Here is a 117,166-nt window from a genome sequence, read left to right on the forward strand (position 1 = left end):
CAACAAGTGCTGCTGAGGTTGTGGGGGTGACAACAGTTCTCATCTATTCGTGATGGGAATGCAAAGTGTTAGGGCAACTTTGGAAAAGAGTTGGGCAGTTTTTTTTATTTTTATTTTTATTTTGCACAGGTACTGGAGCTTGAACTTAGGGTCTGGATACTGTCCCTTAGCTTATTTGTTCAAGGTTGACATTGTATCAGTTGAGCCACACCTCCACTTTAGCTTCTTGGTAGTTAATTGGAAATAGTTTCATGAACTTTCCCACCCAGGACTCAGGCTGATTTCAAACTGCAGTTCTCAGGTCTCAGCCTCCTGAATAGCTAAGATTATAGGTGTGAGTCACTGGCAACTGACCCAGTGTGGCAGTTTTTTACAAAGCTAAGTCTTTTTTTTTTTTTTAATTTTATTTTATTTTATTTGAGAACATACTGTACAGAGGGGTTACAATTACATGGGCAGGATAATGCATACATTTCTTACCAAGCATTGCAGCCTCCTCCTTTGTTTACCCTTCACCTCCCTTCCCAGCCTCCCCCCTCCCCCCCACCCAATCATATGGGTGTGCCACCCACCACGGAGCTCGGCGGGCTCCCCCCACATTGTAAAGCTGGTTTTGACATGACATTTTGTACTTCTCATTGTTGCAACAGGTCCACCTGAATCCTTAAACGACTTGTTTGTCCCCATCTCCTCCACATGTTATACTGACATCCAATATAGTGAAAGCAGGGGGAAAGCTAAGTCTTGATGATAACAGCAGTTGCACATTTTGATGTTTACCCAAATATAAATAATGTATTGCTAAAACTTGTATAATATTTATTTTTATTCAGTTAAAAACAGTTTTTAATTTCTCTCAAGACTTCATCTTTGACTCATTTGTGTGTTATTTGTAGCATATATTGATTGTTCAAGTGGGGTTTTATTTTGAAATTTTCACACATGTAAATAATGGATCGTGATCAGCCTCACCCTCTCTATCCTTTCCTCTCATTCCCCTTTCCCAAAACAATTCCAACATATTTTGTTGTTCTGTTTTCATGCATGCAAATGAACTAGTAGACTGTTCTAATTCGCCTGCTTCATTAGCCTCCCCCACCACTGGTACCCCACTCCCCTCATCTGAGCCTGTTTTCGTAACTGTGTATTTGACTTCCAAGTCTAAAAAAGCAAGGTTAAGTCCTTTCGGAGTTTGAGGTAAAATCAGTTTTATGCCTTTCTCTCAGTTTATAGTGATTGTGAGTAATGTTTGGTCTTCCCTGCCTTGCAGCTGCATCATTCCTTTCTTTGGCTTTGCCCTCATATGAGAGCTCAGCCTTCTGCCTGTTCTTTCTGGATCTTCTCTTTGTCTTAAATTTCCCTCTATACCCTCTTGTAATAATGACACTAGTCATTGGATTTAGGCCTACTCCAAATCTAGGATGATCTCAAGATCCTAAATTACACCTGCAAAGCAATGATTTTTCCAAATAAAATAGCTTTCTCTAAACTGAGGATTAGAACTTAGACATAACTTTTTTGAGGGTGCACTTCTATCCACTATAAGGAATAATTTATGTTTAATAGAATTCATGAGTTTTGAGTGGTTCATTTGAGTAGTTTTGACAAATAGATGAGTTGCATAACTATCATTAGAGTCATGATTGAGAGTACCTCCAACAACCCAAAGAGTTACCCTTGACTCCTTTTTTGACCAGATGTTGTAGTACATACTGGCCTGAAACTCACTGTGTAGTATAGGCTGGCTTGAACTTTAAATTCTCCTGTCTCTGCCCCTCTGGTAATTGAAATTACAGGCATGCCGCACAACAACTGGCATTTCCCATCAATTTTGTAGTCAGTCTCTCAATGACCTCTAGTCATTGATAATCATGTATCTGTTAGTATAGTTTTTTCCCCTCATGGTGCCCTGTAAGTAGAATACATACATATATGATATGTCAACTGTATCTGGCTTCTTTGGCTTAGCACAGTGCTTCTGAGAATTCATCCATGTTATATCTATTAGTGGAATAAATAGGTTTGAAAATTTTTAAATATAAAATATGGTTGCAGGAAGGGCACAGTGGTGCACAACTATGGCCATTTTGCCGTTTTTGACTCACCTTCCTCCTATTCTGTGTATACCTGCACAGATTTTGTTAAATCCTTGCCTTATTCACCTCACTTCTGTGATGACAATATTCTGGTAGTGAACTTTTGTAAGTTACCATAAAGCTAGTCAGTGCAGCTCAAAGTCTGAATCATCCAAGTGCGCTCTCTTGTACAAGTGGAAATCCGAGTATATTCTCATGTACAAGTGTTGAAAAAGAAGAACCAAAACCAAAAGCATCGCTATTAGGACATGCATTAGCCTGCTTAGTAATTGTACCAGCATTATTGATTCTCTTTTCCCAGGCAAATTGAGATTTATTAGCAATGTCAAGTAATTTTGGCCTATTATAATGAATATTTTGGACAATACAAGCTTTTATTGGAAATCTAGGAAGAATGTTATTTTTTGGTTTAGCAAGATACCAAGCTGGTTAAGTTCAAATTAGAAATTCCAGTATGCATTCTGTGGACTGTGTTTCTTAAAGCCTTTGCTGTGCTGTTCTGATCTGTGTGTACCCAGTGGTCTTTTAGTTCTCAATGTCTTCATCATGCTGGTTAGATATATATGTATGAGGCTCAAATGAACCCCCAAATTCACACAACGGTTTTATGGTGCTGCTTACTGTGCTCATTTCTCTCTGTGTGATCTCCTTAGTACTTTCTGGCTCCATGAGACTTTTATTCCTACTCTGCATACAGAAAGCTGAAACTTTAGTTGCCCACTCTGCTGCATGCTTCTTCAAGTGAAACCCTTTCTAGAGCCAAAAGATGGGAGGAAAGAGAGAAAAAGAAACAAGAAGACTGTCCTCGTGGGACTACAGTATTCCTGTTTGGATGAGGAGGTTTTACTTCATCAGTGTTTTGGCTTTGTAGGTTTTATTTGCTGCCACAGTGGGATTTCCTACAGACTGGTTTGTGACAGAAAAGAAAGAAATATTAGGGACAATACAGAATTAAATTCCCACCATTCAAGCCAGAACTAGAATGTGTCTCTGGAGTTTTTCTGTTCTTAATCATGCCTACAGAATTTTGAGCTATAATGAGTTCATGCTTAGGAATACTAGAGTAAAAAGACAAACTTATTGCTAGGATGGTTGTATCTTGAATTCTACTTTTCTTGCCTACTTCCTGCTGATAGTTTTTAGACTCTTGATCGCAGCTCTTACGTATTCTGTCCTGACTTTATAGCTACATTCAGTGGGAGGGGCAGGATGAGTCATGCTTATCCCAGAAACAGAATGTGGACTTTGCTTTTATTTCTATAAAATGAAACAAAACTGAATATCCAGATACTTGTACTTGTGAGTGGTTCCAATCATTGAAGCAATGAACTATTTGATTATTCATTAAGGCAGCAGAGAGAAGTTTTGAGATTATACTTCATATTAAAATTTAATAAAGACAGGGTGAGAAAAATTATAAGCTAACCCAATTCATTAACACCAGTATATAACATTTAATACAATAGAATTTATTAGGATGTAAAAAAGTAACATTAGATGACCAAAGTAACTTTTCTGGGCTTTGTTTAAAGTTTAAAAATCAGTAAAGCAGTCAACAGAATTTACTGTATTAACTGATGAAAGTTAAAAACAAGTTGGGCAGCCATGGTTTATGCCATAATTCTAGCTACTCAGGTGTCTGAAATCTGAGGATCACAATTTGAAGTCAGTCCCTGGAAAGTCCACGAGACTCTTATCTCTAATTAGCCACCAAAAAGCTGAAAGTTGAGCTATGTGGCTAAGTCGTAGGGCAGTAGGCTTGAGCACAAAAGCTCAGGGACAGTGCCAAGGCCCTGAGTTCAAGCTCTAGCATGGACTACCTAGTGAAATCCTGTCTCAACAAACAAGCAAATAAGACTGTCTACTCAGGTGCTGGTGGCTCTCGCCTGTAATCCTAGCTATTTAGGAGGCTGAGATCTGAGGATTGTGCACAGTTCAAAGCCAGCCCAGGCAGGAAAGTCTATGAGACTCTTATCTCCAGTAACCTACCAGAAAAGCAGAAGTGGTGCTATGGCTCAAGTGGCAGAGTGCTCACCTTGAGCTGAAGAGCTGAGGGACAGTGCCCAGGCCCAGAGTTCAAGCCACAAGACCACTGCCAACAACAACAAAAGACTGTACAGATTATGTTTTAAAATATTTGGTAGAATGTAGTAACAATTCATCATACCATGAAGCTGTAAAATCTTTTCACATTAATGAGATCAGGTAACAAGATGAGGGTGCCCATCACCACAGGAAGAGAACACTGAGCTCAGAGATTCACTGCTTTTATAGAAAGCTGTGCTTAGCCAAAGAAAATTCTTGACCCCCTTCCTTGATGATGTTCCTTGCAAACATGTTCTAAGAAATAGTTCCAATAGCATACAGTTATGTAACAACTGTATGTGCTTTATAAAAACACAGAATGGCAGAAAATGTACAAGAGTTGGAAAAGATAAAGTGATCATTATCCAAAAATGAATTATGTTGAGTGGACATGCAAGCTCCCAGAGCTGGGGGATCTCCAGGTCCTCTTGGAGAGGAAGAGGACTGCAGTGTCCACATGGACACTGTGCTGATCTATAGAAAAGATAGTGAACCTGAGCAGCATCTCTAACAAAGGAAAGAAAACAATTCCCTTGCTTAGATTTTGAAAAGCTGGTGATGGACAGTGCTTGAGTATACACCATAATATATACGTATAGGTAATGAGAAAAAAAAAACCCAGGCTGCTACAATTTGGATATGGTTTGAGTGTGTCTCTCAGAAGTACGTTTGCTGGAAGCTTAGTCTTCAGTATGTTGATGTTGAAGTGGTAGAACCTTTAAGGGGTGGGGCCTGCTGGAAGGTGATTAGGTCATTGTAGTGGCTGCCCAAGGGAGGGAGAGTCTCAAGAGCAGTTTGTTATAGATTGAGCCTGGACCCTAAATCTCTCTAGCTTCCCATCTTGCCTTGTGATCCCTTCCTCACATGCTCTAGCCATTGGGATTCCATTTGCCATGAGGCACGCCATGAAGACCAAACAGGAGAGGCTACCTAATCTTGGACTTTCAGCCTGCAAAAAAGTGAGCTAGATAAACTTTTTTTTCTTTATAAGGTATCCAACTACAGCTATTTTCTTATAACAGAAAACAGATGAAGGACACAGGTTATAAAGTCTTTTGCCACACTAGCAAAATTATTTTTCTTTTTCTTTTATAGTTCTATTCCATTTTCATGCTTTTCACCAAGTTTTTACATTGTTGTTGGGCAAGATAGTCCACCATGGCGCTGGTCCTTCCTGCAAGTACTTGTTTGGTATAAGAAGAATACTTGATGGCACTTTTCCTCTCCTGTTAGGACATCTGCACAAGCAGCAGCCTCAAAGGATGAGTCGACAATTCTTAGAGGCAAGGAACAGCTGGCTTCTGCTTTCTGTGAAAAAAAAAAAAATCAGTGACTCTCCATGCTTGGTATTCCCTTCCTGCAGTGCAGCGCCCTCATGTGCAGCCATCTGTGACAAATCTTTTTCATTTCCTTCCTGGGGCTTAGGAGGCAACTAACAAAAGAGTATGGTAAGTGTTCCTTAAAATAAACTCTCTTATCTCTGACGCCAAAAGCTCTATCTTCTGCTAGACTCCATGAAATTGGACTCTAGCCTCTACATATCATTAAATCCTCAAACTACATAGATCTCCAATGGGTAATCCTGGTTCTTATGTACATTTTTCATTGTCAGTGTTTTATGTGCCAGCAATTTATGTTACACATGACACCACATTATTATTCTATGAAATTTATAGTGTTAAAAAGGTAATGTAGTTTGCTTAATGAAACTCATATTTTGGGGTTTCCTTGATTAAAAAAATTCTATTGGTGGTGTGTGTGTGTGTGTGTGTGTGTGTGTGTGTGTGTGTGTGTTTGCCAGTCTTGGAGCTTGAACTCAGCCTGGCCTCAAGGTTAGCAGTCTACCATTGAGCCACACACAACTTCACTTTCACCTTCTGGTGGTTAACTGGAGATAAGAGTCTTACAGAGTTTCCTGCCTGGGCTAACTCTGAACCACCATCCTTGGATCCCAACCTCCTGATTACAAGTGTGATCCACCAGCACCCTGCCTTACTTAGTGATTTTTAACAATCTCCTTAGGATAAATTATCAACAGTATGGTTAAAGTAGTAAATATGATTTTGATGACAATCTTCTTTATAAGTTGTCTCATCACTTCTAAAAAGAAAAAAAATTAGTAATAATAGAAGAAAATAAACCTGCATGTTCCAAACTATTGACAGTTTGAAGTGGAGAATTTGCTTCTTGGAAACACTGATTTGGGGGATCCAAATGTAGGTAACTTCAGGATAGCTTTTAAACCCTTAGATTTGATTTTTGCTGTGTAAAATATTGAAAACCAAGATATGAAAGTTATCATTTGGCTGTTGATCACAAAGTCTTTGTACACATCATTAAATCTAATAATCTGGAACTGGTAGGAGATAGAAATCAAGATGGTTAAACATAAATCTAGTATAAGGAAGTAATTATAAGCTGAACACCATTAGCTCATGCCTGTAATGCTAGGTACTCAGGAGACTGAGAACTGAAGGTTCAAAGACAGCCTGGGCAGATAAGTCCCAGAAACTCTTATCTCCAGTTAGACAATGAAAAGCCAGAAATTGTGTGGTTCAAGTGGCAGAGCACCATCCTTGAGTGAAAAATCCAAGCCAGAGCATAAAGCCCTGAGTTCAAGCCCCAGTACCAGTGCACATGCACACACAGAAAGAAGGATCAGAAGAAGGAGAAGGAAAGAGGAGGAGGAGAAAAAAGAAGGAGGGGAGGGAGGAAGAAGAGGAGGAAGAAGAAATTGTGAGGAGTGACCATAGGCATAAATCGAAAAGAGCCAGGCTCTGGTAATCCTAGCTACTCTGAAGGCTGACATCTGAGAATCACAGTTCATGTCCAGCCTAGGCAGGAAAATCTGAGACTACTATCTCCAATTAACCACTAAAAAGCTGGAAGCAGAGCTGTGGCTCAAGTGGTAGAGTGCTGGCCTTGAGTAAAAAAAAAAAAGCTCAGGACAGAACCCAGGCCCTGAGTTGAAGTGTTCCCCCACCCCCCAATATCTAGAAGGCACCTTGAGGGATAAGGGAAAGCTCTCAGGAAAGGACAGGTTGGGAAGGTTCTTACTTGTTGGAGAAGATGTGGCTCAGCTCACAGTGGACTTGCTGGGGCTGGTCTGAAGTGGCAGAGATGCAGTAGGTCACTATGGGGCATGCAGGGGTGAGTAGCCTACTGCAGAGGGCAATTTTACTCTGCCAACCTCTCCAGCCCAAGTTGTAGAGCACAGTCAACATTAAAGCTTCCCAGTAGAGAGATTGGTCAGGGTCAGTTTCATACCAGCCAGGCTGCAAGGTAGCAGGCTGTGCATAGTTGGGCAGGCTTCCTGGAGTTCCTCACTCCATACCATGTCCCTCTAACTGTGCTTGAACCCACCCAGTGGGCCTCTGTCCCTTGCTACCCTTCCTGACAACACCACTCCACCATGGAGAAAGCCAAATTTCTGCTTGCTTTAGAGGTATGGTTGATGGAATTTCATTGTTCATCACAGCAGGTATTAGATGGAGCTAAGGAATAAACTGGTAGTCAACACTTGAAATATCCCAGCTAGCTTTTCTGCACATGTAGTTAGTTAGCTGTAGTCTTATCTGACCACTCTGCTAGTCTCCATGTGTTAAATGTTACTGGATCCAAGTCTGCAGCCAAACCTTACCAGGCCACATTGCTGACCTTTCTTAACAATGCAGCCTCAGGAGCATGACTTAACCTCTTGAATACCACAGAAGTACAGCTTCAGTTAGCCTCTTTCCACACTGAACCCACAGCTCCCTCAGGAAGTACAAAAGTAGATGACAACTTGTTCGAAATTCACTCCCCCCCTTACACACATGTAAGCAGCATGTCAAATGTCCTTTGAGAGGGTTAAATACCAAGCAACTAAAAGATCCCCTCCTCAGTGTCAGAATATCAAACCTTTCATGTAATTTCTGATCGTGGCAGAAATTCTAATTAAGGTGAAAAATTAGTAAAGAGAAAGAAGTTTCCTGTGATGGGGAAGACTGGAGCTCCTCACTTCTTGTCAGTTCTTAGAACTGCTAACCAGTCTTCTTTTCTTAATGGACACACATTCCTTTTGAAATCAATGACCATCTTTCTCTCATGCTCCCCATCCTTCATGAAGCAGTTCTAAGTGGTGCTTTGCTTTGGATTCTGAAACACTGGACTCTTTAGTATTTGACACCTATGCCTAGGATTTGTGCAGCAGAAAACATTGCAAAGGTTACCTTCACCCAAAAGGAAGTAGTTAGTCAATGCAGGAAGACCCCCTGCAAAGGTATTACCAGCTGGCATCCAACTTCACATGAGAGAAAGAGTGTTTGTGAAATTAGGGCCATGTATTATGTGGAATTCTGGTTTTATTTCTCTGTTCAGACTAGAACTATTTTGGTAAGATGAAGGCAAAACAAATTTTAAAGTTTTATGAAATTTCCTTGATAAACTAAAGAAACCTATCCCCAGAACAATTCTGAAGGAAACCAGGTTCATAGAATTTTTGTACCTTATAAGCAAATTTGGTTGGTGGCTCATGCCCATAAATCCTAGCTACTCAGGAGGCTGAGATCTGAGGATCATGGTTTGAAGCTAGCCTGAACAGGAAAAGTCCATGAGCCTCTTATTTTCAAATCACCAAAAAGCTGAAATAGAGCTGTTGCTCAAGTGGTAGTGTGCTAGCCTTGAGCGAAAAAGCTCAGGAACAATGCCCAGGCCTTGAATTCAGGCTTTAGGTTTAGCACGGAATATGCACACGTGCATGCACACACACACACACACACGCACACACACACAATAACTTGTCAGCCTGGCATCTGTGACCCATGCCTATAATCAACTGAGGAAGGTAAGATCAGAGAAAGTTCAAAGCCAGCCTGGAAAGAAAAGTCATTGAGATTCTATCTGCAATTAACTATCACAAAGCCAGGTTGAGGTGTGGCTCAAGTGTTAAAGCACCAGCGGGGCAATGTGCCAGGGCCTACCTGGAAGCCTTCTTCCCTCACCTTCAGTGCTGGGCACTGGCCCTGTTGGAGCTGTTTCCTCTTGACTTGTGGGATAAATCAAGGAAGAAGAATCAGAGACGAATCCATGACAAAGAATGAAAGATTGTGGCCTTTTAATACTGGGGAAAAATCTGCTGCTGGCCATTTTGGATTTGATCAGACATAACTGTATCAGTTCTTATTTCTATCCCCTGAGATTCCTCTACCTAACTGACCAGTGTACATCTTCATTTTCCATATTTGTGGTAAACTCCATGCTCCACTCGGGACTCTTGAGTGTAGAAGACAGCAACACTGAGGATGAAAGATTGGGTTCTAAAGGCAAGCAGACCTGGGGCTTCATCCTAGCTCCATGGTTCTTTACCAGGAAAATATTCTTACTTCCATCAAGCTTTTCCAGAGAGGAAGAAACTGGAATATTACTACAGGTTGACTATTTCTTATCCAAAATGGGACCAGAAGTGTTTATTATTTTTTTTTCTTTCAGGGTTTAGAACATTTACCCTCCAAAGTCTACACCAGAGGGCAGCAAATATACATCTGGCTCCCAGTCTCAGCACCCTTGCACTTCGGAGACTGGATTTAAAAACTTGTGATACTGATTATAGTAGTCACCTTCCTGGACAGAAATAGGATGTGAGTGCCATTTCTTGATGTACTTCACTGAACATTACGATTTCCACACGAAATGTCCTCCACACGCTCATCTTTTGAGCAACATACAGCAGTGTTCAGAGGTGGATCCTTGAGATGTGATTGGAACATGAAGGTTCTGAAGGCTCATAATTGAGTGAACGATTAGTAGTGGAAGCTGTAGGAGGTGTGACTAGTTGGAGGGAGTAAGTCACCGAAGGCTTGTCCTCAAAGGCTGCATCTTGTCTCTTAACTCCTTCCCTGCTCTTGTCCTTCCTGGGTCTCTGCTTCCTAGCTGCTGTGAGGTGAGCAGCCTAGCTCCTCACCTGGTCCCTGCCATGATATTCTGCCTCACCACAGACCCAGAAACAACAGAGCCAAGTGACTATAGACTTTTAGGAACTATAGAAGTCTCTAAAAATGTTTAATTTTTGGTCAGGTATTTTGTTACAGCAATAGACAACTGACACACTTAAGTATGTGCATGGTATAATTAGAGTCCACCGCAATCCGATGATAGCTGGCTTATATTTAGAAATATTAATTGTAGCCAGATGCTGGTGGCTTATGTAATCATAGCTACTCAGGAGGCTGATTCCTAGAGGATCAAGGTTCGAAGCCAGCCTGGGCAGAAAAGTGTGAGACAGTGTCTACAATTAACTAGCAAAATGTCAGGCTAGAAGTACAGTTCAAGTGTTAAGATTGCTAGCCATGAATAAGCAAGCCTAGTGAGAACATGAAGCCCTAGTATCAGCACACATAAAAAAGAAAAAAGAAATTTAATATGACTGGCAGAGCAAAGGATGGGAAGAAGTGATATACTGAACACATAAATGGACATGCTAGATTGCAGCCCCCTTATACATAAAATATACAAATGAATAAAAATTTAAAAGAAATATTAAATATTTTATAGGGGGAATAAAAGGAACTGGAAAATTACTAGCCCAACTTTTCTCAAACCTCCTCATGTTCCTCAGCTATGTCGATGGCCAGACCTCATGTTTACAACTCAATTGAAGAATCTGGGATTGAAGAGAGTGCCCGGGAGGAGTATGCCACAACTAGGGACTGCTATCCTCAAGACTAGTCGGCAACTCAAGCAAGTCAGAGATGGTGCCTGTAGAAAGGCCTAGGATAATTTGATCCTTCCATTCCTACATTTGAGGTCTTTAAATGTGCCAGGGCCTTGGGGTTTCCAGTCTTGTTTCCCATTTGTATGACATATACAGTATAGCAGGGTGGGAAGAGGGGCTATCAAGCCAACCAGTAACATCTGTCCAGTTCTCCAGTTAACCTTGAATGCAGGTTTCAGCCCATATTATTCATAATCAGTAGCCAAAATACAATGATGCAATCAATAAATGGCTGTGACACCAACAAGGGGGTACAGACATGCTGCTCTCTTGGAGAGGAGGAAGGACTTCCCAGACAGTAATATTTTTTTCTTGGCAGTAATGAGGATTGAACTCAGGGCCTCGTGCTTTCTAGGCAAGTGCTTTTCCATCTGAGCCACCCTCTCTCAGAGCCTCCCTTTTAGTTTGTTTTGTTTTGTTAAGAGTCTCATGCTTTTCCTAGGCTGGCACTGCTGGTTATTTTTGCATATTTGCACTCATGTTGTTTTTTTTTAAATATTAATTTGTTATTATAAAGGTTATGTAGCCGGGCGCTGGTGGCTCACACCAGTAATCCTAGCTACTCAGGAGGCTGAGATCTGAGAATCACGGTTCAAAGCCAGGCTGGGCAGGAAAGTCCGTGAGACTCTTATCTCCAATAAGCCTGGAAGTGGTGCTGTGGCTCAAGTGGTAGAGCTCTTAGCCTTGAGCTGAAGAGCACAAGGACAGCACGCAAGCCCAGAGTTCAAGCCCCACGACTGACAAAAAAAAAAAAAAGTAATGTACAGAGTGATTACAATTACACGAGTCAGGTAATGAGTATATTTCCTTTCTTTTTATTTCTTCTTTTTTTGTGCCAGTCCTGGGGCTTGAACTCAGGGCCTGAATTGCTTTTGTTAAAGGCTAGCACTCTCCCACTTGAGCCACAGAGCCACTTCCAGCTTTTTCTGTTCATATGGTACTAAGGAATCGAATCCAGGGCTTCATGCATGCTAGGCACATTCCTAGCCCTACATTTCCTTTCATACAGTGTCTTCTATTCCCTCATTCTCTCCCAGTTGGTCCCTCCCATCTCTACCCACAGGTTGTATAGTTCACTTCCATCAATGTCCTGTGAGCTCCACTACTACAAATTTTCACCCTTTCCCCCTTGAGTTCTATGCCCTTTCCTCCACTCTCCTAAAGATATACATGTGGATATACACTGTATATAAAGATAATCAAAAAATAATTTTTTTAAAATATATTAAAAAGGAAAAGAGGGAGATCTCCTGTTGTCTTCTTCTGTGTAATTCTGAGTCGCTTATATTAAAGTATTAATCAGGGAAATCCATACAGGCATTAGATGTCTTTTCTTCCAGAATTTCTCCTTATATTTTCCTATACCAAGAGTTGCTGTCTTTTGGAGCTTCAATTCCTTAGATTTCCTTGACTTTGTACATATGGATGACATAAAATCAGCACAAAACTATGCAGCATGGGGGAAGATATTTTCCCCTCTATCCAGATCGGAGTAGATAGCTTGCCTGTCTCCTTTTACTTCTCTTTTTTAGAAAAATCTTCAACTAGTTATATAAAGGAGTTTCAATGAACATATCAATTTATGAGTACAAAACCTATCTCCTTTAAAAGGTAGGTGTATTTTTCTGCCTATTTCTTTTACCCGCACACACCTGTAATATGGTCTCCCTGTTTTGCCAGGTTGTTGGTCAGTGTGAGATCAAGGTTGCCTGATGGTTCACACTTGCATGCAGCTCTGCTGTCAGCAACTAATTTTTTTTTCTGGAAAAAGGTCTATTCCTTGTGATTTAACTGACAGCTAGAAGTTTTGCTGCTATAGGTGTGCTTTCTGGAGTATCTTGTCTGCCACAGAGCAGGAAATGAAAGTCCCAGTGGAGTTTAAACCTGAAGCAGATACCTGGCAGAAGGATCTCAGACCTACCTAGGCCAGGGAGGACAGCTCAGATTTCTCTTGTTTTCAGTGTGTACCTCCCTGTGAATTCCTTGAACAGTTTTCTAAAAATGGCTTTGTCTAGTTTTGGTCCGATTGTCCCTGCTATAGTTTCTTAGCCCAAGTGGTCCAGAGCACAAGCTCTGGAAAAGGCTGTTTTGGTTTTACTCAGTATTACCAAGGGTGGAGGTATGTTTCCTCTGTGAGTCTCAGTTTATCCATCTGTAAACTGGATAGCAAATCTGTGAAACAATAGCAAATCCTTCTTACAGTCAGCTCATTCTAGGAGAAACCTGCCCTAAAGTTAGACCTTTTATATCACTGATCTATATCATGATCTCTTTCTTGACAAGCTTCCTGCTTGGTATGATTTCCTGGGCCAAATGACCACGTGCATCACATTTTTAACATATCAGGGGCAGCATGGGGACTTCCGAGGTCCCAGACAAGATTTCCTGCTGGAGCTCCAAAAAGAGAACATGGATTGAGGTCACACAGGCACCCTGCAATATCATGTGGGGCAACAGTAGTGGGCCAGATTCTTTTTAGATCACAGGTGTGGAAACTAAGGCCTACAGAGGCTGCTGAACTTGTTCAGGACATGGACACTGTCTGTTACTACAGAACCATGTGCCATTTATTTCTCTGATCTTGGCTTATCCCGCTCAACATGATTTGTTCTAGTTCCATCCATTTCCCTGAGAATGCTATTATTTTATCCTTTCTAATGGCAGTGTAAAATTCCATTGTATATAGTTACACAATTTTTGGATCCATTTATCTGTAGTGGGGCATCTGAGTTGTTTCCATATCTTGGCTATTATGAATAGTGCAGCAATGACCATGGAAGTGCAGGTGTCCTTGTATTAGCCTGGTTCCTGTTGCTTGGTTATATGCCTAGGAGTGGTATGGCTGGGTCATAGGGTATGATTATGTTTAGTTTTCTGAGGAACCTCCAGACTGCTTTCCAGAGTAGTTGTTTACATTCCCACCAGTGCAGTAGGGTTGCTCTTTCTCCACATCCCTGCCAGCATTTGTTTTGTCTGAAATCAAGAATATAGGCTGGGATAAAGTGCTGTCTCAGGGTTGTTTTTATTTGCATTTCCTTTGCAGCCAGAGATGATGAACATTTCCTTGTGTGTTTCTTTGCCATTTTTACCTCTTCTTCTATGTCTCTCTTTAGCTCCCTTAGTGATTATTTTGTTAAACTTGGGAGGGATTAGTTTCTTGAGCTCTCTGTATATAATGGATATTAGACCTTTGTTGTATATATTGCTGGTAAATATCTTTTCCTAATTGGTTGGCTGTCTTTCTAGTTTGGTAGCTACATCTTTAGCTGTGCAGAAACTTTTTAAGGTAGTCTTATTTGTTGAGTCTCTCACCAGTCTGTTGTGCCCCTGGGATTCTGTTCAGGAAGAAGTTCCTGCCTATGCCTATATGTTCTAGTGTCTCTCCTACTTTGTCCTGTAGTAGTTTCAGAGTTTCTGGTCTGATGTTGAGTCTTTAATCCATTTTGAGTTGATGTTAGTGCTTGATGACAGGCTGGGATCCACTTTTAGTTTTCTGCATGTGGCTGCCCAGTTTTCCCAGCACCAATAGTTAAAGAGGCCGTTTTTTCCACTATATGTCTTTGCCTCCTTTGTTGAATATCAGCTGACTGTAAATATGTGGTTTTATTTCTGGATCGTCTAATCTATCCCATTGGTTTTGGGGTCTTGTGCCAATGCCAAGCTGTTTTTGTTATTATGGCTCTATGTAGAGCTTGGAATCTGGTATTGTGATACCACCTACATTGCTTCTTTTGCCTAGAATTGCATTGGCTATTCTAGGTCTTTTGTTGTTCCTTATTAATATTTTTATTGTTTCCCCTATTTCAGTAAAGAATGTCATTGAGATTTTTATGGGAATTGTGTTGAATTTGTATATCACTTTTGGCAGTATGGTCATTTTCACAATATTGATTCTACCTATCCATGAACATGGAAGGTCTTTCCATTTCCTGGTGTCCTCTTTGATATCTTTCTTTAGATTTTTATAGTTTTCACCAAATACGTCCTTTACATCTTTGGTTAGGTTAATTCCTAGATATTTTACTCTTTTCGAGGCTATTGTGAAGGGTTGTTTTCCTGATTTCCCTTTCTGCTTGTGTATTGTTGGTGTACAGAAAGGCAACTGATTTTTATGGGTTAATTTTATGTCCTGTTACTTTGCCAAAGTGTTTTGTTAGTGCTAGGAGTTTGAAAGTGGAGTTTTTCTTGGTCACTTAAGTATAAGGTCATGTCATCTGCAAATAGGGGTAGTTTAATTTCTTCTTTCCCTATGTCGATCCCTTTAATGTCCTTTTCTAGCCTTATTGCTCTGGCTAAGGATTCCAGAACTATATTGAAAAGGAGTGGAGAGAGTAGGCATCCTTGCTTTGTTACTGATTTTAGGGGTATTGGTTTTAGTTTTCCCCCATTTAGTATGATATTGGCTGTTGGTCTGTCATATATAGCTTTTATTGTTTTAAAGAATGTTCCTTCTATTCCTATTTTCTCCAGAACTTTTAAGATGCATGTTGTATTTTGTCAAAAGCCTTTTCTGAATCATGGAGATAATCATGTGGTTCTGGACCTTGGCTCTATTAATGTGGTGAATTACATTTATTGATTTATGTATGTTAAAGCAGGCTTGCATCTGTGGGATGAAGCCTACTTGGCCATAATGTACAATTTTTTTTTTGTATCTGGATTCTGTTGGTTAATATTTTATCGAGGCTTTGCATCTGTGTTCATCAGAGAGATTGGTCTGTAGTTCTTTTTTAGTTGGATCCTTGCCTGGTTTTTAAACCATTTTTTATTGAATTATTTGGTTATAATTTGTTATAAGCCCTACCCCAAAACCACTTGAAACAAGAAAGGCAATATATTGCCTCACATAACTGAGCTGATTACTCACTTTCAGGCAAGGATGGATGCATGTGTCAAAGGGTAGCATTAGGCAGTAGTCTCTAGAAAGCTGCATAAGTGCACTGGGAATGTGGCTTAGTGGTAGAATGCTTGCACGAACCTCTGAATTTGATTCCTCTATCACATAAACAGAAAAAGCCAGAAGTGGTGCTGTGACTCAAGTTGGTAGAGCTCTTGCCTTGAGACAAAGCAGCTCAGGGACAGCGCCCAGGCCCCAAGTTCAAGCTCTAGGACTGGCAAAAAAAAAAAGAAAGCTGGGTAAGATTTCCACACTGGGCAGCTGACCTCTATCACAGCTTCTGAATGACTTCCATTGCTACAGCTTCAAGTTCCAAAGCAAGCACAGCTTCTCTTTCCCAGTAGAGCCAATGGCCCCCTGAATTTAATCATTTTTCCTGGCATGGATTGGGCCACAGAGCACCATTACTCGTAAGGCTTGTCAGGTGCCACTCCTGAGTATAGAGGATGGGCTATCCCTATTAAAAAACAGATGGCTTAGCAAAAGATCAGCAGGTTGCTGATTATGGACAGGTGACTGTCCATAATGTCTACTATTTAACAGCACAGTGGATGGCCATGTTTTAGGTTCAAATTCCACATCTGCTCCTCTCTGGCTATAATCCTGGGGCCAGAGTCTTTAACTTACCCTGTTTCTTTACCTGTGAAGTGGGGGTAACATGTTCACAGGACTGTCATAAAGATCAGATAAGCTACTAAGACATGTAAGTTTATGTCACCAGCTGGCACATGAGTGTGTTTTGCTGTAATTACCACTACTAAAAAAAAATAACACATTTCATTTGAAAGAATATTTTCATTTTCTCTGTATTTTCCTAGAATCCATTACTGAGAATTGAATCTCCTGGTCACAGGACCACCTAGGATCAACCTTTCTTGTCATTTGCTCTCAGCAGTATAAGGCCACTTAACAGTGTCTCAGGCAACATGCCCTGTGCTGGTGAAATCCGAGTGATACTTTCCTTCAAGAGCAATCAATATAAATCACCTAGGTCAGTGGGAGGGCTTCCTGGGACACAGCAGGTTTCTCTAAAGCTTCTATACCACCCAACCACTGGGCTGCTTACAAGCCATCTCATTCCTCATGCTTGTGTTGTTGCCATTTTCTGGGGCTTGTTTTTCATCTTGAGCTCGGTGCCAGTTTTTCTCTCCTCTGGGGACAAGGCATCAACTGATCTGTCAGAATTCCCCTTAAACTCCTGCCAGATTCTTATATTAAGCAATATGCTTCCTTCCTCTTTGCTTCTAACTTCTGTCCAAAGAGGCCTTTGTGCTAAGAAAAATGGGTTTTAGAACACAGCTATGGATGCAGCCATTTCCTTCCCTTTTCTTCCCCCACCCCCACCAGATCCTGCCTCAAGTTTATTGGTAGAAACAGCAAAGGACACCAGCACCCTTGAAGATGGCAGCTGGGGAGTCACACTAGTCCACCTGTCCTCACACTGGCAGACAAAGGTCTTTATTGTGGGCCCTTCACAGAGGCCCCACCTAGGTACCTTTGGGAATTTGAGCTGGAGCTGCATCTTTGGGTTTGCATCTTGGCTTGAGCCTGTGCCTTGGCTTTGGGCCAGGTAAGCCTGAGACCTGTGGCAATGTAGGCACAAATACACTTCCCAAGCTTTGGGTGGATAACAAGGGCAAGTTGTTGGAGTTTGCTGGTGGTGTGCTCTGGAATCTTGCATTTGTTATTAACTACTTAGGGCTTCACGAAGGCCTTGATGGCCTTGGCCTATGCACACTCAATGCCTTGGCATTGTTGCCTGTATCTTATTAAAGCTCTTCTTGTGCTTAGCAGAATGCTTGTTCCTTAAGAACTTGGGGTCTACTCACTTAAGAGATTCATGTCTTTGTGATCAAGGTTTCTTGATGCCATTTCTGTGCTATTTTGGGGACTGGTTGTGCATCATATAGTTCTTGGATTTGGCCATGTCTGAACTGTCACCCACAGAACCTGATGTACCTGGAAGTGTCTCCTTTTCTTAACCAAACAATAATTCCTATTGCCCTGGCTATGCTAAACTGTAAAGTTTAACAGCAGTAAGATTTTCTAAAAGTCACTGACTGGTGTAGGAGGGTGCTGGGCATCTGATTAGATCAAAGCAAGCTTCAGCTGTTTAGATGCTAGTGGTTTTGTTTTGGAAGCATAATTAATACCCTGGACACATGCTAGGATGAGCTGACCCCCAAGATCTCAAGGCAGTAGGACTTCAGTTATCTAGATAGATGTCTTATAAAAATTTCCATCCTCTCACTTGACACTTTATAATTGTAAGGGAGGATGGAGGACTTCCTACCTCTGATGCTCTGAGATCATAAGGACCTCAGGATGAGGCTCTAAAGAGCAGTGTTGCTGTCTACCAGAAGTCACTATGGCTGCAGCTTATAGAGCAACAGAGATGGGGTGGGTGGGAGGAAGCTATGCTGCTGAATATCTTGCATTGAGTTTTTGGGTAGATATCTGCCCAGGATATTTCTCCTGGGGCTGTTTGCCCTTGCCAGGCTCCAAGTATGGCAGAAGGGACACCACGGAAAGTAAGAAACATTAAAATCATCTGATGCATGAGAAGTCTTTTTCTTTGACTTGGTGCTTAGGAAAACATTTGCCCAGATGCCAGCACCCAACTGAGAGCCACATTCAACTTATTATGATCCAGGGCTGGGTATACAAACAGGGTGTCACCCTTGCTCTCCAACTAAAGATTGGGGAGCACATTTTTGGGATGGGGCCTATATAAAGTTTGGGCCAATCAGAAGCTGCTTCTCTTTGATAGAAACCATGCTAATTGATCTCAGTGTCCTAGAAAAATGCTAATACAGCTGGTCATTGTATTCAAACCTTTGATGGAAAGTGTTTGGTGTCTGGAAAGCCCTATCTGAGCATGGTATCTACCAAAGATGAAGTAGAAGAGACTTGGCTGAAAGGGTGGGAGGGTTTCTCTAATACCCCTGGGGCCAATAGATATTCAGTGCTCTAGTTTTATCTTGTCTTCACAAAAAGTAGTCCTTACTAAGAAATGGCATTCTTTGGACCATTCTAGTACATCTTGGATGGATACTCAAGAAGCCACAACTACAATACCACCTAAAGAACAGGTACATCTGGGGCTGGGAAGATGGCTCAGTGTAGAGCGCTTGCCTTGCATGCATGAGGCCCTGGGTTCGATTCCTCAGCACCACATAAGCAAAAAGAAGAAAGCCAGAAGTGGCGCTGTGGCTCAAATGGTAGAGCACTAGCCTTGAGCTGAAGAGCTGAGGGACAGCACCCAGGCCCAGAGTTCAGGCCCCACAACCAGACCCCCCCCCCAAAAAAAAAGAACAGGTACATGAAAAAGACACTTGGGGGCTGGGAAGATGGCAGTGGTAGAGTGCTTGCCTTGCATGCATGAGGCCCTGGGTTCAATTCCTTAGCACCTCATAAGCAGAAAAAGCTGGAAGTGGTGCTGTGGCTCAAGTGGTACAGTGCTAGCCTTGAGCTGAAGAGTTGAGGGATAGTGCCCAGACCCAGAGTTCAGGCGCCATGACTGACAAAAAAAAAAAAAAAAGGAAGAAAGAAAGAAAGAAAAAGACACTCGAAAAAGCAGAAGATGGGAGGTTTTGAAGAAAATGTTTCAGATGCTAGAAGGTGACCACAGGAAAGAGGCTCAAGAAGGGACGTGACAAAAGCATAAAGATGTCTTGGAAGGAAAATTGGAAGACTGCTTTGAAGAGCAGCTTTAAAATGACTCCATTAGATAATCAGAGAAAACAAAAAGTGGTCTTGGAATTAAGAAGAAACTAGCTCTGAAAAATCACATAACATTATTGAGATATTTGATCTGACTGAATAAAACTGTTAAGACACTCATTCCTGGGTATCATTAACTCTATTCAGTTTGCTCTTCTGGATATGGCACCATGTTCTCCTTAAACAACTGAGTCTCTTGGAGTGCCATTTACACAACGTGCACAGGTACAAAGTGTTAGTCCCCGAAGTACCAAGGGGGAGTACAATGGATGGGTTCTTCCTTCCAGATGCCCTTCAGCCGCTGGGCCCATGATGCCACCATCGATTTTCTTTCTTCTTCTGATGAAAACTCAGGAGCAAAACTGATCTGAGGGGCAAGGACTTTAAATCCACAGAAATGGAGTGTGCCATGCTAAAGAAAAGATAGAATTGATCAGAAACCATACCTTTTATTGGCTATTCAATTAAATGATCAAAAGGGAGAATGGGTATGGAGCAAACCTTCAAAAATTATAAACAAACTTTCCTGCTACGAGGTAACTGAAAATTTCCCTGTAACTATAAGATCAGGGCTTCATTATCCAGGGGAAGAACCTGGGTATGCTGGAATGTACTGATGAGATTTATCTGTTATCTTGCTACTGATTCCAACACTCAACATTACAGTTCTTTTTCAACATTACAGTGTTGACTGATCAGAAAATAATGACACATTCATACTGTGGACCATTCTAGGATGAGGTTATTCTAGTTATATGATACTGTGGAAGGCTGTTGATATTTTCTACATGAAAAAAAACAGAAGCAAGTATCTGTGATATATTATTTATATAAAAGAATAAAGAGAATGGACATTATGTATATAATACTATATGAGCCATAAGAAAATAAACTATTTAAAAGTGATCATTTCAGCTGGGTGCTGGTGGTTCTTGTTTATAATCCTAGCTACTCAGGAAGCTGAGATCAGAGGACTGCAGTTCAATGACATCCCAGGAAAGGATGTCAGACTCTTATTTCCAATTAAACAACAACAACAAAAAGGCTGAAAGTGGAGCTGTGGCTGAAGTGGTAGAGTGCTAGCTAGCCTGAGAAAAACAAAGTTCAGGAACAGTACCCAGGCCCTGAGTTCAAGCCCCAGGACCAAACCCCCTCCACCCCCCCCCCCCCCCGAGTAATTATTTCTGTGGAAGGGACTAAGGCAACTAATTTTATCTTTAGTTTTCATATTTTCTCCCTTTGCCTTCGTGTGTGTGTGTGTGTGTGTGTGTGTGTGTGTGTGTGTGTGTGTGTGTGTGTGTGTGTATGTGTGTGTATCTTTCTTTTCTTTTTGGCCAGTCCTGGGGCTTAAACTTAGGGCCTGGGTGTTGCCCCTGAGCTTTTTGATCAAATCTAGTGTTCTACTGCTTCTACAGCTCCATTTCTAGCTTTTTGGTGTTTAATTGGAGGTAAGAGTCTCATGGACTTTCCTTCCTGGGCTGGCTTTAAGCCACAATTCTCAGATCTCAGCCTCCTGAGTAGATAGGATTATAGGTATGAACCACTGATACCTGGCTTTTAATACATATTTTTGCAAACTAAAAGGTAATTTTCTTTTCTTTTTTGTACCAGTCCTGAGACTTGAACTCAGGACCTGGGTGCTGTCCCTGAGCTTTTTTGCTCAAGGTTAGCATTCTACCAACTGAGACACAGCTCTACTTCTGGCTCTTTTGGGTTGAATCATGACCCTCAGTCTCAGTCTCCTGAGTACTTAGGATTATGGGTGTGAGCCACCAGCACCTGGCTAAACGGTAAAAAAAATTAAAGGCAAGCAGGAATGTAGGCTTGGCTAATGTCACATAAAAGAGTTGGCCTGTAGAGAAGAAAGCTCACAGCTTATAATTATTTCCTTCAACAAAGCATCAGTAATTGGAATCAGAGTTCAAAAGGGACCATTTTTCCCCAGAAATACTACACTTGTTCTTCTGCATTACCATATCCTGGCCTACTCCATTAGGCAGAAGACTACATGCTATTTTTACATTGCTTTTTCCTTGTATGATACAGTTGTAGTACTGGAAATTAGCTTTAAAAAGCCAATTATATTTGGTAGAAGAAATCAGTAAACAGTCTGCGTGAAAAGAATATTAATTCAGAAACCAAAAGCCTTCAGAAATGAAAAAGAATTTTTAGAAGACATTGAAAATGATAAGATTTCCTTGAAAACAACAAAGACAAGGTATGAACTGAAAAATACATGTGTATTATCTGTATAAAGAAAATTATCACCAAGCACTAGTGACTTAAACCTGTAATCCTAGTAACTCAAGAGGTTGAGATTTGAGGATCAGGGATCAGATCCAGCTTGGGCAGAAAAGTGTGTGACACTTTTATCTCCAGTTAACCACCAAATGGCTGGAAGTAGAGTTGTGGCTCAAATTGTAGAGTGCCACCTTGAGTGAAAAAGCTAAGAAACAGTGCCCAGACTCTAAGTTCAAGCCCATGTACCAACAAAAGGAAAAAAGGGAGAATAAAAACCTGGAGGGAAGGAGAGGAGAGAGGAGGGAAGAAGGAGGGGAGGAGGGGAGAGAAGGGAAGGGAAGGAAAAGGAAGGGAAGGGAAGGAGAAGGGAGACCTTCAAGTTTTGAAGACAGTATAGCTAATTTGACCCCCATAGAAACATGGGCTGGGTATGTAACCTAGAATGCAAAGAAAGGGGCAATTCCTAGTGTGTGTGGTGGGATGGAATTCAGCACAAACTTTCCACTGAGGCACACTGACCCCTACAATGTCTACACTTTTTTGAGGGAAGCTATAAACTCTTAAATATGTATTCTCTTCCAGACACATCTTATAACTTCCAAGAAGAGCAGCTTTTTGATGCCCCATTGAAGTTTCTGGTTCTCCTTGAAGTCCATGCCCTGGACCCTGCTTCCCACAACCTTGCCTCCAGCTCTGCCCCAGCCAGCATGAACTCCCTCTACCTACTGCCTTCCTCAGGCAGATAGTCATTCCTCAGCCCTTCTGCATGTTCACACTGACAACCAGGGAGATAAGAAGTGGGAGGGCCTATGGCAGACATGGTAAGAGAGAAGCTTAGAATCCTGGGTACGAGGCACAAAGCCCGCATGAAGCCATTCAGAATATAGGGCCCTGGTGCCTCTTGTCCAGGCTTCACCAAGCACTGCATGTGCGTGCACAGCTCTGCACTTTCACTACTAGGCCTCACCCTCACTCACACACACACCATATAGAACCACTGCAGAGCCATTTCCCTTCCCACAAAGCAGGCAGAAGGCCAGCCAGATTTGGCTTAGATCTGGGCCAAATACTACCAAAGGCTACAATTATGTGTTTTCTCATTAGCTAGCCTTTGTAGTACTGTCAAGGGAAAAAAATCAAGAGAGGAAGTATCAACATTCCCTGATGCAGATGGAGTCAGAATGGTGTAGGGGGTAGGTTTATATCACATCTCACTTTATGTGGGAAGTTGGGGAGGGGAGGGGTTGCAGTAGCTCATGGTCTGTTTACCTGGAGTGGCCACAGGAAGTACCGAAAATCTCCACTGACCCCAGCTTTTGTGTACATCTCGGCTGTACTTCCGGTAGTTAAGGAAAGGAGGGCTAGTTTATCCTGCAGAGGAGAGATCAAATGTGTTTGTATGGATGCCAGAGACCATCAGTGCTGCTAGGACACAAGCACAAAGGTTTCTTACGGCCAGGAGGAACTGAAGATCAGCCTCTTCCAGAGTGTAAAGATATAACCCTCCTACGCCCCACAGGTGATGACTGTATTCCACCAGGAGGAAGGCATGGACCAACTCTTTATCTTAATGGAAATTTCTTTTAGTAAGTGCACTCACTACCAGGTCCTGTACATTCCTCCCTGGCAACCTAGGTGCTTTGTTGTCTTGTTGATTCACCACACAGTTATGCAGAGCTCAGACAGGTAAACTCATGCAAGACAAGGCTTCTATGGGGTCAGGGTTGACACCATGTGGTCTATATCAGCATCACCTCCCCACAACACCCAGCTCCATCCCTCCTTTGCTATGTGTGTGATTAGGATGGATGCATTTGAGTCCATGAGACAAAAAGTTCCAAGAGTTCAGGAACAATGCTTTTTCTCATCTGTAAACAGCAGAGAATACTGCACACCTAGTCACCACTCAGTCTCTAGCAGTCCTTATTCCCGGAGCACATACCTTGAGGAAACCGGAATCATAGAATCCTGGGATGTCGAAGGCAAATCCCTGGCACAGCACCCTGTCCATCCAGCCCTTCAGTATAGCAGGCACACTGAACCAGTACAGCGGGAACTGTACAGTGGGTACACCAAGTACAAAGAAATGTGGTTTGTCTCGGGCTTTATGTTTTAATATTTTGTGAGTCAGAATGATCCCATTGTCCTCTGAAGTGGCCACAGAGTAGGTGGGGCATAGTGTGGTGACATGGAGAGGAGCTGACAGGAGTCTGGTTGCTGTTCCCCCACTGAGAACCCCTGATGCTGGTCCCCAGACAAGCAGGAAGGAGGTGAAAAGTGGACAGTGGTTTGGGGACAGTAGTCCTTATGATAACAGCCAGTCAAGAAGTGTGTGGAAAATCCTTCATTCCTAGGGGTTTTGTGGAATAATGGCTACAAGGTAAGTGTTCTAACTGGTGTTGTTGCAAATAAGTATTCACATATACCAAAAAGAAGAAAAAAACACATTGATACCATTTCTAGGAGTGGAGAGTACAATATATAGAGTTTGTAAGGTGAACCTGATGTATTAGAGGGGAACAGACCTGAAATATCACTAGATCAGCTTCTTGCACCTTTTTCTGCTCCTCTACGATGTCGCTGGCCAGAGACCTCTTTTTGAAGGCTTCATAAGCTTCTGCCCCATAATTGAAGAGCTCAGGATTAGAGAGGGTACCTGGTAGAGGAAGAGGCCAGATGGTTCACTAGCAGGTGAGTATCCACAGCCCATCCCGACCATCCCCCCACCCCTAGCCACTGGCTGAGGGTTCCAGGAATCTTCACAGTAAGTCAAAGACATCTGCTGCAACCTGACCAAGAGTCCAGTCCTGGGGCCAGGCAAAGAAGAGAAAAAAGCCCAGGAGAGTAAATGATGGAGTGCTTCCTGCCTGCCAGCTGCTATGTTCCACACATCATCACCCCTCCTGTCTTTATGGTGACCTATGACATAACCATAATTCCCAGTCTATCAGAGAGGAAACAGACCTATGAGAAGCTAGAGGACTCACTCAATGCTATGGTGGGTCTAAAGTGACAGAGGTGGGCAGGTCTGGGGACCAGGTGTGGTCTACTGTATAGCGCCCAATGAAGAAAGGTGTGTGCAAACTCAAGGCCACTTTGAAAAGGGCTTCAGTGAAAATGGGGTAGCAGTACCTTCAGTACATTCAGAAGAAAATATCCAAGTGTTTTTTTGTGTCTTTTAATCTACGTGTATTTGATTATACTTTACAGGGACCCTAAGAGGGAAACTACTGCTACAAGAAGCCATGTGCCTCAGGAAGGTGACTCATATTATATAACAGCCTAAACCTACTAAAATTTTAAAATAATTTTGCCTTTAATTTGTATTCATGAATTCACTTAAAACCTTTGTTTCTCCTTATCACATTGTTCTCTGTTTTTCTAGTCTTTGAACTGTTATTTACTAAGGAAAATTAGTGATAGGTCTTAGAGCATACTGAGCAAGTGCCTTACTATGTAGGATGTAGAAAATTACATCCCCAATGCAAGTTGGTTTATTTAAAAATCAGGAAGGCAGGGGTTGGAGACATGGCTCAGTTGGTAGAGCACCAGCCAATGAACAAAGCATCAGGTACCAACTTTGTGTCCTGGTCTCCCAACAAAAGGAGAAGAAGAAGGGGAAGAAGGAGGAGAAGAAGGAAGAGAAAGAGAAGAAGGAGGAGGAAGAAGAAGAGGAAGAGGAAGTAGAGGAAAAAGAGGAAGAGGGAAAAGAAGAGGAAGAGGAAGAAGTGGAAGAGGAAGAGGAAGAAGTGGAAGAGGAAAAAGAGGAGGAGGTAGAGGAGGAGAAGGAGGAGGAAGGCAAAAAAGAAAAGAATGAGCATTAAAGACTGTTGTGGAGATCTAGTTACCATCACTATAAACAGAAAGAAAGTAGAAGGGGTTAAATCTTAGAGAAAAGAAGGTAAAATTGTTATTTGCAGATGACTTGTCTGCAGGTTTGGAAAGTCCCAGAGTGCAGTACTGCAAACAGTAAGAAAACTAGTGGTGACTAGACAGATGGACCACATACACAGAGTCACCCACTTCACAGAAGCATCTGACATAAATAAAGGGAACACTTAAATAAACCTGAGGATTGTAGAAGACAGGAGCAAGTGAAATGCCAGACCATCCTCTTGGAGAGAAAGAACCACCATGGTCAAAAGTAGTCTTCCAAAGTACACAAAAAAATCAATAGGACCTCAACTAAAATAACATCAGGCTTGCTTCTTGTTTAATCTGGAAAGCTGATTCAAAAGATTTTATGGGGAAGTAAAATTTTAAAAAAGCTAGAAAATAAGAGAAACAAGAGTGATCGAGTGCTATCTAATATTTAATTCTATTTTTACTAAAGATAATTAAAACATATATAAGGGAAACAGCCAGATTAGGAAAAGGAAGAGTAGACTCAGGCTCAATAGACTCAGTAGTGATTTAGATCACCATGAAGTTGGCATTCTGGACAGGGACAAACAGCTCGAACATACAACTGTAGGTAATGGGACAACTAGGAAAGTATGTGGAAAAAGTTGCCCAAATGGATCAAAGACCTCGGAGTCAAAGCAGACACCCTGAAAACTACAGGAAGGAATAGGAGAAAACCTAGGTCTCCTTGGCACAAGCAGAAATTTTCTTAATAGAGACTCAGAAACACACAAATCAAAGAAAGGTTGGACAAATGGGATTGCATGAAGCTACAGAGCTTCTGCATGGCAAAGGACATAGCTAGCAACATCAATAGAAAGACCACGGATTGGGAGAAGATCTTCCCTAGCCATACAACAGATAAGGGTCTCATATCTAAAATATACTTGGAACTTAAAAAATTACATCCCCCATCAACAAATCCTCAAAGAAACAACTGCCCCACAAATAAGTGGGCTAAAGACTTAAGAGAAACTTCTTTGAAGAGGAAATAAGAATGGCCAATAGACATATGAAGATATGCTCAATCTCTCTAGCCATAAAAGAAATGCAAATCAAAACAACATTGAAATTCCACCTCACCCAGTTAGAATGGCTATAATCAAGAACTCTGTATCTTTTTTTTTTTTTTTTTGTCGGTTGTGGGGCTTGAACTCTGGGCCTGGGCGCTGTCCCTCAGCTCTTCAGCTCAAGGCGAGCGCTCTACCACTTGAGCTACAGCGCCACTTCCTAATCAAGAACTCTAATAACAACAGATGCTGGAGGGGATGTGGCCAGAAGGGAACTCTACTACATTGTTGGTGGGAGTGTAAACTTGGTCAACCACTTTGGAAAGTAGTATGGAAGTTCCTCAAAAGGTGCCACATAGAGCTCCCCTATGACACAGCAATCCCACTTTTGAGCATTTACCCAAATGATCACAAACAAGACCATATTAAAGCTACCAGCACAACTATGCGTATGGCAGCATTATTTACCAAAGCTACGATATGGAACCAACCCACATGCCCCCTCAGTAGATGACTGGATCAAGAAAATGTGATATCTATCTATCTATCTATCTATCTATCTATCTATCTATCTATCTATCTATCTATCTATATAATGGAATTCTATGCCTCCATCAAAAAGAATGATCACCCCATTTGTTAGAAAATGGAAAAACTTGGAAAAAATTACATTAAGTGAAGTAAGCCAGGCCCAAAGAAACATAGGTCCCATGGTTTTCCTTATTTGCAATAACTAGTATATGTCTAGGACAAGCAGAAAAAGTCAAAAGCTATGCACATATAACCAGATACGATGATGTTAAATGAAATGAACCCCAAGATAGGGACACAAGTGGTTTTTTCTTTCTTGCTACTGTTTCTAACGTATTTATAATGTACCATGTGATTTTTTTGTTTCTTTGTATGTTCCTCCCCAATGGTATAACACCTATTTTCACTGTATTTCATGTCGGTGCCCTGCATCTAATTTGGGGAGAGTAAGGGAAAAAACAAAATGCTTAAATAGGGATACAGGTTGACCCATTGTAACAATGAGATGTATAAGACACTATGTTCAAAAAAGAACTTTACAATTTGGGGGGTGGGGGAAGTATAGTTGTGGAGGTGGGAGGGAAGGGATGGTAGGGGAAAAACAGAGGAGGAGGTAACAATGCTTGATAGGAAATGTACTCATTACCTTGCTCATGTAACTGTAACCCCTCTGTACAGTATTTTTACAATAAAAATGTATTTTAAAAAGTTGGACCCACAGCTTACATCATGCACCAAAATAAATTCACAACAGATAAAACATTTAAAGTGCTGAACTTGTCAAATGCTATGAGAAACTACAAAACTTTTTATAAATAATCTTAGAGGAGTTCATAGTACATAAAATCTAGGTTTCAAAGCAAGGAAAAAGTAATTTTAAAAACCCAAATAAGTAACAAAATGAAGTAACAAAAAGGAAGTAAAATCCTTCAGGGAAAAAGAAACCATGATAAACAAAATTGAAATAAAATTTAAACTTTGGTAAAAGCTATTTGCAATTCATATTCCAAAATAATAGGCTAATACTTAACATATAAAGAGCTCTTTAAAATTAGTAATAAAAATACAAACTAAGAAAAAAATATACAAGGGATATGAACAGATAATTCACAAGAAAGAAGATATTTAATATTGTCTAAAATATTAATGTTGTAGAAAATACTTAATATAAATAAATGGAATATAAAGTATTAAGATATTAGCCAAGCACTGGATGCTCATATAATCCTAACTACTCAGGAGGCTGAGATCTGAGGATCATGATTCAAAGCTAGTCCAAACATGAAAGTCCAGACGCCTTTTATCTCCAAAGCTAGAAGTGGAGCTGTAATTCAAGTGGTGGATATTCAGCCATGAGTGAAAGAGCTAAGGGACCGTGGCCACGTCCTAAGTTTAAGCCCCAATACTGGTACAAAAATAATAAGATACAGTGAAAGCAAGGCAAAATTAGAACTATATCTGAAGGCAATTTTTCACACACTTGACTTGCAATTATCAAAAACTTGGTAACACAGTTGGTGAAAAAGGAAATGAGCACATGTGCAAACATTGGTGATGTGAATGCCAACTGGTTCAGGATCTATGGGAAGTAAAAATGTGATTTCTAGCTGGGCACTGGTGGCTCAAGCCTGTAATCCTAGCTACTCCAGAGGTTGAGATCTGAGGACTCAAAGGCAGCCCAGGCAGGAAAGTCCATGAGACTTACCTCCAATTAACCACTAGAATACTGGGTGTAGAGCTATGGCTCAAGTGAGAATGTTATCCTTGGGCAAAAGACTCAGGGACAGCACCTAGACCCTGAGTTCAAGCCCCATGACTGACAAAAAAAAAAGTGATTCCCTTGGACTATCAATTCCACTTTCAGATACTCGGGTACATAGAAAACAAACACAGCCGACTCCATTACAGCATTACTTATAATAGCATTGCTTATAGCAAAGGATCAAAACAACCTAAAATTCCCTTCATTAGAGGACTACTTCATAGAATAGAATGCTTTGTAAATAGAAAAGGCAATGTGCAAAAGGCAACAATATAATATAGTACTGATTTTGTAAAATGCAGAGGGAAATGGAAAATATCCTTGTCATGGTTGGATTTTGTAATGTCCCCTACAGACTTACTATTGAAGGCTTGGTCCCCAGCCAGTGGTGCTATTTCAGGAAGTTCTGACAACTTTAACAACTTTAACTTTGGGCTTGGCTGGAGGAAGTAGGACACTGGGGATATATCCATGGGGGTTGTGTCTGGTTGCACTCTCTGCCCCTCTTTTCTCTGTGTCCTTGCTGCCATGATATGACCTACTTTGCTCGATCACGCCTTCCTCACCATAATGGACTGAAACCATGAGCCCAAATAAATATTTCCTTTCTAAAAGTTGCTTATGCCAGGTGTTTTGTCACAGTGCTAAGAAAGCTGACTAACACTATCATAGCCCAGATATCACTAAAGGAAATGGAGAAAACTGAAACTTTAGGAACAGAGAAATTGGGCGGCTAGAGGCAGGTATGGGAAAGAATCTGGCACAGTGATCTCTTGGCCTGAGACTCATATACCATAAGCAACAATTAGAATTCAAAAAAAATTAAATTATAAAACAAAGAAGAGGATTTTAATGCAGCATTTATACCATGACTCACCAGTGATATCTTTCCTTGTGGCTCTTGGTTCAAAGTTCATGGCATACAAATCAGACACGGTGACCATGCAGCCCTGCTTGCTCAGTTCTTCCACGGCTACTTTCTTCAGGGATCCATTGAAGGATCTGGGTTCTTGGTGTGCATAGATGATGAGCACCTTCTTACCTACATCAGGGGAAGAAAAGTTTCCAACTAAAGAGCCAGTCCTTTTGGTCAAAAATCAGTGTAGGACAGGTGTGGTGGCATAACCTCTCAGAAGGTAGAGATGAGAAGATTGTAGTCTGAAGCCAGCACTGGGCAAAAGCATGAGATTCTACCTGAAGAATAAACTAATGCATACAAAGAATGGAGGCATGACTCAAATAGTAGAGTGTTAGCAAGTACAAGTCCCTGAGTTCAAACCTCAGTGCCACCAAAAAGAACCCCAAACTAGAGATTGAAATAAAATTAAATTTTTAGATTCATCATTACAGTGGAAGCTAAGGAAATGCCAAACTTTTCAATAGGGATAGTTTAAAAATAATGAATGTTGTTTCATCCAGTGATATCATAGCTCATACTTAGGACAAGAAGAATTTTAGACTTAAGGCTTTTTTCTTTCAGATTTTAGAATATTTGCATAGATTTGAGGGAAAATCATCCCTAATCTGAATCAGAAATACTCCAGAATCCAAACTTAGATTCTTATAGTTTTTGGAGTCATGTGCTGAAATAAATTTTTTTTATTTTTGGGATTAATGACGCTCAACCTATACACATAAATACACAGGGCCAAATAATGTTTCCTCAAAGGGAAAGAATTTCACAATAATATCCTCAAAAGCCTGTTCTGCTAGGCACCTAGCTACTCAGGAGGCCAAGATATGAGTCAGCATGGACAAGAAAGTTCATGATTAACTCCAATTAACCACCAAAATCCAGAAGTCAGCTATCCTCACGTGATACAACACCAGCCTTGAGCAAAAAAATTAAGGTACAGTACCCAGCCCTGTGTATAGCTCCAGAACAAGCATACTCCCCACACAGTTTGCTATTTTAATTTGGATGGCCTCTATGAGAAGTTTTAGTCTGTTCCCTAGCAACAAAATTTAGACTACTAGAATTAAATCTTTTACACCAACCCTCTCTTGGCAGGCATCCTTCTAACACATTCTATTCTATTTCCAACTGCTCCAGGTCCATGGAAACCTGACCCTCCCAGAAAAAAAGAATCTGACCCACTGGTCCCTGTGAGATGCACTGGCAGTATCATGAGCACCAGTGACCTCTGATGCAGTCTTCCTCATTCAGAACAGCCTGTGGAATCATGGACTAAATTCTGTAAGTAAGAAGTTTGGTGATTTGTACTGATAATATCTAAGACTGAAATGTTAAACTCTAAATTTAAATGTTTCAGTCTAGAGGAGAAAATGCACTTGTTAGCTGGCAGCAAACAATTTCAGAGCAGTCAGCTGAATGTAAAGATTGAGTTATTTAATTTTATTTTACTTCCTCAGACTCCAGTGTTAGGTGGGAGTAGAGGACCTTTTGGTCTGCCAAGGGCCATTTGAATATCTGTAACCTCATTCATGGGCCACACAAATTGATCAGTCTAGGCAGACATCCATGAATAACTCACCAGAAGCATACAAGAAGCATATCTGCCCTGTCATATACCAGATGATTTCGAGAGCCTTTCTAGATATTGCCCATCCCTGTAAGAGTTCTATCTTGGGGCTTAACAGGAGAATGGGTAAAAATTAAATACATACATGTATATTTCTCAACTGAGTGCTATGTTACAGCCAGGGGACATTTGTCTAGAGGTCACAATTGGCACAGAGGTTGGTGATGGTGTTGCTACTGGCATCTAGTGGGTAAAGGTCAGGGACACTGCCAACTGCTAAACACCCTATATGACACAAGATGAACCCCTCCTCCCCTGCAACAGAAGATTATCTGGTGCCAAGGGTATAAAACCCAAATCTACACTATAACTTATAATGTAAGGAGAATCTATATATTCTAAAATGAAAGTATTTCCATGTTACATTATCAAGTAAAACAGAAAATAGCTTGCAAAACTATATATGTGTATATGCCTGTGATATACAGACACAAAAGCAAAGATGGAGCTGTGCATGTAGCTCAGTGCAAGAATACTTATGAGGCCTGGGTTCCATCCTAGCACCCAAAAGAAAGGAAGGATGGGATTTTCTGCTCAACAGTTTTGTTCTTGTTGTTGTTCCCCCGGTGCTGGAGACCAAACTCAGGCCTCACACATGTAGGCCTTGCGCCACACTCACACTCCTTTTGCCTTTTATTTTGTTTATGAGTCTTGATAACTTTCCCTGGGGTTGGCCTCCAACTTTCAATCCTTCTACCTCTCCTCTTGAGTAGCTGGGCTTACACGCATGCACCTCTACTCCCATCTCAACAGCTATTTTTGGAAGAGCCACTAAATCTCAAGGATGATTCAGGGACAGGCAGCAGGGTAAAGACAGTGTGGGGGTAGGCTCCACTTGTAAGGAACTTAGCACATTCTGGAGGAGGTCAAAGGAAAACAAAAGATAATTCCATATAGTGGTCCATGTCATTCATCAAATGTGTTTCATACACTCCTTTTTTGGATTTTTGTAATAACAAAGAATGGATTCAATTTGATTAAAAGTCTGATTTCCCCATTTGGAGTCATCACCTGCCATGTTGGAAAAAGATGGAGCCTCTCTCTGATTCGGTGTAGTGGCTGGGCTTTCAGGTACAGTCACTCTCCTCCTACAGCAACCTACAGAAGAAACCTAGGGGACAGAAACAGAGGTCAGGATGTTATATCTAGTACAGGCCTCAGCTGTTGCTTCTCAAAGAACATGCAAACATATCAAACAAAACAGTTACACAAGGGGTGCAAGGTATCCTCTAGAGATTTGGGCCTTTGGGAACCAACCATGTACCATGTTAAAATCAGTATTACTTGACTTTTTTTTTTCTAGGAGAACCTTCTGTGAAGCCAGCCACATTTGAGAAATGAGCAGTAGACAAGAGCAGGAGTTGTACCTCCTCAGCCTTCCTGCTGCCCCCAGGCTTCCCCTTTAGCTAATAAATGAGACTGAAGAGATGAAAGGGAGGGGTGCTAACAGGCCACCAAACACTGCTGGGCACCTGAACTTCCTAATTACTGCTGGGAAAGCCATGGAGTGGTATTGAGATCACTAGGCCTTTTTGCTTTATGTGCAAATGGGCGAGTTAGTTTAGATCTGGTTTCTGGCCAAAGTCTGAAAAGACTTTGGAGCCTGGGCCAGTGGAGACTTCCATGTCAGAAGGCCTTGGTCCAGATTCCAGCACTCTTTGTCACTGTTGAAACCTGCAGCAAGTCCCTCCACTTCTCTTTGCTTCAACTTTCCCATCAACAAAGTCACTGGATGGGCCCAGTAGACAAAGGAAGATGTCTAGCTATAGTGGCTGTATATGTGCCTGGGGGAGAACTCAGTGGTATAGCATGTGCTTAGCATTGCAATGTGGCCCTGGGTTCATTCCCTCCCTACAAAGGATTTTGGGGAAATATTAGTTCTCTATAAAATACCTTTGCCATTAATGGAGTTCTTTCTGGGAAACAAGGTACCTCAAACAAACTCATTCCCAATGCTAGGGGAGGGGTAGAGCTCAAGTAATGAAGCTCAACAGTAATAAAAAACCAAGGTCAACTCAAAATGGGCAAAAATCTGGACAGATTTTTCTCCAAAGAAGATACACAAATGACAAAGAAGCACATGAAAAGATACTTAATAAAAGCAATTATCTGGGAAACTCAAACCCAAACCAAATAAGCTAGCACTTCAAAGCTATTCCAGTGGTAGCTACTACCACTTAGCCAGGAAATTGTAAGTGCTGGTGGGAGAGGAGAGACTGGAACCCTTATCATTGTTCTGGGGAGGGGTGTGTAAAATGATGTAATCACTACAGAAAACAGCATAGTCCCAAGGCTCCTCCAAAAACTGTAAAGGACTAGAGGTGTGACTCAAGAGGTAGAGCACCGAAGAGTATACAAAAGGCCTAAAAATTTAAATGAAAGCATGTGATCCTTATCAAGATGCCTCCAGGCCTCACTTTGGGAATATTGGGATGAGTATTCTTTAAGTCTGCAGTAGGGTCAAGAACCTTTCTAAAGATAAATAGGGCCACACCTCTCTCTTGCTTAAGAGGCTCAGAGTTCAAACCCTAGTACCACCAAAAAAGGACAATAAAATTAAAAGCTAAGTAATTATGGAATCTCATAATTCCATTTCTTGTTATACACCCAAACAAATTGAAAATAGGGTCTGAAAGAACCACTCATCTGCCCATGTCCCTAAAAGCATTATTAGCAATAGCCAGGAAGTAGAAGGCTCCTTGTGGCTGGGTAGTGCACCAGGTGCTCAGGCTTTAGAGATGAGAAAAACTGTACTGAAGAGGGGTTTCTACTCTTTGGGAGAGAGAAAGATAATAAACAGGCAGCAAAGAAAACAGAGAGTGATAAATACTAATGACAGTGGTGACAGTGAAACATGATGATCACAAAAGATATGTTAGCAGCTAAACAGCAGAATCATTTTAGAAAGGAGGCTCAAGAAGAGGTCCCTGAATCAGCATGGAAAGTGAATAGAGATATGGATCCAGCCATGTAAAAACCTGGGGAAACAGGTCCAGAGAGATAAGCAAGTAAGGCTGGATACCGGTGGCGCATGTCTGTAGCAACTCAGGTGGCTGAAATCTGAGGATTGTGGTTCCAAGCCAGCCTGAGTAGGAAAGTCCATGAGACTCTTACCTTCAGTTAATCTCCCAAAAGCCAGAAGTAGAACTATGGCCCAAGTGGCAGAGTGTTAGCCTTGGAGTATGTGGGGAGTAGCCAAGGGAGAGGATATATCTCTGAGTTTAAGAAAAGTAAGGACTGAAGTCAAGTGCCAGTGGCACCTACAGGTGCCACTCCTAGCTACTCAGGAGGCTGAGATCTAAGGATCTCAGTTCAAAGCCAGCTAGGGCAGGAAAGGCTGTGAGACTCTTATTTCCTATAAACCACTCAGAAAACCTGAAGTGACGCAGTGTGTTAAGTGGTAGAGTGGTAGCCTTGAGCCAAAGAGCTGAGGAACAGCATTCAAGCCCCATGGCTGAGCCCCCCCCCCCCCCAAAAAAAAGGTAAAGACTGAGTTGGGAAATGACTTGGAAGTTTGCACAACAGCAAGGAAGCCTACATGGGGAGAGTGTGGCTGAAAAATAAGAGCTGGGGGTGAGATATGTGTGCAGAGAACGGTGTGGAGTTAGATTAAGCAGACTTCATAGTGTAAGGGTGAAGCTATTACACTAAGCCTGACAGATAGCAATGGAAGCCTCAGAAATATGTGGACCCATTTATCTTTATCCTCACGGCAGACCTAGGGAATACTTATCCTGAGATTCCCAAAGTGAGGGCCCAGAAATATGCTGGTGTGGATCAAATGCTTTCATTTGAATGTACTGAGGCCATGCGAGAAATTCTGCAGCACCTCAGGCCTCACTATTGTCTCCCTTAGTCCGGTTTACACAGTTACACTTGATGGCCACTGGAAGTATTAGAGTTGGTGACTCTGCATCTTACCCAAGTCTAGATAACAAGACACAGAAGCCCCAGAAGTCAGGGACTGGTTCAAAATAATAGAATATCTCCAAGACAGGCTCTTCACCCTCAGGTACATTCCATCCACAGGTTTTTTTGTTTGTTTGTTTGTTTCCCCATGCACCTACCCAGAGCTATAGGAAAAAACTGGCCAAGTGTGGCTATTAGACAATATACTGCATCAGCTGTGCTCTGAATTTTAGACATATGTGCAATTTCATCTTCATTGGCATCTGCCTCTGCTTCATGATGCTGCCACACTATGCCTCTTTCCACAAGGTCAGGCCTCAGGCAGGAATTGCTAACATTTCTGTCTATAGACTTTCGTTGTGTAGTTGCACCATTGTTTGTCTGCCCTTTTGTATCTATTTTCCTACTTCTGGACACTTAGGTCCCTCCTCTTGCTCTTCCCCCGCCCCCGCCCCCTACTATACACAGCTCCACTAGAAGCCTGTATGACTTAAATATGCTCATCTCCCTTCCATTTGGCTGAGTTTTTCGGAGATTAAAGGTTACAGATCTTGCATTTTCAGATAAATTAAGTTAAACGAGCTGACACCTCCCTTCCCCCTCCCCTTCAACTGCCCCAGTCTTTGAAGGAAGAGCCAAATAGCGGTAAAGGTAATCTGGCGCTCTTCTCTGTAAGTATGCAGTTAATACCAGATCCTTCTTCACAGGGTTGGGTGAAGATTCAATGAGACCGTTCATGATGAGCCCTGGCTGGGCCTAGCATGGGATAGCGCTCGGGGAGTCTGTTTTAAACAGCCCAAGGTCGGAGATACGAGGAGCCCCCGGCACACCCGTCCACTCGGGCTGGCAAGTTTCTTTCTCAATCTTTTCCGCTTTACAATTCCTCCCACCCCCCAGGTGCCCAGCCGGCGGGACACTCACCCTCCGACAGAGCGGGCCCTCGGAGGCACCGGACCCTAGCGCACCTGCGCTTGGAGGAGGAGCTCGGTCCGCGACCCCGCGCGGCCCGTGGCGTACTCCCAGACCTCCACTGGGCGGTTCTGCGGCTGCGCTCCCAGGATGGGACCCCGGCCGCCCTTGCCACGCCCATCGCCACTCCCACCAGTCAAGCCCCGCCCCAGCCCGGCCTGGAGACCCGCCCCGCCCCGTCCGCAGCCGGGATGCCTCCTCACTTCCTCACCCGGGTTCACCAAGGCGGGACCGGGGTTGGCCCGGGACGGATGGTGACCGGGAAGGAAGATTGAGAAGTGAGGATGGCCGCCCACATTCTTGCTACGTTTCTAGGTTAATATATGCAGGATCAGAACATCATAAGCAATGAAGAGAAATGAGCTACTGACACAGCTCTCTGCATAGCCTGCTGAGATTTCCAGGGACTTAGTGAGAAAGCTGTTGGCCAATGGAAAGGCCCAGTTCACAGCCAGAACAATGAAACTCTCTCCTGTGGGTCATCGCCATGCCCCCTGACCAGCCCAGGAGGCAGGCAGAGAGATCACAAAAGTGGCTTTTGCTGACCAAGGAGCTAGAGGACTTTGAGTTGGAGAAAGCTGCTGCTCCTAAGCCGGGTGCCAGTGGCTCAGGCCTGTAATCGTAGCTACTCAGGAGACTGAGGATCTCAGTTCAAAGCCAACCCCTGGCAGAAAAGCCCGCGAGACTCCACCTACAAGGTAACTACCAAAAAGCAGTGCTGGAGATCCTGCCCAAATGGTAAAGCACTAACTAACGATGAGCAGCAGTATATGGCCCTGAGTTCAAGCCTTCAACCAGCACATCAATGGGGGGAAAGATAAAACTGTCACAGAGGGCATCTCACCCCAACAGTGCTGACATCCACACGGTCACCCTCGCCCTCACTTGTCATGGTTGAGAGCTAGCTGCTGAGTGGCATGCTGAGCCGCTAGCTCAGTTGTGGTTGTGGGCAGCTCGTGAGACTCTACACACATTGAAGAAACTGGATCCCAACTAGGCAGAAATGTGGCAAATCCTTGTGGATTTTGCACAGACTAGGTTTTATACCCATGCAGCATAAGAAGCTAAAAAATTTCAGTGGAGCTGGAGAAAGAGGGTTGCCCTTGCCAGAGCCCACTTTATTGGCCCTTCACCCTGCTCCAAGGGGACCACACAAATCACTGGAACCTAAATCCTTCTGTGTGATTGAAAGATGAACTAAAGACTCTGGTTTGAAACTAATATAGGAAGAAAAGTCCATGAGACTCCTCTCTCCAATTAACTAGCAAAAAACCAGAGGTGAAACTACAGTTCAAGTGGTAGAGTGCCAGACTTGAGTGAAAAACTCCAGATCCTGAGTTCAAACCCCAGTACCAGCAAAAATAAAAAATAAAAATATGGTGTTACTACCAGCATTTGCAGAAAAAGAATGGACTTGGATCTCTCATCATTGAAGTACACAATGAAGTGCTATCCAGAATCAAGGAGGAGGAGATGAAGGTAATTGGGTGATAACGTCTCACTGGGAAACAAAAGGTGGTCCACTCCAGAACTTGTCAGAAGTGTCAGGTATGTATGTCCTGACTGGCCTGGAAAAACCTCTCCTGTGCTGTTCTTGGGCAAGCCCACAAATTACTTGGTCATGGAAACCAGTGGCACACTGGCAGATGCCGTCAAGGAGTTTGAGGCTGTATGATGCTCATCAGCAATGACTTCACTTAACAAGTTGTACCAGAAATTTGGCTCTGTGAAAAGCTGACAGTGGTCTGGAGACATCCTGGCCTACAAAGAGCATCTCATATCCAAGCTACTAGATGAGGAGCCTAAGCTCACCAGAAGGATCCACATCCAGAGATACAGTGCCTGCATCTTTCCCATCCTCCTTCCAGTTCTCTCTGTCCATTTTTGGACCCATCTGGATATTCTCCTACTCCCTAGCTGGTTACATAGCCCCGAGAGAGACACAGCAGAACTATCAGCTAGTCCCAGAACCTGGGCTCTAGATTTGGCCAACAAGAGTCTAAGAACCTTGATTTCTGGGGTTTGGTGATTGTAGAGGAATGTTCCCTAACCCACCCACCACTCCCATTCCTACAGGTTTGGAACTCTGGTCCAGGGCTTAATTTTGGGTAAATTTTTGTGTGTGTATTGGCTTTTAGTCAAAGTGACACGTCACCAATCTCTGGGTTGGAACTAGTCTGCCTGCTGATATTGCTTTTCCTGTGGGCAGAGGTGGGAGTATGACAGCACTTTAAGAACCTTCACAGCTGGGCGCCAGTGGCTCACGCCTGTAATCCTAGCTACTCAGGAGGCTGAGATCTGAGGATTATGGTTGGAAGCCAGCTCGGGCAAGAAAGTCTGTGAGACTGATCTTTGATCAACCACCAGAAAATTGGAAGTGGTGCTGTGGCTCAAGTGGTAGAGCACTAACTTGAGCTGAAGAGCTGAGGGACAGTGCCCAGGCCCAGTGTTCAAGCCCCATGAGTGACAAAAAGCAAAAACCCTCACATACCTGAGCTCCCACCAGGGAACAGGACCACTTCCTCTTGTGATCCCAAATCTTATTTTTTTATTTATTTAAGATTTTTTTATTGTGAAAATACCATACAGAGGGGTTACAATTACATGGGCAGGATAATGAGTACATTTCTTATCAAGAATTGTTGCCTTCCCATCCCCCCTCCACCCCCCCCAAAAAAAATCTTGAGTGAAGTCTTTGGAGTACAGCAGCATGGAGCTTCTTGTCTCATTCGTGATCATACTCAACTGCAGTACAACATCCCCTCCTTGTGGCAGAAATGAGGAATCCCAGGCATAAATTGAGCAAGCAGACTAGTTTATAACCTGGGTCTCTGGACCAATGGTTATGACAGTCAATAGGACTGCTCAAGTAGGAAATAACAGAATTCCCTCCCAAACTTTTCCTGTTGCAATTATTTCAAACAGGACATGAGCATATTTATATTCTGAATTTGAAGAGGTTATGCTATCAAAGGGAGATAAAATAGCACCAAGGACAAATATCCTTGGGAATCTAGAAGATTCCCAATTTGTATTTGCTCTTTAGCTTTGAAGAAATCTAAGATGATGATTATGCACGCTAGGCAAGGAGGCAGGTAAACCAGGTTAGTGCTGTTCTTCTCACCTTCATGTATTTTATTTCCAAACAAAATAGCACATCATGGGGCTTCCTTGAGGCTAACCAAGCTAATGAAGCTATCTCCTAAAAACGTAGATACTTTTGGTTTTCTTTAATTATATTTTATTACCGTCTTTTCTCTTCTGTCAACAGTGTCTTCTTTCCTTTGGGAAGCTGATTCTTCCTAATAAGATGTTCTTTGTTCATATGTTTGTATGTGTGTGTTTGTGTATGTGTGTGTTTGTGTATGTGACTGTGTGTGTGAGAGAGAGATTTGCCATTTTAACCATTTGAAGTGGGCATGTTCAGTGGCATTCATTATACACACAATAGTAGACAATGGTTATTGTGCAAAACTTTCTCATCAGCCTAAACAAAATCCGTCCATCATTTTTTCTGCTTTGGATATTGAATGACTCCCAAAAGCTTATGTTTTGAAGGCCTTGGTCTCACTGTTGGAGGTGATAGAACCTTTAGGAGGTGTGGACTGGCGGAAGAAATTAGGTCATGGTGTGTGTGGGGGTGGCCTTAAAGGAGATGCAGGGACTCTGGCCCCCTCTTTTCTCTGTCTTTGCTTACTTGCCACCATGAAGTCAGCAGCCTCTGCTCTTGATTATGTATTGCTATAATGCTCTGCCTCAGCACAGGCCCCAAAGCAACAAAGCCAATCATCCATGGACTGACCCCTCTGGAGCTGTGAGCCAAACAAACCTTTCTTTCTTTATCTCAGGTGTTTTATCACAGTGATAGAAAGCTAGAACATCATTAGAAAAGCAAGCTTCATCTGTGTTATGGTAAATATCAGGACTTCATTCCTTTCTATGGATAAATAATTTAGGAATGTGAACTAGCACATTTATATTTTTTCATTCACCTGGGTTTTTATTCTTTCTTATCGGTGATAGTGGGCATCTGAACTCAGGACCTCAAGCTTGCTAAGCTGACTCAATACCTCTGAACCATGCTATCAGCCCTTGTTATTTTTACAATAGGGTTTTCCTTTCCCACCTGGACATGCACCTGAGCTGCAATCTGCCTGCTACAGGTTGTTGCCTGTCATTGCCGGGGTCATAGTTGTGCATAACCACGTCCAGCTTCCCTTCCATGGAGACCGAGCCTTGAAGACTTTTCTTTCCAAGGATGGCCTGAATCTGCTGCCCTCCCAATCTCAATCTCTTCTGCAGCTTGAGATGACAATGTATGCATATCCAATGCCCCTATCTATGGAGTGGGGAGGGGAGCCTCAAATCTATGAACCTCATATTCTCAGCCTCCCAAGTAGTTAGGGTACCACATGTAAGCCACTGGGGCCCAACATCTGTGTTCTGTTTTTGTTTGTTGTGTCAGTACTGAGATTTGAACTCAGAGCCTGGGCACTATCCCTTAGCTTTTTTACTCAAGGCTTACACTCTATTACTTGATCCACAGTTCCACTTCTGGCTTTTTTTGGGAGCTTAACTGGAGCTAAGAGTCTCATGAACTTTCTTGCCTCGGCTGGCTTAGAACTTTGATCCTCAGATATCAGTCTCCTAAGTAGCTAGGATTACTGGTATGAGCCACCAATGCCTGCTTCTTTGAGCATATTGAATGCATGTGTTTTAAACTCCTTGGTAAATCTGTCTGAGCTTTGTTGGGGACAATTTCTATCAATTTATTTAATTTCTTTCCATGCATCATATATTCTTGTTTCTTTGAAAACTTTGTAACTGATAGTATTATTAATTATTGTGTTGTTATTCTTCAGAGAGGTGAGGTAAGGTATTAGCACCTCTAGTATGGGTGGGACCAGCAAGAGCCATCTAGACAATAGACAGAACTTCTCTTTGTCAGTCACAAAGTTGTGTATATACATTAATCTTCAGGTGATTCTAGTTTTTCCTCTGGCTGGACCTACCTACTTGGACAAAACATTTCCTTAACTGTTTATATTTAATATAGATCATGAATCCACCTTCTAACATAAAGAAATCAAGTGAAAAAATCTTCAGGCAAAGTAGTCTTGTCAATATCATCTCAATTATTTATCAGCCCAATTTCTATTAAATCTGCAAGACTTTGCCAGGCTGTGCCTCTAAATAATTTTCATGCCTAAGTTGTTTTCTATGCAATTTACAACGTTTCTTTGCAGTGTTTATTTTCCCTATGTGCTCAATATTTGCTACTTGTCAGTTTCTATATCCTTGCTTGTGTGTAGAAAAGATTTTTGGATCACATGACAGGACTTAGGAGACTGAAGATCATGGTGACTGTAAAGCAAATGTATGTAGGGAAGTTGATTCTGTACCTGTGAAACACACAAGCTTTCTTTTACAGTGCAGATTCGTGAGTTGGCGAAGTCACACCACTGACACACATCATCACAGACCTGTCATAATACATATACTTCTTGGGGTCTAGAAGTCTCTTAAGTGACAGAAGAATATTATCAGTGTGTGTGTGTGTGTGTGTGTGTGTGTGCGCGTGCTCAGACTTGAATTCAGAACTTGGATGCTATCCTTTAGCTTTTTTGCTCAAGGCAAAAAAGTGGAGCTATAGCTCCACTTCCAGATTTTTGTTGGTTATTGGAAAAAAGAGTCTCATGTTTATTTTCTTCCCTGGGGTAACTTTGAACCACAATCTTCAGATTTCAGTCTCCTAAGTAGATAGGACTACAGGCATGAGTCACCAGAACCTGGCAGCATATCTGTTTTTAAAATTCAAACTTATTTTTAAGCAAATAATTCTTGAAATAATGCACTTTAGAGATCTTATAACTAGAAGTAGTTAGAACAAATTTTATTTTTAATCATTGAAATAAATCTTAATGTGACTTGTATTTCTATTTTTTCCTTATATTTCAGAAACACTGTGCTACTTAACTGAATGCTTTACAATTTTTTTTGGTTAGTTGTGGGGCCTGAACTCTGGGCCTGGGCACTGTCCCTCAGCTCTTCAACTCAAGGCAAGCGCTCTACCACTTGAGCCAGAGTGCCATTTCCTGCTTTACAATTCTTGAGATCCCTGATCACTTCATTAAAATTATCACTATATTCCACAAGCACCACTGAGTGAAAAAAACATCTTTACTGATTTCTCATGAAGTAATGTATTTCTCATGAAGTAATGTATTATTGATAAACATAGAGTTTCTGAAGAATGTAATTTACAGCAGGAAGCATGGCTCCTCAAGTGATAGAACGCCACCTGTGAGCAAGCCAGCTGAGCGAGGGCAGGGCCCTGAGTTCAAGCCCTGGTAACAGGCACACACACTATAATAATATAATTTATTTGTTCACAAGTTACCGCTGCAAAATTACATCCCAATTTTCTGCTGGTGTGTGTGTGTGTGTGTGTGTGTGTGTGTGTGTGTGTGTGTGTATACTGGTACTGGGACTTGAACTGAGGGCCAGGATGCCATCCCTTAGTTTCTCCAGTCGGGGCTGGTGCTCTGCCACCTGAGCCACAGCTCCACTTCTGGTTAATTGGAGATAAAAGTCTCATGGACTTTCCTGCCCTGGCTGGCTTCCATCCTCAGTCCTCTGATTTTAGCCTCCTGAGTAGCTAGGATATTTATTCTTTTATATTTGGAAACTGCTGTAAAAGTTCTAAAGTGGAAGAAAGATCTCAAATACTTAATGAAGTGGAGTGATGGGCATCAGAAAGTAAACTGGATAAACCACCCAGTCTCAGTGTGACTTGGTGTGCATTCAATGGGTCTATCTATGGGCAAGTGTACTGGGTAGTGATCTGAAGGGGGTGGGTGAGCAGGTCAGAAGTGATGTATTTGCATGTAGGGGACACAAAGGCTTCTTCCTATGAGAACCAGTCCTGCTTTTTCTAGAGCTTCAGCTCCTGGGCCTCAGGGCTGGGCTGCTTAGGTACTGTGGAATCTAGGATCCCCAAGCACTGGCTATTCTCCTGAAAGCTACCTTTTAGTGGAACCAGAACAAACTAACAACAAACACAAAACAGAGGTTCAGTGAAGGAAATAAAAAGGGCACTGGTGGCTCACCTCTGTAATCTCAGCTACTTAGGAGGCTGAGATCTGAGGATCAAGATTCTTAGCCAGCCTGGGCAGAAAAGTCCATGAGACTCCTATGCCATAGGATTGGAAGTGTGACTCAGTTGGTAGAGCATCAAGTACAAGTTCAAGTCCTAGTCTTCTTTTCAAGGAAAAAAAGAAAATCTTATGCCCAAAGCTCGGATGTGGAAGTGTGGCTCAAGTGTAGAGTGAGTGACTTAAGAAGTTTTATTAAGGGCTGGGAAGGTGGCTCAGTGGTAGAGCGCTTGCCTTGCATGCTCAAGGCCCTGGGTTCGATTCCTCAGCACCACATAAGCAAAAAGAAAAAAGCCGGAAGTGGAGCTGTGGCTCAAGTGGTAGAGCGCTAGCCTTGAGCTGAAGAGCTGAGGGACAGCATCCAGGCCCCAAGTTTAGGCCTCATGACCGGACCCCCCCCCCCAAAAAAAAAAAGTTATATTAAGAGTGAGAAGCCTTGAGTTCAAGACCTAGTTCCAGGCACATATAAAATGAACGAACCAACCATCCAAACATAATGTGAAAACAAATACATAAAGGAAACAGAAACATTAATCTTAATATAAATACATATGTATAAACAAATAAAAGCCCAGGGGTAGAAGCTAGCCCATGGATTGCCCTACAGTGTAGCAGGCATCACTCTACTTTCTACCCTGCCTGCATTTCAGGCGATCATCCCAAGTGATCCTTCTCTTCTGCCCCCTTCATGGCCAGTCTCAGCGTCCCCAGCTTGGTCCCCCCTAGGCCTTAGTCCCAGGAACCACTAGGTACATTCCTGGGTCATAGCCACTCTCCTCAGCCTGGTGTCCAGCCCAGCCCTCTACAGCTTCCCAGCAGCTGCACCTTCCCAGGTCTTTCCTGGGGCTGAGGATCCTGCAGGAGGCGCTGCAGGACTGGGCACTGGTATACAGCTGACCCCCAGAGACATAATGGAAAGCAAGGGCATCATAGGGGTGGGCAGCGCTTAGAGAACCTTGCTAGAGTCCCCAACCCTGGCTGGGGAGGCTTAGGTAGTGCTTTCTGGCTTCCAGGGCACTGGGCTGGTGTTTACCAGCCTTACCTTTCTTTCCTCAAGCCTGATCGTTGTTTTTTGTTTGTTTGTTTGTTTATAGGTATATGGTAAAGGTCTGTGGAGATCCCCTTGAAAGCCAGGCATCTTTCACTCAGGGTTTTTCCCAGATCTTTGACTGCAAGAAAAAAAATTCTGGACAAATCACAAGCAAAAAGCATTGTGTAAGCCTGGCACTCGGAGGAAGATTTGCTGAGCTAGCCTGATGTCACTCAGGGGTATTCATGGTAACAAGACAGGGTAGGGGTTTTGTTCAACATCCCTTGAGATAAGGACTTTGCTTCATTCTGAGCCCCTGTTGTCATCCTTGTTGTTACAGTGTTTTGATATTGTTGATTGGACCAGGAATACGAAATCTGGTTAGTTCAGTAAGTTTGGATCACTGTGACATCAATGTCTGTGGCCCTTGGACATTGCTATAAACAGGGTGGATTTCATTGGATGCTCCTTTCAAGACAGATGTCCTTTTCTTTTCTTTTCCTTTTTTTGTTTTTTGTTTTTTTTGTGTGTGTGCTGGTACTAGCATGAACTCAAGATCTTGTGTTCTTGCTCAGCTTTTTCACTCAAGGCTAGCAGTCTACCACTTGAACCACATCTCCACTTTTAACATTTTGCTGGTTAAGTGGAGATAAGATCTTGTGGATTTGTCTGCCCAGTCGAACTTTGAATTGTGATCCTCAGATTGCAGCCTCCTGAGTAACTAGGATTACAGTTGCGAGCCAGGCATGGCTGGTCACTTTAACCTTCCAAACATGTGCTCAGTGTCCCTGAGCTGGCATGCCCTCAAATGTGTCTACCATATTCTTTTTTTTTTTTTTAAATTTAATTTAATTTTATTTGTGAACATACTGGACAGAGGAGTTACAGTTACATGGGCAGGATAATGCTTACATTTCTTACCAAGCATTGCAGCCTCCTCCTTTGTTTACCCTTCACATCCCTTCCCAGCCTCCCCCCTCCCCCCCTAATCCCAATCCTTCTCCTTCCCCCCCCCCCCCGGCCCCCCCCCCCACACCAACGTTGTAAAGCTCGTTTTGGACATGACAACTTGTACTTCTCATTGTTGCAACAGGTCCACCTGTATCCTTAAACAACTGGTTTTTCCCCATCTCCTCCACAAATTATACTGACATCAAATATAGTGAAAGCAGGGGTTATACTGTGGGGGAGGGACATACAAAGTAACAGAGATAATCTTATAAATGTGTTAGAAACACATGCATGAAAGAAAAAAAACATTAAAATACACATCTAAGGGTTCATTTTCCTGACATCACATTATCTGACCTTTTCCGCTTGACTCATACATATACTAGATATTACAAATAAGGGAAACCATGGGACCTACGTTTCTTTGGGCCTGGCTTACTTCACTTAATATAATTTTTTCCAAGTTTTTCCATTTCCTAACAAATGGGGCATTGTCATTCTTTCTGATGGAGGCATAGAATTCCATTGTGTATATATACCACATTTTCTTGATCCATTCATCTACTGAGGGGCATCTGGGTTGGTTCCATATCTTAGCTATGGTAAATAATGCTGCAATAAACATAGTTGTGCTGGTAGCTTTAGTGTGGTCTTGTTTGTAAACATTAGGGTAAATGCCCAAAAGTGGGATTGCTGGGTCATAGGGGAGCTCTATGTGTCTTACATATTCTTTAATTGTGGTCTTAAACTGAGCGTGCTCAGGAATGAGCTCACCCCCTAAAGAGCTTTCTTGCACCACTATACATGGGTTCCAAGAGTAAAATACTCATGCTTTCTTCTCTCCTTCCCTGCTGTGGACAATACATACTTCTCCACCCCTTTATGTCTTGGCCATACTTGCATCAGATTCACACTCACCAAGATGTGAGCTTACTGCATTCAATTACAAACCTTCATAGGTGTGTAGTCTAAACTGCCTCTTATTACATGGCAAAGTGATGGTAAGCTACATATTTCCAAACATAAGTATAGTTGCAGCTTTCCCAGTATCCTGGGTTGGAATACATTCCTCCTGTGTGTGACCTGGTCAGCTCATTGATATTCTCTAGTTCTCAGTGTTAGGATCTCTGTAACACCTTTCTCACACCCTTAGACAGACTTATGTGCTTACTTCCACTTGTTTTTGCCCTTTGTACTCAGCATTGTTGCAGCATGGATCACATTATATCTCACTTGTTTGCTTATTGGATTGGTATCTAGGGCTGAGTACTGTATCTTCTCTCTTCCTATCTATGGGTCCTAGTATAGCTCATGGCCTATAGTGAATGCTCAATAAAGTATGTAGAATGAAAAAAACTATTAGTCATCCTCCACCCAGGGGTTGGTTTTACTTCCCCAATGTGATCCTCAGATTGCAGCCTCCTGAGTAACTAGGATTACAGTTGCGAGCCAGGCATGGCTGGTCACTTTAACCTTCCAAACATGTGCTCAGTGTCCCTGAGCTGGCATGCCCTCAAATGTGTCTACCATATTCTTTTTTTTTTTTTTTAATTTAATTTAATTTTATTTGTGAACATACTGGACAGAGGAGTTACAGTTACATGGGCAGGATAATGCTTACATTTGTTACCAAGCATTGCAGCCTCCTCCTTTGTTTACCCTTCACATCCCTTCCCAGCCTCCCCCCTCCCCCCCTAATCCCAATCCTTCTCCTTCCCCCCCCCCCCGGCCCCCCCCCCCCCCGCACCAACGTTGTAAAGCTCGTTTTGGACATGACAACTTGTACTTCTCATTGTTGCAACAGGTCCACCTGTATCCTTAAACAACTGGTTTTTCCCCATCTCCTCCACAAATTATACTGACATCAAATATAGTGAAAGCAGGGGTTATACTGTGGGGGAGGGACATACAAAGTAACAGAGATAATCTTATAAATGTGTTAGAAACACATTTATCTTCTCTCTTCCTATCTATGGGTCCTAGTATAGCTCATGGCCTATAGTGAATGCTCAATAAAGTATGTAGAATGAAAAAACTATTAGTCATCCTCCACCCAGGGGTTGGTTTTACTTCCCCAATGATAAGAGTTGATATAATAAAATCATTAAAATCAATTAAGCAAATATCAAGTTATCCAAGGATTGAAAGAACTTTGCCCATTAGGTTATCTGAATAACTTTCAAGATAAGGACTTCCTACATAGCCTTGAAGATCTCATGGTGTATTGGAAGTGCTGCAGTCCCGGGAAACAGAAACGTCTATGCAAGTATTGGGGGGATGGTTACAGACAGGGGAATCAGAGATGATGGCTAAAGTGAGTGACTGGACTCGCTGCTTATCAGACATCCCTTCTTCTACCTATACACTAGTTACTTTGTGCTTTGGGCTCTGCAAACAGACACATTCCTTGTAAGATGTTGGGGTTCTCTCCTTCAGGATAGACTAGTGCTATCCAACCAAAGTTCATGTTGAAAGTCAGTTCCCAGTGTGAGGTATTAAGAGCTGGGACTACAGCCAGTCACTGGTCCCTCACACCTGTAATCTTAGCTACTCAGGAGGTTGAGATGTGAGATTCAAGGTTCTCATTTAGCCTAGGGAAGAAAAGACCATGAAGCGCTTATCTCCAAATAATCATCAAAAAGCCATTGGTTGAACTGTTGCTCCAATGGTAGAATATGCGTCCTTGAGTAAAAGAAAAAGGAAAAGAAAGAAAGCTAATGGACAGCACTCAGGCTGTATGTGCAAGCCCCAGTACCAACACTGAAAAACGTAAGTAAAAGGTGGGACCAGGTGAGACCTTTAAAAAGTGACTAGGTCATGAGGGCTCTGGATTAGTGGACTGATGGACAAATCAATAGTGGGTTGTCTCAATTGTGAGTCAGATATAAAAGTCAGTTTGTCTCTGTCTATTATATGTACCCCTCTCAATGCGTGATTCCTTGTTAGGCCTCTGCAGAGTGCTTTGCAGAAGTAAGAAGACCTTCACCAAATGTCCATTGGCCTTGGACTTCCCAGCTTCCAATACCATGAGATAAATAAACATCTGTATTTAAAAAAAATACCTGGTGGGCTGGGTGCTGATGGTTCATGCCTGTAATCCTAGCTACTCAGGAGGCTGAAATCTGAGGATCATGATTTGAAGCCAGCCTGGGCAGAAAAGTCCCTGTGAGACTCTTTTTTTGGCCAGTCCTGGGGCTTGACCTCAGTCATGGGCACTGTCCCTAAGCTTCTTTTACTCAAGGCTAGCACTCTACCACTTGAGCCACAGTGCTACTTCCAGCCTTTTCTGTGTATGTGGTACTGAGGAATAGAACCCAGGGCTTCATACATGCTAGGCAAGCACCCCACCACTAAGCCACCTTCCCAGCCCCCTGTGAGACTCATATCTCCAATTAACCACTTAAAGACCAGAAGTAGAGCTATGGCCAAAATGGTAGAGCATTAGACTAGAAGTGGAACTGTGACTCAAAGGGGTAGAGTGCTAGCCTTGAGCAAAAGAGCTCAGGGACAGTGCCCAGGCCCTGAGTTCAAGCCCCACAACTGAAAAAAAAAACAAACCCAAATCAAAAAAATACCTGGTGGCAGTTATATGGTTATAGTCAAGTAGGGACCAAGAAAGTTCACTGGCTACCTTTGTTTAAAAGCAATGAAAATGGAAACAAGGACACAGGATGACCCATTGTAACAATGATACTCACAAGACACTATGTTGAAATGAACTTTACAACTTCGCGGGGGGTGGGGGTGGGGGGATGGGTGGCTGTTAAGGGGGGATGGAGAGGAGGAGTGGGGGAGGTATGGGAGGGAAGGGATAGTAGGAGAAAAACAAAGGAGGAGGTAATAATGTTTGACAAGAATTGTACCCATTACCTCACTCATGTAACTGTAACCTCTCTGCACAGCATCTCTATAATAAAATAAAATATTTTAAAAAATTAATGAAAATGAAGCTGGGATCCAGTGGCTCATACCTGTTAAGCTATTCTGGAGGCTGAGATCTGAGGGTTGAGGTTGGAAACCAGCCCAGGCAAAACGTTTTGGAGACTCTTAGCTCTAATTAACTAGCAAAAAGTCAAAGTACAGGTGTAGCTCAAGTGGTAGAATGCCAGCCTTGAGGGAAAAGATCAAATGAGAGTTCAAAGTCTTGAGTTTGAGCCCCACTACTGGTGCGCGCGCGCGCACACACACACACACACACACACACACACACAGAGTGAGAACAAGGAGTGGGGGGGGGAATATTCTATTTTGACTTCAATTCACCAAAGAGGAACAATCACCATGACTATCTTGTGCCCCTTTCTGCCTTTCCTCTATAATACCCAAGCTGACATTTTGGAATTAAACCTCTTACTCTTGGTGTGAAAGCCAAATAAGTTTAAGGGAATTCCTTCAAGGGGGAGGTTAAGTTGGAACAGGAAGGCACCTTTCTGGAACACCAGCTGGCAGCTGGCTGTCAGGCAAGTTCCAATTTCAGTTCCTGTCTCCCAGAACATTCCCCTTCCCATCCTCCCCGCCCCCTGCCCCTGCCCAGTGCTAGAATGGCAAGGTCTAGAGGAGCACTGGTCACAAACTAGCTAAAATTAGCCTTCTAATCCTGGATCCCTAGTCTTAATAGCTCCCCACACACACACTTAAAAAAAAAAAAACAGTGTCAGGAGTTTCACTGTTGTGGCCAGGAGACCTCCTCTGACCTGGTCTCTAACCTGGTATTTGAAGGTATCCTGGAGTTCCTAATATAATTGCCCTAGCTTCCTTCCTCAGAAAGGCTGCTCAGGTTCAGTCCTGGTCCCAACACAATGGGCACCTGCTCACCTGGCTCTACATTTGCTCTACATTTTGAAATAGGGTACCCAGTAATTTCAGAGCAGATAAGAAGAGGAGCTTCTCTTGTTGTGGGAAAAGAGTCAGAAGATGTTCCTGAACCAGGCCCATTCTGCCCATTGCATGATTTGAGGGACACTTAGACTACCAGTTTTGAAAAGATGGAATTGATCAGCAATATGGCTGAATGTGGGTGGCAGGCCCAAGTCTTAAAGCTGACAGCCTGAGGATAGGATTTACTTGTATTTGTGAGATAAAGAAGCTGGGTGGGCTAATGAGTGGGGAAATGCTGAATACTTGGGAGCAGATGAAGTAGTCGTGGCTGCAAAGGTGAGATCTGTCTTCATGATTTCATGGGATACATGTGCAGAATATGGCAGCCATTGGCATGCCCTTCAGTGTCTGCATGCAAACATCACCCATTAGAAACTTGTGCAGCTCTGATGAGTGTCAGTATTCCAACAAAAACGCCTTCAAGTCCTTGAAAGTCCCATTATCACCTGCCCCACAGGGAACATATGTCACCTACAGTAGGAGACTGATAATATATTGCTCATTGTAGGGCCTCCAAAATTAGTAATTTATTAGTATATATTAGTTATACAAGAGGGCTTTCATTGTGATATTTCCCCTATTCCTCTTCCTTCTCCTCTTCTTCCTTCTACTCAATCCTCCTCCTCCTTCTCCTTTTCTTCCTCCCCTTCTCCTACTCTTCTCCATCCTCTTCCTTATTTTCCCTTCCCTTTCTTCTCCTTCTCCTTCTTTGGGGTGCTGAGTATAGAACTCTGGGCCTCATTGCACTGCATTCACTGCACCTCTGAGCTGCACACCCAGCCTGGTTTCCTTTAGTTCTAGCCTTTCTCTTCCTCTCTGTACCTCTGTTGATTGAGGTATCTATTGTTCCATTTCTATTTTTTTCTCCTTCTCAATCCTCTTTTCCATGTTCCCTTTTCCCAGCAGGCTTATGAAATGATGGTCTGTTTTGTCATCAGTCAGAGAACCATCTTACTATATCAACTCTGCTGGGACAAGTATCCTTCCCCCCTCCCCTGCCAAAACATACACAACCTTCCATTTAGTGCCTATATCTTGAGCCTTGGTTTTATTCTACTGTTCCCTGGGTGGTGTCATATAGTTATTCTCAAACATGAAGAACACAGAAACAAAAGAACAAGCCAATTTCTGGATGTACAACTTTGCAAACTGATGACATTTTTAGTTTGATATAGGGTAAGTTGATAGAATCCTTGATTGTGTTGGTCAGACTTTTTGCCCCTGTGAAAAATATCTGAAACAATTAAAACAAGGAAATATTTAATTTGATTCACAGTTCCAGAGGTTTTCAGTCTGTAGTCAGCTGACTCCATTGCTTCTAGGCCATTGACAAGAGAACATCATAGTGGAAGGACATGCCTGAGAAAATCTGCTCACCGCATGGTAACTAGGAAGCAGAGAGAAGAAACAGGAAGGGCTAGGGCAAAGATCAGGTCCCAGTGGTTCATATCTGTAATCCTAGCTAGTCAGGAGTCTGAGATCTGAGGATCACAGTCCAAAGCCAGCCCCAGGAAAGTCTGTAAAACTTTTACCACCAATTAACCACTAAAAATCTGGAAGTGGAGCTGTGACTCAAGTGGTAGAGCCCCAGCCTTGAGCAAAAAGCTCAGAGATGGTACCCAGGCACTGCATACAAGCCCCAGGACAACACCACACATGAAAAGATATATCCTGTAGGGAATTCTGAAGCTGAGCTGTGAAACCTGGAAAAGGTTTGAGAGGTTGTAATGCCGCCTCGACAGTATGTGGAATGCTGAGACCTGGTCGTGGAAAGGTTAAAATAGACAGCTCCAGAGAGGGTTACGAGGCTGAATGCCACCTCCTTCCTTAGTGCTGGAAGGGCTGAGAGCTAAACCTTGGAAGCTAGATAAAGTGGGATACATGTTTGAATGATGCCTAGAATGCAGGCTTCACTCTCAAACCAGTAAGGGAGCCAGTTATTCGCACAAACTCTGTTTTGTCTCTGATTGTAATGACAGTATAGATACTTTGTTTATTCCGTGTTCCCATAGTAACCTTCCCAGTACTAAACCTAATAAATAAGCTAGTTTAGAGGAACTCAAGAGCCAATGAGCCTTGGGTCCCTTGGGCCCTGCTGTCGCTCTATTCTCTATGTGTTTTTCTCACTTCTTTGGCTCCAGTATCCTCTCATGATGCTTTGGGTTGCAGTTAGCAACAATTCCCTTCAAAGATATGTCCTCCCAATCTATCCTTGTGACCTTTCTCCAAACAGGCTTTACTTCCTACTGTTCACATCTCCCAACAATGACATACTATGAATCTATCAAAGGATTAATCCATTGGTTATATCAGAGTCCCCATAATATAATCACCACCCTGTGATTGAATTCATCAGCTAGAATTCACCTGCAATGCACAAATCTTTCTAATTCATGCTTATAGTCAAACCACAACATAGATAAAGCAAATACATGTATCATCTCCTATAGAATTCTTTATAGACACCGCTTGTTTTGTTTTAATATTTCCTCTTGATTATTTTAGCAGTATCCATCCAAATCTCCTGAGCATGGATAGTTTGCTTTTGTTTCTTGGACAGGAATTGCCTGCTCCTAAAAGTCTTGTGAGAGGAACTGAGCCAAGCATACACTGCAAAGACGGAGCAAAGGGGCACCTTCTGACTCTCTAAGCTACTTGAAGGAATACAACAAGTTCTTTGCATTGCCTTTGAAATGAATGGGAAGCTGAACTCTAGAAATTTCATGAGTGAGGAATGGATGTGAACTTCTGTCTGCCTTACGAGCAGTAAAGGCTGGTGTTTAGGGTCCTTGCTAATTGTCCTTAAAGAGGAAATGCAGAGAAGCCTTGGATCCCATGGGTGCCTGAGAATATCTGGCTGTTAAGAAGCAGAGGAGCTAGTGAGCAGATCTTTCAATGTTGTTATGAAGCCTTCTTTGAGTAGAGCCTTCCAAACACTTTACTTCTGGGAAAAGGGGCCACCACTCCCTCAGAGAAGAGGAAATGCATCCTTTACTTGCTCACTACATACAGTCCCATTAGATATCTGCCACTTTCATTGAAGCCATTCAGCCTAATGGACCAAAAGGTTGATTTGCTTTTTGTTTTTTCTCTCTTCAAGTTGCATTTTTCCTGCATCCTCTCCATATTTTAATGACTAACCACAAATCAGCTAAAGCATTAACCTTTGCCATGTATATCCCTCTTCTAACACTGGCCTTCCCAACTTGATAGTTCCAGTTTGATTCATCACTGGGAATGGTGACATGATGGGAAACAGCCTATCTTCAAAGCAACATTTAATGGGAAAAATTGTGAGTAAAGAGCGTTAAAGTGAAATGAAGAGATTAACATCATGTTGGACAAGTCTAGGAAGTCTGGACAGACAAGAAGCTCTAATCACCAACCGCATAACATCTATGTTTTCAATCTTGGGACCATATTTGAGTTACTGAGAAGGCCGCGGAAATCAGCTGTTGCCATGGAATAGAATATCTGGACCACAGATTCTCTTTCCTATTCTCCTCTGTTGTCCTCCTCAGATGGCTAGTCTGGAAGAGGAGAAAGCTTCTGTCATGGCTAACAGATTTTGTGAAATAAAGATTTAGTGACAGAATATCCCAAAGCTAACTGCTTTTTTTAATATTTTGTACGATTCAACGCCTGCCTCAGATTTGCCTATTTCTATCATCAAAGATAAGAGCTTTTTTTTAAGTTTTGAATTTCCATAGAAAATCTCAGGTCCTTTGGATCTACTCACAAAAAAAAAAACATGTCAGGCTGTCTCACATACAAGGAGACTTTCAAGCTAAATATTTAAAGATTTGTTTATAATAGAAAGAAATAGAAAAGGAAACATTTCCTGCTCTCCACAAAGAGAGTTAAAAACTCAAAATGGCAGCTACTATTGAAGTGGGATGCTTGGTTTAACTGGGGCCATTTTGTCTTCATGGTGGAGGAAGGTAAAGTCCTACCTCTCAGGTGATAGGTGTGCCTGAATTCCTAGAGGCAGGGGTAGGGACCTGGATGATAGGTTACTAGACCTGTCAGTTCTGTGCTTCCAACTCACTCTTGAGTTTCCTGTGACCCTGTCCTCTGACCCTGACCCTAGTCCCCATCAGCTCAGATACCATTATGCCATGCCTTGTGTGCTATGTCTCCTCTCTCCTGGCTCTCCTCTGGTCACCATGATGACGCACTTCAGCTCTCCATTGGAGCTGATTTAGTTTGTTGGTATTGTTTTTCTGTTCTTTCATCTCCTGCTTGCATGGCTCAGTTTTCTGACAATGTTAAGTGTATTTGAGGGGCTGCAGGTCTTTGTGATGAGAGTATACGTGCATTTACCAGCCTTCCAATGAAAATTCCTGGGTTCAGCCTCTCAAAATGTAGCTTCTCTGTTTCTCAGGATTAAGATAACTTACAACATTATCTGTAGCTTTCATACTTTTTAAACTGGAACATGTGGTCACGTCAGTCTTACAAATCCTAATCCTTGAACCCTGGTTTTAAGTGGTCAAGATGAGTGAGGCCCACCCCAAACCCAGGTAATCTCATTAGAACTTCCTTTTGCCAAAACTGCTTTTTATTCTTTCTGCCTATCCTATTCATTCAGAGTTCCAGAGATCTATCATTTCAAAGCAAAAGGAAGATTTAGTCTCTCCTATGTCATTTAATCTACGATTCAGCAGTAGTTATGGTGGGAGGGAAGCTTAACTGTTCTTTTAAGTTGCTTCCTAGATTTAGCCTTTTTGGGATTTGTTAAAAATAATAGTTTCCCAGTCTCCTCATCTGTCTGTTGTGTCTTAATATGATTCTAATTGCTATACCAAAAAGATTCCTTTTCATTTTGTGTTTTTAGAGCTAAGTTGAGTTTTAAATTTGTATAGGAAAAAAGCAAGTGAGAATAGAAAAAACTAGATGGTAATCAAGGCAAAGTCTCCCCTCCTGCAGAAGTTCTGCTTCTTTCACCATGGCCTTGAGCAATCCTATATGCTGCAGGCCTCTAGACATCACATCACCATGCCTTGAGCAGTTATGACTTTTGCCCCTTGAGCATCACATTATGGCCCATTACCACAGGAAGACTTGAATGTGAACAATGAGCTAATTGGACCCTAAAGGAGTATACTGGAATGAGCACCCAGTCAGAGGGGCTAAAGATGCATAGAGATCAGGGTTCATACAGCCTCTAATTGGAGTGAGGGACTGATAGGGCCCTCAGGCCATTCAGTGATTTTTAGAGTCACATATCTCTCCTAGAGATACTTCATTAACCCCTCACAATGTCCCCCACGCAGTGTCCTCTTTTGAAATCCATTCTGTCTAGCAGGAGCTCTGCTTACCTTCTTTTTAATAAATCACTGCCATTTTAACCCTTCCTCTGTGCCTATGACTCATTCTTTGGGACCCAAGAAATGAAGAAATGGATCCACTTTTCAGGATCACAAGGATAGCCAGGAAAACCTGAAACAGAACAGCAATGTGGGAGACTAGCCCTACAAGATATTAAACCATATCTTTAAACTTATAATTGAAGAATGTGAGCAATGGGACCAGATAGAAAGCCCAGAAACAGACTCAGGTATATTGGCAATACATACTTGAAGTATGCAGTAATGGTGGAATATGCAGCCATCTGGGAAAATATGATCCTTGAATAATCAGAGCTAGAACAACTAGAAACTCATTTGGAAATGAGCTCAAATCAGATCTGTAGTTTTCAGACATCAGAATAAACTCTAAATGAGCCAGTGATTTGAATATAAGAAGTATTCAAAATATTATAATATTCAATATATTATAATATTGGAAGAAAACATTGGTGAACTCTAAAATCTAGAGAAAGCCTTTCTAAGCCATGGTTTAAAATTGATAAATGATAAAGAGAAAAATTACTAACTTTGACTACATTAAATAATTATATTCCAAACCTACCAGAAGCACCATCAGAAGATGGATAACAAGCTAGGGGATGATATTCATGCCTTATATCACAAAGGATGAATGATTCTTGCCTGTAAAGAGATATTAAGCATAAAGAAGGGCTGACTGGCAGGGACACCTGTAATCCCAGCTATGTGGAAAGCAGAGGTAGAAGGATGGAGGTCTGAGGCAAGCCAGGGAAAAAGTGGGATACCCCATCTGAAAATCAAACTAAAAGCAAAAGGACTGGAAGTAAGACAGGTACAGCAGCTCACATCCGTAATCCTGGCTACTCAGGAGGCTAAGATTGAGAGAATCATGGTGTAAGGCCAGGTCTGAAAGTTTACCATAGCAGAAATATGCACTAGTGATACGCACTTACCATTCCAGCTATGGCAGAAAGCATAAAAGGATCACAGGCCAGGCTGGCCTGGCAAAAAATGTAAGAACCTATCTCAAAAATCGCCAAAGCGAAACAGGCTGGAGGCGTAGCTCAAATGGCAGGCTGTTTGCCTAGTGATCACTAAGCCCTGAATTCAAGTCCTAGTATCTTGAAAAAGTAGGGGTATAGTAGGATACTTGCCTAGCAATCTTTTTTCCCCTCAGTTTAAGTTGAATATTTTTATTGAAGTTAAAAACAAACCCTTGTGTAACCAGACAGAAAGAATAAAGTAGACAAAGGTGTTCTAATCTGGCTGTATAATTGATGGGAATCTGCTTTGTTCTCATGACTCCATTTTGCTCCCATGGCCCACTGACCACTCTCCCCAAGTGACCCCTTCTGGTTCTCAAGAAAACTGCACCCCTGACCTTTTCTGAAAGGGCAGCACCAGCCTTACTTGAAAGTTCAGGTAGGCTACTCCTCTCATAAAATCCTAAACAGGACAGTTTGCACCGTAAATCCTCAACAGGACAGGACAAAGAATCCCAAAGAAGATCTCACCCTTGAATGTATAAACACCACCACCCCCCCCCCCGTTCTTGTTTTTCCAATCTTGCTTGGTGTTACATGGAGTCCCTCTGCAGCAATGATTAAAACGTGTTCTAGTTTGTTGTCTCTGCCTTTTTTCTCTCCTTCCCTCTGCTTGATCTTTCCTAGTAATAGTAATATTCTCTCCTTCACTAAAATATAACAAAGGCTTGTTCTCTGTGTTGATTTTAAGATTGTTCCATTAAACCATTATTATCTTTTGAATAGGTTAACCTCTTAACTACTCAGAGCTTCTTCTCAGAAACACTCATCTATTATGCAGGAAAATCCATCATTTATTTGGAAAACATTTATATTTTATACAGGATGCACAAATTTTTAGGTGAAACAATAGAAAATGTAATTACAGCTAGCCTACAACTAACATAGTTGCATTATGATTATGCCTGTCATTTGTCTATCAGATACAGCTAGAATTTAATCACATTATTTACAGAGGGCCAATGCTCTCATCTAAAGATAAAGGGGCTCAGGCTTAAGGTGCACTTTCATAATCCTAGTAAAACACCATCATTATATACACTGTAAAGACTACAGGGTATGAAATCCATCTCCAACCATAAACATCAGTCTCATAGGATCAAGCATACAAGGTCTAAGGTAAGGTGCCTGTTTTTTTTTTTTTTTTCTTTGCATCCAACAGCTTGAATTTCCTTTTCGCTTACTTCAAATGAGGTACCAGTGCTAAAAACATTTCCAGAGTCCCTGCTTGGAGATAGCCTGGAGTGAGTTCCTCAGAACATCCTTTGGGGATGGATTTGATGGGGAAACAGGCATAACTTATTCACAGCTAAGGGAGCCGAGCTGTAGGATCCCATCCTGGGTCAAGTGTGAGGCTCTACTGTAAAACTATGAGACCAGTTTTCTTGCACAGCTGGTAACCGTTTGGCAGTCCTGATGGAGTACAGAGTCCCCTCAACTGAGCACTGACAGGAAACACTCACCTGAACAGTTTAAGCATTTGCCATTTTTTGGTCTTTACATTGCTCTCACATAGACTTCGGAAATCCTCTTTAGTTTCACTCCCTCTTGCTTTCTTATGGATTGCTTTATTAAAGATTGGCAGGCAGGAACCCAGGCATTATTGTGAAACTCTATCTTGCAGCTATGAGAATTCTAAGATGGCAGTACAACCAGTTACCCAGGACCATAGGGCAAAGCCTGGCAATAGGGTTTGGAATGCCACTGGCACAGAGACACATTCCATTTAACCTATTTTTCTTGTATTGTATGCAAGAATCTTTGCTATAGCTTGGATCTTGAACCCAGTAATTGGCTGGCCTGCTGTTATAGTATTCAATGATACACTAAAGGACTGCTAAACGCCAGCTGGAAAGTAACTTGAATATTTTTACTGTAATGTGGTCTAGCAGATATGCCATGTACTGCTGAGGCTCCAGGAGCTGCTGGATTTTAAACCTGGTCTTCAGAAAGTCATGAGACATCTGCTTCTTCTGACTCGATGCCTCAAGCATTGTATATTTTCTCCCTCAGAAACTGCTGGTTTGAAGGATTTCACTGATTCATCTTTCAGATCAGATTCCCTGGCAGCATCAACAGCATCTTCAAGCTGCTGGGCCTCTGAGAATTTTCATGCTGTGCTTTCATTTATCCATGAATAGTCTAACTGTGCTGACCAGGTGGCAACAACCCCACAACATCCCTGGAGGTGGCTCTTCATGGGTGCTGAAAAGAGTAGGCTGGTCTTTCTCTACCTTGGACATAGTGATGCTAATGCACAAAGCTTCTTTTTCTTCTCTGCTCAGGATTTTGGCTAGTAAGGGGCATAAGCTCTCTCCTCTCTACTTATACACTCACAGCATCTGTGGGAAGTTCAGTGGCTTGGAGACAGGTATGAGAAGAAAAAGGTAATCCATCAAGTTCATCTGTCATTTCCATATCATACCTGTTTCTGGTTTTCATCGAAGTTTGCTGAGCTGGTTCTAATTCTGCATTGTCCAGATAGAAATTCACACCTGCTGGCAATGTGGGACAGCCCTGAGGAGCATCATCCCAGGCTGGGTGTCCAATAGGAGAATGGGTAGCTCTTGAGGATCCACAATCCAAAGACTGCACAGGATTCACTTGAATGTCAGGTACCTCCAAGGTGCCTTGGTGATTTTTCCAGCCTGAGTGCCATTTGCATGCAACACACTGTTGACATTTTGACAGAAGCTATTATTCTGAGACAGGCTCCCAGGCTCATGCTGGCTCTGCCATTTCAGGCACTCAGACTCCAGCCTGGCTACCATGTCAAGGACGTGGACTTGAATTCCCTCTGTGGCTCACCCAGGATTTCCTCTTTCAGTGGGGTCTTCCCAAGCTCCTGTGGAAGAGAAGGGCTCAGGAGTTGGGTGCACATCTCTGGATTGGTCAGAAAAGCACACAAGGACAGGAGAATTGTAGTTTTTGCACAGCTAGCTGATAGGGCACTGGCTCTTTGCTCAAGGAGGGCAACCATTTGTATAATGCACAAAGACCACCCAAGATTGCCAAGCAATCTTAACATTCTGAGTTCAACACCTGCCAAAAAAGAAAAAAAACAAAAAAAACTACTGGGAAAACAATGAAAATAAATTTTAGAAATAAAAGTTAGGACTACTCATAATAAAAAAATCAGATTGGAAAATATATCAATGTTACACCGTCTACTTAGTATGTATGAGGACTTGGGTTCAGCACACACACACACAAAAACAAACAAAAACCTAATACAATACCCACCTTATTATGAAATAACAATACCAAAAAGAAGAAACATTAATGTTCTAGTTAACTAGAACACCGAGGATAGTGTTCCTCTATCAGGTAGGTATCAGTCCAAGGTTTGGCAGTAACTTTACCATTAACTACATTAGTAAAACTGGGAATATGGCTGGTGAGATGTTAAAACTAAAATTATTTATTGCCAGGTGCTGGTGGCTCAGCCTGTAATCCTAGCTACACAGGAGGCTGAGATCTGAGGATCTTGGTTAGGAGTTGGCTGGGGGAGAAAAACTTGATAGACTCAAACAGCAAAAAGCCAGAAGTAGAGGTAAGGCTTAAGTGGCAGAGAGCCATCCTTGAGCAAAAATGCTAAGAAAGAGAAAGATGTTCTGAGTTTGATTCCCAATATCAGCATAAAAAATAAAATTAAAAACAAAAATTATTCCATGATACTTACTTTCTTTTGCCAGTACCCATTGGACTTACTTAGCCGGCTTGCTCATGGCTAGTAACTCCCACATAAGCCTTGCCTCTAGCCCTCAATGATATTTCTTTTTTTTTTAATTGTGAAAATACCGTACAGAGGGGTTACAATTACATGGGCAAGATAATGAGTACATTTCTTATTGTTGCCTCCTCCTTTGTTTCCCCTTCCCATCCCTTCCCATCGTTCCCCCTGCCTCCCCCCAGCCCCGTGTGTGTGTGTGTGTGTGTGTGTGTGTGTGTGTGTGTGTGTGTGTGTGTGTGTGTGTCTGTGTCTGTGTGTCTGTGTGTGTGTGTGTATGTATTTTTTGGTTGGTCATGGGGCTTGAACTCTGGGCCTGGGTGCTGTCCCTCAGCTCTTCAGCTCAAGACTAGCACTCTACCACTTGAGCTACAGTGCCACTTCAATATTTCTTAAGCAGAGTAAACAAAACATTAGCAAGGATTTTTGAAACAGGTATTAGGCACTATTGCATGGGAGAGAGATTGGACTTGATATCATTACAGCATGAACAATAAGGGATTTATAGCCAAGGAGCAGTGTGTGGGATGATGGATGGAAAATAACAAAGATGAAACACTGGGGCTAAGTGGTTTTCTGTGAAATCCAGAATTAGATTTCTGGATAATTGCTGAAGACAAGCCAGGGTGACCAACATCATCAGGAAATATTGGGAAATAAGGAACTTAATCAGATAATGAGAGTGATAAGGTATCTAGGATGGGGATTTCTGACTAAACTGACAAGAGTCTTATTAAAACTGCATTTTATAGTACAGCATGCTGGTTCATGCCTGTAATCCCAGCGCTGGTGTGGTGGAAGATGTAGGATTGGAAGTTTAAAGGCAGCTGAGGATACATAGTGAGGCCCTGTCTAAAAACAAATAAGCAAAACAAAACAACAACTCTTACAAATGAAAGCTTTCAATTATCCCAAAAGATAACCTATTGGGACACAGTAAAGCCACTTGTACAACCATGTTCACTTTTGTACTAGTCACCACAGCCAAGTTAAGTAATGAGCCAAGATCCCCTTCAATGGACAAATGGATCAAGAAATGCATCCCATTTTATGTACATATATATCATATTGTGTGTGTATATATATATATATATATATATATAGATAGATAGATAGATAGATAGATAGATGAATTTTACTCATCCATTACATCATTTACAAAGAAATGGATGATCCTGTAAAAAATTGTAAGTCAGTCTCAGAAAGACAAGGAATACATATTTTCTCCCATATGTAGAAGTTTGATCTAATTTTTTTTTGTTAGTCATGGGGCTTGAACTCTGGCCCTGAATGCTGTCCCTCAGCTCTTCAGCTCAAACCAGCACTCTACCACTTGAGCCACTGTGCCACTTCTGGTTTTCTGGGTGGTTTATTGGAGATAAGAGTCTCACTGCTTTTACTGCCCTGGCTGGCTTTGAACCACGATCCTCAGATCTCAGCCTCCTGACTAACTAGGATTACAAGCATGAGCCATGGGCTTCTGGTTTTAGATCTAATTTATAAATATATATGTGAATATATACAGGGTTATATGCACATGTACATAAATGTATTAACTGAATATGGTTTATATAGGGGAGAATTCTAACGGTGTTACTCCTGAACAAATAGCTTATAGTCTAAATACTGAAGATCAGAATGCTGGCACTTAAGGTGTGTGTATGGAGAGAGTGAGGTTGAAAGGGCACACAGATGAATGGAGAGAAGGGGGAGAATGCAATTGCAATATACATGAAAACGGAGCTGGGAAGATTGAGGAAACGGGTGTGGTTGGGAAAGATGGGAAGAATGAGGGAAGTGGTGACATTGATCAAGATGCATTGTACTCATAAACTGATATTTTGAATTGAAATTCCTTTGTACAACTACTTAAAGATAATAATAAGAAGAAGAAAGCCCTGGATTTTCCAAGTACGTGCATAAATGGGCCTGGATCAAGATTCAGAGGTGTGATTATTTGACTAGGCACTGAACCTGTGTCAAGGACAAAATAATACAACCTCTACTGAGGGGAATTTGATAACAATTAACAAAAAATATGTGTAGTTCTCTTTTGACATGGCAATCCCCTTTCTAGAATCCTAGGAACTTGGATTATTGATATTTCTTCATGAATACAAATAATTCACAGTAAGTTCTTGCTACTATAATGTGGTCTATGGGCCAGCCCAATGAGGCACAGGGAAACTTACTAGAAATGCTCAACCTCAGGAGCTACTAAATTGACACCATGTCTGGATGATTTGAATGTGCATTACAATTTGAGGAGTTATCCATGGCGGCATTATTTGTAAGTAAGATAGAAATCAATCTAAATGGCACACAAAGGAATACTGTGCAGCCAAGAAAAAGAATGCTGAAGATATCTATGTACTAAATCAGAGGGATATACAAAAACATATTAATGAAAAAAGTACATTGTAGAACTATGGATAAATAATAGAATTCTATTTTGGTAAGAAAGGCAGAATTAGAATTATACATACATACCTACAGACAGACACGTAATTTGTACATACACTGATTAATTTTGCAAAAGAAGAATTATTTTGTGAAGGGGATTTTTTTTTTGCAAAGGGAGAGTAAGTTTGCAGCTAATAAAATTGGGGTGGAAAGGACTGTAGAGAATAAGGGTCTCATTACCTCCAAAATTAAAACTGAGGTAGAGGCTGGTTTGCTTCAGCCATCTACTAGAGGAGTCAGGGATACATTAAGTGCTACATGATGCCAGATTAGCCTCTGCAAGCAAGAAGTACCTGCCTCAAGTGGCAACATCGCCCATGTGTCACTGGAATCATTCAAATTCCCATATGAGCCACAATCAAATGTTACGGGAGCCACCACTCCCCTGGAACTGGGGCAGAGTCAAACCCAGACAGGTTCCCAGAGGGCATGAACCTCAACTCAGGGCACTTAGCTTGTGGCAGTGGGGGGGGGGAGGAGCATGTTCATGACACTGATGCCCACTGAACTGGTGACATCACAAAAAGGAATTAAAACATGAAGGTGGGTAGGTATGGAGTTTATGGAAGTTTTATTTTTATTTTTTGCTGATCCTGGAGCTTGAACTCAGGACCTGGGCACTATCCCTGAGCCCTGTTGTGCTCTACCACTTGAGCACAGTTTTTTCTGAGTAGTTTATTGGAGATAAGAGTCTCATGGACATTTCTACCAAGGAGATTCTCAGATCTCAGCCTCCTGCATAGGGAGGATTACAGGCATGAGCCACTGTCACCCAGCAGGAAGTTTTATTAAAGCAGGAAGCAAAGCATATGGCAGCAAGGATAAAAAATAGGATGCTATTTTGGTAAGAAAGGCAGAATTAGAATTATACATACATACAGAAATGTAATGTGTACTCAATCCTTTGTGGAATGCCACTATAAGTCTCAAGTCAGTTTTCAGCTGTTAGATCACATGCACCTTCCTTTCAGCATCTGGCATTACTCATTTGCTGTGACAACTCTCTTCTCATTGGGTCTAGGGTCTTGGATCTAATTAATTTGAAGCTTCCAAATACCAAGTCTCCTCAATTGACATAAGGAATTGATGCTTGAGAATTTGCCAAGTACTTCCTTTTAGAAGATGTTTCTTTTTTCTTTTTCTCTCCTTTCCCTCCAGCTCTCTTTTCTTTTTGGTGCCTGTCCTGTGGCTTGAACTCAGGGCCTGAACATTGTCCCCAAGCTTTTTTTTTTTTTTTTTTTTTGCTTAAGGCTAGTACTCTACCACTTGAGCCACTGGAGTTTTGGTGGTTAGAGATAAGAGTCTCATGTACTTTGCTTCCTGGGCTGACTTTGAGCCCTAATCATCACATCTCAGTCTCCTGAGTAGCTAGTGGTATGAGCCACCTACCTGGCTAGAAGATGTTTCTTTAGGGCAGAAAAACCTATTTCCCACCCACCACCCATACTGGGGCTTGAATTCAGTGCCTTGGTGCTGTCCCTTAGCTTTTTCTGAACAAAGCGGGTGCTCTTCCACAGCTCTACTTCCAGCTGTTTTTTGTGATTAATTGGAGTCTCATGAACTTTTCTGCAGACTGTCTTCCAACTGGAATCCTCAGATCTCCACTCAAGTAGCTGGGATTACACAGGCAAGAGCTGTTGGCACCAGGTTACTAAAGCTCATCTTTATTCCCCTTTACTGAGATCTCCTTTTTGTTTAAGGATGAATTATACAGGATATTTTTCTTTAAATATTTACTCAGGATTTGTGGATGTAAGGTTAAAACTATAATTAGCTGCTTTTGCATAATGAAGAGAGGTGAGAATTTCAAGTTATTTAGCAGTAGGATGTTTATGATAGCTTATTCTTTTCTTTCTTTTTTATTTATTCTTTTTTATTGTGAAAATATTGTACAGAGGGGTTACAATTACATGGGCAAGATAATGAGTACATTTCTTATCAAGCATTGTAGCCTCCTCCTTTGTTTACCCTTCACATCCCTTCCCATCCTCCCCCCCCACCCAATCCTCCTCCCCTCCCTAACCTCCCCCCCTCCCCCCCCACCCGCACCAAAGTTGTAAAGTTCGTTTTCGACATAATGACTTGTACATCTCATTGTTGCAATGGGTCCACCTGTATCCCTATTTAAACGATTTGTTTTTCCCCTTCCCCTCCACAAATTATACCGACATAAAATACAGTGAAAGCAGGGGTTATACTGTGGGGGAGGGACATACAAAGCAACAAAGAAATAATCTTATAAATGTGTTAGAAACAACCGCATGAAAGAAAAAAAAACATTTGAATACATATCTTAGGGTTCATTTCCCTAACATCAACTTATCTGACCTTTTCTGCTTGACTCAGACATATACTAGTTATTGCAAATAAGGGAAACCATGGGACCTATGTTTCTTTGGGCCTGGCTTACTTCACTTAATATAATTTTTTCCAAGCCTTTCCATTTCCTAACAAATGGGGCAATGTCATTCTTTCTGATAGAGGCATAGAATTCCATAGTGTATATATACCACATTTTCTTGATCCATTCATCTATTGAGGGGCATCTGGGTTGGTTCCATATCTTAGCTATGTAAATAATGCTGCAATAAACATAGTCGTGCTGGTAGCTTTAGTGTGGTCTTGTTGGTGAACATTTGGGTAAATGCCCAAAAGTGGGATTGCTGGGTCATAGGGGAGCTCTATGTGGAGTCTTTTGAGGAACCTCCATACTGCTTTCCAAAGTGGTTGAACAAGTTTACACTCCCACCAACAATGAAGTAAGGTTCCCCTCTGTCCACATCCCCTCCAGCATCTGTTATTATTAGAGTTCTTGATTTAAGCCATTCTAACTGGAGTGAGGTGGTATATGATAGCTTATTCTTAGCTCTAGGCTCTTAGTTCACTTTGAACCCCCCCCCCCCCGCCCTGCAAATGTTCTCATGTCTTAATGTCCCTAATTTAAGATGACTTGATTACTGAGAAACCTTGTTCAAGGGCAAGGGTTGAGCAGGCAGAAAGCTGTCTGAGGTTTCCACACAAAACATATATATATATAAAACATATATTACCAGTCCTGGGGCTTGAGCTCAGGGCCTGGGCCCTGTCCTCGAGCTTCTTTTGCTCAAGGTTAGTACTTTACCACTTGAACTACAGCACCACTTCCAGCTTTTTCTGTTTATGTGGTACTGAGGAATCAAACCCAGGGCTTCATGCATGCTAGGCAAGAACTCTACCACTAAGCCACATTCCCAGCCCCCAAAACAGATACTACTTTTAAGGCTGTCTATTATGGCTATTAGCTCCCTTATCAAAGATTAGGTGGCTATAGGTGTGGGCTCCAGTTCTGGATCTTCAGTTCTATTCCATTGGTCCTCAGTTCTTGTGCCAGTACCAAGCTGTTTTGAATACTATGGCTTTGAAATTTGAAATAGAGTTTGAAATTTGGTATTGATATTCCTCCAGCAATGGCTATAATCAAGAAATCTAATAACAACTGGTGCTGAAGGAGATGTGGTCAAAAGGGAATCCTACTGCATTGTTGGTGGTAGCGTAAACTTGTTCAACCACTATGGAAAGCAGTATGGAGGTTCCTCAAAAGACTACACATAGAGCTCCCCTATAACCCAGTAATCCCACTTCTGGGTATTTACCCAAACCATCACAAACAAGGCCACACTAAAGCTACCATCACAACTATGTTTATTGCAGCATTATTCACCATAGCTAAGATATGGAACAAAGATGCCCCTCAGTAGATGAATGGATCAAGAATATATATATATATATATATATATATAATGTACACACACACACACACACACAATGGAATTCTATGCCTTCACCAGAAAGAATGACACTTCCCCATTTGTTAGGAAATGGAAAGACTTGGAAAAAATTATATTAAGTGAAGTAAGCCAGGCCCAAATAAACATAGGTCCCATGGTTTTTCTTATTTGCAATAGCTAGTATATGTCTAGGACAATCTTACCAGACAAGCAGAATAGGTCAAAAGCTATGTACATATGTACATATAAGATGATGTTAAGCAAAATGAACCCCAAGATAGGAACACAAAAGGTTTTATCTTTGTTGCTGTTGTTTTTAATGTACTTACAATGTACTATGTGATTTTTTTTGTTTCTTTTGTATGTTTGTCCCCATGGTATAACCCCTGTTTTCACTGTATTTGATTCTGGTACCTTGTATCTTGTATATACATATTTCTAATTTGGAGAGGGGAAGGGAAATAACAAAATGCTGAAACAAAGATACAGGTTGACCCATTTTAACAATGAGATGTACAAGACATTATGTTGAAAGAGAACTTTACAATTTGAGAGTGGAGAGGGAGGAGTTGGGGAGGTAGGGAGGAAAGGGATGGTGGGGGAAAACAAAGGAGGGGTAACAATGCTTGATAGTAAATGTATCCATAACCTTACTCATGTAACTGTAACCCCTCTACAGTATGTTTACAATAAAATATATTTTAAAAAGAATTAAATTCTTCTTCATATTTTATGTTATTCTCTAGATCCCTTCCAATAAATTCATGTTTTTTTGCCAAAACAAAAAAAGCCTGTCTAGCATTCTTCCCCAATCCAGTGCTCTTGCTCCCCAGGGCTGCTGCCACACGGTGGATGGCGTTTACATTCTCTTCCATATAATCATCTTACAACCTGTTCTCAGGACACTGGCAGTGATCACCTGAACTTTGCCCTACCCTGTCCTGCCCTTTTCTTTCCGATGCTGGGCATCGAATCCAGGAACTCATGAGGTCTTGACAATCTACCTTCAGTACAGGTGCTAAAACTCTTCTTTCTCTCTCCTCCCTCTCTCCCCCCCCCCTCTCGTTCTTTCCATTTCTTTTGGGCACGAAGGGCACATTTATGCCCACTAAGGGCACAGTAAACAAGCTGGTGGGGTAGCTCCGTGACTTCCCCATCCCCCCAATGGAAAACACCCAGAAATCCAGGCCTCTGTGTGTTCCCTCGCCCTAGTTTTTCAGAGCACGAAGTTAACGAACACAAGTAGACCGGAAGGGAGCGGGGCACTGCGGTCAAAGGGCGGCGGCACACCTGTGCTCACCTGGGTCCCGGGGCAGCCCTCGCGGCCCGCGATCGCCGCCCCGCAGCCCCGGGAGGGCTCGGGCCCAGCCTCGCAGGCCGAACCCCGGACTCCGCCCGCCGCCCGGCCGCCCCGCCCCGCCCCGGCCCTGCCCCGCCCGCTCGGCCCGGTCCGTATTTGAGGCCCGCGGCGCTTCGGACGCTCACACTCCACGGTCTCTGGCTCCAGCCCGGCTGAGACTCCAGGGTAGGTGTGTGGTGCCTTCTGCTCCGGCGCGCGGGGGGCGGTTGCGGCTCCAACTGCGGGGACGCCGGGGACGGGGACGCCGGGCGCCCGAGGGGCGCACGGGGCCAGGGAGCGGGGCCCGGGCTCCCCAGAGTGGGGCGTGGCGCTCGGGGCCGTGACCCCCACGCTCCCGGCTCGGGTTGTCCCGGCTCGGGTTCCCCGCCGGAGTCCCAGGGCCGCAGCGGACGGCGACGGACGCGGGGTGAGTGGTGGGCCGGAAGGTGACGCACACAGGCCCCCCGCCCAGGGGTTAGGCGGCCAGAGTGGGATGGGGGCGACGCGGAGCCGGCCGGGGTGCGGCACCAGGACTCCTGGCCACAGGTGACCACGGGCCCGGTATTCCCCGAACCCCCACCCCCGCCCTGCTCCCCACCCCTCCGCTCCGACCTCCTCCCCCTCCTCGCCACCCCGCAGACGCCGCCTCCCTCCCCAGGGGACACCGGAGGGTGTGGGCCGGTGACTCCTGGCCGCGAGGCCAGGGTCGGTGCCTCGGGCGGCCTGCCTGCCTCCCCCAAGCGCCTTTTCTCGGAATGTGCGCGGGGCTCCGATGGATGGCAGGCCGCCTGCATTCGAAAGGCAGCACTGTCCAGAGCCTCAGGCCCGCGAAGATGATCTTGAGGACCATTCCAGATCTTGTACCTTTTTCCCCCCAATTAAATTCACTGCAGGCAAAATGTACAAAATAGTGTCTTCAAGGCTAAGAAGAAAGTTTTAATTATGCTTCCGTTTGTGCTTGGCATTTGAGTCAATTCCTTCCTCCCTCCCCCTTATTGTTTGTTTTGGAACCCAGGGCCTTATACTTGCTAGAGCTGTACCACCGTGCTATGTTCCTCTCTACCTTTTCTCCTTTAGTGCTCAGGTTTGAGAAGCAGAAGTCAGTGTTCACCTGGTGTCAGGTGCAGGAAATGTGAGGAGAAGCCCGTGAGGTGTAGTCTTTTTTGCTTGGGTGAGAGGCAGTTGTGCTGGCGATGGGAGTGGGCCTGGAGGCTGCCTGCTTCCTTCCTGGCGTGGCTTAGCCTCTTGGGATCTGAATTATTCAGTAAGCTTTGGATCAGATGCTGTGGGCAGGCATGTGGTGCTAGGGCTCACTAATGTGCACTCTAGTTGACACAAACGACTGCTGCTATCTGTGTCTGGGGTGTGTCCCCCTGCTTCATGACTACTTTTGAGTAATTGATGAGGCATTGCCATCATGGGTCATACTCAGCTCCATAAACCAAGTCCACTTGGCTCTCCATCCATAGTTGCAGGTTTTGTACCCTTGGATTGCATTTACAGCGCCAACAGGCCACAATGCTTGCAAATCAACAGCAGATAGAAAATACTGCGGGAGAAGCCAGGTGTGATGATCATGTACCAACCTGAAATCTTAGCACTGGAGAGAGCAAGACCGGAAGATTCAGAGCATACTGGGCTATGAGACCCTGTCTCAAAGTAGGAGGAAAGGAGACAATGGGGAGGAATTGTATCTGTACATATACAGACCTTTTTCTTTGGTCATTATTCCTCAAACAATATGGTATATAACAACTATTTAAGAAGCACTTATTTTGTATTGGGTAAGTCATCTAGAGGTAATTTAAAGTACTCAGGAGGGTGTACATAGGTTATAAAACACTGCATTATTTCATATAATGGAACTGAGCACTGGTGGATTTGGGTACCGTCAGGTATTAATTACTGTTCCTCATATCCAAGAACAATTATTTTTAAAAGTATATAAGCTGGATGCCAGTGGATCACACCTGTAATCCTAGCTACTCAGGAGGCTGAGAGCTGAGGATCATGGTTCAAAGCCAGCCCGTGCAGGAAAGCCCGTGAAACTCTTATGTTCAGTAAACCACCAGAAACCAGAAGTGGTGTTGTGGCTCAAGTGGTAGAGCCCTTGCCTTGAGCTGAAGAGCTGACAGTGCCCAAGCCCAGAGTCCAAGCCCCTGCCCCTCCCCCCAAAAGTATGTAAGACTAATTTCAATCCAAGTTCCTTGATTACACCTAAGTGAATTATGGGCATCACACACCAGTAACAGCAGGATGAAACTAGATCACACAGGATCATTTTTTTTCCTCATAGCTGATATTAAGAGCATACAAATGATCATTGTACAAACCCATGGAGGACCACAGGGCTTATGTGTCCTAGTTCAGTGGACCTGGAATTACCCAAGAAGACACCAAAATAAGCAAATAATTTATATTTCCTCTGTTTGCATGTTAAACCACACACACACACACACACACACACACACACACACACTGCAGAGAGAAAGGTAAGAACAAAATATGAATTCATGTCTCCAGTAACCAATGATTACCACTATGGATATAGTGGTAAGACTTGGCTACTTAGTGGTAATCCTAGCTACTCAGGAGGCAGGGATAAAGAAGACCAGGATTTGAGGCCAGCCAGCAAAAAAATATGATTCCATATCAATCAATAAAAGATTGGCATGGTCGCATGAACCTGCCATCCTAGCCACGTGGGAACAATGGTCTTATGGTCATAAATATGAGGCCCTATCCTAAGAATAGCAAAAGCAATGAAGGATGGGGTATGACCCAAGTGATAGAGCATCTGCATTGCAAGGAGAATGCTCTGAGTTCAAAACCAGTACTGCCAAAGAAAAAAGCATAGTGATTCCTTAAAAATTCTTATAATTTTATCAGTTAAATGATCCATGTGAAAGCTAACTGCTCACAGTTACTGGGAATCAGGTAGGGAAAATAACATCTTAAGGTGAGACTTGTTTTAAAAAGATTGTTCTTTAATAAGACCATAATCTTCACCTTTTTAAAATTTATTAAGGTGAAAGGTGGGACGCATTGCAAGGGAACCACAGTTCCAGCAAAGCTCCAGAACCAATGTCCAGTGGGGACTTAAGGGCTGGGAATGTGGCTTAGTGGTAGAGTGCTTGCCTAGCATGCATGAAGCCCTAGGTTCGATTCCTCAGTACAACATAAACAGAAAGAGCTGGAAGTGGCACTGTGGCTCAAGTGTAGAGTCCTAGCCTTGAGCAAAAAGAAGCTCAGGGACAGGGCCCAGGCCCTAAGTTCAAGCTCCGGGATTGGCAAGAAGAAGAAAGGAGGAGGAGGAGGAGGAGGAGGAGGAGGAGGAAAGTGTGGGGACTTAGAAAGCCATGAGTAGGCATTGAGTGAGTAATGTGAGCTGTGACATAGCACCCTGTTACAGGGTGAATGTTACATTACCCTGTTACATTTGCTGAATGGAAGAAACTAGTCCTTGGACTAGAAAAATTCAACATGGCCCTGTTGTTGCTGTAACAAGATCAGTACATCAGGATAAAGTAATCCATTTAAAGAGATTCTAACTAGCCAAGTTAGGACCATTTGAGACCAAGATGAAGACAAACATTAGCTAATTGAAATAATGGTGTTTATTAAAAAAAAAATCCACATCCATTAATAAGCTTAGATGAGGCAAATGAGATAAGTTTTAAAATGGCACAAGATAATTCAGTGATGTTTGCATTCTATTTAGGATTTCTTTTTAGAACAGTTTGCTTATTGTAAGTTACCAGGGCATACTATAGTTGTACAATAGTTGTACTATAGTTGTACAATGCAGCCTAAAATACCTGAAAACATCAGTCTTAGAACCAGGTTAGGTAATAGAATTTTGGACTGTTTAGCTTAGATACATAGAAACCCAATTAGTATTTCATTTAAAGGAAAGACACCATGCTACAAGAAACTGAAATTTGCTCTTTGACTCAGATCTTGTAAATTCCAGTGAAGGTGGGACTGAAGGCAGAAGGCCCATAGACATGCTTAGGAGTGAATGGGTGGTCCAATCACTATGAACCAGACAGCCTTACTTTCTTTCTTTTTTGTACTTTATTGTAAAAATGCTGTACAGAGGTGTTATATTATATAATCACGGTAATGAGTATATTTCCTATTGAGCATTGTTGCCTCCTCCTTTGTTTTCCCCCTACCATCCCTTCCCTCCCACCTCAACTACTGCCCCCACTCCCAACCGATGTTGTAAAGTTCGTTTTCAACATAGTGTCTTGTACATCTCAATGTTACAATGGGTCATCCTGTATCCTTATTTAAGCATTTTGTTTTTTTCCCTTCCCTTCCCTGAATTAGAGAAGTGTATATACAAGATGCAGGGCACCAACATCAAATACAGTGAAAACAGGGGTTATACCATGGGGGAGGCACATACAATGAAACAAATAAAATTACATTGTACATTATAAATACGTTAGAAATAATAGCAAGAAAGAAAAAAGATATTTGTGTCCTTATCTTGGGGTTCATCTCACTAAGCATCAGCTTATATAGTCATATGTACCTATCTTTTGGCCTTTTCTGTTTGTCCTACACATGTACTAGTTATTTCAAATAAGGAAAACCATGGACCTATGTTTCTTTGGGTCTGGCTTACTTCACTTACTATAATTGATGGAGACATAGAATTCCATTGTGTGTGTGTGAGTGTGTGTGTGTGTGTGTGTGTGTGTGTGTGTGTGCATATATATATATATTATATATATATATATATATATATATATATATATATATATATCACATTTTCTTGATCCAGTCATCTACTGAGGGGCATCTGGGTTGGTTCCATATCTTAGCTATGGTAAATAGTGCTGCCATAAACATAGTTGTGCTGGTAGCCTTAGTATGGCCTGGTTTGTGATCATTTGAGTAAATGCCCCAAAGTGGGATTGCTGTGTCATAGTGGAACTCTGTGTAGTCTTTTGAGGAAACTCCGTACTGCTTTCCAAAGTGGTTGAACAAGTTTACACTACCGCCAACAATGCAGGAGGGTTCCCTTCTGGCCACATCCCCTCCAGCATCCGTTGTTATTAGAGTTCTTGATTCTAGCCATTCTAACTGGGGTAAGGTAGAATCTCAATGTTGTTTTGATTTGCATTTCTTTTACGGCTAGAGAGGTTGAACATTTCTTCATGTGTCTATTGGCCATTCTTCTTTCCTCTTCAGAGAAGTTTCTCTTTAAGTCTTTAGCCCACTTACTTATGGGGGCAGTTTTTTCTTTGAGGATTTGTTGTTGGGGGACGTAATTTTTTGAGTTCCAAGTATATTTTAGATATGAGACCCTTGTCTGTTGTATGGTTAGTGAAGATCTCCCAATCTGTGGCAGGCAGCCTTACTCTCTTACCTTTGTAAGGAAGGGATGCCCACTTAAGATCAATTCAATCCTAGAAGCCATTAAAATAAATCTTGTTATTAAGTAATATTTGCAATAATACCTTTTGGATTTCAAGATTCCCCTTTGGTCCCCTTTCCTCCAGTGTGTGTTTAATTTGTATAGGATGTAAAATACAAAACCTGGGGTGCAAGCTTTGCTATTCTCATTTTAAATCTTTTGCTCTAGAGAGCTTAGCTCTCTTGATTTTTTTCTTTTCTTTTCTTTTTTTTGGTTGGCAGTCCCCTTTACACGACTACATGTCATTGCATTTAGGGCCCTCCTGAATTATCAAGAATAATTTCCCCATCTCCTTAATCATGGCCACAGAGTCTTTTTTTGCCATAAGAGGGAAATTCCTCAGGTCATAGGACATCTTCAGGGCTCTTTTGGAGCTCAGCACAGCTGTAATTGAAAGTCATGCTCTTTATTTGTTAAAATCCTAAAGTTAGGTTCTTCTTTCAGTCTCCTGATGATTCTGATGTTCACTTTTTTTTTCTCTTCAATTTGAACTCAGAGCCTTGTGCTAGCAGGGGCTTTATTGCTGGGTCACACTAGCAGCCCCCGGTGCATTCTTGCTTCCCCTTTTCCTTATTATGTGGATTCCCTCCTGTTCAGGGAAGTTATTGGAAATGTTCTCTTAGCGGGTAAGTAGGAAGTTTTAAAAAATACTTGTGGATGTTATCAGAGCAGAAGGCCCAGCTCATAACCAGCTCTGTAGCATTTGCAGACTTTCTGGCTGATTGAACCTTACCTTCTTCATGTCCTCTCACCTGGTTCCTTCTGGCTCTTTGTGAAATAAAGGACTTCTCTAACAGTATTTCAGACAAAAATTGGTCCTGAGTTAGTGGTCTGCTCCTAGATTGGCGATATCACTTACATTAACTTAATGTGTCCCATTTTAAATTGGGAGTTGTATAAAACTTTGAAGAAAGAAATTGAAGAATACACAAGGAGGTGGGAAGACTTCCCATGTTCATGGTTTGGCAGAATATCCCAAAATGGCCATACTGCCAAAGGCAATCTACAAATTCAGTGCAATGCCCATCAAAATCCCAATGTCATTCTTCACAGAGAGAAGGGAAAATAATCTCAAAATTCATATTGAATTGCCCAGGCTTCATATCAGTCCTGTGGGGGAAGAACCAGTGTTGGAGGTATCACAAACTGTATTACAGAGCCCTAGTAAAAAAACAAAACAGGCTGGGTGCCAGTGGTTCACGCCTGTAATCCTAGCTACTCGGGAGGCTGAGATCTGAGGATCATGGTTCAAAGCCAGCCCAGGCAAGAAAGTCCATGAGACTCTTATCTCCCATAAACCACCAGAAAACTGGAAATGGTGCTGTGGCTCAAGTGGTAGTGCACTTGTCTTAAGCTGAAGAGTTGAGGGACAGCACCCAGGCCCAGAGTTCAAGCCTCATGACCACCCCACCCCCCCAAAAAAAAAACCCAGCTCAGTACTAGGACAAATACTGACCCTAAGACCAGAGTAACAAACTAGAAGGCCCCCAAAGAGGCCCAAACTATTAGAAAGGAAAAGTCTGTTCAATAAATGGTGTTGGGAAAACTAGATAGCCATATGCAGAAGACTTAAACTGGGTCCCTGCCTAACACCTTGTACTAATGTCAATGCAAAATGTATCAAAGACCTCAATGTAAGACTTGAAACTACTATATGAATGAGTAGGGGAGACAATAGAAACTTATTGGCTTAGGTGAGAGTTCCAGGGGTTTAACAAATAGGGGAGAGAATTGACAAATAGTATTACACTATCTATAAAGCTCTGCATAGGGAAAGATATAGTTATTTTTCTCCTCCTCCTCCTCCTTCTCCTCTTCCTCCTTCTTTTCCTTCTTCAGCTCCTTCTTCCTTTCCCTCCCCCTCTCCCTCCCCCCTCTTTCTCCTTTTCCTCCTCCTCCTCTTCGTGTTCCTCATTTCCCCTTCTCTGTCTCCTCCTCCTCCCTTCCTCCCCCTCCTCGCCCCCTCCTCCTTCTTCTCCTCCCCCTCCTCCTCCTTCTCCTCCTTCTCTTCCTTCTTCTCCTTCTCTTTCTCCCCTCTCCCTCCCCCTTCCTCCTCTCCTCTTCCCTCCACCTCCTCTTTCTTCTTCTTTTTGGACTGGAACTCAAACTTGGTACCAGGACTCCAACTCTGTGCTTGATGCTTTCTCTTATTGGCTAGAGCTCTCTCTACCAATTGAGCCATGCCTCCAACACCCAGGATATGGTTATTAAGCCAAAAAAGACGCCGTCAGAATGGGAGAAGATCTTTGACAGCTGTATGTCTGAAAAGGGTCTAATAACCAGAATAAAGGAGCTCAGGAAACTAACCCCCTGAAGATTGAATAACCCAATTAATAACTGGACACAGATACTAAATAGATACTTCTCAGGAGGTATAAATATGAGGAATAGATACGTTAAATGCTCACCATCCTTGGCCATAAAGGGAATGCAATTCTGAACAGCTTTGATATTCAGTTAGAATGGCTATCATCAAGAGCACAAATAACAAATGCTGGTGAGGATGTGGGGGAAAAGGAAGCCTATCAGACTGGTGGTGGGATACATGGTAGGATACATAGTACCACTATGGAAAGACAGTATGGAGATTCCTTTAAAACCTACACATAGAACTACCCTGCTGAACGTTTATCTAACAAATCAGGATACAATAAAGGCACTGCTGTATCTGTGCTTATTACTGCATCATGTACTATAGTCAAGTTATATATGAAGAATGATGTTATGTCATTTGTAGGGAAATGGATGGATCTGGAAAAAAATTACATTGAGTGATATCAGTCAGGCTCAGTGACACAGATGGTGCACATTTTCTCTCATAGGGAAGCTAGTTCTAAACTATAAACATATAGGAAAATATAGGGCCAAATGTATATATATGTGACCAAACTGACTAAAGCATGGTATATGCTGAGGTGGTTTTCAGTGATTTAACCCCTTTGAACAATCAATAGTTTAACAAAATAAATACCAGGAAGCCTAAATATGTCTTGCTGGGAAAGGTAGGAGTTTAGGGGAGAGAGATATATGAGTGGAGGGAGGAATGGTCATATTGTTAAATATTACTATTTCCCTTTTTCATTTAATTTAGAAATGTGTGAAATAGTGTTGAGGTCCCAAAACAGCACCAAAGATTCATGCTATCAATGAAAACCAGAACATGAAATCCTGCGTTTAAGTGATACTGATTTTATTTTAATTATTCTTGCTACTAAAGAAATACTTTCCCCTCTGTACAGTATTTTCACAATAAGAAAAAAAAGAAGAAAACTTTGTTAGGAGACAGCTTGACTTTGAACAATCCAACATACGCATGATGGATTTATCTTGTTTTTCAATGTAGTTGCCAAAATAATAGAGAGCAACACCGAAAAGCTAGAAAACATCTAAGCCAAAGCAGTTAACTTTTGTCTATAAAATAATTGTGAGGGTCTGACTCTTTCAAAGTCAGGCTCACAATGTGTGAAAGTGTATTTGCTTTAGTGTGAACAATAAAACATATAAAAATCAAAAAAAAGAAATACTTTGTTTTTTTTAAGAAAAAATTCAACATTAAAGAGTTATCTTTGATTATTTCTAATGCTAAGGCCAATTTCTTCTATGTTCTCTCTTTTTCTTGTGATTCTGATTTTAAATCTATCATTCCAGACTCGTCATCATGGATCCTGTGCTGGAAGCAAATGGTACCTTTGCCCTAAACCTTTTGAAAATACTGGGCAAAGACAGCTCAAAAAATGTATTTTTCTCACCTATCAGTATCTCTTCAGCCCTGGCCATGGTCTACCTGGGAGCAAAGGGGAATACTGCAGAGCAGATGGCTCAGGTAACAAGTGACATATCTCAAGGAAAGATCAATGCTGCTGGTTGTCTTTGTGCTGGCCCTCTGCATTTCAGATCACCAGAAGGAGCATTCTTGTTGAAAAACTAACCAGTGTGTCATAGGGGTGGGGATGGACATTCTACTCCTGCTGAGCACCTGGTGCAAACACCCTTGTCTGTTAGAGGAGATAGGTTAGTGCTTTTCACTTGGGGCAAGAACTGTAAAGGCATGGCACCTCAAGGCCACCCATGACCCTTGCTGTCTATCCTGTTGCCTCTAATAGTTCCCATTAGTGTACCATTAGGTACCCTAAGCCCTCCCTTTTCCCAAGACTCTAGAGTCATGGGGTCAGTCTTGGCTGGGAGTCTAGGAACAGGACTGAGTCTCTTCAGATGCTGCTTCTTAGGAGCAGATCTTTGGATGCAGAGAGATCTGTAAACTGGCTCAATATAGAAAGGTGAGATAGGGAGGGATGGCTGGAGGACACAATCCTTCCAGAAAGGAGGAAGTGGTGATGTATTCATCTACTAGGGCTCTGTAACAAACAACAGATACTTATTTTCTCACAGTGCTAGAGGGTAAAGTTCAAAATCAAGTAGGTTGGCTCCAAAATTTGTTTTCCCATTGGCAAAGGAAGGATTGAGGGTCTAGCCGGCAGCCATAGTTAAGAGTCAGAATACTGTAACCATGAAGGGGCCAGGGTTTGTAGGGGGTCTTTTCTGCCCAGAGCAAAGTAGTTATACAGGTGAAGGAGTCTCAAGACACTTCATTTTTAATCAGATGCTTCTTTGAGCAGCAATAAAGATCTGCACACTTCTTAGATTGAGTTTAGTGTTTATTCATTTCCTGGAGTAAGGGCTTACGGAAGTTGTGTGTTTTTATTCTGTTTCTGACTTTAGGTGCTGTCTTTCGATAAATGTGGCAATGATGGAGACGGAGATGTCCACCAGGGCTTTCAGTCACTTCTCACTGAAGTGAACAAGACTGGCACGCAGTACTTGCTTAAAGCAGCCAACAGGCTCTTTGGAGCAAAGTCTTATACTTTCCTCTCTGTAAGTCATTTTCGCTGCTTTTCACAAAACACGGTGGGAAGGGTGGAGGGAATGAGAGAGCACAACAGGACTGTGGGCTGAGAGTTCACTAGTGAGCTTCTGTTTGTTTACGTGCTTTCATGTTATTATCATTTAAAAGATTAGAAAACTATTCAAGTCATAGGTGAGCATGTTTTTAACGTACTGAAAGCAAATGAAACCAACACAGCAAGAGGTTTCATTAACCTCTCTTCCATGCACCGTCATTTCTCCCGGGATAAGAGCTTTTATAGGTGTATATCTTCTTGCATATGAAGAGGTTTTATTTTGTGAGGATTTTCTGTGCATGAGCTACTAGGCCATTCATATTGTTTAGTAGTTGGTTTCTTTAATTATTTACACTTCAATCAATACATGTGTATCTACCTTACTAGTACTATACTAGTACCATTATGTGTGTGTGTGTGTGTGTGTGTGTGTGTATGTGTGTATGTGTGTGAGTACCAGTAAACTAAGGGCCTGACATTCATTTGGTGTATTCATTTTATTTTTAGCTTTTTACTTTAATTGGAACTAAGAATCTCATAGACTTTTTGCCCACACAGCCTTTGAACCTTGATCCGCAGAACACAGCCTCCCAAGAGCTAGAATTGTAGAAATAAGCCACTAGTGCTAGGGTAACACTGATTATTTATGAGGTCAAACAAGTTTTCTTATTGAGCATATACAAGCTGAGCATCCCTAAAACCTAAAAATAAATAATATGAAAAACTTCAAAACCTGAAAAATTCCAGAATGTAAACCACCTCCAGTCCTGTGTGTTTTGAATAAGGTATATTCAACCTATATATGTTTTCTGAGTGTTGTCTGCTTATATGTTCTCTGAACATTTTTCTGTTGGGATGTATTCCTTTTTCATACCTTTTTTGTTTCGTTCTTTTGAGTTGGTCTTGGGGCTTGAACTTAGGGTCTGGGTGCCCTGAGCATTTTTGCTCAAGGCTAGTACTCTACCACTTTGAGTCACAACATCACGGTTTTCTGGGGGTTAATGGAAATAAGAGTCTTATAGACATTCTTGCCTGGGCTGGCTTTGAACTGTGATCCTCAGATCTTAGCCTCCTGAGTAGCTAGGATTATAGGTGTGAGCCACCGGCACCTGGCAAGTTTTTCTTTCTTTTTTTTTTTTATTGTGTTTGGGATATCAATCTTTTTTTTTTTTTTTTTTTTGGGTTTAGTCGTGGGGCCTGAACTCTGGGCCTGGGCGCTGTCCCTCAGCTCTTCAGCTCAAGGCTAGCGCTCTACCACTTGAGCTACAGCACCACTTGCGGCTTTTTTCTTTTTGCTTATGTGGTGCTGAGGAATCGAACCCAGGGCCTCAGGCATGCATGGCAAGTGCTCTACCACTGAGCCACCTTCCCAGCCCTCAATCTTTTTTTTTTTCTGTGATTATCATTCATTTTTTAATCCATTTTAGACTTTACATTCGTTGTTTTAAAACTAAGTGATATAAAATGAATGTAGTAAAGTATGAGGTCAAGTATTGGCAAGGTCTGTATAGTAGTGTTTTTTTCTGTTTTGTTTTTAAAAATGTTTTCCTAGCTGGGCATCAGTGGTTCACATCTGTAATCTTAGATACTCAGGAGGCTGAGATCTGAGGATTGTGGTTCAAAGCCAGCCCAGGCAGGGAAGTCCCTGAGATACTTATCTGCAGTAAAACTACCAAAAAAAAAGCTGTAAGTAGAGCTGTGGTTCAAGTGGTAGAGGCTAGTCTTGAGCAAAAAAAAAAAAAACAGCTCAGGGACAGTGTCCAGGCCCTGAATTCAAGCATTAGGACTTGCCCAAAGGAAAAAAAAATTATTTCTCCCCCCCCCCATCCTTCCTTCCTTCCTTCCTTTCTCTTTTTCCTTTCATTTCTTTTTTCTTTTTTCCTTCCTTCCTTCCTTCTTTCCTTCTTTCCATCCTTCCTTCTTCTTTCTTTCTTAATTTCTTCTAGTACTAGTGGCTTATACCTATAATCCTAGCTACTCAGGAGGCTGAGATTAATGGATTATGGTTTAAAGTCAGCACAGGCAGATTTGAGCTCCAAGTAACCAGCAAAAAGTTGTGCTGGACGTGTGACTCAAGTGGCAAAATGAATAAGAAATGAACAGGAGCCATAAGCAAGAAAGCCAAGTGGAAACCTAGGTCTAAGTTCAAGGCCTGGTACCAGCACAAAAGAAGAAACAAACAGAAAAACCTTTTCAAATGCCAATTAGTGAAGTTAGAACAGCATGAACTATGTAAGGAGTAAATGAAATGATCTATGAAGTTCACCTTTACAGTGCCTGAAGCTTACAGAGAAGTCAGAAATGTTACATAAAGTAATAATAATGAAAACCATCTATCTGGACCTCATAGTGACCTTCTTGAGGTGTAGAAACCAGCCAGCTAAGAATCTAGGACCACACAGCTTATAATCAAACAACTTGCATTGCTTGATGCAAGTATTGCATACTTGCTCCCAAGCTGTACTAAAGGAGAAGTGAAAAATCCTATATTATTAGAACGTTCTCAAATGAGGAATTAAATATGTCATAAGCTGTTTTGAAAAAATTTGGCAAATTGTTATGGGGTCTGAGGGAGGGGATTCCACATTCCTCCCGGTGGGATTTTACATCCCACTAGAGTCCACCACCCAGAGACGGTCTTATGTAAAAAGATTAATTTATTGGGGAAGTGGATAGCTGACTAGCCAGGGACGCAGCACAGACTCAGGAGCTGTGACTGTGACCCAAGAAGTCCTCAAGCTGGGGTTTTTAAGGGGTAGGTTACATAGAGTTACATAGATGAGCCATGCAAGGCAGGTTTGGCACATTTTCATTGGTTACAGTTATATGACCTTTAAATTCATTTGCTCTTTTTGGTAAATATCATACGTAATAATTTGGAATAGGCTGCCCATAGTGGGACCACTTGGTGGTGGTCTTCAATTGGTGGGCTTAAGGCCCTGTTACTGAGCCAAGCCAGCAAGGTTACAGAAGCAAAACATAGCAAAAAAAAAAAAAAAAAAACATAGCTTTGAATCACAGGAGCATAGGCAAAACATAATCTTGACTTGGTCAGCATGACTTATACTATCAATGCTATTGACACTATTACAGAAGTTATTTTTATTATAAGCTTCTGACTAAAACAGCAACTTAGTGCAGCTGGTGATGAGCCTAAAGGTTGTCAGCAGCCTTCTGCAAAGCTGCCAGCTTGGTAAACTTGACTGAGGGAGAGATTTCTTTTGCTTTTTAGCAAGGATGGAGAAGGGACAAAAGCTGACTACTGGCAGCCTTTGTCTGGGGTTTTTCTAACTTTCTGCCAATGATATTACAAAATCATTTCACAATGTTGTCAATGAGCTATTGGAACCCATTTCTATTCATTCAAATTTCCTTCTTTAAGCAGGGTACTGGTGACTCACACCTACAATCCTGGCTACTTGGAATTTAAATCTGAGTTTAAAGCCAGCTCAGGAGGAAAGTTTATGAGACTCTTATCTCCACTTAACCTCCAAAATTTGGAAATGGAGCTGTGCTCAAGTGGTAGAATGTGAGCCTCAAGCAAAAAAGCCAAGGGACAGTGCCCAGGCCCCAAGTTCAAGCCCTAGTCCTGGCACATAGAAAAAATTCTCCTTTAATATGGCAGGATTTAGGTAATCATTATTATTTCATAGAATATATCATCAAAATAGTTGAACTATTTTTAAAAAAAATTTTCACTGCAGAGGGTCAAACCCTAACTTGCCTTGAGCATGTTAGGCAAGCACTATAATCCCCAACCCTGAAAAGTATTTTGAGAAACAGAAGCTCAACTAAACAGCCATTCAAATAGTAACTATGAGATGCATAGCTATTTAACTTCTAACATAGTTAAAATAAAATATGCATCTTCCTAGCTACATGATTGTGTCCCATGTGCTATATGGTCACAGGTGACCTGGGTTTGGATGGTGCAGATTTATGTTTTTACCACCACAGGAAGGCATAGTGGAAAGTCTGGTGCAGACTTGCTCATTTCCCCACATCCTGCTAAGTTGGTTGCTGCAGTGTAGGAGTGCAGAGCTCTTGCAGGATTAACCCTCACTTAGCCCCTGCTGTGGTTTATCAGAGCGACACTCCTGAATTACTGCACCTCAGGATCCCCAGTTGCTTCTTTGAACCTCAGCTACTCCCTCAAGATCCAGTAGTCTGTGAAGTTTTATTGATATTGAGACAACTATCTTTGTTCATAAACTAAAATTAAATAGCTCAAACCTGGGATAGTCGTACATATCTGTATTCCCAGCATTTAGGAGTTTGAGGTGGGAGGATTGAGAGTTCAAGGCTAGCTTAGGCCATAAAGAGAGATCTTCTTTTGAGGGCTGCAATGTAGCTCCCTGTTGGAACACCTGCCTAACAGTGCAAGAAAGACCTTGGTATTGATTCCCAACAAAACAGACCCCAAATGACACTGCAAACTGAGCAGTTTTTATGTTTGTTCCTCATACTTATTTGTAAATTACATCTGTAAATTATCAGTGCTTCATTTGTCACTTTGGTACGTAAAGAATATTGTTGTTAATGTCCATTTTCATAGCCTTGCATTTACGTTGTTCTGTGTTTAGCCTTTTAAAGATTCCTGCTACAAATTCTACCAAGCTGAGATGGAGGAGCTTGACTTTGTCAGTGATGCAGAGGAGTCCCGAAAACATATAAACAGCTGGGTAGCCAAAAAGACAGAAGGTAAAAAAAGATATCATTTTATTTTATTTGGGTGCTGGGAATTGAAGCTAGGGCTTAGAGCATGGGGAACACATGCTTGTCCACTGAGCCACACTCCTGGCCCCCATCCTGTTGCTCTATTTTTTTTAAATGCAACATACAAACTTTATTTAACAAAAATAACAGGCACTCATATTATGAGAAAAAAACAACTAGAAGAAATTTTAAACACCTTACAATAACCTACTTGCAGTTACATTTAACTGAGCTCTGTTGCTGTGAAGAATACAGCTCATGGCACAGGTATTGATGAATTTTTTTCAAGTATTCACTGAATAATACCTTTATATATACATATACATTTGAACAAGATTTAACTTCCGATCCCAGATAGACTTCATTTTTGTTGCTCTTTTGGAAGAGGTCATCTAAGGAGAAGAATATGGGGTTCTGGCTCATGGATCATGAAATGAACCCAGCCAGGACTCTGTTGGACACCAAGCCTCCTCCACTCCTCTTCAGACATCAGATGAGTTTTGGGTACTTGTTTAGAAAGTTCTCTGGGTAACATGACATGCGGATACTTGTAGTGCTCATCGAAGTACTTATCTGAGTAGTATATCTGCTGTGGGCCATCTTTCTGGAGTGCAGAGGTGGAAAACGAAGTCTGTGTAGAGAAACCGGGCACAGCTCAGACACACATCTGCTCTCGGCTGAGGAAAAGACTTGATTCTGCTGCTCTATTTTTAGTAGTAGTTTAATCAGTCCCATTGTTGATTACTTCACAAGAACATTAAATATAAACAGGTACGACTTTTTTTTCCTCAAAGTACCTGACAACTTTACACATCTGCTTCTGAAGTATTGTCTGTGACATTTTCTCTAGCTTTTTCTACTGTGCATTCCTCAGTGTGTTTCTGATATCTCTTAATGTTTCATACTCCAGAACAATCCACACTATTTCTTTTGGCTAGTCTTTCTTTCCACAGTGACATAAAGACTTTTGTGTTCTGGTTCTAGAGCTGTCTCTGCAGTGATGCTCAGGCTCCACACCTCTCTTGCCTTGCTGCAGGTGGCTGGCCAGTCCTACTTTACTAATGGTTTCTTTTTTTCTGTTTTGTCAGTCATGGGGCCTGATCTCTGGGCCCGGGCGCTGTCCCTCAGCTCTTTAGCTCAAGACTAGCATTCTACCACTTGAGCCAAGCACCACTTCTGGCTTTTTCTGCTTATGTGATACTGAGAAGTCAAACCCCGGGCCTCATGCATGTGAGGCAAGCACTCTACCACTGAGCCACCTTCCCAGCCCTACCAGTGGTTTCTAACAAACTTCTTATAACTAATTATATTTTGACTCTTACTAGTTTAAGTTGCTTTCATATCTTTTAAAATTATTTTTTAATTAGCTTACCTTATACAGGGAGAATGACTCATCTTTCAAAAATTTAAACTCACTGCTTTAACTGGTACATAAAACAAATTGTGCATACTTATTGAGTACTATGAATTTCCATACATGCATACATCATGTAATGTTTAAATCATTATGAACACAATTACCTACTGAAAGTTTTAAAAAAATGTTATTATCTTCGAATGGTTGTACAAGGGAGTTTCAGTTTAGCATGTCCATTTATGTGTATAGTAATCTTGATTAGAATCATTCCTTTCATCATTTCTTTCCCCAACTATTCATTTTAAAAACAATCCTTTAAGTTTCTTTCTTTACGGGTACAAGTTTTTTCATTCAAGTTCATGTGTTATAAATTCATCATGTAAATATTAACATCTATGCATTCTTTTTTGTGTTTTATTCAAACTGGTACTTTTTAAAAAATTTTTATTATTTTTTTTTATTGTGAAAATACTGTACAGAGGGGTTACAATTACATGGGCAAGATAGTGAGTACATTTCTTATCAAGCATTGTAGCCTCCTGCTTTGTTTACCCTTCCCATCCCTTCCTATCCTCCCCCCCTGCCCAATCCTCCCTCCCCCCCAAGTTGTAAAGTTTGTTTTTGACATGACAACTTGTACTTCTCATTGTTGCAACAGGTCCACCTGTATCCTTATTTAAACGACTTGTTTTTCCCCTTCCCCTCCACAAATTATACCAATATCAAATACAGTGAAAGCAGGGGTTATACTGTGGGGGAGGGACATACAAAGCAACAAAGAAATAATCTTATAATTGCATTAGAAACAAATGCATGAAAGAAAAAAACATTTAAAATACATATTTTAGGGTTAATTTTCCTAACATCACCTTATCTGACCTTTTCTGCTTGACTCATACATATACTAGATATTGCAAATAAGGGAAATCATGGGACCTATGTTTCTTTGGGCTTGGCGTATTTCACTTAATATAATTTTTTCCAAGTCTTTCCATTTCCTAACAAATGGGGCAATGTCATTCTTTCTGATGAAGGCATAGAATTCCATTGTGTATATATACCACATTTTCTTGATCCATTCATCTACTGAGGGGCATCTGGGTTGGTTTTCCAGATCTTAGCTATGGTAAATAATGCTGCAATAAACATAGTTGTGCTGGTAGCTTTAGTGTGGTCTTGATCAAACTGGTACTTTTTTTTAACCACAATTTTAAAGTTACTATTTCTTTTTGCTTTATCTTTTTCTTTTTCTTTCTTTTTTTTTTTTTAAAGGATATTATCTCCTTCTTGTGATGGTAAAACTCTTCATCCGTGTTTTTTTTTTTTTTTTTTTCTGTTAGTCATGGGCTTGAACTCAGGGCCTGGCATTCACTGACCCTGAGCTTTTTTGCTCAAGGCTAGCACTTTATCACTTTGAGCCTTAGCTCTACTTCTAGTTTTCTGGTGGTTATTTGGAGGTAAAAGTCTCACAGATTTTCTTGCTTGGGCTGGCTTCTAACTGTGATCCTCAGATCTTAGCCTCCTGAGTAGAATTACAGGCATTGAGCCAGTAGTACCTGGCTCTTCCCTTTTCTTAATTATGCAAGGAAATGGCCCCTTTGTGCCATCTTTAGCAAACGTTTAGCTAAATGGCTCTTTAATTCTTCCTTTCAGATAAAATTACAGAGTTGCTGTCTCCAGCTTCAGTGAATTCAAACACCAGACTGGTTCTCGTGAATGCCATCTACTTCAAAGGAAACTGGAAGTGTTCATTTGACAAAGAGCGGACCGAGGAGAGGCCATTTAAAATCAGCAAGGTGAATATTGTGCAGGAACACAGGGGACTTCTGGACATAGTTCCCTTGCTTGTGTTGCTTTCTGACACTCAAGAGCAGCCTGCCTTCTTAACCTATGCTTTAATCTGGACTTGGCAGTGCAGCAGCTGGGACTGCCCAAGCCTTAGGGCCTTTCTCCATTTATATGTTACCACCAGTGGGAGCACACTTTTGGTCAATCTACTCTACTGTCTCTGGCCTTACAGTTGTCTATGTATCTGTCCACAAGGCAAATCTGATGAGGTAGTTATCAGGCTTACTTTAGATCTTTCTAGGCTCCTCAAAGCTTTTGAGATAAAGTTTAAACTTTAAATGTAGTGAGCAAGACTCTGTGCGCTCAGAACCTGCCCAGTTCTGCACATTCCCTGAGTCTTGACACATTGCTTTCTTCCCAGTAGTATCTGCTATAAGCTCCATCCAGGATTGGCTCCTCCTCCCAGCTGTCACCACATTACTGCTGGTTCCCATGAGACATCACAATGGATGAATGCCTTTTCTTATCCAGCAGAAAACTGCCCAAGACAGATGGCTGTCTTCTGTGTGCTTGGCATTGCTGCCCTGTAAATACTGAAATAATGAATGATCATCTTCAGTCTTGTTTTGATAATAAGGGTAGTGTAAATACAGATTTTTGTTTACAAATAAGCAAACAAAGGGACATGTACTCAGGCTAGTCTGAGTTTAACCATCTTCTGTTTGGAAGATGGTTTGGAAGATAGGGTCTTTCTCTGGCTGAATCAAGTTAATTTTTTAAAAATCTTTACAGGTTTTTTTGTTTTCCCACAGGGACACCAAAGCAGACACTAGATTAATTACAGTGTATTCTGAATCTCTGACCCTAACTTAGATCTCTCAAGCCAACTTGAATCTGAACCCTCCAGTTTCTCAAGAAAGGAGTTTTGTTTCAGTCTTTATTCTGAAATGAACTGTTCTGTTTTCTCCTGAGAAAACTTTTTCTCTCTTTGAAATTGCTATTTAACAAGATATAGGTTAGGACTTCATTCAACTGGGAGCAACAGAAGCTCCAGATAGTTGAACTCAGAAAGGTATGGAGGTGAGTGCAGCCTGGGATTGACTTAGCCCCAGGTGATGCTCTTGGAAACTGGCTTTACTTTATTGCTCTGCCATCACCATCACAAGGCCTTCTTCCTCATGTACTGCTTCCACAGTCCAGGGGGACGGACATGTGACAGAGAGCAAAAAGCCTTCTCCTTTGGTAGTTCTGCACGATGCCCAGAGTATTACATAGACTGAATTGTGGAACTATTTCATTTGGCTTTTACTGGGTGCAGGATGGTGAGGAAGCATGTCTTACTTTCTGTCTCTGTAGTTGGGGCTAGGATGGGACTGTAGTGGATATTGACTACATGATTTGTTTATCAGATGAATTTATCTTGTAACACACTCATACGTATCTACTTACATTTTCTGTAATAGCAGGTTGGAGTAGTTGTGGCAGGAAGTGTGTGGGTCACAGAGCTAGAAATTACTTTCTTGCCAGTTATGGAGAAAGCATGCCAAGTGTTTGTCAAGGACGGGACAAAGGAGCCAAGGATGGGAGCTGTTCTGCCTACGGGCAGTTCAGGCAAGTTAGAGAAAGCTGAAACAGAACAGTAACAAAATAATACCTTTGGTTTGTTCTAGTCAATACAGAATGAAGGGCAGACTGTCAGAGACCTGGGGCTCATAAAGTCACATGGCATTCAGTACCTAAACAGAAATTTCTAGAATTAAACTAGAGAGGATCAGGAGCCATGCAGGATTGTTGGATAGGATGTGGTCACTGTCTTCTGATCTTTCTCACTGTGTGTCTGGCACATATTGGTGACAAATGCAGTTTCTTTTTTAATTCTGCCAATCATTGGTTTATTTATTTAGTCAGTAGAAGTTGAGTAAATGTCTGTTCTTTACCAGGCATTACCCAGCTAAACATGCCTGTCCTTGTAAAGCTGACCTATTCCAGGAAGGAGAGAGTGGCAGTTATTAGGTGGTGCTAAGTGCTTCAGAGCCATACAAAAGATGGGCAGGAAGTTGTGTTGGAAGGTGCAGTTACGGAGAAGAGCTGCTGAGAGAGCCTTTACCATCAAGGTGATGTGTAAGCTGAGAAGAAGGGAAAGGATGAGTTATAGTGGAAAGATGGAAAGAACCTGATACCCTATGGACTCACAAGAAGCCTTGAGACAGTAGCAGACCAGCAAAGGCAGAATGGTAGGAGGTCAGATGGATGAAGAATAGAGAACAAGCTCTTGTTGCTAATCCAGGTAATTTTAACCACTACTTCATCTGGTTATCGCTGACTCATGCCTCTAACCCTAGCTACTCAGGAGGCTGAGATCTGAGGATTGCAATTCAAAGCCAGCCCCAATAGAGAAACCCAAGAGACTCTTCTCTCCAATTAACCAGCAAAAAGCTAGAAGTAGAGATGTAGGTTAGGTGGTAGAGTGCCAGCCTTGAGTAAAAAAGCCAAGCAAGTGCATGGAACCCTGGGTTTAAGCTCTAGTACAAGCATAAACAAACAAATAAATAAGGAAGTGCCCATATAATTTGTTAATGAGTCAGATTAGGGTAGGGTAAGAGAGAGTTAAAGGACATGTCATGGCTTTTGACCCTCTGGAAAGATAGCATCACCATCCACTGGTTGAGTGAAACTGTAGACAGGACAAGATTTGGAAAGTAAAGAGCCCATGGTTCTTTTTTCAGCTTTCTTTTATGTCCACACATAAGAGCCAAGGAGGCAGTAAAATATAGGGTCTAGTGTCCCAGGGAGATATCCATGCTAGAAATGTGGAGTTTGGAATCATGCTGAAAGTCCTGAGACTTAATTGAAATTACCAAGAGAACAGAAATGTTGGCACCGTAAGTGGAGGTTGCGTTAATCAGCATTCTATCACTATGACAAGTCCTGTGATAATCAACTTTATAAAAGGTTTATCTGAGCTGAGTTTTAGAGTTCTAGTCCCTGATAAGGCACAGTCATTGCTTTTAGGCCTGTTAGAGGTGTTAGATGGTAGTGGTGGGAGCTTGTGGTAGAGTGAAACTATTTATCTCTTGCCAGGAAGTAAAAGAAGCCAAGGTCCCACAGTCCCTTTCAACAGTACTCTAAAAGACCTAAATGCTTATTAGGCCCTGCCTCATAGAAGTTCCATTACCTACCAATAGCAGTACTCAGAGGACCAAGCCTTTTGAGAGACACTTGAGCCTTGGAGTCTGAATCATAGCAGAGTTTGAAAAAAGTTGGATGAGGATTTCTGGAAGCATAACAAGAAAGTGTTTAAGGGGCTCAAGTCTGACTCCCTTTTAGGACAGTATGTCAGTCATGTCTTGTTTCAATTTGCTTATTGTTTTCCTTTGCAGAATGAGCAGAAACCTGTGCAAATGATGTTTATAAAGTCTACTTTTAAGCAGACTTACATAGGAGAAATTTTCACCAGGATTCTGGTGCTTCCTTATGTAGGCGAGGAGCTGAATATGATCATCATGCTTCCAGATGAACACATCGATTTGAACACGGTAATGGATGCCAAATCTTAACGGTGCCATTTTAGTGTCTTCTGCAGCAGCCCTTGCCTTGCCAGGTCCCAGTTAGCTTATTTAAATTGTTTTCTCTGTTTATTTGTGATGCTGGGGCTGGAACATAGGGTCTTGAGCATGGTAGCCAAGCACTAAACCACTTAACAGCCTGATACAGTGTCCTACCATGGCCAGGCCAGCCCTGTCCTTTGCAGACCATACGTATGTCTTACATGTGACATGTGTGACAGCACTGTCCTGAGACTCAAAATATTTTAACTATCTTCTAGGTGGAAAAGGAAATCACTTATGAGAAATTTGTAGAGTGGACAATGCCGGATAACATGGATGAAGAGGAGGTGGAGGTTTCACTCCCTCGGTTTAAACTGGAAGAGAATTATGACATGAAGGATGTCCTGAGCAGTATGGGCATGGCCGATGCCTTTGAGGAGGGCAAGGCAGACTTTTCTGGAATATCTTCCAAGAGAGATCTGTATCTGTCCAAAGTTGTGCACAAGTCTTTTGTTGAGGTCAATGAGGAGGGCACAGAGGCGGTGGCTGCCACAGCCGCCATCATGATGATGCGCTGCATGCTCACCCCTCGCTTCTGTGCCAATCGCCCTTTCCTTTTCTTCATTCAGCATAGCAAGACCAAAGGGATTCTGTTCTGCGGCCGGTTTGCCTCTCCATGAGAAAAGGGTTGTCACTCTGTGTAGACCTCTACCTTGCATCCACTCCTGTGTGCCTATGACCCAAGTGCCCTTCTTAGTGTCATGATCATTAAGAAATAAAGAGCCTTATGGGGTGGGATCACACCCTCAGAACTGTAGGTCTGTGTGTCTGAATGTGAGGTGCTTTTCTAGGATCTGAAATCACCCCTTTCAACTCTCTAGTCACAATCCTCTCAGTCACATCTTCCCAAGTAAGCAGAATGAACAGATATGAGCCAAGTAAGCAGAATGAACAGATATGAGCCACTGGCACCCAGCATTATTTAGTCCTCTTTTGTTACTGTTTACAATGATTTCAAGTAACTAAAACCTTCCAACATTGAGATGCTGGGTGCTCCATACTTGGAATATTTAGATTAAATATTCTAACCTAGTTTTGAACAAAATGCACCTGAAATTTAGAGGACTCAGTCCAAAGAAGGTCGTACCATCACAGGACAGTTAGGCTAATTTAAGTTTATTTTAGGAATAGTAACTAAAAAATTGTTTTACAGAAGTGCACACACAACTGCATCCTGGTTTTATTTTTAATCTTTTTTTTTTTCTTTTCTAGTCTTGGGGCTTCAGCTCAAGGCCCATACTCAGTTTTTTTTTTGTTTTTTTTTTTCTGCGCATAGCTCTGGCACTCTACCAGTTGAGACGCACCTCTATTTCTGGCCTTTTTTTGGGGGGGGGTTGGTTGTAGGGCTTGAACTCAGGATTTTGGCATTGTCTCTGAGCTCTTTTGTCAAGGTTAGTGCTCTACTACTTTGAGCTACATTTCCATTTCTAGTTTTCTGGTAGTTAATTGGAGGTAAGAGTTTCATGGACTTCCCTCTCAGCTGGTTTTGAGCCAGGATTGATCCTCAGATCTCAGCCTCATGAGTAGCTAGGATTAAAGGCATGAGACACTGGCTCTTGGCTACCTCTGGCTTTTGATAGTTGAAGATAAGAGTCTCACAAATTTGTCCATCCAGGCTGGCTTCAAACCTGGATTCTCATACATTAAAGTCTTCTGAGTAGCTAGGATCGTAGGCATGAGCCACTGGCATTTCACGTAGTTTATTTTTGACTTAACACTTCTACATGTACTCTTTGAAAATGAAAAACTAACAGAATAACAAGTCCTTTAATCAAATGAAATTACAAGTTGCACTGCAGTTGAACTGTAGTTGCACTAGTTAGATTGTGATTTTGGTTAGCATTTTTTATAATATGTACTATATATAACTATTAACTTAGAGCCAGTGTCTACCTCAGTGGTAGGTCACATACTTATCATTTATGAGACCCTGGGCTTGATCCCCAACGCCAAAAACTGAACCAAAACTAAAAACAACTAACTTGTAGGTAATACTGGTATTTTCTTATCTTTTAGCCCCTTCTGGTTTTTACCTAGTGAGAGGTAACACTGGTGTCAGTAATGGGTGGTAACAGTATTTTGGTTTTCCTTAATATAATTTTTTAAATATCTTTAAGTAGTTGTACAAAGGGAATTCAATCCAACATGTCAGTTTATAAGGACAACACATCTTAAACAATGTCAGGGGCTGGGAAGGTGGCTCAGTGGTAGAGTGCTTGCCTTGCATGCCTGAGGCCCTAGGTTCGATTCCTCAGCACCACATAAGCAAAAAGAAAAAAAAGCCAGAAGTGCGCTGTGGCTCAAGTGGTAGAGCGCTGAGCTGAAGAGCTGAGGGACAGGGCCCAGGCCCAGAGTTCAGGCCCCATGACCGGATCCCCCCCAAAGAAACAATGTCATCCCTTTCATCTTCTCCCCATCTTTCCCAGTCCCACTTATCCCCCCAAGTTCCTGGTTCCAGTTTCACATATGTACATTGAATATAATGACAGTATTCTCCACCCTTCCTCCCTACATTTGTTTGTCTTCCCACCTTTTGACCTCTTTGAATAACATGTTTCAGCTTCCTGGAATTAATTTTGAACAACAGTATTTCATGAAAATTATCCATTTCATTTCTTAAGATAGGGAAATTCAGTACTCTTTGACCCGACTGCTAAAAAGAATTATTGCAAAAATTAAATATAACATCAAATTGTGAAATAAACAGCTGCAGATTTTCACTATATAATACCACCATAGCAGAATGGAGTCTATTTACATAATACCATGTACCTCTATCTCCTTGAACTAAACCAGACTTTTCTGTTCCTATGGGTCCTGATAATGGTGGTTCTTCATACATAGCCCACAGCATTAGCCATATACAGCCACGTGGTTGTTGGGGGAAGAAGCACCAAATCTCTTCCCAGTATTAGAGTTCAGAAGACTTAGCTGATCTAGCCAATTTCCATGCATTTGTTGACATCATTCATTTGCACAGAGCATATACCATATATGCTATTCATCTCTTAGTCACTTAAAAGCTGTTTTGCTTTTTGTAATATCACAGTACTTGTGTTGAAGTTCTCATTCTACTTAGGAATAACCTGAGAGTGGAATTCAGATATGCTGAAGAGAAGTAATGAAATGGTTCCTCTAGAGCTAGGCATGGGAGTACATATTTGCAATCCTAGTATTGAGTAGGCTGAAGTGAATGAATGGCCCACATTTCTCTTTTAAGAGCATGCTAACTGGGCATTGGTGGCTCATGCCTGTAATCCTAGCTTCTCAGGGGGCTGAGACCTGAGGATCATGGTTCAAAGCCAGCCTTGGCAGGGAAGTCTCTGAGATTCTTATCTTCAATTAACCATCAGAAACCAGAACTGGCTCTGTGGCTTAGTGGTAAAGCACTATCCTTGAGCAAAAATGAGTTCAGCGTCAGGGACTAGGCCCCAAGTTCAAGCCCCATGACCAACAAAAAAGAAAAAAAGAGCATGTTTTCACATTTAGAGTAATGTAAACATTTTAATTTAAACTTTATTGAGTGAGTGTGTGTGTGTGTGTGTGTGTGTGCACGCGAGTGCTGGTACTGGTGCTTGAACTCATGGCTTCAGCACTGTCTCAGCTTTTTTGCTCAAGGCTGACACTCTGCAACTTGAGTCACACAGTTCCATTATCAGCTGTTTAAATTGGACATAAGTCTCGCTTTCATCTCTGGTTGATCTGAACTTCAACAGACTGCACTGGTGCTAAGCAGCATTGAGACAGAACTACATTAGCAGGGGAATTAGAAAATGATAATAATAATAATATTAATAATAATAAAGCCAAGTGCTGGTGGCTCATGCCCATAAGAGGCTGAGATCTGTGACTCACAGTTCAAAGTTAGCAAGGGCAGGAAAGTCTATGAGATTCTCATCTCTTAACAACCAAAAATTTTGGAGTGGAGCTGTGGTTAAAGTGGTAGAGTGCTAGCTAGCCTTGGGCACAAAAGCACAGGGATGGCATTCAGACCCTGAGTTCAGGACTGGGACTGGCATATACACAAAAAAATTAGTAATAAACTAGTAATAAAAAGTAGTAATAAGCCAGATTCTAACTGAATTTGGAACTCAAGTTGAAAATTACTGGAGCAGCAAGGAATGAGAAGAGTAGCAAAAAGTACTTAGATACATTCCTTCTATCATATACTTAAATGTTAAATGAGATCCAATTTTCCAGATGAATAACTGGGTCAAAAACTAGAAAGTGGGCTGGGAAGGTGGCTCATTTGTAGAGTGCTTGCCTTGCATGCATAAGGCCCAGGGTTCGATTTCTTAGCACCACATAAGCAGAAAAAGCTGGAAAGTGGTGCTGTGGCTCAAGTGATAGAACGCTAGCCTTGAGCTGAAGAGCTGAGGGACAGCGCCCAGGCCCAGAGTTCAGGCCTCACGCCTGGCAAAACAAACAAACAAAAAACTAGAAAGTTCCAGGTGCTGAAGGCACATGCCTATAATCCTAGCTACTCAGGAGGCTGAGGATAGTTTGAAGCCAACCCAGACAGGAAAGTTTGTGAGACTCTTATCTCCAATTAACCACCAAAAAACTGGAAGTGGAGCTGTGGCTCAAAGTGGTAGAGCACTAGCCTTGAGAAAAAACACCTCCGGGACAGTGCCCCGGCCTTGAGTTCAAGTGCCATGACCAATAAAAACAAAAAAAACAGCAATAAACAGCAACAAAGGAAGTGGCGCCGTAGCTCAAGTGGTAGAGCACTTGCCTCGAGCTGAAGAGCTGAGGGACAGCGCTCAGGCCCAGAGTTCAAGCCCCGTGACTGACAAACAAACAAACAAAAAAAAGAAAATATAGTCAAAAACAGCAACAAAAAATCTAGAGGGTGTCTAGATCTGAAAGAAAGCAGGAAACAGTAATAAACAGTCACCTATGTCATAAGACTCTGGCTGTAAGGCCAGTTCTGACCATTATATCCATTCTTGGGTAGTACTATCAAAACAAGATAACTAAAATGTTGCTAGATGACCATATGTTTAAGTGACAAATTTACACCTTCCCCTGGCCCATTGAATTTAATCAGCTCATCACAAAATGATTCATATCATTTCAAGTTGAAATAGCAATTTAGCTTCCGCAGAACAACATCACAGATCACAAGGAAACCCATGGAGACATTTAGTGTGGCTGCCTGTGGAGAAAGAAAACTCCATTCCCTAAAAGGCTGTCAACAATTAGACCCTGCTTCTTTGTGTGTGTGTGTGTGTGTGTGTGTGTGTGTGTGTGTTTCTTCTTTTGAATGGAGAAGGGTTAAATTGCTGGCATACCCTCAAGCCAGGACCTTACACATACCAAGCACATGCTCTACCACTGAATTATACCCCCAGTCCCAGATTCTTACCAATCGGTATTCATTATCTAAGACTTTGTGCTTGATGGCCCTGCACCCTCTCAGATGTCTCCTGTGTGCCTCCCTCCCAATTCTCTAGGGTCTATCCAAATGGACTACAGTTTTCCCAATTACCTAGCACAGTCCTCAACCTCTGCACACTCATATGCATGCACTGAGTACCTGTGTTCATCTGGTTCCTGCTTAGCCCTTCTAGTACCTTTGGGACACAGAACAAAGTGGACTTTGGAGCTGGTGATATGCGGGTCTTAAGCTACATCTCAGTTCTTTGAACTTCTTCCATCCAAGTACTAACCAAGATGGCTTAGATTCTGAATATACTAGGCACATTCAGGGTGATATGGTGATAGAAAGGTTCTTTGACCTTCTGCACTGGTACCAGAGCCACTGTATCAGAAAATATTGGCATCCTTAAGCATGTGCTCTCTGCAGGGTTCACATTGCCTTCACTGAAAAACAAAACAAAAACAGGCAAGAAAACACTTAGCAATACTTGGTAACCAGTAGGGTTAAGCCATCAATGGTTTTTGAAAAGAACTGCTGTGGAAGGGCTTTCAAAAGGAGGTAGGATGCCAGGATTCTCATACCTGTAATCCTAGCTACTCATGAGGTTGAAATCTGAGAATCAGTTAGAAGCTAGCTGAAAAGTCTGAGACTCTTTTTTTGTTTTTAGTTTTTTAAAATGTTGTTGTAAAGTCATGTACAGAGGGGATCCAGTTACATAAGTCAGGTAATGAGTACATTTCCTTTTGAACAGTGTCACTCCTTCATTTTTGTCCAGATTTTGCCCTCCTCATGTCCTTCCCTACCAAGTTGTATAGTTCATTTCCAACACAAACTTTTGTGAAAACCTATTCATGGAAAAGGTCGCTGGGTCTGACCTGAAATTGGTTCTGACTCCTGACTGAAGATTGGTGGACATGTAAGTCTCCACATCCCCAGTTTGCAATGTCTGGTCTCTGCTGGCCCCTTGGCCCATGCCGGAGGTGCCATGTTGAACTGATGGCAGACTGATGGGCAGCAGAGGCCTTCTGTGGGCTATTCCCCCCTATCCCAAGGTGCCTGCAGGGCCTGGCTGGTGCATGGAGGCCTCTTCTTCTCAGCTGCTCCATATTGGGCTTTTCCTTCCAGGAGCCCAAGTAACTTATACCAGTCCAGATAGATCTCAATAACAAAGTTTTGATAAGAAATGTTTAATTTAGACTGAGCACTATAAAATATTTGCTTGGGGGCTGGGAAGGTGGCTCAGTGGTAGAGCACTTGCCTTGCATACGTGAGTCCCTGGGTTCAATTCCTCAGCACCACATAAGCAGAAAAAGCTGGACGTGGCACTGTGGCACAAGTGGTAGAGCGCTAGCCTGTGGCACTGTGGCACAAGTGGTAGAGCGCTAGCCTTGAGCTGAAGAGCTGAGGGACAGCGCCCAGGCCCAGAATTCAGTCCCCATGACTAACAAAAAAAAATTTTTTTTTAAGTGTATATGCTTGGTTTGGTCCAGAGCTCATATAGAAGCAAGCCAAAAGAAAGTTGACTGTGTCTTCCCAAGACAGTGATCTTGTAAAAGTGCTGATATCTCTGCAATGTGGATTTCATACAAAGATGTCTGAGATCCAGCAGAAACCATCAATCTAATTTAGCTCCAATGGAGGGCTGAATTGGATGACCAGACAAGTCAGGAGACAGGACACAGGACACGGTCATGGAGACACATGTGACAAATAAATATGCCAAATAAAGAGAAAAGTATGCTAAAGCACAGAGAATGGAGATTTGTTACACAGCACAGACACACCATGGAAAGAGGCAAAGTAAGCAGTTGAATACATCTTTGCAGTATAGGTATTGACATTAGGTTAAAATAGAGGAAGAACTTGGACAGAGGGTAAAATGTGTATATATAAGTAAACAGTCCTGGTCAAAGTGTGGACACAGTGCAGCCTGGTTGATCATCTTGGAACTGGTAAGGACTAGACAGTTATTGCTGCCTGGAGAGCCTTAATTCCAATCACAAGATGTTCATCTACCAGTGCTGTCCTTCCTGGATTCCAAGGCAGCTGTAGAAGAGACTGGCTTAGAGCAAAGACAGATGGAAAACAGAGATAGGGAGGCCAAACTATTATCCGGCTTCCTGTAGGCCCAAGGAAGGAGTCAAAGCTTTTAGCAAAAGCAGTTTGTAAGTATCTGTTATAATAGAATTATGGACAATTTATTTTTTCATCTCCCATAAGCTCTCTTGTCCAAAACACAGAAACAAGAACTCTAATCACAAATCAGCTTCTTCATGTCAGGAAGTTTAGTCACAGAGACAGGATAAGAGAAAGGGGCTAGTTTGGAGGAATAAATGGGGAATTTCTTTTCACTCCTTTTATGGTCTGGCATTTCTGGTCACAGCGGCTGATATATGCCTTTAGCCTTGAAACAGGATAAATCTAAGTCAAGTTGACCTTCTGTTATAGTTCTGGAAAAACAGGTCTTAAATGACCAACATGTCTACACAAAGCTGAATAGAATCTGACCCCAAAATGAAGGCGGCAAAGAGGACAGGTACAATATGAAGACAGAGAATCCCAGTCCTTCTCATTCTGCTCCACTCACCCACTGGATATGTGCAGGCACAAGTCAAAGTCAGTAACCTAAGTAACTTGATATCACAATTCCCACAGAAGAGACGAAACTAAGCCATTTTAAAGTTTTGTTAAATTTATACTTAAAATGGAAAGGTAGCCCTGTAATTCTTACTACTTAGGAGGCTGAGATTTGAGGATCAAGATTCAAAGTCAGCTTGGGCAGGCAAATCTGAAAAACTCTTTTTTAGTGTGTGGGTAATATAGCTTGAATTTAGTGCCGGGGCACTGTCCCTGGGCTTTTTTTTTTTCTCAAGACTAGTCCTCTAGCAGTTGAGCCATGGCTCTACTTCTACTTTTTGGTGGTTAATTGGAAATAAGAGTCTTTTCTATCAAAACTGTCTTTGAACCCCAATCCTTAGATTTCAGTTTCCTGAATAGCTAGGATTACAGCTATAAGCCACTGGAGCCCTGCATGGAGAGACTCTTAGCTCCAATGAACCAGCAAAAAGCCAGAAGTGGAAGTGTGGCTCAAGTGGTAGAGAGTCAGCCTAAAGTGAAAAAGCTAAGGGAGAGCTTGAGGCCTTGAGTTCAAGTGCTAGTAGTGGTGAACATATGCATGCATGCGTACATGCACGTGCACACACATACACATAAAGGAAATATAGTCATGTACATGAACTTTCTGTAAAATGGGTTATTTGTAGAATATGACTATTCATAAGAGAACTTCTGTCTTCTGGAGTTAGAATTCAACGTCTGGCTGCTCCACACTGAGGATGCGCTATCTTATAAACACACATGAATTGGCAGTATCTTTGCAAAGCAGTCCTTAAACTTTCTGGGCCTTAAGTTCCTTGGGGTGTGTGTCCCAGAAAAGGTGGATATATACACATTTTACCAGAATTATTAGAGGGGTGGAGACAGTCTCCCAAAGTGAACCCACAGACCCCAGTTGATGATCTTCTTGGGGCTGTTCCTCCCATCTCACTGGAAGAATGCTTTGGACTGGAGGTGGATGCAAGACTGAGGTGCAACTTTCATTCTGATGTAGACTCAATATTTAAATCATAGTTCAGTGTTAGAGATGTCTGAGAAATTGCTAGACTAGTTGTTCTCACCTGATGGTGTGACTGTGTCCCCTCAGAGAACATTTGACAATGCCGCGAGGTATTTTTGGTTGTTGTAATCAAATGGGGGTACTTCTTGAATCTAGTGGGTGGAGGCAAGGGATGCAAGCCAATTTCTAAGAACCTTGAATGAAATAAATGCTCAAGGGATTTATCTCTGATTTTGATGTACAGTCATCTTTCTGCATCTGAGTTCCTTCAACTGGAGTTCTGCCAACTGTAGATTGAAAATATTCTTTAAAAATACAGCCAGGAGCTGGTGGCTCACATCTGTAGTCCTAGCTATTTGGGAGGCTGAGATCTGAGGATCATAGTTCAAAGCCAGCCTAGACAGGAAAGCCTATGAGGCTCTTATCTTCAACAAACTTCTCAGAAAAAGCTGGAAGTGGTATTGTGACTCAAGTGATAGAGCACTAGCCCTGACAAAAGCAGCTCAGGGAGGGGGAACGGTGGGGGGAGGGAAAGTAGGAGGAAAATGAGGGAGGGGTAACAAATCAGGCAAGAAATGTACTCACAAATAAAATTTTAAAAAAGAAATGTACTCAATACCTTACTTATGTAACAGTAACCCCTCTGTATATCACTTTGACAATACAATTTTTTTAATGTAAAAAAAAAAAAAAGAGAGAAGCAGCTCAGGGACAGCACTCAGGTCCAGAGTTCAGGCCTCAGGACCTGCAAAAAAGTGTGTGTGTGTGTGTGTGTGTGTGTGTGTGTGTGTGTGTGTGAGAGAGAGAGAGAGAGAGAGAGAGAGAGAGAGATTGGAATCATACCTATGCTGAACATAGACTTTTGCTTGTATTATTCCTTAAATAATATAGGATAGCAAATATTTACATATCATTTATGTCATACTAGGTATTGTAGGTCATCTAGAAATTATTTAAAGTATAAAAGAAAATGTGTCCATCAGAAAGAATTATACCGCCCTATTTGTTAGGAAATTGAAAGACTTGGAAAAATTATATTAAGTGAAGTAAGCCAGGCCCAAAGAAACATAGGTCCCATGGTTTCCCTTATTTGCAATAACTAGTATACGTCTAGGATAATTCTACCAGACAAGCAGAAAAGGTCAAAAACTATGTACACATAACCATATAAAATGATGCTAAGGGAAATGATATGGGCACAAGAGGTTATTTCTTTGTTGCTGTTGTTTTTAATGTACTATGTGGTTTTTTTTTTTGTTGTTGTTGTTGTTTCTTTTCTATGTTCTTACCCCTATGGTGTAACCCCTGTTGTCACTGTATTTGATTCTGGTGCCCTGCATCTTGTATATACATATTTATAATTTGGGGAGGGGAAGGGAAATAACAAAATGATGAAACAAGGATACAGGTTGACTCATTATAACAATGAGATGTATAATAAGACACTATGTTGTTGTTTTTTGTCGGTTGTGAGGCTTGAACTCTGGGCCTGAGTGCTGTCCCTCAGCTCTTCAGCTCAAGGCTAGCACTCTATCACTTGAGCTGCAGCGCCACTTCTGGTTTTCTGGTGGTTTATTGGAGATAAGAGTTTCATGGACTTTCCTGTACAGACTGGCTTTAAACCATGATCCTCAGATCTCAGCCTCCTGAGTAGCTAGGATTACAGGCGTGAGTCACCGGCGCCAGCCTCAGACGCTATGTTGAAAGCAAACTTTACAACTTGGGAGGGTAGGAGGGAGGGAGGAGATGGGGGGGGGGTGTTGAGGGAAGGGATAGTAGAGGAAAAACAAAAGAAGGAGTAACAATGCTTGATAGGAAATGTACTCATTACCTTACTCATGTAACTGTAACCTCTCTGTACAGTATCTTTACGATAAAAAAAATAAAAAAAGAAAATGTGAATAGGTTATATGAAAATGCTATTGTTATTTTGTGCAAGGGACTTGAGCATCATGGACTATGGTATCCATAGGGGTCTAACTCCAAGGATTCTGAAGGGTAATTTAGCTTGCATTCACTATCTCTGCTGCTACTATCACCACCATCACCTCTATCCTCTGATCCTCTGATGATGGCTGTGAGAGATCTTTCCCACACCAACATATAGATGGATGATGGAGTGTAGTCAGGCCCTTTCTTTTTCTTTTTCTTTTTTTTGGGGGGGGGTGTGGTCATGGGTCCTGAACTCTGGGCCTGGGCGCTGTCCCTCAGCTCTTCAGCTCAAGGCTAGCGCTCTACCACTTGAGCCACAGCACCACTTCTGGCTTTTTTCTTTTTGCTTATGTGGTGCTGAGGAATCGAACCCAGGGCCTCATGCACGCAAGGCAAGTGCTCTACCACTGAGCCACCTTCCCAGCCCTTCAGGGCCTTTCTATTCATAGCTCATTTTCTGCCTTTATGTCCTCTTTAAACCACCCTCATCTCTCTCTCTCTCTCTCTCTCTCTCTCTCTCTCTCTCTCTCTCTCTCTATCTCTCTCTCTCTCTCTCTCTTCCCCTCCCCATATATACACAGATATTTCTCAGGTTGCTTTGTTACAAGGGGTAATTCTATAGAATATCAATACATCATAAGTATACAGTTTTACAAGAGAATACAAAGCAAAACCAACACAAGTATTTAAAGAAAAATAAATATGTTTAACCAGTAAGTACTTATTAGAGTCATTTCCCATGACTTTGATTGTAAATACTTGAAAGAAAGATTAAAAACTCTAAAGACAAATGACTAGAATAGCCACGATTATACTTTTTTAGAAGTTCAGCAACTGATAAAATGTCTAGTTTTTTTCTATGGCATACAGAATTTTAGAATAATAATTATGATTGACACATTATGTTAGGACCATCAGCTGTCCTTTTCATCTTTTCAAAGATACACTTAAATTTTCAGTGGAAAGAATGAAAAAAATACCTTGTCAATAATACATTATTTTAAGCATAAATAATTCAATTTTGCCTTTTAAGAATAGATGAAAAAGTCTTTAATAAAGTAGAATGAACCTGTTACTGATACATTTTCTAGGTGACTAATAGACAATCCTTCTAATTATTTAAATGGCATAGCATGCAGAGGTATGGTTAGGCATGTCTAGTTATCTTTCCTTAGAGATGACCATCATAATACAATTAGGAGCACATGATTATAAGCCTGAAAAGGGCTATGCTACTCACAATTTTAGTTTGGAATATCCCAGGTAGCGGCACTTAGAAGGCTTCCATACTTGAAAACATAAGTATATTTAAAACAAAAAGGAACCAGAAGCAATAAGTATCACAGCAATACAGAAATCTTTTTTATATATTAAATTAGCTTTTACTTTTGACCCAGAAGGATAATGTGTGTACAGCATTTACAAAAATTAAATCTTTAGACTACTTATCAGTTTAGGGTTAGAATTCTTTTGACCCAGAAGGATAATGTGTGTACAGCATTTACAAAAATTAAATCTTTAGACTACTTATCAGTTTAGGGTTAGAATTCATGACCCCGAATAAGCTTATTTCCTGATGTAAAAGTTCATATCAAATACACAGCAAAAGTTATTTAGAAAAAGATAGATAGAAGCTAGGCTTGAAATAGTAGGGTTTTTTTTCTCATCTGAATGATACTGATTAATTCCTCAAAAATAACATAAGTTTTCTTGACCATTTTGTATACTGACTGTTCAGATGCAATGCATATTAAAGATAACATGTATTAACTTAATACACTTTAACTGTAAACTTTTGTATATTTACATAAAGTTCAGAGCTACCCATTTTCAGTCATAAGTATATAGGGCATTGAATTTAGTCAAATTAAAGTAGATGTCTGCTTAACTACAGTTATAAAGAGGTCATTCAAAAGACTGATAGCTGGACATGGGCACCTCATACCTGTAATCCTAGCTACTCAGGAAGCTAAGATCTGAGGATCATAGTTCAATACCAGCCCAGGCAGAAAAGCCTATGATATTCTTATCACCAGTTAACCAGCAAAAAGCTGGAAGTAGAGGTGTGGCTCAAGTGGTAAAGCACCAGCCTCTAAGTAAAAAGCCAAGTGGGATCACAAGGCTCTGAGTTCCAGCCCAAATACTGGCACATGCACAGAAAAGGCTAACATAAATGTCACTGGAAAGTCAACACAGCTAATCAACCTCACTCCTTTTCTTTGTGTCCACTGAGTGGAATTCAGGCAATACTTGAATGTTGGAAAAGTGATAGAAACGTTTTTTAGGTTTGAAATATAGCAGAGAAAGGAGATTACGTGGCACTGTCATGACAGAGAAAATGACATTCATACTATCTTCAGCCATCTTGAGGGAACAGACATGAACATTAGGTTTGGATACAGGAAGAATAAGGGGTAGTGTACATAATGTAAGAGTCCTAGATTCATATGTGGCCTTGTTGGTCTGTATCTCAGTTTTGGTTTTCTAGGGAAAATTGTTACCGCTGTCATCACAGAAGGAAGTAATCTGATTTCCAAGAGGTGATTTCTCTGGCTCCAGGGCACAGCCTGATTTTTATAGGTAATTATCTTCACTTTGGGCTCACCTGTCCTGCAAGCCCTGCTGTTCTTAGGGATAGTTTTAGTCCTTTGTCATAAAGATATTATCAATCACCTGTCTTTCCTGGACCATAGTGATTGCAAAGTGCCTGTGGAGTGAATGGTTTAGAACACAGAGACATCAGATTTATCTTCTGCTTTTACTTAATTTGTGGCAGCAAAGAGTTTAAATATAAGTACACTTTCAATAGACTGAATGTGATGTCATTAGTGAGTTATCATTAATCTTAGGGGTTTGAGTACTTACTGAGATTGAACTGAGTTTTAGACTGCAGGCCCAAGGTCCAAGAGTAACATATTAGGTCTAGCCATTTGCCCTCATATGCCAATTAAAGAGATATTGTGAAGGGCAGAGAAAGCTTTATTATTATATGGCTGCTATGGGAAGACAGCACATCTCCAGCCATCTTCAGGGAGTATAGGCTTTGGCTTCAGGTTAAACAGGAAAAATGAGGGGCAGAGATTGAGAAAGGTATGCATAATTAAAATCATCCCAGGTCACAGATATGAGCTCTGGTTGACCATTAGTTAAGTCCCTGGAGAAAGTCCAGAGACATTGTTATTTCTTCTATTTGAGGGGAGGGTAGTTTTGCCTTTTGCCACAAGGTACAGAAATGGCTCTACCTGAGCAGCAGTTCATCTTTTGTCACAAGATGCTTACTGGTGAATCTGGTCTTTCTGGAACCCCAGGTAACTACTAAATGATGGCAGCAGGAAATGGCTTAGATTAAAAAGGACACATGAAAGCAGGGCATGATGAGTATCTAACTTTTAGTCAATTGATGGGTCCAGCAATATCAGCTTTGAAGTTGCCTCTTACAAGATTACCTGTGAGAAATTCTCATCTCCAGGCCCAGTCTATAGAAAGCTTAGTTATAAAACTTTCTCTAAAGCCTTGTGAGCTCATCTTCCATTTTAAGTTCCCTTTACATGTTCCTCATACTAACTACTCATGGCTAACTGCTACTTATCATAAACAGGTAATTAAATATATCTAATTCAATAAGACTCAGCTTTATTCTGAGTAAAAGCCTAAAAAAATCAACAGAAATACAAGGGACTCAGGATGAAATGTAATTTTTATTGTAAGATATTAAGAGAGGAGGCTAGTACTCTTTCCCCATGAATTAATTATGATAATCCATTGTTTTATAGATTTTCTTGAGACTAGATATGCTATCAAGCCAATTTTTGTCAGGTTGCTTTCTGGTTCCCTGTTTCATATTACAGTGATACTTTCTGTCAATTTGGTACTCTGCTAGCAAGAAGTCATCGCCATAAATGGTTCCTCAACCTGAGAGCAGAACCAATAAACCTTTTCTTTAAAACTAACCAAGTTTGTGGTATCATGTTATTAGCAAAAATATGCTATTTGGTGTAAGTGAAGCAGAGGCATCGACATGGTTCAAATGATCAAAGATCATTTGATCTTTGACCATCACTGATCAGCACTGGAACAGGTCACTCCCTGATCAAACAGAAGCAAATGAAACCTAACCCCTAATGAAGGATATTTTCAGTCTGGTTAGCCTTGAGAAAGGTTTGCAATTGACAAACCAAGCCTTTCTTGTTTCCCCTTCTAACCAAGCCTATTAGCTTGGTTTGAATGAGAGAAATGAAAGCAGTAGGTTACCTTTACAGATAAAGGGAGTGGGGATAGAAACACATCTCTAGGAGGAAATGGCTCAAGTGCATGACTCAGAAAGATCTATCCATTCATTTCCCTGACACAGAGATGGTAGAGTCATCAGATATGTTACAGGGTGGACTCAGGGTGGGGAAACCAAAATTCACAGTATTTAAAACAGTTGGTGTTCTACAACTCAACAATTGGAAAAATACACCCATTGACTAATAACCCAATTAAAAAGCAGGTAAGGCTGGATGAAGAGGCTCAGACTTATTACTTAGAAGGTAAAAATCAAGAAGATTGAAGTTTGGAGCCTGCCCAGGAAAAAAGTTAGCCGACATCTCTGAAAAAATAAGCCAGGTATGGTGGTACACTGTGGCCTCAGCTATGTAGGAGGCCCAAGGCCAGCCCCCACCAAAACTATGATGTGAGACCCTCTCCAAAATAGAAAGTAAAAAAATACGTGAGAGCATGGTTCAGCTGATAGAGAACTTGCCCAGTTGAGTTCAAATCCTAGCATTGCCTAACCAAATAAAATAAAATCAGGTAAAATCATTTTTAATAAACACCTCAGTTTTAGCACAACATCTTTAATTCTCAACATCATTACTTTTCAAGGAAATACTACTCATAACTGTGTGGAGGTACCACTACACCCACTAGAATTTCTAAAAGAAGCCAGGCAGACCACGATGGGAAAGTTGAAATTCTCATACATTGCTGGTGGGAATGTCCAGTCTCGAAGTAGCTGTGTGAAATAATTTAGTACTTCACCAAAACTCTAAATATAGTTATCCCATGACCCAGAAATTCTATTCCTATGTCTATACCCTAGATAATGTCTATACATGAATATTCATAACAGTATTATTCATAATAGACAAGTAGCCAAAACAGCCCAAATACCTATCAATTAATGAATTAAACAATTGAAACAATATTTATATAGTCATTCAATATTATTACAAATATTCTTCAGCCAAAAATAGAAAATAATAAATAAATAATAAAATATAAATGCTACCTTGAACCATCACATTGAGTATAAAAAATAGTCACAAAAGATCACATACTGTAAAATTCCATTTATATGGCATGTTCTCAGTGGACACATATATGCAGACAGAAAGTTAATTAGTGGCTCCCATGTGTTTCCAAGAAATAGAGTAATTGCTCATAAATATCTCCCTTTCAGCTAATAGATATCCCTCCCACCTTTCTTTTTCTGGTTCTGATATTATTATTCCTTGGATTTTTCCACTCAAGTTAGGCTTTTTACTACTTGAGCCACACCTCTTCTACTTCTAACTTTTTTGCTGGTTAATTGGATTGAATCTAAGAGTCTCATAGATTTGTTTGCCTGGGCTGGCTTGGAATTATGATCCTCCTGATTAGTTAGGATAACTCCTGTGAGCTACCAATGCCTGGCCTTTAATTTTAAATGACAAAATTTTGTGGCGTTAGATAATGGCTATAGCACTGTGGCTATTCAAAAAGTATTCATTGAATTGTATGCTTTGAAATGACTGGCGTGGTTAAATCCAAATTTTGAGAGAGCCAGAGATCTCTAAAATAGATGGGTTTATTAAATTGTTAGAGTTGATAGTCAAAAATAAAAGGACCAGTTCTGGGATAAGTTCCTTAAGCCACCAGTAGCATGGCTAGGTAGCAGTATGAAAAGGCCCACTGGGTCCAAGAAGCCAGGCTATTTTATGATGAAAATCTAGAAGATGTAAATGGCTTACATTGGACTTACACTGGTTATAAATAAGAAGGACCAAGACAACAGATGAAAGAATGGATGCTGTCTTAATGACTAACCCGCAACATATATAAATATGTAGTAGTTGTTTTTCTTTTTTGATTTAACTTGAAGCTTTCAATGACAATAAACTCTTACCTTTTTCTTCCCTCCATCTTCCTTCCTACTAACTTAATTTAGGATATCTTAAAATTATTCTCTTATCAGTGTAATGGTATGCCTATTATATCTCGATAATAAGTTTATCTTAAGAAATACAATAATTATATTTTCATTTTATCTTTAAAAAGATGTTATGTTTAAAAAGATGAAGTGCTTGGGATAACTTTTTTCTTGTGGCAGTACTAAGGTTTAGCTAAGGGCCTTATCATGCTAGGCTGGCACTCTTCCACTTGAACCACACTACCAGACCTGCTTTTTGCTTAGTTATTTTGAAGATAAGGTCTCAAGTGAGCCTTGAACGATTATGAGAATCCTGCAGACTTGGGGATTTTGTTGTGACATTTCCATACAATCATATCCCTTTCTTCGATCAGTCTCTGTCTCCAGTTTGAACAGAGTCTTGGCACTGTCCCTAGGCTTTTCCCTCAAGACCACGAGAGTCGTAGCTCCACTTCTGCTTTTTGGTGGTTAATTTTTAGACATGAGTCTCACAAATTTCCTACCTAACTGGATCCCAACCAGGATCCGCAGCTCCTGCTAGGACTTGACGTGTGGGCCCAGCTCTCCCTCCTTCTGAACGCAATTTCAGCACTGCTCGAGTTTCATTCTACAGCCTCCCTCCTTCCCCTTCCCCTCTCACGCGCCCACTCCGACACCCACCTCTCAGGAGGGCCTGTTGAGGATACAAGAGTTAAAGAGACCCTCACCCTCAAGGCCTGCACGGTCCAATAGCTTAGACAGCCTTCCCAGCCTGCAGCGGCCGCTCGGGTCCTGAGCTGTGACGTGAAGCCCCAGAAGCAGGTGGCGAGGGTCACAGACCCCACCCACTCCACTCACATCCGCCCCGGGCCGCAGAGCCTCGGGACCGCCAGCCAGACGCCGCTCCTTCCGGAGGCCCCGCCCTTCCCCGGGCAGCGGTGGGAGGGGGCGCGGGAGAGGGGCGCGGGGGAGGGGGGGGTCGGCAGGGGGCGGGGGGCGGGGCGGAAAGGAGCCGGAATAAAAGATTCTGTTGGCCGGAGCCCGGACTCGCGCAGCTGCTGCTGGACTGACAGCCCTCTGCCTTTGGTCACGGGGACTGGAGACTGCAGGTCTGGTGAGGGCGCCTCTGCGCTGGGCCTGGACGTGGAGGGGACCCGCCCTGGAGAGACTGAAGGAACTTCTGTGTGCCACCTGGAGATGGCACCGGGGACTTAGAGAATTCAGAAGAGAGCGGGGGGGGGGGGGGGGGGGAGGGAGGGAGGGAGAGAGGGAGGGAGGGAGGGAGGGAGAGAGAGAGATGAGATCTCTAGAAGGCTGAGCCACCTTGGTGCTTACCAAAGTAGCTTCTGGGGCATCCCACCTGGTCAGGGCAGCCAGGCTTGTACCTGGGCTGGGGCCGGCCACAGAGTCCTGCTGAGTTATCCCACACCACCCTCCTCGGTGGCCTCTCACTGTCCTCCACCTTCTCACCACCTATCCCACTTGATGATCCCTTTCCGTCTCTCCTTAGGGAGCTACAGAATGATGATCTCTCTTACTTTATCTCTGTCCATCACCAACACTGTTTACCACCCAAGTATTTTCAATAATTCACCTCCTATTGATAGGCTCTCTCCTATTCGCTCCTCCCTCAGATTGAGCTACCTCCTTATCATCCTCCTCTTCATTCTCCTTCTTCTCTGCTTGCTTTTCATCCAGACCCTGTCCTCAAAAGAAAGGAGTTGGTCCATCCGGGAACAGATTGGAATTCACCAATCCCAGCTGTGTTCTATGTGTCCTGTGTGTTATGTGGGTGTGAGAGGGGTGCACATGTGTTCACTTACACACATGGTTGTCTACCTACCTGTGCAGATCAGTCATTTCTGTGGATTTTTCTGAGGCTCTCAAGCTGGTTGTCCTGCTGTGACCATAGTTGTTAGAAAATTACCTTAATTGGGCTTCTTTGGGGGAAAAAATGGATTTTTTTGGTTCAATCTAAAATATATACTCGTTGAGAGGGACTATTTCTCTTTCTTCTTTGCCTTCAGATCTGCATCATGAATCCTGTTTCTGAAGCAAATGGCACATTTGCCTTCCACCTTTTAAAGATACTCTGTCAAGACAACCCTTCTAACAACGTGTTTTATTCTCCTGTGAGCATCTCTTCTGCCTTGGCCATGGTCCTCCTCGGGGCAAAGGGAAATACTGCAGTCCAGATGGCCCAGGTAAGCTGCCTGATGCCCAGGAGGGACTAGCCTCCAGCGGTTCTATCATTATCTGCTTCCTTATCTCCAGAGCAGCTGAGGAAGTAGGTTGGGTGGGGTGCATATCATTTCCGGGAGGTAAGTGGAGGTGGGTGGCATGGGGAAAGGAAGGCTGGAAGTCTCTTCAAATCAGATTTATTTTGGGGGAAGGACAGTTTTCCCAATTATAAAGGTCTGAAAATGTTGTCCAGCACTTTGCTTAGAGAGTGGTCTGCAATTATTTGAAACATAAATTGTTAACCTCTATCTCCTTTAAGAGCAAAAGATTTTGTAGATGGAACTATTCACTGGTGAGAAAGGTTAATCTCTGCTTCTAGCTGCAAGGAGGAGCTAAACAGAAACATACAAAGCAGGAGGAAAAGGCATGTACTTAATCACCATACCAAAAAGCACTTAGTTTAGTTTTGTTGTTGGTGGTGGTGGTGGTCTTGGGGCTTGAACTCTGGGCCTGGGTGCTGTCCCTGAGCTTTTCAGCTTAAGGTGAGCACTCTACCTCTTTAGCCACAGCATCACTTCTGTTTTTTTCTGGTGGTTAATTGGAAATCAGAGGCTGGCTTTGAACTGTGATCCTCAGATCTCAGCCTCCTGAGCTGGGATTACAGGCGAAAGCCACTGGTACCTGGCCCTTATAGGTTTTTAAAGTATATACTATAATATATATATTTATATGTATATATATATATATATATATATGTACATAGTATGATGGGACCTGCCAGAAAACCATGCAGATGTAGAAAGGTTTATTACCAGTAAAGGAACTGACAAGGCTACTTCTCACAGGGAGAAGTGCTGGCCTTTGTCTGAGGTGCCCTATATAATTTAGGGTGTTAGGAGACAGGGACTTTGGTATGGACATGTAGTCCAGGGACTTCATCATGGTGGTCTAGGATTTATGGCAGCTGCCCAAGTAGTAGATAAGGGGCTGGTAGCTAGCCAGACTGAAGGTCACTTTAAGGGGTCCTGTTATCTTATATGGTTGCAACTGCCCCAGTAGGGAGTCATCTCAAGGTAAAGAGGAAGGAGGATTATTTACTGCTTGTACCAAATGGGCCTAGTGTTGCCTGGGAAAGGAGCATGCTAAGCTATGAGCCTTTTGGACTAACATAGTACATTATCATTATCTATAGTACAATTTACAGGAGAATTCCTATAACTTAGTATCCACAAATCAGCCTTTTCCTGTGTTCATACTCTGACTTTTATTTAGCAATTCATAAGCTACACTTCTCTGAAAACAGTGTGGTTTTCAATGTTGAATATTACCTCGGTATCCATTTCTGTAAATTCTTCTTCATCTAAAACTTCTCTTTGGGTATTTTAAATTTTCTCTTATTTGTTGGATGTTTGTTGCATATGTGTGTTTTATGTATACATGTTTTTAGTTCAATTGAGAAGAAAATTGACAGTTTGTTTTTAGTGTAAAGAGCACTATTTATGATTTTTCCTTTCCAGGCACTTTCTTTAAACACAGAGAAAGACATCCATTGTGACTTTCAGTCATTTCTCTCAGAAGTGAATAAGCCTGGTAAACACTATGTACTTAGAACAGCCAACAGGCTCTTTGGAGAGAAGACTTGTGAATTCCTCCAAGTAAGTTGAATCAATGGAATAATAAAAGTAGTACTCAAAGTACCTGGTGATGAAGTGGCCAGGAAAAAGACCCCAGAGAACTTGAAAAACTTATGGTTAACTTTCCTCCCTCAAAAGACCATGGTTCTGTAATGATATCTTACATTATATCAAAATTAACTACTCTGATTATTCAAACTTAATAATACCACTTAAAACCAGTGATTGTGTGTGTGTGTGTGTGTGTGTGTGTGTGTGTGTGTGTGTGTGTGTGTATGTGTGTGTGTGTGTGCGTGCGCTGGTACTGGGGCTTGAACTCAGGGCTTGGCTTTTTCACTCAAAATTGGCTCTCTACCACTTGACTCACACCCCTACTTGTTTATTTTGTATTTTAATTGGAGAATAAAGTCTCTTGGGCTTTCAGCCTGGGATGGCTGGCTGCTGTGGTTCTTACAACTCAGCTCACGGGCATGAGCCACCGGTTCCTAACCCATGATATTTTATCTAATAAACTAAGATGTATTCTCTTTAAAGCAAATATATGCTCATTTCTTTTTTTAAAAAAAAAAGAGGACGTAGAATTGAGAATATTTGGAATCGTGTCAACATATTATTTTTCATTCATGAACACATTTCTTTCTAGACATTTAAGACATCCTGTCTTCAATTCTACCTTGCTGAACTGGAGCAGCTGTCATTTGCCAAAGCTGCAGATACGGCCAGGAAACATATAAACACTTGGGTCTCAAAACAGACTGAAGGTGAGAATTTCAAGTTATTTCTGAATCAGCTTCTGTCTCCTCCTCTACTTCACCTTCCCCTCCTCTCCTTCATCCTTCCCTCCTTCTCCCCTTTCTTAGTCCTCTCACTTTTCCCTTTATCTTCTCTTTCCGTTTATTTTTCCACTCCTCCTTCCCTTCTTCTCCTCTTTGACTAATTTCACTGGTGTTTCACCTGGTCAGCAGAGTGTTGAATGACTGGGACCCCTGGAATATTTGAACCTTGGAGAGTTCTTAGAGATTCTAATTAAATACTCGGGTTTTCAACAGGCAATTAGTTTTGTCTATTCTTCCAGGACCACAGTAGTTGATACAAATTCAAAAGAAGTAAGTCATAGGCCATGTCCACAGTTTAACAATTTTAATAAGAATATACATTCACTGGCCTATAATGTAGATATATCAGGTGAATCTGCCAATCACAGTTATTGAAATTAATCGATGTAGACATTATTCTCCAGTCATGTGCTGTGGTTGCCTACTCCCTCTCCCCTCCCCCTCTCTCTTTCCCTCTCCTTCTCTCCCTTCTCCTCTTTCCTCTCCCCCTTCTCCTCCTCTTCCTCCCCCTCCTCCTCCTCCTCCTCTTCCTCTTCTTTAGCATCTTCTTCTTCCTTTTTGTTGCCTATACTGGGGCTTGAACTCAGAGCTTTGTGCTCTCATTTAACTTTTTTGCTCAAGGCTAGCCCTCTCTCACTTGAATCACATCTCTATTTCTGGCTTTTTTCTCCCAGTCCTGGGACTTGAACTTGGGCCTGGGCACTGTCCCTGAGCCTCTTTTGCTCAGGACTAGCACTCTTCCACTAGAGCTACAGTGCCACTTCTGGCTTTTTCTGTTGATGTAATGAGGAATCGAACCCAGGGCTTCATGCATGCTAGACAAGCACTCTACCACTAAGCTGCATTCCCAGCTCTCTGTATCTGGCTTTTTGCTGGTTATTTGGTAATAAGATTCTCATTGACTTTTCTGCCTGGGCTCACATTGAACCTTGATCCTCCAGTCTTGAGTAGCTAGGAAACAGACATAAGCCATCAGTGTCCAGCATGAGTATCTCTCCTAAAAGACTCTGCAGCTCCCATCCTTACCCGATTTGTGTTAGGAAAGAGACATCTGCAGCTTCTCCTGTGTCTTCCACTTCAGTTCCTTTAATTAGTGGTGATTGGTCGGCCTCAGGTTCTCTTTCAGCGCTGGTCAAGTCCACAGACTGAAAGCATCTTCTCTTTGAGTCCTTATTTGTTTCTGTTTTAGAGAGTGACATGTTTCAATCTGTGAAACATGATTAACAGTGGTCTGGTGCTTGAGCCATTCAGATAACTCTGGATATTAGGAACTTTCCCATTTTGGCTAATAAATCAGGGAGTAAAGAATGAATAAATATTCAATGGTCACTTCCCTCCCCTCCTTCTTGAAATATTTACCACCTATACCTATCAAGGCAGTGAATTAGCAAAGATGTTTCTTAGTTCATTAATAAGAAAATACTTGATAACTGTCTTGTTAGTGGTGTTGGGTTTCTACATTCGTCCAACCTACTTTCCTTGAGTTACTTAGAAGTCTTTTACTGTCCTCAGCCTGGTGGATGCTCCTCAAGTATCATTTACCGTGAATGCCATTGTAGGTGTTTTGTTTTTTGAAAATTTTTGTGTATTCAAACTTAACAAATTTTTGTACATCCAAACTCAACACATTTGAAAACAGGATGTTTGGACCTGCCAAGCCATTATGTAATAGTTTATTCATCATGTATGTATACAAAAGCAACTGAACATACTGTCTGCTTTTCTTCAAAGGTAAAATTCAAGACATGTTGTCAAGTAACTCAGTTAGTGAGCAGACCAAGCTGGTTCTTGTCAATGCCATCTATTTCAAAGGGAAGTGGGATGAAAAGTTTGAGGAAATGCTCACAAGAGAAATGCCTTTTAAAATAAACCAGGTAAAATGGAGCTTTTAAAAAACAAACCAAAAACACCATGCTGCACTGATGAAGAAATTGAGTGAGAAAATTAAACTTTTACAAGCATAGGCCTGGCATGTAGCTCAGTGGTAGAGCTCTTCAATGTCATTTATGAAGGCCTGGATTGATCTCCAGCACTTCAAAAAAAAGTATAAATGACTAGTTAAATACCACGTAAACCTGAATGAATTTTTTAACTCAGAAAATAAATTGGAGGAACAAGGAATATTAGATGCCTGCAAATGTTTTACATTCTGTTACTACTGCTGCTTCAGAAATTTCTCTTAAATCAATGGTTGCAACGTATTTCTGAAAACTGAAGATTTTCCTTAAATTTAAGAAGCTTAGAAAGCCATACTAGGTGTTTAAGGTAGTGTTAAATATGTATAACCAGATATGATATGGGATGGAGTAGAAGGAGGGAATGTGAAAACACATTTTCTTAGTCAAATATTTTAAAAACTGAAGTTCATTTGATTTGTTTTTAATTCATTTATCATTACTAACTCACTGTAGTTTTCTAGTATTAAAACTAAGTGACAAAGACTTCAGTATTGATATTCAGGTATAATTTCAATTAAAATAGAAATTAGGGTAGTTTTCCAGATCTCCCTATCCCCCCAAAAGAACCAAATAATATAATGTAACTATGTGCATATATACTCTATCTTTGTCTATTGTGTGTATTTTAAATGACAAGATAAAAAAGAAAACCTCTAAAAATAAATAAATAAAAAAAAAATAAAAAAGAAACGTCTCATTGCAGAAGAGGAGAAGGGAATCTTTTCTAACAATGATTTTGTCAACTTAATTTTTATAATAAATGCATATCAATTTATTTTAAAAAATGTTTGGTTAGTACAATACCTCAATTTCTGTACAGTGTCTTTCCTCTCTACTGAAACATCTCATAGATTGGAACTACTAGGTTAAATATGTGAGACTACATGCATAAAGTTTTACTTCTCAAGTATTAACTAGAGCATGAATGTTGTTTCTATCATAGAAAACACTCCTTGAATTGACTGTCGTTTGTTTGGAAATTTTTATGTCTCTTTCAGTAATTTGTTTTATTTCCATCAGAAGGAACAAAGGCCAGTTCAGATGATGTATCAGGAAGCCGAGTTTAACCTCACCTATGTGAAGGAAGTGCAGGCACAGGTGCTGGAGCTGCCCTATGAGGGCAGGGAGCTGAGCATGCTGGTCCTCCTCCCAGATGATGGTGTGGATCTCAGCATGGTAAGGCAGGAGAAGCTGCAGCTGTTCCCTCTCAACTGCTTTCAGGCCAGTGCAGTAACACCAACATGTCCTTTCTCACTGGAATAGAGCTCAAGCATGGGTACTACCTTGCATCTGCCTTTTGAATAGATTATGATTGTAGACTCAGCTTCAGAGTGCAGTGTGCAGGCATGTGTCTCTGGGATCACAGTTGTTTTCAAGACTGGCTTTTCAAATAACTGTGTATGGTAACTTACCAAATGGTATAACCCATCGAAACCTCAATTTTCTCACTGCTAGAATGAGGCTAATGATGCTGCCTGCTTGGTTGAGTTTTTACTTGCTTGTATGGTGTGTGTGTGTGTGTGTGTGTGTGTGTGTGTGTGTGTGTGTGTGTGTGTGTGTGTGTGTGTGTGTGTGTGTGTGTGTGTGTGTGTGTGTGTGTGCTGGTACTGGGGCTTGAACTCAGGACCTTGTGTTCTTGCTTGACTTTTTCACTCAAGGTTGGAGTTGTATCACATGAGCCATAACTGTTCCTAGCTTTTATTATTTTAATTGGAAATAAGAGTTTCACAGAGTTTTGGGTCTAAGCTGGCTTTGAACCTCAATCCTTAGAGCTCAGATAGAAGTGTTTCAAACCTCCCACAGTAGTACACTAGCTGGGAACCAAGTGTGCAACATGTGAGTCTTTGTTGGTCCTGTGTAAACAAGCAGTGCCATCCACAAAAGGAGGAAGGAAGCTGAGCGTGGAAGTGCTTGTAAGAGGCACTCAGGTCTGAATCTGAGTCTCATTCTGGCTTTTCAGGTGGAAAATGATCTCACTTTTGAAAAGTTCATATCCTGGACCAAGCCAGACCGCATGAAGAGCATTGAAGTTGAAGTTTCTCTACCACGTTTTAAACTGGAAGAGAATTATGACATGGAGTCTGTGCTTCAGCGTTTGGGAATGGTGGATGCCTTTCAACAGGGCAAGGCTGATCTGTCAGCACTGTCAACAGACAGAGAGCTGTATCTGTCCAAGTTTATGCACAAGAGTGTTGTGGAGGTGAATGAAGAAGGCACAGAGGCCGCAGCCGCCTCAGCTATGGTAATTGTTGAATGCTGTTGCCGAGAGTCTGGACATAGGTTCTGTGCTGACCACCCCTTCCTTTTCTTCATCAGACACAACACAACCAACAGCCTTTTGTTCTGTGGCAGGTTCACCTCTCCTTGAGGGGTGTACTTAACTATGTGTAGGGGCAGTTCCTTTTCTTCAGTGTTCCATACTTCCTTCTACATTCCCATGAAGCTGGGTAAAACCCAAGTGCTGAGATGAAGGAAGATTCCTCATCCTCTGAACTCTTTGGCAGTCTAATCCCATGATACATCTCACTCATCTCTCTCCATAATGACCACTTCTTTGTGCCTGTTTAGCAAGATCACGAGACAGCAGACAAGCATGGGTCCCTGCTGTGTTTATGCAGTACAAATCCCATAGCATAGTCTGCAAAGTTTTCACAGACACAAATGAACTTCCCACTCATTTCTTCCTGTTCCTTCACTCCATGTTAGCTACGCTGCACTTCCCTGGAACTTCAGCTCTTGTCATACACTTGCCATAACCTGTTTGAACTGCAATAGATGCTACTCCATGTTATTACTACTATTGCAGTTTCCTAAGACTGGCCTTCTCAGAAATCCACACAAACCACCTACTGATGGCTCACATATATAATCATAGCTACTCAGAAGGCTGAGATCTATGGTTCAAAGCTGTCCTATGCAAAAGGACCATCAGGTTCTTATCTTCAATTAATCAGCAAAAAGCTGGAATAGAGATGTGGCTCAATTGGTAGAATGATAGTCATGAGCAAAAAAGCCAAAGAAGAGCATGAAGTCCTAAGTTGAAGCCTCATTATTGGCACAAAGAAATAGAACAACAATAAAACCCCCATACACTTTAATACACTTTTAACTTCTTGTTTGACATTTACCAGTCACCAGTCATGTGCCAACCCCAATATTAGACATTGGGGAGAGAACTGAATCATGGTTCTTTGATTTTTGGTCTTTGTATTTTGCCCAACATATCCAGCTTTTATTTATTTATTTACTTTTGTGGGGCTTGAACTCTGGGCCTGGATGCTGTCCCTGAGCAATTTTTGCTCATGGCTAGTGCTCTATCATGTTAAGCCATAGCTCCACTTCCCATTTGAGTAGTTAATTGGAGATAAGAGTCTCATGGGGGACTCTGCCCCAGCTAGCTTTGAACCTCCATCCTCAGATCTCAGCTTCTTGAGTAACTAGGATTACATATGTGAGCCACCAATGGCCCACCTAATCTAACAAGTAGTATTTATTTGATTTCTTTGAACTTATTATGTGAGCTATAGAATCACATTTTACTATTTCTGCATTTCTCCATTTCTAACAGTTAA

At 41.8% G+C, this 117,166-nt stretch overlaps 3 protein-coding genes, 1 long non-coding RNA gene and 1 pseudogene across 6 annotated transcripts; 2 read left to right on the forward strand and 3 right to left on the reverse strand.

Moving 5' to 3' along the window:
- Positions 1 to 19,607: 19,607 nt before the first annotated feature.
- Positions 19,608 to 36,478, reverse strand: Nqo2 (N-ribosyldihydronicotinamide:quinone reductase 2). The gene is made up of 7 exons (XM_042680360.1): positions 36,373 to 36,478; positions 32,554 to 32,653; positions 29,877 to 30,041; positions 24,319 to 24,449; positions 23,736 to 23,849; positions 23,063 to 23,164; positions 19,608 to 19,964 (listed from the first exon to the last, which is right to left on the reverse strand). Exons 2-7 carry the CDS (start codon positions 32,558 to 32,560, stop codon positions 19,788 to 19,790), a joined length of 696 nt encoding a protein of 231 aa, XP_042536294.1. The 5' UTR covers positions 32,561 to 32,653; positions 36,373 to 36,478; the 3' UTR covers positions 19,608 to 19,787.
- A 21,787-nt stretch (positions 36,479 to 58,265) lies between these two features.
- LOC122108428 lies at positions 58,266 to 59,834 on the reverse strand (annotated as a pseudogene).
- An 8,364-nt stretch (positions 59,835 to 68,198) lies between these two features.
- On the forward strand, positions 68,199 to 90,659 carry Serpinb6 (serpin family B member 6). 2 transcript variants are annotated; one of them, XM_042680317.1, is made up of 7 exons: positions 68,199 to 68,291; positions 77,185 to 77,359; positions 78,256 to 78,408; positions 83,018 to 83,135; positions 86,161 to 86,303; positions 89,676 to 89,831; positions 90,122 to 90,659. In XM_042680317.1, exons 2-7 carry the CDS (start codon positions 77,195 to 77,197, stop codon positions 90,521 to 90,523), a joined length of 1,137 nt encoding a protein of 378 aa, XP_042536251.1. In that variant the 5' UTR covers positions 68,199 to 68,291; positions 77,185 to 77,194; the 3' UTR covers positions 90,524 to 90,659. The 2 variants fall into 2 exon arrangements, with proteins under 2 accessions (XP_042536251.1, XP_042536250.1); XM_042680316.1 differs by lacking the exon at positions 68,199 to 68,291 and adding an exon at positions 68,592 to 68,651.
- Positions 83,132 to 107,798, reverse strand: LOC122108398. The gene is made up of 2 exons (XR_006147569.1): positions 107,667 to 107,798; positions 83,132 to 83,781 (listed from the first exon to the last, which is right to left on the reverse strand). It is a non-coding gene; the product is annotated as an uncharacterized LOC122108398 (long non-coding RNA).
- Positions 107,799 to 107,988: 190 nt separating this feature from the next.
- On the forward strand, positions 107,989 to 116,877 carry Serpinb9 (serpin family B member 9). 2 transcript variants are annotated; one of them, XM_042680319.1, is made up of 7 exons: positions 107,989 to 108,099; positions 109,013 to 109,189; positions 110,684 to 110,821; positions 111,444 to 111,561; positions 113,368 to 113,510; positions 114,615 to 114,770; positions 115,555 to 116,877. In XM_042680319.1, exons 2-7 carry the CDS (start codon positions 109,022 to 109,024, stop codon positions 115,960 to 115,962), a joined length of 1,131 nt encoding a protein of 376 aa, XP_042536253.1. In that variant the 5' UTR covers positions 107,989 to 108,099; positions 109,013 to 109,021; the 3' UTR covers positions 115,963 to 116,877. The 2 variants fall into 2 exon arrangements, with proteins under 2 accessions (XP_042536253.1, XP_042536252.1); XM_042680318.1 differs by having other exon boundaries at positions 107,989 to 108,094.
- Positions 116,878 to 117,166: the final 289 nt, after the last annotated feature.

Source organism: Dipodomys spectabilis, unplaced genomic scaffold, assembly GCF_019054845.1.
Source record: "Dipodomys spectabilis isolate Male_0828 unplaced genomic scaffold, ASM1905484v1 ptg000059l, whole genome shotgun sequence".
NCBI classification, from domain to species: domain Eukaryota; kingdom Metazoa; phylum Chordata; class Mammalia; order Rodentia; family Heteromyidae; genus Dipodomys; species Dipodomys spectabilis.

Coding starts and splice junctions, on each gene's coding strand:
- Nqo2 (XM_042680360.1), bottom strand. Junction 23,165..23,735: donor ATGATTCCGGTTTCCTCAAG/GTATGTGCTCCG, acceptor TCTCCTCTGCAG/GATAAACTAGCCCTCCTTTC. Junction 19,965..23,062: donor ACTTCCTGTGGCCACTCCAG/GTAAACAGACCA, acceptor TCTTTTCTTTAG/CATGGCACACTCCATTTCTG.
- Serpinb9 (XM_042680319.1), top strand. CDS start 109,022: ATGAATCCTGTTTCTGAAGCAAATGGCACATTTGCCTTCCACCTTTTA. Junction 113,511..114,614: donor TGCCTTTTAAAATAAACCAG/GTAAAATGGAGC, acceptor TATTTCCATCAG/AAGGAACAAAGGCCAGTTCA. Junction 114,771..115,554: donor ATGGTGTGGATCTCAGCATG/GTAAGGCAGGAG, acceptor CTGGCTTTTCAG/GTGGAAAATGATCTCACTTT.
- Serpinb6 (XM_042680316.1), top strand. CDS start 68,599: ATGGGGGCGACGCGGAGCCGGCCGGGGTGCGGCACCAGGACTCCTGGC. Junction 83,136..86,160: donor GGTAGCCAAAAAGACAGAAG/GTAAAAAAAGAT, acceptor TCTTCCTTTCAG/ATAAAATTACAGAGTTGCTG. Junction 89,832..90,121: donor AACACATCGATTTGAACACG/GTAATGGATGCC, acceptor ACTATCTTCTAG/GTGGAAAAGGAAATCACTTA.